Consider the following 129,671-nt stretch of genomic DNA (forward strand, 5'->3'; position numbering starts at 1 on the left):
GTTTCAAAGTGTTACAAAAAAATTGTAATATCATTACTGGAGCTTCAACCTTTTGATAAGGCAAAGTTTTGAATTCAATAGTGGTACATGTTAGGCCATTTTTTTTTTCATGGCAACTGTTGAAATACACAGGCTGCAAGAGTTTGTTAAATTTGTTTTTTTTTTATTCTCAAGAGTAATATACCATCTTCAGAAACTCTCTTAGTATTCAAGCTACAAAAATTTAAAAAAAAGATTAACTCTTCGCAAATGTCATGGTTATGGTCAACTCAATTACTAAGTATGTGTATATTAATGATTGTTTCAACATATTTGTTGAAAAATTTCCTTTTACATTCTTTCGCCGCCAACCTTGGAGTAATTATTTCATTTTATAACTATTTTTATGATTCATGAAATCCACAGTACGTACTATCAACTGAATGAACCAATGTGAAAACAACACCAAAATAATTGTCAAAAAACAGAAATTACAGAAATAACAAAAAATAGATATAATTATCGTTAAAAATACAAAAACGGTCTAATATGATAAGTACATTCAACAAATTTTCATTTACAAAAAAAATAATAAGTTACTAATAATATATCAACAGCCTGGTATGTGTATAACTATTTTTAATTACAATTACAAATAACTACAAAATCAAAATAAATTATTAAGAACTCTTAGCTTAATAGAATTTCTGCAGTTTTTATTTATTAAAATTTTCTTTTTTAAATCTTGAAATTAATTGGGCAATGTGACACTGAAGAGAAATAAGCCACGGATGAGTAATTTTGCAAATAATAATCACTTGTATGAACACATCAATATCAGAAAAGGAACAACATGATTTCTTGCCAGTTTTCTCTGCCTTCCTTGAACTAGTTTAAGCCTGATCTAAAATTATTGTTTTCAAATTGAATTACAAAACCTAATATACAGATTTCATATGTACACAAAAAATATTTTACAAATGTACAAAAGATGAAATCATCATCAAATTTCAAGTGCTACTATTTTTACATCACATGAAAACTTAATACAATTTTCATATACCTGACCTACACCTGAGATGAAAATTATCAAATAACATTATATATTACTCAAAATGAAGAAGTTGATATCTGTTTTGAATAGTCAGCAGTTTCTCATTTCAATTTTTGTTTCACTAAATGTCTTCGAATACATAGTGCACACCTTTAACGAAAATTGCTCAACTCACAAAAAGGCCATTTTTGAGTTAGTAGCATCGTACGATTCATGGGAACGGTTTTATACTTTTTGAGTTGTGCCTTTTCCATTCTGGATGTACCATATGAAAGACCATTTAATATTTTAATAATTATTTCGAATAAAGAATTATTTTTCATTTGTTTATCAAATACAGTATTTTCAGTGGAATCCAAAAGTTTCTAAATGTTGTACATAATTGTATCAGTGAAGTTCAGAGCATTATATATGTAGTGTTGTCATAAATAAACTACACTTTTCAATATTATGTGTATGAGCCACTTAGTACAGTATCATATTCATTTGCAAAAAGTAATGATGCCCTCAATCATTATAATAATTCTCTTTGAATAAACATCACGTATTCAAAAAGATATTTAAGATTTCTACTGGAAACCTTGAATGTCTTGGATTGACTTTTGAAGACAATAAACTGGCTACCTAACTTCAAGATGACACCATGAGTTTCCTTCAGATGACAGAATATGTATTGGTTATACCAAGAAAACCAACTTCCTAGAAGTGAGTATCAAATGTGCTATTTAGATAGGTCTCAACAGGCAAAAAAGTCACTAGCATTCAAGATATAGTTTTAGGGTATACACACCATTTATACAAAATTTCATGGATGTATCACAACTAGAAGAAAATATTTTTTGACCACTTCATTCCTTTCCAATACCCTTTTAAGCTATATCGAAAATGAGTGACACGTTCTTGTTAAGAAATTAACTTCTACGCTATTTTAAAATTTCAAAAGCATATTCAATGTAGGTTAAAAATTAAAAACAACACATATTAAGGAGCCTGCCTTAATAAGTGGACTATACAAAAATTTCATATTTCGCCACCTTAAAGAAAATGGTCCAATTTTATCACTTTGAAGGCCATGTAGCCAGTCTCTCAAACCTACTGGAGGTTAATTTTGTCAAAAGAATTATACAAAATTTCTACAATCCCTAATGCAGACTTCTACTTATTTTGTTTAACCCCCTTTTTTGACTGTCGACCTGCATGTGTGTTCAGGGAAATACTATAATTAGAACATAACAGGGTTTTTAATTGTAATTTGGAACACATGTAAAGTTCATCGTAAATATCTATTATAGACACTGAGAAGTCTCTGTAATTTGTTACATCTTTACAGCAAGTTGGTGTGTAACTTTTACAAATAAATATAAGTACTTGTAATGTATGAATGTTGTTTTTATAGCTAAAAACAAATTTCGATTGTTTTCAAAACATTTGACATTGATTGCCCAAAATTTTAAATTTATAGAAATGAAACATACAATAATTGATATGCAATGTAAATATTAATCAAATTCATGTATTTTTATTCAGTCTATGCATATGATGCTCACAAGTGTGTTTGCCTGTAGTTACCAAGAGTTTTTATTTTATAACAATATACTTGTACACAATATTCCAGATGCTTGTTTCAAATTTTAAAAAATCACTGCATATCAATTAAGTTTAGCTAAATTCAAAAGGATAACTGTTAAAGATGGAGAAACGTAATATTTGTTCAAAAAATTCACCCATTAAAAAAATTAACCCGAGAATGTAAAATTTGATAATTTCTTGTGGCTTCAACAGCCTCATAAGTGCTATTATGTCGGCTAATGATAAACGACATGTCAATATATATGTCAAATACCAAATAAGGACTTATGATCATAAAAGGTGAACAAAACACTAAACACACTCAATCAGTTTAATGAAACCAATGTTTTCTAAAAAAGAGTATTTATGACTTTCATTAAATTTTATTATATGTTAGCCTATAAAAGTTATCACAGATTCAGAAATTGAAAACTTAAAAATAAAAGAAATTGTTTTCTTGTAGTCAAAACACTGTTTTCTTCAACTTTACAATGAAAGTGATCGAATACAAAAAAACGCAATCACACCTTGAATTTCATCATTTTTCAACCAAGAATGAATTTCGTATACACCTCAAATATTCAAGAGTGGATGGCAAAGAAAACTGTGAAAATCTCGTATTTTGAAACCTACCAACATTTTTAGCATATTATACAAGTTACCTAATATATTCGTATGAACTGCAACTTATCTTTCAAGTTATGCAGACATATTCTCAATCTTTTTTATGTGACACAGAAGACGACACATTGACTGTAACCAGAAACCATATCCCGCAGCCTTCCGTAGACAGCAGGCTTGTTGTTAATCATCACGTCACCTCCATTATGATATTGTTTTTACGAGCAATGGTTTTTGTCTTATTATTGGTGGATACAGACCCTCCAGTGGCCTCTGGACCCATTTTGTTGTTATCCGTATTATTTGCCATTGGTATGTCCAATAAGTTCGTACTAAAATGAAGAAAATGAAAAAAATATGAGTTTATAGTTTACATTGTTTTAATCAATTTTATTGTAAATAACAGAACTCTTGTATATCTTTTTTTGTTCTATCAGAATGGTTCATCAAAATACTGATTTATCCTCTCATTGTTGATAAATTTTCAAAGCCTAGTGGTTTTGTCAGGAAATCAGCTAGTGTTGAACTAGTCAGGCTGTATTATGAACTGATTCTGTCCATCTTCTTCGGATCATTGATAAAGTTGTATTTCATATACATATGTATCTTTTTTCTTATCGCTCATTTTTCGCGGACATTAATTTTTTGAGTGATTGTTTCCGAAATTACTTATCTGAAAAATCCCATTTTCAAACTCCTGACTGAGAAATTATTTCCTTCTCAGTGTATACAAATATTACCAAGTTTGCTTTTAACATCCACAGATGAACATAGTTTTTATTATTTCTTTATAGATTCGTTAAGATATCTTTCACTTCTGTTCAGTCGTATTTTCGAAAAATTACTGTCATTCCTTCCAATAATTATGAAGCAATACATATATCTGGCCTTGAATGCTATAATACGAGGGTTGCCTTTTATGTTTCGGGATTTGGTAACCCTAGTGTTGCAATCTGGCAACTGACAGCTCTATCGTAAAGTTGAACATTTTTGAGCTTATACGTACTCAGAACGTTTTGACATACGCACGTTGTGTTGTTTACAGTAACTTAAAGGATTCATCTCAGCCCAAAAATGAAAATTAATCGTGAAGGTTTTTGGTGCAATTATTTTTTACAACTTTCGACGTGGATTAACTCAGCAAAAGTGCACGGCGATGAAGCTCCATCAAGGACCAGTGTTTATCGATGGTATGGTGTATTCAATCGTGATCGTAGTTCACTCCAAGACGAATTTCGTGAAGGTCGTCCAAAATCAGTTGTTGTTCCGAAAACCATTGATGGTGTGCGCGAACTGATATTGCAAGATCATCATGTGACCTATCGTGAGATTGAGACAACCTTAGGCATTAGTGGGACCAGCATACATTCAATATTGCATAAACATTCGACTGTCACAAAAATTTGTTCGCGTTGGATCCCACACAATTTGTCAATCGCTCAAAAAAAGGCTCGTGTCGATTGGTCGATGGAAATGCTTAAAAAATACGATCGCGGTGCCCGAAAGTAAACAGCAGTCGACTGTATGAGTGTTTCAAGATGAGCCAAATCCAACAAAAGTAGTTCGCGCACAAAGCACTTCCAAGCAAATGGTCGCCTGTTTTTTCGAAAAAACTGGACATGTCGCAACCGTACCACTAGAACAACGCAGAACAGTCAATTCTGAGTTGTACACAACCATTTGTTTGCCAGTTGTCTTCCAAGAAATCAGAAAAACCAACCGCCCAAGACGGACCACTCTCCACCACGACAATGTGAGCTCTCACACATTGGCTCAAACAACTGCATTTTTGAGCACCCAAAACATCGATTTAATGAGTCATCCGCCGTATAGTCCTGACTTAGCACCGAATGACTTCTTTTTATTCCCGAACGTAAAAAACAAACTGAGAGGTCAACGTTTTTCGACACCTGAAGAAGAGTTTGCTGCATTCAGAATACATGTTTTGGAGATACATCAATCAGAGTGGCATTATTTCGACAATTGGTTCAAACGAATGCAAAAGATCTTCATGGGAAATATTTTGAAAAACAATAATATAAAAGACAACCCTCGTAATGTTCCCATCAATTATGGGATTTATCATCACTAAAAATCCTATATCCAAAGAAATGCTAGCAGATATGACAGATTCCACTTTATATTTGACAATGATTTGAAAACATATTTGTTTTTAAAAGAAAGCCTTAATATTCTTGAATGTACTGAAGTTTTTGGTTTTAAGAGGCCAGGAAAAAACTACAAAAAATCAAATTCCATCAATATAGCAGGTTTTATACTCTTTATGTTATGAGGTAAACGTTTTCAGATATCTACCGTTCTGTCCTATATAGGCACATGGTATTTTGTGGACTACACCTCTTTAAAGTTGTTTGGGTTTTTATGCTCTCATGGCAAAATATATTTTTCAACAGTTTTCATTGCATTATTCTCAAGGATTCACTTAATATGTCCATGAATAATAAATATATAAAAAATATATACAACAACCTAATTCTACAATTTGTTTTCATTTTATTACTGTCCTTTCAAGTGCGTGTTACAGCAGTGACTCACGATCAGCCGACTCACGATCAGAAGGTCGTGAGTCCGATCCCCACCTCGACCAAATATTTTTCTCGAGAGAATCCATCTAGTTGAAGTTGGAGTGATTCTGCGACGTTACATATCTGACGGACTACGAATATCCATGATGCTTCCTAGATCGCTCAAGGAGTTATAAACATTGCTTATCAAGAACACGAGGCTAACGAACAAAGTTGGTGATGCCTCTGACACAAAAAAAACTGTGTTGCATATTTCCATGAATTCTCTGAGTTAATATTATAAATAAAAAATATTTGTTGTTTGTTTTTAATGAATAACCTGGAAAAATTCTCAATTAATTTTAAAATTATTTCACCTACAGAAAGTTACTATCGCCAACCCAGAGATAACCCCACCAGAAAATGCTTTTGCCCAGCTCAATATACTTAAGACGACATGCAACGAAATTACTCTACCCCAAGAGAGCATCTCCAACTGCTCTGCCCTCAGACACAAGACCAGTTGTCACTGTCAAGTGATATCGAGCCTCTGCTTATCCTGAAATGTCGCCTAGTGAAGTTATATTAGTAGCTCGTATCGAGATCCATCGGACCAACAACTGAACAATTAGTCTGGGCACTGAGACAATCTTAAAACACTGTTTTTTTGTCCCTTGGGAGCTGTCTGACTTGTCCATTCAGTCCAAGTCTCCAGAAAACACTGCAGCCTCTTGGGCTTATTGCGTTTATTCTCCCATCTTCTCATGACACCCATTCCATCAGTCTCGTTCCCTGTACAAGTTTGTACAGGTTCCGTGTTGGATGTTCGTCATATTCTTCTGGGCGTAATTTTGTACGTCCATATATTGCCTGCCTGGTTAGTACTATTCAGGATTGGAGTTAAATGTCCCATTAAAGTGGTCAATGCCATTCAGGAATATAGCTGAATGCCCCACTTCAAATCAATGAATGTTCATATTAAAAAATTAACTTTCATAAATTGCTATAACTTTCACCTAACCTCACCTAACCTAACCTAACCTAACCTAACCTAACCTAACCTCTAACATAAAATGAATCTATTGAAAACACTTTTCTCTCACCAGAACAAAAATGGTGTCTTAGGACGTTTGTTTAGCTGAAAGTGTTTTTAAGAGAACAAGGGCACAATTAAGAAGCAAATTTCGATAAATTTTTTTGCTGGCATTAATGTTTATTCCACTATTCACCAAGTTCCCAATTTTTTAATTCCTTAATATTCATATTTGTTGGGTTAAAATATTTTTTTAAGCTTCCGAATCAGGCAGGGTATCACATATCTTTGGAAGATTCCCACATTTTTTTGAATAAAGATGAAGTAGAAAGCCAAAACCTTTCTCCAATCAGAATGTTTCAAGATATTTTTCACTAGATGAATGAAAGCAAAGCATTTCAATTCATACAATGAATTGATGTCAAGATTTATTTGTTTATAGGAATTAATTTGGAGATCATTATTGTTGAGTTCAAAAAAACACGTAATAATTTATACCTGAAAGTTTTAAGGAATCACACGTTAAAAAGTAAGACCTCGTTAGTCCTTAGCTCACACAAGTTTCTCAACTTCTGAGAGTTGTCGTTCTTAGGGGGGCGACAACTGATTAACGGAAAAACAGATTTTAAACAGATTTAAATTAGTGACTATAACCAAAACTAATATCAATTATGGTTATTCAGAATAAACTATCTAAAGGGTAAAAAATATAGCAAATGTCTTGTTTACAATTTCTTCAAGGGAAGCAATTTGTTTTTTCAAAGTCTCAAGTTTAAATCAGGTTAATTTATCTTCTATATGAAGTCCAAGATATTTCAGAGTTATCAAATATTTAACAGTTTGATTATAGTATTTTAAAACGATTTTTCAGAATTTGAATGCATTCAAATATGACATACCAATAAAGACAATATTCATCATCAATATTCGATGAAGACATATGATCATCGATCATTTAATATTTGATTTTTCTGTAAATAATTGATTTCGTTATATGGTGTGATTGGAAAATATTTCAATATTCAATTTTAAGATCAAGTATGCTAATGATTTGATATAAACAAGGAACAGCAGTGAACCTAGAATGTTACCCTAAGGAACTCCAAATATAATTGTTTCAGGGAATGAATTGTTTCCTATCAAACAGATAGTTGCTAAACCACATATGAAAAGTTCCCCTGATTCTTAATTTGTATGATATACTTAGAATGATCTTGAAGTTTTTTCAAAGATATTTTCATTTTTGTCCATGACTTTTTGAACATTTTGAATGAAAGTGAAAATCCAAATACTTGCTTTAACCGTTGCTGATTTTGTCAATCAGACTTGTTCCGAAATAAATTTTTATTCAGAAATCACATTCATACAGTCCTGAATTTTAAAAGTATTTTGTCACTTTGTTTACTTGAAAATAGTTCCATATCATTAGTATAGCATTTAGAGGGTCTGACTTACCTATGACTATTAAGCGTAAGAGTTTGCGCAGATGTGTGTAGACTCAACGTGCCTGAGGAAGCATTCGGGTATCCCACTGCGCCGGAGTAAGCGTATGATAATTTATTATTTCTTGTTCTATTTGGAGGTACTGAAAATAATTATGAATATAATCCATTTTTCAAATCCAGAGATTCTATTTTTTTATACCAAAAACTACATTGGAAAGTTAAGCATTACGAACTGTTGAAATCATGAAATAATATCGTCAACTATATCTACATCAGATTTATTTGCACTTTCTCTTCAAATAGTTACCAAATAAGGTTTATTTGATAGTTTGATATATGAAACAACTGTGAAGCTCATGAAAGAAAAAAAGTTGTTAAGAAAAAAAAGCTATTTAAGATTTGGCAATAAATGATTTTCGATAGCAATCACAAATACATTCGTTGAGTTGAAAGGATAAATAACTTTAATTTTACTTATTGAAACAGCAGGCTCAAATCAGAATCTTATTTTGTATGAAATGTGACTCTGACAATCAACAACAGTCATTTTTCAAAAAATTGTGAATTTAGATTATAAATTCATAGGCAACACTTCTGAAAAAACTAAATTGCCATATAAGGTTCTTAAACAATAATAATGACAGAACTTTAGTAAAAAAGTTGGTCATGAGTCTAATTTTAAAGTCTTTTCAATGGAGATATAAGCTTCTGTTTCAATACCCAATGTCATCTATGATCTGTAATTATTGATGGATGTAGCCTTTACTACGTCTGAAAATGTCCTTTTAGGACGAAACTGCAGTAACTTAGTTACAAAAGTAAAAAAACATAGGAAGATTTATTTCTAATTTTTCAGTCTGTAATTATCTTTGTAAAATATCTCATAACATGTATCTTTTTTCCAAACTAACCATCCATAGGAAGATAATACAACCCCACTTTGACTATTGTGCTAGCTTACTGTACCTGTTGGACAAAAACTGTTCAATGACTTTACGAAATGAGATAATGAGAATCAATCTGCAATGCAATAAATGTTCCAATTGATCTGATGTTAAGAACTTTGAACTGGCATAAAGTAAACAAACGCCTGTTTTTCATGACAATCGTGTTCATTTATAGAATAACAAAAAAAGTTACGTATAATAATGAGATCCATACATATCCTCACAAGAAACGTGAACAATTTCCATATAGCTCAAACTCGAAATGTAAGCTCAATGAAAACATTATTCTTCAAGGCTTAAATGATTTCAATAACCTCTCAAATGAAGTGAAAAATTCACTGTCTTTGAATTCATTGAAAATTCATTTGAATGATTTCATTTCACCACTGCGCATGTAAAAAGATGAATTATGGAAGGCATGTGTGTGAGTGTATGTGCATGTGTGTTGCTCATGTATACTGAGTGTACATGGGTATAACATGTGTATAATTTAATCTCTGATTGTGATACTATAAGTATATTTTTATATTTTATATTTAGGCATTTTTTTGTTTAGCACTAAATATTTTTATTACTAATTACAAATATTAGAAATGTATGTAAATTAGGATGTTCCTATTTCAAATAAAAATTATTTATTTATTTATTCTCATACAGGTGTAACCTAATTACATGAGAAAATCGTTATAGATGTATCATAAATTCATAGCCAGTATACAATAAAAGAAACTAAAGCTATACGTAATAAAAAAAAATAAAAAAGAAACTAATCCAAAATTATGACAGAGAAGTTGTTGATTGACACTTAATATATAATTTTTCAAACCAGTAAAAAATTCCATAGGGGGTTGGACAAAGCTGACTTCGGACATTAATAGTGTATTATTTGTGACTGTCAGCATCGTTATCATTTCTACCGAGCAAGCTAAGGTGATAGCAAAACGCATCTAGAAATAAAAAATGTTTGTGAAAACTGTTCGATTATTATGATTGTGGCAGACTATTCCAGTTCTATTCCAGACTATATACAAATTCTCAATATTTAAAATAGTACTCTCACTATATAGTACTACAATATACATTAAGAATGAAAGTTTCTTTCAAAAGGCATGATAAGCTAAAAACATATTCTGAAATACTTAATGTTTTTCATCTGTTGATTTCTGTATCCTATATGTCACCAAACTTATGTATGATGTACTTATATCAAGTTTATAACTTGTATTGTATGAATATATGCAGCAATTTTTTGAAAGTGTTTTCTTCAAAGAGCAGTATCACCTGGGAAATATTTAAACTTGATAAGATGAAATATTGGCTCTTCTGATAGTGGTTTACAAGATGTCATTGGCGGTGTATTAATATTTATACATAATATTTATTTCTGAACTGAAATTGTTGAAGTGCGCTGATGATATCCAGAAAATCAAACTAAACTAAAGGGTTGACTGCCCCAAGCCATGGTACTATTTTTATTTAGGTGGAATTCCCAAGGGAGTTTCGGGTCTTTGAAAAAATAATCATTTATCAAACTAGACTTTTCCGCTTATGTCATCAATTTCTCCTGCAGATTTGGATGTATTTTTATTTATAAGTGAAATTACTTCAATTTTCATATGATACTTAAGATTTATTTTGTATTTATGATTTTCATCCATGAACTATTCATTCATGAGATTTGCTCATCATTAATTGTTAGTTTTCCTAATTTGGTGGTTTTTATAGTAGATAACACAGGTGTCATTTTGTTTTCATTTCAATTTTCAATCTCCAAACTCGTTTTCACATCATTGCTCTTTTCTATTCCATTCTATTTTTCGGCTGTAACTATGTGAGACTCATTGGTATTTTTTGTTGGGTTCTATATAAAAAGGGCGATTTAATTTTTTTAACATCTATTCATTTCACAACATATTAGGCATAATTTCTTATATATTTAGAAAATTTGTTGATTGTTTGAGTATTCGTCTTTTTGGGGTGGGGACAGTAATGAAAAACATTTTTAATAACGACTGCAATTTCCTCTCTTTATCTATATCTCTCTCAACAATAAAATTAATGTTGAAATCTCCACAAATGAGAAATGAATTGTGTCAAAGCTATTTTCTTGTTTTGCTGGCCAGTTGATGCCAAAAGGAGCATATGTCTGTGATAGAGCAAATAATAATAATAATAATAAAAATAATCGTCTTTATTCATCGACATAATATAAAAAAATTAAATACAAAAATTTAGAACAATAGTTAAGGGTCAATGAAAAGGTGAAGTATCTGGGATAGTCTTCTTTACCTGGAGAAAGAGGCTAGATGGCCAACATACAGAAGTGTGCATATTGCCAAATGCACAAAACAGGCTTATATCCTTCAGGCTCTGGTGCAGACCCAGGACAGAGATATTAACCTGACTAGGGACCTATGCGATCATATTTTAAGTGGAAATCTAAACAATTGATTTGTATTTGGATAGAGTGGTAGATATCAACCCTTCACATACATCAATAAAAATGTTCTCCTACAGCCAGGAGAGTTTGGAATCACTTGGCACTCACCGAGCAACACCCAAGTTGGTACCAATATGAAGTTAGTAATCATTCTTCAGCGGCTGTTTTTATGTAGTAGCCAAAAAATTTTTGTTAACAATTATAGCGAAACTAATGCTTGTTCAATTTAATAATCAATACCAAAAGGCGGTTCATTTTGAGGTAGAATCAGACAATTGTTTATAACTAAACGAAGTTTCCAAATATTCCATCTATATCTATTAAAATGAATTCATATTCAGTATAGTCACTTTGGAGAGACTGAATAACAATATACCGAGAGATGATTCATTTGGGAGTCGTCTAAGGGATGGCTTATACATGAACTAAATTTTCTGAAATTTCGTTTACATACTTGAAAATGTTCATACTTGGTATAGACTATTTGAATAGACCGATGAACAATAAGGCAGGAGATTATCCATTTGAGAGTCATCTGAGTGGTTTATACAAGAACAAAATTTTCTGAAATTCCTTTTATATCCTTGAAAACAGTTAGTCAGGTTCATATTCGGTTTAGACACTTTGAACCGATTGAAAAATAACATACCAAGAAGTGATTTATACTTGAAAATGTTCAAAACTTTAAAGGTCATCACGATTATCGGAGATGAAAGTTTATTCAGTAGGCTGTTTTTTCTTTCAGTAATAAACGTTGGAATAGAAACAGGTTGTAGCGAAATACTAAAAGAAACTGAATCATCCCCAAAGCAATTTAATCATGCATGTCATATTCTTCTGAATATAATTTAGGTTGTCCATAAATTATTTGCCTCCTGCAAATGCCCCACATTCGCAAAAAATATGACTAGCTGTCTTTGTCCCTTTGTTGCATTACCTGCAGTTAAGGTCTCCTTATACAGCTCTATTTTGTTCAGGTGTCCTCTCAATCACGAGTCTCCACTGAGTGGCCCTGTGAATGTTCTAAGCCAATCTCTGCTTTTTTGAGCTCATGAGCCCCCAGTACACAGAAAAATACAGCAAAGAAGACACAGAAATGATAAAAAGACCAACGCAGGTTTGCATAATGCATAAAGACTTGCCTCCCTAGATGAAGTTTCTGTTCCATGATGGCGAAACAATGGCCATACAAGAAGAGAGAGAAAGACGGTCCCTTTATAAAGGTGTTCCCGTGTGTTTCCTGCTAGGTTTTACTAGTATGTATATGGTTCTTATAGACTTACTTTTCGAACAAGGGGGTCTTTGCACCCTGCTTGGTTTAATGATAACAGTCGTTAGTTTCATCTTTGGCCACCAGATCATAGATGCATATGTTATCATGGGTTTAACCACTCCTTAAGCAACTCCCAAATGAATCTTCTCTCGGAATATTGTTTCTCGATCTACATTTTTAAGGATATAAAGTTTTTTTTTTTAAGTTTTTTAGTATAAATTACCCCTTCAATAGAACTTGTTCAAAGTGTCATATTGAATATGAACCTAACTAATTATTTTTGAGGATCCAAGTGAAATTTATGAAAATTATCTTCAAAAATAAACTAACCTATAAGACAGCTTCCAAACGAATCATCTCTTGGTATAATTATTCTTCAATCTATTCAAAGGGACTATACCGAATATGAACTTAAACAATTCTGAGGATATTAACAGATTTTTTGACAATTTAGTTCAAACCCCTCCTTAGACAGGTCCCAAATAAATATTCAATTGATATATTGTTTTTCAATCTATTTGAAATATCTATACTGAATACGAACCAGGCCAAACATTTTCATGGATATAAACAGAATTTTTGAAAATTTCGTTCAAATATGTGTTATCAATTTTTTTTGATTTAGCGAAAGATTTTGATTCAGTGAATAATTAAATTATGCAAGAGATGTTTTAATATCTTCTTCAAATGTTTTGCTGGTGGGAATTTTTTATGAAATCATTTATTTTAGCGTACTCAACAAAATTGATATGAGGAAATATTTTGTGGAGCAGAAAATGAATCCTCACCCGGTGAATGATAATTTTCAAAGAAGAATACAGAATTCCTTCAAATCATACGTGGATGGGGATTTTTTCTTTATATGAATTCATTTTAGTATTCTATCCAAGACAATTATATCAAAATATTTTGTCTGGTAGAAAAACAACCCCCACCTCATTATCACAGAAAAATCCATAAATCCTTCAACTTTTTTGTGGGTGGGTATTTTTTCCACGAATGTATTTATTTCAGCGTACTAAACAATACCCATGGAGATTTTTTTCTATGAATGTATTTATTTTAGTGTTACTACTCAATAACATGTCAAAATACTTAGTTCGTGTATGGAAGATGGCACCCGCAGGTGATAACGGTGATTATACTACTCAAAATAATTATGTAGAAATGTTATTCATCCATCATGTGCTACTAAGAACAAGATGAAATTGATCAAAATGTGTGATCTAAGAGTAAAATTTGTGATGTAAGAGTAAAATTCTGTCAGACAAGCACAGCAATGGAGAAATTTATGTAATTAACTAGAAGGACAACGGACAACTAAATTAGTTACTATAACTCAAGCAAATCATCAATGAGCAAAATGAAAATAAAAAATTATTGTGCAGAATTTATTAGAAGAAAGAATAAAAAAACACAATAAACAAATGAACAAAAACACGGGGGATAAAAAAGAAATAAAAAGACATATTCAGGCACCATTAATTTATGAAGCAAAAAAAGCAACACCATAAACTACCAGTACTCCGAAAATAAACAAAGATATGAATCATCATCCATTCTCCTACCAAATACTTCCACCTCAAATCAGAAATAAATTATTTCTCACCTTGACAGGGAATAAACTAATCTCATGAATATAAATCTAAAAATTGAGAGGAATTTAATCAAGCAGAGGCTGAAAAGTGAGAAAAGGTGAATAAAAAACCTAGAAAATTATATAGAAATACTAATGGACAAACTGAAGATGGGAGTGGAAGGTTCAGAGGATGGCAGCCAAGAGTATGGATGTTCTTATACAGAGTTGTCGTAGATGTTGAAGAAGAAAGAAGTAGGATACTGTAGATATGATTTCAAGACAGATGGAACAATCACAGAAACAAGGATCTTTTTGAGGAGGGATAAACAACAGAATGATGACAAGCCAAATGAATATACATTTATGGTTGAAGAACATGACGATTGAACAAGTAACCTCCTAAATATATTGCATTTTAATATACAGAGTCGAGCCCCTCAAAAAATAGATGGTCTAATGCTTATGTTAGAGAAATTTCAAAATGACATTTGTTGTACCACTGAACACTGACTAACTTTCGAAAAATGTTACTATTTTACTCCCCCACTAGTGGGGGAGTATGCATATCTGGCCATTCAAAACTTTTCTTCAGTGGTAATATAAATATTGATTTGCTGTCTAATAATAATTCCACTAGACAAGTGAACAGTTTGTTCAATGAATTCAATATGGTAAATGTAATCAAACAATCTACATGCATACAGGGTAAATCAAAAACTTTATTAAATAATATATTACAGAGTTTTTTCATTATAAAATCTACATAGAATTCATAGCAAAACTGAGGAGTTTTCTTTTGACATTTTGCAGAACTTTGACACTAATCTGAAGGAAAATGACTTATTGAATTAGATGAAACCCTGTAGACATATTTTTTAGAAAATGTGGCACAAAAATTATAACCAGATTGGGATAGGAGTTCATGATAAAAAACCACATTTAAGCAAAAATTATAATTCTAGTGAAATTTTAAACAGGGGAACTTTTACTAACTTGATTGTGGATTTTCAAAAAACAAGTGTTTTTTCATTTAATTCCTATGAATTTTTACTAAGCATGTTCTGAAGATACATTTGTTCGCTGAAATAATAATTTTGCCATATTCAAAACAGTGAATTTTCATCAACTTCAGGTTGTGAGAATTTTTGTTCATCATTTGTGCCATCAAATGTGTCATTTCCTAAAACTGAAGATTTCTTTTGTAAAATAAACTGACCAGCAGAGAACCAAGATAACAAATATTATGGGCACAAAATAGGGAATCTTGATGAAACAATAACCTGTTTCTCAATGCAAAATGAGCTGAAATAAATGAACAAAGAATCAAATAAATAAATATATTTTCGTGAACAATAACATACAGTAAATACTAGTAGATAAGATATAAATCAGAGACTCACCTTCAAAACCGAACTGTGTCACTAACCCATTAGCGTTGGTATGTAAACTATTATCAGGATTACTCCTGACACTACGCTCCTGCCCACCGCTGGATACTGACGTACTTACACTATTAAGCTTAGGACTAGTAGAGGTACTTGAAGAAAGAACATTTTGTTGCCTCACTGCAGCAGAACAATCCTTTTTGACTGAACAATTTTCCGAACTGCTCAGATCCGTCACGCTAAAGTCTGTACAACCTATAGTTCTATAATCACTGTCATTACTAGAATCACTTAGCACAAAACCGTCACTATCATTGTATAAAAAGTTACTGTCACTACTAACACTAGGTATAAGCGTATTGAGAGTAGACGATGACGGCCCCGATAAGGATTGCCTGGTGTCGGTGACGGTCGTCTCCAATTCAAGGTTATCAAAAGTGAACGGATCGGTAATATATGTGGAAGTGTCAAGGAGTGTGCTGCTAGGCGCTTCCAGAGTCTGGATCTCCATGGAAAAGGGTGTGTTGGCACTGGGATCGAAGAAGGTTTCCTGCGACAGTAACATGTTACACGGTGGTTCATAGTCAGGAGGTGGTGTTTTTGGTCGAAAGTGCAACCTGAAAACAAGGATATTTTAAATATTCAAGTAATTGAATATCATTTTTATAAACAGTAAATTCAAAACAATTTCCTTCAGATCAAAAAAAACCAAAAGGTAACAGGTTTTTATTCTGCAACTCTCCACTTGGCAATAATTTTTTCGTAACAAAAAACTCTTTGGTGTAAATTTTTGTTCATTCATCAAAGAAACTAACCAGTTCATCAAGAATTAAACAAAAAATCAATGGGTTCTTTGTTACCTGGAAGTGTTTGTAAAAGTTACTTTTTCCAAACAACTAAGACAGACCTTCCAGTATGTCAGTCTCTTGTCATTTGCAACCGCTAATGGTGAATGAATACTTCATCATATGCACCAAGTAAAGTATTTTTACTAACAAAGTACCATAAAAAAGAATCAATTGTTACATTACTAATTGTTAGTATGCTCTTTCGAAACAGATTTTCCCAACCACAAGCCAACCATGTATATACCAATCAGAATAGTCGTCATCATAATTGTAATACTCCAATATGTCTAAAAGTTCTACTTCTAGACAGACAGAAATTATTTATTCACTTTACATATACAATATAACAAATCAAAGAGATATGACTATTTATAATGCTAGTGAAGTAACAGAACATCAATAAAATGAGTATATATTAAACTTCAAAAACCAAGAACTAGTGTAATATTTAAATTGAAAGCTATCAACTTGTTTGACTATATTTCAGTTTTTTAGGACTTTGGGTGGCCTACCTTGTTATCATTTGTATTCAGTTCAAAAACAAAAAGTGGAAATGTTATTAATGAACTGTAGTACATATTTTAAAGTTTTGGTTCACATTGTGATTTTATTCATGATGATAACAAATTTTCACAAAAAAAAACTCATTTTCAATATGAATTTCACTGCAACATTGGCTTCCTCAGTTGGAGTACTTTACAATGCAATATATACAAACAATAATTGACATTAATTAAAAGAGATTAGAAATTGGTACAGGTAGTTATAACATCAGGTATCCACCCAGCAGGTGGTGAGAGATTATTTTCTTGTTGGTCATTCAATAGGAAATTTAATTTTTAACGTTAAATTATTTTCAATGATTCCAGCAGGTTTAATTTTTTGTCCTTTATTTTCCGTATGAAATACGTAGTAGTTTATGTGGAAGTCGTGGTTGTTTTCTAACAGATACTATGCATAGGTTAAATTGATTGTTAAAGGCAAGGAACAATTATGATGATATAAAAATATTGTGTAAAACACATTCTACTTTTCCTCAAGCGATTCTGCACTATACAATATCAACCCATTCTTAGTTTGCTAAAACAGAAACGAACCTTTCAGTGCATCAATGAAAATTTGATTTTGGGAAGTATTGGAAGATTTTTTACTTGTTGATTCTTTCACGAAAGACCCTACTTAATATGTATGATCGGATAAAAATTAATACTTGACATATGTATCAATAATAATAATAATAATAATAAATGTAATTTATTGGTGAATCTCAAAAGGCCATCAATTCTTTCAGCCAGTGTACAATTTTCAGATATTTACAGTGATTTTTTCATATGCTTACTAATAGAATTGAGGTACATTTAGATTTGTTGAAAAAGAGAAAAAGAGTCCATAATAAAATATGAGAGTGATTTAATGTTTTCCCCTCACAAATAATTTCCAATAATTCCGTCAAATAAGGCATTTTGCCAGACTTCTGGAAATATAGCTTTGTAACCCCTATATACAAATCTGGTGCCAAGTCTAGCTAGGGGCCTTGTACAACGCGGGGCCCTCTGCGGTCACACACTTCGCTCACCCCTAGCGCTGCCACTGATCAATTACATCCACGTCTAGTGAGCTGTGCTCTTGATATATCACCAAACGATATCTCACTAGTGACATAGCACCTATGCCACATAATTCACACCTAATCTAATATTAATTTTTTTGGCGTGAATGCACATGACATATCAATTATGAACTATCAAGTATTGATAAGATACCTTTAATTTTTATAGGCACTTGTAGTGTAGTGGACAGACATGTTTCTGTGTGTCCTGATAAACCTAGTTATTTTACATTATAAGAACGAAAATGGTGGTTACTCATGCAAAAGTTGAGGGTAACAATGAGAGTCATTGACCGTTAATCTCGAAACACAAGTTGCACAAAAAGCAGTGGGTAACCGTAGAACAAGTCTCGTGGGAAATAGTTCTTTTGTTAACCAGAATTTCGATGATTCAAAATTCAATAAACTCTACTTTATATGGCATTATGAAGCTAAAAAGTATTTTCAAGTGCCCTATCCCCATTTTAGTAGTGTTAAACCCTGTGGGTTCAATGGATTCCCTTTTTATGATATTTGCCAGATCCCCATTGATAAGGATCATTGGTTTCCCTTGGCCTTGTTAACAGTTATTGATGAAAAAAGCTATATGGTAAGATTCTTCATCTACACCCTAAAAAAGTACCCTTATAAGTTACAATTCAATCATGTGATGACATGTTGGACACTAAATTTATGCTTTTGTTGAATATTCAAATAAGTATATGAACAAACACAACATTTCATTTTTTGCTTTTTGACCTCACTTCAGTAGATTGTAAAAAACCCCCCTGAAATGCAGTTTGTCATTTTTTATTTTAAATCTATGGTCAAGAATTTCTTGTATTAAAGAAGGAAAGAAGTCAAACTCACCAATCCCTTCCAACTGATCGGAGGAAATCAACCATATCATCTTTTTCCTCTCTGGTGTAAACAGGCTCTAGAGGTGCTATGCCTTCTTCTTGAGCTCCCTCTTGCTCTCTCTTAACTTCCACCTTAATACTATCACTACTAACACAATCGTTTGTCCGCAGCAGATTGTTACTACTTGAATTACCAACACTGAGTTCACTTTTAATATCCGATGGGGAAAATGAATCGGAGGTGCTGGTTTCCACTGATGTAGAGCTTTCTCTACCTGGTTCTGTAATGGAGAAATCCAACATACGCCAATAGTCATCATAATTCGTTGATATCCGATCAAGGACAATCCTACCGCCTCTGCCAACCCTTCGTCTAGCAAAACCAATGCATCTTCTTGGGTTTGATAGGGATGTTAGAGTGAAACGGAATCTCTTGTCAGCCAATCCATTTTCTTCTCTGGAACACCAACTCCAGTTCCCTTCTTCTGGTAAAGGCTGAAAAAATAAGTAATTTCATTGTCACCGTCAAATTAATCTATAGTTACACATAATTTTTTCAAGTCATGATAACAAGTATAACTACTGTTGAATGTTATCTATCAATAATGAAAGTGAACAGTGACAATTTTGAAATAAAAACTGTTGATCACTGCTAACAAGCTTAAAAATTATTCTAGCTTTTATCTTGGTGTCAGAATTCACACATTTACTAACTGTTAATTTCTTCCTCAATTCCATTCAGAATGAATTTTCCATTCATTGCAATAATATAAATTTAGTACTTTACACAGCATATAAGCCCAAACAATTACGAATACAAATTAAACATTCAACAATATCCATCACATAATGATACACATGCTTTGGTATCATGTTCCAAATGCTCTCGCTTGATAATGTGTAATTGAAGAAACAAAAACCAGACCAACGAATATATCAAATGAGTATAGTCGGAGGATCATGTTAGATCAGGGTAATTAGCCTATGTGACATAATTTTGGTTATTGTTTTACACATAACTTGGTAGGAATTATAGACCTTTAAATTGAACTTCAATTGTATGAACATAGATTCACAATGAAATATTTTCATATAAGTAAATACAGGAATCTTCGTTATGATTATACTGTGAAATAAGCAGACCGTACGTAGCTGCCTATATGTTGGCATTTTTAACCAACCCTATAGAAATAATTTGTTGGAGATACTTTCTAATCTTCCACCACATGAATGAGGCATACACAGAAATTCTGTATCATTTCAATTTTTTATTGATTTCATTAAGCAGGGGCCTTAAACAGAATCAGGAAAATTCATGATAGATAAAATCAGACTATCACATACGATAATTTTAATTGCTTTTGTAATTAAGTTTATTTTTCCATGGGATGGAAGCTAGAATATACTGTACAGAGAAAAGCCTTCATTTCAGTTACTGTCTTCCAGGCTTTATGTATGCAATCTCACAATGCACAAGAAACATCAACTCAAGGCCTCAAAAAAAATAAACGGATAAATACTTTCCCAGACAGCCACGCTGCACTTGCGAACCCAAAAGTGACATCGAGAGTGGTCTGGGAATGCCTTGAAGAACAGAGGAAACTGTCGGACAGAAATGATTCACAATATACTAGGTGCCAGGAAAGTAAAATAACAAAAAAGCTGATGATTGTGCCAGACACGGATCATCAACTACAAATATAGGCTCCGACCCAGCCCTGGGGTACCCAAGTCGTTTATACAAAACCAGATTGGAAAGTGGGTCTGTAAGAAACACACGAGTACTGAACAAAAAACTGCTTCAATAAAGTAGGAATCAGCTGTCCATTGGGAGGACACCTGAAAAAAAATAGATCTGTACAACACCATATTTTATGCCAATGTTATGCACTGGATCACAGAAGACAAACAATATATGATCAACCCAAATTACTCCCAGAAGAATATGACATATATTCAACTAGGGACCTTTACACACTAGTACAAGGCATAAGATTGTTGGAATGGTTGGCAAAAGATGGCGCAATAATCCCATGAGGCTGCAGTGTCTTCCAGAGGCTTGAGAGAAACGGACAAGTCATTCCTAGGAAATGTCCTCCGGAAGGAAAACACATTAAAAACAGTAATTAATTTTTCAAATTCATAAAGTACCATGAAAACTGAAAACATACCATATGGTAGGAGCACAATTTGTTTCTACGGAAAGCAAACTGACTTTCATCTTCGTCTTCTTCTTGATTTGAAGACACCTGGGGGACAGTTGTTTCCTCATCAGAAGACAGCCCTGTAACAGAATCGATACCATAGCTGCTCGATCGACCTTGACCCAATGACTTGTGTTTCCTTTTTTTGTATTGCCTCTTTTCTCTTCTTGGAATAACCTGAAAAAAATTATTATTCATTTTTTGCAAGAAATAAATTCTTTTCAACTTAGAAATTACTTGCTAAGAAAACAAGCTAGGAAATGTATACATAGACATAATATTGCGCAGTACCCTGATAAATTATAGAAAAAACTAATTGCTCTAAAAACAATATGCTTACGACAAAAAGCTCTCAAATTGGAAAAAGTTAATCACTGTTTCTGATATGTTGACCTAATTGGTCATTTCAAATTCTGTTCACACAAATTCATTTGTGTGAACTTGAAGATTCAAAACATTTTTCTGTGATATTTTTAAAAAAAATATAAAGGTGTTTTGACAAAGTTAGGCAAAGCTGAACCTCAGGAAAACATAATTTGGATACAGTTACATGCATCCTGCATAAGTTTACATCACATTAATCGTTTGAAAAAATGAATTATGCAAATGTTCTTTTCAGGGAAAATGCTCTCTTGCTTTTGGAACACATATTGCTGTACAATTGTCATATTGTACGAGGATTATCCTCTACCCTTATTAGAACATCTAGTTGCACGTTATCTTTTATTGTGGAAATTTGCACTTGCATTAAACAAATTTGATTCTGATTCTACCTTCCTCCAATAAACATTTTGACTGGATACTATTTCAAAGGTTTGACCCAACTTATGATTAATAAGTGTTAATAATAATAGCGAAAGAAATAAAACATCATCTAACTAATGACAAAGTGTCTATTGAAAATTCAGAACTAAAAAATATATATCACTCCATTTCAGGATTTCTTTCAAAGTAAATTGAGACTTTACAGCAATTAATTTGAAGTTAATAGATTTGGCAATGACTTCAAAAAATGTTACAATCACCTACTTATTTACTCAGAAAACTATTTCAATATTCATTTCCTCTTTCATAATTAATTCATTATAAGTGTAGGTAACATATGCAACATATTCAATAGATAAATGGGTATCTGAGCACATCAAGTATTTTACCTGAATATCTAGTAGGTTAATGAAAGTAAAACTTAAATATAATTAAAGGTGGTGATAGGAAATAGTGACAGTTTTGATCAAGCTTTACATTTAGTTACAGTATAAAACCTACCTCGTCCTTTAAAATAGCTTTAGTAGCCCAACTCTGGTTCGGGTAATGATTGTGAAAGATAGGAGTGAAAGCAGGCCTAGATGACTTAATGGCAGACGCCTCAGCCATAACTGTCCCACTGAAATCTTTAGCCTGAAATCGCTTCTCAAAAACCTCCACAGTTAAATGCACATATTCCCTTTTGATTTTCTCGCGCCGTTTGACAAGCTCCAGTAATGTGACAGCTCTGTACAAATCTCTCCGTAGTTTCAGCATTTTCTCATAAGATGCCTCATCGTTCTTTCGATTTTTTCTAGTCTGCATTTTCTCAGTTCTTCGTCTGAATGCTAGGTAAGGATTATTGGCTGCTGTGCCAGATCTATGTTCAGTTTTAACAGTCAAAATTAGAGGATGTTGCTGAAAATTTTCAATTATCATTATTTACAATTGAAAAGCAATACTTACAAATTTTACAAATTCAAAGATCTAAATAAAAGTAAATTTACCGTTTTCAACCGTTTATTCAACCAGTAATCGAATACTGCTATGATGAGATCATCGTCTTCCTTCAATAATGCTTTTGCCTCATTCAGAGTAACTACAGTTTGTCCACTACTCTTTTCCAACCGATCCATCATTTCTTCAAATTTCACTGGGCTCAGGTCCAACTTTTGTGTTTGAGAATGTAACCATCGTTCGTCTTCAGAATCCATGTCATAGTCGGGAATGTCCTGTTCCATTGTGAACGCTAATAAAAAACAATTCAAATTCTTACTCCAAATATTTGAAACAAACAACTTGACCTTATTAAAAATATGTTATTCTTACATATATTGTAAAGGTCTGTGCCATAAAAGCAAAAAGTAACAAAAAGTTGAAGTAAATTCTAAACTTTTCCTGTTTTTAATTAAGTATAGAATATAGACATAAATCATATTTGTTGCTAGTCAAATACATGATGATGCAGAAAATTAGTTCAATATAGTTTTTCATCACAAACGTCTTACACAAATTGAATACATCTGAAAATTTTAGTTCTATCCCAATCCTGATGAAATTTCTCTATTAAAAAATTATCATGTATTGAAGTAGATAGTGGAACTCTTACTATACAGTGTAACCGAAAGTTCCATTATTGTCATACATCTTTGTTGTCTGAAGAGGATTTTTTTTTCAAATTTGTTATGTATATACAGTAATAAGTAAAAAATATATTGATAAGGTCATTTTTTTCACTTCAGATTTCAATTTTTAATGGGACAATAAAATGTACTCAAAAACACTAAAAATAGTGTTTTATAATTAGAAATCTATTAAGATCTTCATCTGCTAAGAAAAATCTACAGCCATATATATCTGTGGATTGAACACGCTACCTGAAGTTTCACATTTTTTGTATAAAACTTTCTTTCCCAGATGGTAGGGAGTAGAAACACAAAACACACAATTATTATATGTTATCAATTTTTGTATTTGTATACATTTGTTCTTCATTTCAAAATATAAATTGTGAAAAGTCCCTAAACGAAACTGATGTCTTCATACTTTGAATGTACAATGGCTGTATTTGTAATTTTTATAATGTAATGTTTTCTTTCTTTCTATTACAAAAATATGCTTTTAGAACAGCTTCTCCAAATGAAAAACATGGACATTTGCCCTCCACCCATTTTTGTTCAACTTAAGGAACAAAAAAATTATTAAAAATAATTTCAGAAGAGGTAGGTCTGGAATTTTCATGACAACTGAAGATGTGGTGCTGATAGTCAGGCAAGCCCATCTCAGTACACCAGGGCTTCAACTGAGCCATGTCACATATACTTCATTTTATTTTTTTTTTTTATTTACCTATTATATTTATATTTGTATCCAAAGATGAAGAATAAACATTATTATTATTTTTATCAACTATATTTAACAAGGTAAAGGTTTTGAGAACAGTGTCATCAGAGTTATTCAATGATTGTTTGTATATTTTCATTTTTGTAAAAAAAAAGATATATATTATCACTAATTGTTGTTGACAAAGGAAACTGCTGAGTGAATTATCAACCATATATTTTGACTTAATAAATTTCATTCTAGAAAATTTCATTTCACAAAGTTGTGTAATGAATCTATTGTAAGGCCTGAATTTATTGAGTTGAGTAAAGTTCTCCTGTGAATCAATCAATAAATTTCAATTTCTTAAATTCCAGTTGAAAAAAATGCTCTGTTTACAGTCATGGCATCCTACCTCTTCTTCAATTTTATCAAAGTAGCTAAAAGGTTTTGGAATTAAACAATTATTTGAGTTATATTGAAACTTTGTTAATTTCTTCTAAACTACTTATTGTTTAGAGATTGAAAAAATTATAAAATGTAGCTCCATTTTATTTTTTTATTTTTGCATGTAACCATATACATAAGATCAAACATATATTCTGAAGTTTGTTAATAATATTTGTTATTAAATTAGTATTTCTGTGAAGGAATATTTTTCTTATGATAAGTTAGTTACAGTAAGTTAATGCCACATCATTTTCTGACAGTATGATTATTTATCTGTCTGTTCCATACTATCGACTCTGCCATTTCATTTGACTAAACTTTCATATATGAGCTAGCATTAATTATTGAGTTGGTTGTCATTACTATCGTATTAAATTTTTAAATATACTGAAATGTAATATACTCCCATTTTGATTTTTTTCTAAGTAAGATATGACAATAAAAAATGTTACTATTGAATTGAATTCAGGATTTGAACTAGCCATTGAAAAATGGAACTTCTAAATATATAAAGTAAACAAGTATATTCCTAAAAGAAAATTAACAAAAAGAACAGTGATTTAATGGAATTTATTTTCATGTATCAAAACTGAAAATTTTCAAAAATCTATTTCAATCTGAAGAAGTTAAGATTTACCAGTTAACTTCAAATGCTTTCCCTGAGATAAACTAGCAACAAAGTTCAACTTCATAATTAATGATTATGGAATGTTTTTTTTAAAGAATAATTTAAAGAAATATTCTGTAAAAACAAATATAATTTTATGCAGCATTGAAAGACAAGCCAGTTCAATTTGTCATTTTAATCTTTAATAAATTGAATAGAAGTCAAATGAGCAAATGAGAATACTTTTTCTGGATCAGAACATTTTATTCAATTGTGTGTTCTTTTTTCAATAAGAACAGTCAAGAATGAAACTGTCAAAGAAGTCAAGTTTCTTCCATGTCCAAAGTTTGCTATGATTAAAAAACAATCACAACAAAATTGTTTTTTTTTCTGAACAACATAAGTTTGTGATGAAGAAACTCTGCATTTAGGAACCTTATATAATGTCTTACGTTGCATGTGGATGAGCTGTCGGGGTTGCTTGTAATTTGCAGGATAGACTTTGTCGTAGAACTCTTTGCATGGTATGTCTGAGACTTCTGGGGTTGGAATGATGAGACCAGCAACAATTGCTCGTTGAAGATGGTGCTCCTGTGGATGCATAATACTACAGAATGTAAAAAGGTAAGAATTCATCATTTGATTCATAACCAATAATAAACAATTACCCATTTTCATGCTCATATGTAAAAACGTAATGACAACTCAAGAACAAAGCTCGAGTGGATTTTAAATTGACAAATAGGCGTAAATAGTGTTTTTCTTTGCTGGAAATCATTGTAGGAACCGACAATCCTTTAGGAAAAATAATATTATGCCGGTTGCGCATGGGAGCGCGAATATTATCAATATGGCCGCCGACAACTATCTAACAAATGCCTGGTGTCAACTCTGAAAGCAACTTACACATTCTTCCTCTTTTTGCATCCCTGATGGCATTTGAGGAACTGCCCGGTTAATCGCTGAATAATCAGGAAGATCCGGGAGTTCCTCAGCCATGTAAATAGGCATGGGTTTGCTTGCATCCAGGGCCCTCGCCCTAAATGAAAGCTTGGACATATTTGTTGACAGCACAAAACACACGACAAGGCCAACATAAAATCTCCTTAAAACCAGCTTCCCGATGCTCGGGCCGTCCGAGACGGGCACTAATCGAATTTTCGTTTCCTCTAGTTTGTTCCCATTGTTTTTATTTACACGCACTCAGTCACAAATACGATAAAACAACTTTGAAACTTTCCATGTTGAGCGTGTTGAGCTGAAAGCCATCATGGCGGCTCTGCCATGGAACCATGAAAATACTAGGAGCACGCAGTGCGCGAGAACCGAATACGCACGTTAAGGAGTAGATACTTCATTCATGGTGAAACCAGGAAATCTTGGCTGTAATATTTTCGTATTTCTCACATAACATCAACGAAAATTATAATTTTGACTTCCGGATTCGCAAAACAACAGAAACTGACAGTTTTTCAGCATACATGTGCAAAATCCACGTAAGTACTTCACTTTGAGCAACACGTAAGAAAAATTTGACTTGACAACAATGATGGAAAATTTTCTGCTAGGAAAATATAATATATTGCCCATAATTAATGTAACATGTAGTACGTGTTTTATTTATTTTAATGAAATTTAGTCAGCAATTTTCCAATATTATTTAAAATGCAGGTTATTGGGAATGGAAATAAAATACAATAAATTCTTGATTATTCCTGTTTCACAAATGGAAGAGAGGGGATACAAATCATATCATGACGCCCTGACGTGACCGTAACATATAGTGGTGGGGATAAAGGGGAATGTTAAGGAAGTGACGTAACGGAACTGAAATACACGTGAACATTAGACGAGTTCTTTAATACAACAGAAAACTTCTGATGGATTCAGATTCAATAGAAACGTGTTACTATTTCGAAGGAACCATTAGATGAATCCATCATATCAAAAAATGGAATCATGTGTAAATTTAGGAATCTATTTTTACAAAGGTAGATTTTTATAAAATTAAGCCCATAGAACTGAAACTTATAAACTTCTATGGTAGAACCACTGTTCTGTGAATAAACTGGATCAGCTGTACCTTATACTATACAAAATCTATGTCAACTTGAATTTGGGTGCACGTGCACATTGATTTACGTCATAATATTGATAAAACTTAATAATTTAACTTCTTAATTGCGTTGGCAATGGAGTAAATTCATTTTCTATAGATTTTTGTTATAGTTAGTAGGTGTATAATTATTTCACGCTTGAGAAAGCTATTGTATAACAAAACACGTGTCGCCGTTTTTTGTAAAATCCTTATAGTGAAAATCATACAATAAACTGTATTAATGAGTGCTAGGTATAAGTATTTAATAAGGTATAATTCTAAGCAAATAAAATTGAGTCATAAGTTGAAAAACTAGTAAATGAGTTTTTTTATCAATAACTAAAAGGAAAGTTTTTGAATATAATACAACCATTTGTATTTCTCAGGTCAATATATTTGAATTTTCTAGAAGACAATTGACACAGGGTAGTTAAATACTGTATAAGGTGGATTAAATTAATTCACAAAAAAATATATACACAAAATGAAAGGCCAAAACATCTTTTTGGACAAATGGAACATATTTGGGGTTGATTTAAAGCTTTGTATGCTTATTTCTCTCAATATCAATTCTATGGCTATTACTAAAATGTCCAGAGCATATCCTTTGACCGGTCTTATGCAAAACATAGGTAATGTTATCCAAAAGTTCTCATCCAGTCTTTCTTCGAGCGTGCAGGTATTCTGAAACAAGGAAATTCACTTTGAAATTTGAAATTATTCAAATATATATGTAGAGATCCATCAACTATGATTGCATATTAGGTATTTTCGAGAAAAAAAATCATTCAAGACTTTTGCCCGGGAAATGAAATGTTCTGGCTTCCTGTACAATTGGGACAACTGTGTATATGACACTTAATAATAATAATAATAGGTTTTTATTTTTCATAATTAGTTAAGTTTTTCTAAAAATTACATTAATACTCAACTTATTATATGGTAATTACGAGAAAACGCCGAAGATCAGGTGACCAATGTATTTTGTAAAAAGAACATTGACCTCTGTTATCATTCTCAAGCGAGGGAGATAACTAATACATTTTATTTTGAATCGCACTAATTAACATTAATTCTATTTAAAACTAAACAATCACATAGTTACACCAATACAGCTTATAAATACAAGCTATAAATTGAGAAAAAACTAATTTATTCACAGTAAATCATATAAGTCATAGCCTTATGACTTATGAAAAAAAAAAATTTATTCACAGTAAATCTTATAAGTCATAGCCTATCAGTTTCCAATGTCTATTCAGACATTTGTTTACTCAGAAGATATGGTTTCATTTGTTTTTGTAAAGCAAATATATTCAGTAACTTGAATTTTTACGAAAGTGAATTATAAATTCGTGATACTTAATAAGAAAACGATCTGAAAATTGTTGTTCTGTGGATGGGAGGTGTCACAGTTTCCTTGAATCTGATATTTGTTGGGATTTTCAGTACTTTAGTACTAAAAGCAGTACTTTTCAAGAATTCATAATACGTCAGTACTTTATAACAAAATACAGTACTTTTTAACTAGATCTTTTTGAATTATTTATCAGTCAAATCAAACATATGATCAAAAGTAATGAGAAATATCAAAACATATGTAATTTTAAGAACTCAGAAGTCACAAAACATTATGACCTAAAAAAATAAGAAGAAGAACTAGTCATTTGCATTGACTTGACAATTGACAACTGGAGTCTGAGTGTTTTGTTTTGAGATTTTTGTCATTGGTTTTTATAGAATATTTTAGTGATAATTTAAAAAAATATTATTTACTGCTAGAACAACCAGAAAACAATGGATAGGTAACCGGCATGGTAGACAAAAAATTAGATTTCACACTTTTTTTTTCAGATTTTTGCAGATGGCTCAAGAGGATATTAACATTGCCTACCCAGGTCACTAGGTTGATGACCTAAGCCGTAGACACGTAAAAAAGGGCTATTTTTTATCAAATCAGTTTTCCCATATGACAAACCAAAAAATACCTCAATCTGCTAGTGGCCTCAACAACTAGGGATATTCGACTAGTTGGTAACGGATGTCGTTTATAAAGCCAAACGTGGCCTCACTTAAATGGATTTTAATGCAACCTATTCATATAGTTGACATATGACAAAATGCTACAATGCTCTTCAGAATTAAATAAACACTACGCAATAACATTTCAAAAGTATTTTATTCAAAATGGAGTCATATATAGGCAAAATTATTGTGACAGCGTGAAATGACAGTGGCAGTTATGACATAATTCATGGTTGTCATAACTGTCACAATAATTTTAGCTATATTTGACTCCATTTTGAATAAAATACTTCTGAATTGTTATTACTAAGTGTTTATTTTTGTTCTTTGACAGTTGCCAATGAATAATGTGGGTTAAATATTGTGATAATATGAAAAGATATTGACAGTTGATTCAGAAATCATGGTTGCCAATAAGGAATTATGGAAACGGGCCACCACTTCATCCTTACCGAATATTGTCAATTGTTGATAAAAAAAAAACTTATAAATAGAGTATTCTATGATTTTCACTATAAGGGTTTTACAAAAACCCCGACACTGGTTTCGCTATACAATAGCTTCTTCAAGCTTGCGTAATATGTTTAGTATGGCCCGGCCATATAGCTACATATGTTTGGTATTGCCGCATGTATTTATATGTGTTTCAGCGAAGTTGCCGGACGATCGCTTGGCGAACGAAAATACTCTGCAATGTTACTTTGTTTTGGCTTGTTTAGGTAGTTTTGGTGGTATTTCGGAGGTTATATTAATTAATAAAATGACTAATACGTGGTCTAATGAAAATATTATTGATTTTATCAATGAGGTACATTTACACCCTGAGTTGTGGAATGTGGAAACCAGAATATATGTATAAAGATATAAATACTATAAAAAAAAGCTGGATGGGCTGTTATTTCCGAACAATTTGGTATAACCAGTGATGAGACTTACAAAAAATTCAGAAGCTTGAGAACTTACGCAAAGAATGAGGAGAAAAAAAAGATTGAAAGAGGTAGTGCCGGCGGTAAAGTAGTGAAATGGTTTGCTTTCGATGCGATATCGTTTATTCTTACTCAAGATAGCCCGAACACCGGATTGGACAGTGAAAATGCAACACAGGTGAGTATCTTTATTATTGTATTAATGACAGATAAGGTAGGTACCCACGAAGCAAAAAATATTTCCCTCCTTTTCAAATAAAAAGATAACTGGATTCATGTTTTGTTCTAAAATGGACTTTTCGTAAACGTAATTATTGAAAACGTAAACAGACATATTAACGTACTACAAAAATAGGATGTAAAAGAGCTGATGTATTTTTTGTCAGGTGGATATTTTTATATAGTAAAGTGATATCAAGTTCTTTGTGCTAAATATTTATCTTGCCATGCCACTCGACCCTGCTCTGTCATAAAAGAATTCATAAACTCGTCTCTCATTGCTTTTGCTCTTGTGGTTGCATTTCTCCCCAGTTTTCTTAAATCTGCTAAATATTGTTCATCCAATCTCCACGAACCTGGTGTTACTGTTCCAACGTCTATGTCTTCACGATCAAAGCACCCAGGTGGTGAATACAGAGCTTGTGCTGTTGTGTTTCGTCGCAGAAAATTATGCAAATATGCACAAGCTAGAACTATACTTTGTACATGTTTTAAGTCAACATTATTAGTTGTGTGTAATATATGGAAAACTGAAGCCAAGATACCAAAAAAGTTTTCCACAATTCGGCGTGCCCTGGATATCCTGTAGTTACATACACGTTTAGGAGACCCTATGTTCAAATCTATAGTATAGGGCTTATAAATATTATCGGTTAAAGGAAATGCATCATCTGTCAGGAAAACGTATGGTGTTAACATTACTCGACCAGGGAGGGATTCAGGAGGCGGTATGTTAAGATTTTGGCTTAGCAGTACTTTCCCAAAAGTTGTATGCCTAAAAACTCCCCCATCGGATATTCTTCCTTGAACTCCAGCATGTACATACCAAAAATTGTAATGTGCATCTGTTACAGCAAATAGCACTATGCTAAAATACTGTTTATAATTAAAATATTAACAACCACGTTCAGTGGACAAGTAATTGCAATATGCTTGCCATCCATTGCACCCAAACAGTGAGGAAAATTCCAAAGATCCTCGAAATCTTTTGCGACTTGTTTTCACTCTGTCACTTTTGAGGGCATCTAAAAAAAAATTAATCAAACTTTGCGCCAATTCAGGAACCTAATTTTTTGAGTAAAAATCAACCTGCTGCAACTTTTTAATTATTTTTTTCTAACTTAGTTTTCAGCACTGAGTAGGTCATTTCATCTAAATTCTGTATCAAATGAAGAAATTTAATTAGATATTTTTTTCTTTATATTATTTAGCATTTCTTGCATTTTCAGGTGACTGAAATCCCAGACACTGACAACAGTGCTGACCAAGAAGAATATGTTGATTTAGAAACATCGGACTCTCTGCTATCCTCACATCCCACTACAAAAGCACGTGTCTCTAAGAGCACTAAGACTGCAGATCCAATGTTAGGAAGGGCTCAACAGATTATACGTGATGCTGGTGAAAAAAGGAGAAATGAATATAGTGGTTTTGGAGAGCATATAGCAAATAAGTTAAGCAAATATGATGCTCACACCTGTGCTCAGGCAGAACTAAAAATAATGGAAATTCTGTTTGACTGTGACATGGGAATGTATAGAAAACAATGTTCGTCTACCAGTACACCGTTACAGAGTCCTAACAACGATAGCAGGAGCGGAGCTAGCACTTCACGAAGCCAATATTTAGACATATCCCATTCAAACTCCCAGGCAACGCAAAATACTTTCCAACCCATTATCAGTCCTCAGTATGAACACTATGCATCTTCAGGTCTGACGGCATTTACTACAAATTCTGCTTATGAGACACTTGTGTCAGCTACTATCCACCAATGTGATATGTTTTTATGATGCACTGTTTGGAACCTTTGGTGTAGTAATGAATATTACTGGAGTTTTTTCCCAACACCAAATCGCTATTTTTAACACCTCGACACGTGTTTCGATCACCAAGTGATCATCTTCCTCTTAAAGATGATCACTTGGTGATGGAAACACATGTCGAGGTGTTAAAAATAGCGATTTGGTGTTGGGAAAAAACTCCAGTAATATTAATGTGATGAGTGATTCTTTGTACTTCTTACTATCACTTACTATATTATTATTACTGCTTAATTACTATTATTATTACTTAATAAATCAATGTTAACTTACCTTCATGTATTCTTTTAATCCTTCTATTAAGGCTGCACAAACTTCTGGAACAATAACAGAAATCGACGAATGTGACACTCTGAACAAATACATTAAGCTTTTATATGAATCACCAGTCGCCAATCTTGTGGTAACAGGTATTGCTTTTCTCATAATTTATTTTTATTTTTGGTCCAATTTTGTTCAAAAGAAACTTATAGTCACTCTTTGACATTCTTGAAAAGTTTTTAAATAACTTATTATCAAGACTTATTTCTACACTCAAGTTATCTAAAGTTTCACGCCTATTGAAGTAAGGTCGAATCCACAATCTTCTCTTTTTTTTTCTTTAACTTTTCGTCTTCTTTTAAAACAATATAAGCCGCCGCGAAAAGAAACATTTCGTAGTCAGCCATTGTTGCCCGGTTATGTAGCTCGTCTACGAAACAAACTAGTTTTGATTACATGCGCCACACTGTTGCAGGTAAATATTGCCCAAATATATATTGCCGGACCATATCCTGTTGTCATGATGGCTGGGCTATAGTTGCGAATATTGCTGCAACGTATTACAGTAAAAATGTTGCCCGTTTAGAAACGCCTTTTCATAAATGCATTTTCTTTTTTATATTCTAGATCACCAGATCTTACTTCGCCAATTTTTTTTGGGGGAACAATTAAAAATCAGGTTTACAATACAACATCAGCTACTCGTGAAGAACTAGAGCATGAAGTAAGGGTGGCATTCCAGAACATCACTGAGGAACAGCTAATCATAATCAATCAATAAATCAATGTGATGCGCGCAACAATTGAAAAAGTTGAACTTTGCCATGATCAAGGAGGGGGCCATTTTGAAAATGTATAACCTTAATGGACTAATTTGCGACTTTCTTGCAATTTTTCAGAAAAATAGAGAAAATAAAGTGAAAGTGTGTGGCATCAAATTATTCGTAAGAAAATGATCTTTTAAAAAGCCGACGAGAAACCCCCTTTCCATTTGAAAAAATCAAGTTAACTGGAGAAATTCATATTTGCGACTGAAATAATTCTTAAAACGACTGTGAAGTCGTAAGTCTCAAAGTCATAGTTTACCCATGTTACTTCATCAAGAATGAAGCGATTTACACGATCCATGGCATTCTAGATCAAAAAATAAAAATCGGAATAAAAATGATTTTGTCAAATATTGACAAGTGAAGTATTGTTGGATTTAGAAGTGTCATTCTCGATCGAAATGAGTAAAAATATATAGGATGTCTCATTTAAAAATCGAAAGTTGGGGTCATTTCCGGTCAAACCGGAAGTACAGCAAAGCAAGTAAATATGTCAAAAAATGTAAATTGAACTATAATACACAACCCCCAAATTTAATTTTTCTATCTCCAATAATAAAACAGTTATAGGGGTGAGTCACCGTAGAGAATCACCCGGTATATGTAAGTGCATAACTTTGTTTTTATAGATTTTAGTTGTAATTCTGTAATAATGTTGATTGATTGAATATTTTGTGTCTCGTTGCATGGAGGTTAAACAAGTTTAGTGTTTTAATCATTGTAGAACTGGATGAAGGCTACTTAGTCTTGGACTGTTTATAGTGTGTATGCATTAAGAGATGACCCTCGAATTAAAAAAACCCCCATTGGATAATAATAGGTTGAAAGAGATAAAATATACAATAAATTGTTTATTTTTTATATTTTAGTACACCATCAGAGAAATAGGTACACCATGTACAACACATCACTACTACTAATATGATAAACAATAACATGGTTGATAGGTGTTACGAAATGAGTGCAAACAGCTAGAAATGGATATTGTTTGGCACAAAACTGTAAGCTTGTTTCAAGAATTTAATTTTTTTGAATTATTAATAACTTAATGGAAGAGGTATAGTAGAAGCAAAATAAATAATCTTCATTATATATATTTTAGGTGAATGCTCAAGTTTTCGACTCCGTAGCTGTTAACTTAAAATCAAAATGGCTTCATTTTTCCAAATATACCCTTTCAATTACAGATGAGAATTAATAAAATTTGATCTTAAACTCTTCACAGTCAACTGAAAAAGTTTTTCCACTTCTAACCAAATATTGTAATGGAATATATTGAAAACTTCTACTAAACCTACATAAGTACATAAGCAAATCACCAACCATACTGAAAATTATCTTAAATTGAATGCTGAGGTGATGGTAAAGACCATATCTCTGACAATTTCTCAAATTTTTAACAGCTTAGTGCTAACACAAACCTGTGATACAGAGATCTAAACATTTACTAATGATAGCATTTATTTCTTTTCACTTAATATTCCCTACTCTAAGCTCACATTAATGAATATCTAAAACATTACATAATTATTTTCAACAATATATACATTTCTTCGAAATGTATCTTACTGTTTTCTATGTGGTTCCAATCAAGCAGTTTTACACAAAAGTTCAATATAAATAAAAATGTGTAGTAAAATTCACAAAAAAAATCTTAAAAATATTTTCACTGTCAGTACAACCACATAATCAAAATTTGTGAAATATGCTCTAAGACCTACATTATTGTAAATTTTATTTAAGTCCTATTCATATATTTTTTTTGGAAGTTGGTATAAATAAATCATTTAAAATATCACACATTCTGTTCGAATATACTATTTCAAAAATGAATACATGCAACTAACCTTTTAGGTTTGCTCCAAATTATAACAATTTTTATATCTTTGAACACATCTCACAAATTATTCACAATTACATAAACTATATGACATATATATATATATATATATATATATATATATATATATATATATATATATATATATATATATATATATGAATTAAAAATAACAAATAAAATCTTTGGTAAAATTTAACAACTTATAAAGGCTTTGTAAATTTTTATGCACAATTCCTAAAAACATGTCACCTAATTGCATATTTCCATAGTATCACAACAATGTAACTAGAAAAACATGAGTTCAACGTGCTTTAGGGAATGGATTTTGCACAAAAATTCAAGGCAAATTCAACAATTCCCTCTATACTACACTGAGCCCGATGGGCGAAGAAAAGATTAATTTTTTCACTTTCTACATATTTATGACAATACTTGATATTTTAACTGAAAATTATTCTGAACTTTGTAATCAGTTGAATTCGCAATGTTTTGTACCTGAAATCCACCCATACTCAAGGGCAAGTACAGTCTAGATGTATTGTTTACAAGTGTACAGCAAGCTGAATCCTGGAAAAAATATTTCAGTTAGAAAAAAAAAGTCAAAATCTGTTTTCAATTAAAGATCAATTGGAAAATTTAAACTACTTTTTTTCTAGGATTCTTTTAATGTGTTTTGAAATGAATGACTAATGCAACCCACTCGTTACAATCTTTATATATAGGCCCAGGCCATAGGCCCTTCATGACTAGAGTAATCATTATTTCAATAATCTACATTTTTCTGTTCTTAACATTGTAGGACATCCAGAAATCACAGCAAGAAAATAAAACATAAAAACCGTCAGAGTTCACAAATATATCTCATAAAAGTTATTTATGAGATCTTCATAATAAGATCTAAAATATTATCAACGTATAAGGCATAAATCTAAGACTGGTCAAAAATATTTAAAATTCCTTCAAAGGCACTACCTTAAGCATGAAGATGACACTTTTTGGTCGACTCCCTGAACATGTTTATTATATTATACTTATTTATTATAACTCTTCAAATCTAGCAATCTAGTTACGAATTATTATTTGAATGCTAATATAATTGAAGTTAATGAGTAGTAAAGAGAGAATATCGACCAAAAAATGTTAAAGAATGTAGGAACACCATATGAATTATTTAGGAGGAATTACTGTATTTGATACCTTTTCAGGATAAACTAGAAAATCAAGACAGTATTGAACTATTGTCAACTAATAAATATTGAAAAAAGCATAAGTCATGTAAGAAAGTTCCTTTCTTTGGTGAAAGGTTTTGGAAATTTGTAGGGAGTCCAAAGGTTAAGTATTTCTTTTTAGGAAGTATCCAAATTCTGTTTATCCAATTATTACAATTTATCCCTGTTTATCCAATTTATGTTTCATCATTTTTATGAGACTGCCCTTTTAGACAGTATGTATTAGTAGTATCCATTCTTAGAATGTTCCTTCACTGTTCACTCGGTCATCTAAAAATTTAATAAACGAGACTCATTAAAATAATAGATCTGTGGAAATTTGTAAACCCAGAAAAGATGCCCGTTATTCAAATTCCTCCAGACAATTCATTGGTTTCTGCAAATACAAGAAAATTATGCTCGAGAAACAACTGACCTCTTTAGTCTCAGAGTGGTTGAGACACAGAAAGTATCTAATGGATAAAATGAAAATATTAACAAAAAAGTGATGCAATGTACTTCAAGCAAAATTAAAGCATGTACAGCAAAACCTCAATTAACCAAAACGGTTCTATAATATGATTCAACACACAAGTGCAAGAGTACTTCTTGAATACAAAACAGCAAAACCTTTTTTATATTTCTCAGAAATCACAGAGTTTTGTAATTCATACATGAGTTTTATAATACAATAAATTGTTTTGATTAACATACACCATTCAAAAAAAAAAAACGAGTATACCATCATAAATCGTTTGTGATTCATTTCTCCTTCTCTTTTAGTAGGTTATTTGTGGATGTTAACGAGTTAGGTATAACATTCGGCATACGAAATGGCAGTCACCCCTTTACTTCGGATAACTGAGAATTTACTGTACTAATAAAAAAAACAGTTTAATTAAAAACAATGAAAAAAGTCAAGTTCCATTGGAAATAATAAAAATACAATTCTTAGTAAAGAGCAGATTCTCTGAAACTCCTTATAACCTCATCAGAATAGAAGCAAAAAATGCAAGTTGTTTTTGCACAGGGATAATCCAATCCATAATTACCACAAATGGGTTGCAAGATTATTTCAGTAGTGCTTTTCATTCATTGTTTGATTTATTTGTTTTTGTCAACAACATTCAAAACCTTACTGAATGAAGCAACTCAGCTAAAGTTCTATATACAAAACCAAATAACATATTCACAACTAAAGCTGCGATTTTAATCATGCAATTCAATTATGTAATTACGGGAAAATTCATCAACATAAACCTGTATGATAGAATCAAAGAACCTAACTCTTCTATTGTAACAAATTAATACACCTTAGGTGAGGTGAACAAAACCAATTTAAATATTAATAATTTTTTTTTACAAAATTTTTACCCACGAATAGATTGAAAATGAAAGAAACGTGAAGGTGTTTCATGTTGTATATTGCTGGTTGGAAAATCCTTACTCTGCTGAAAAACGTGCTGGATTGAAATCTGGATTCATTATTGAGAAACCTCGGAATTCGTCCTGGTTGATTGACTGGAGAACCTGGTTGCTAACAGGTGTCAAAACAGGTTCTTCTCTGGTAAATTCTGCATCGAAATTTGTCACATCTTTTCTGCTTTTCTGAAAATTAAGATTTTTTTCAAGTGTCAGGGTTACTATATAGTTACGAGTACAAAATAGAGGGGGTAGATGACAAGGGGAAGAAGGGGGAAGTTTTGGTTGCAAAACAAGTTTGACATCAGTGACATAGTGTTAAATATTGACGTTACCGATACTGAGCTTGAATTTCAGAATTGAAAATTACTTTGTAAGCTTACTTTATGATTGGTTTATGAATTTTTTTTGAAGTTTCTTTGATGGAAATTTTCAGTTCATTCATTCTCTTTATAGTTCTCTTCATAAAAACACCTGAAGCAGTTGCCATTGGTTATAAGAATTGGAAAGCGACTCTTCCTTTTTCCACTTGAATTATTGCTCATTGAACTTCCTTCCAAGTCAAACAGTATTCTTACTGGAGACTTCTGTTGCTGAAGAAGAATATTATAATTTTTGTGTTTAGTTGATTCTTCATTTCATTTAATCCCTTTGTTTGTTGGATTTTGATAAAAAGTCAGTTGATTGTCAAATAAAAAATATAACTTGACCAGTTGTCAGTGACTATTGTCAACCCGATCTCACTGTAAATGATAAACCAGTTTCCAAATCTGTCAAAAATAAAGTGCATAGGAATGTGCATTGATGAACATCTCGATTGGAAAGTACATTGTTCGAGTTTGATATCAGCGCTTCATTCGCAGTGTTATCTTCTGAAAAATTGAGAACGTTACTTACACATTCTCAATTGCTGATGGTATATTACGGGCAAGTGGAGACTCGTATGGTGTTTGTTTCTGGGGATGGTCAACCATGTCTCAGGAAGTTTTCATTGCACAAAAAAAAATCATCAGGTGCATCATGAATGTGCCTAATACCGAGAGAGCTAAAAGTTTTTTCAGCAACTATGAAATCTTAACACTTCCATCGTTATATATTTTTGAATTGTGTCTCTATATTTTCAAGAATAGATATAGTTTTGTGAAGAATTCTGATATACACCAACTAAATACTCGTTCTCAAAATTACTTCCATATACCAATTTGTAAAAATAGAGTACATTTTTATTCTCCTGCTAATAATGGCTAACGTGCATTTAATAAATTACCAAATGAATTGAAAAACTGTTCTTCATTATTGACTTTCAAAAAGCAACTCCAAAAATTACTTGCTACAAGATGTTTTTCAAATGTATAACATTTTTATATGTTTTTATATATTTTTAACGGCGAGTCTTTGTATTCAAAAGCTCTGAATGTGATATTGTTAAATCTATCTTGTATGTTTTTTTTTCTAGACTTGACTATTCCAATTCAATATTTTGTCTCTTGGGAAATAAATTATTTGTATTATTAATTCCATATGGAATATTGGATCTATATAATAAAAATATAACTTCTGTGAGTACTTGGACCCCAAATACAATGTCTGTAAACATTTGGGTTTACAATTTCAATATAAATTTTGACGGATTTGAATCGAACTTAATATAGTCGCTGATGAATTTATTTCTTTTGACCTGTAAACAAACTTTGACGATAATTTCTGGTCACACACTGTTGTTTCTTCAGTTCAAGTATGGAAGACATCACAGTAGAGCAAACTATAAAAGGCTCGATCAGAACTGTCTTCAAATTAATTGAGAACATAGTCAGGAAGGAATTGACCCTCTTCAAACTATAATCAGCTTTGGACCATTTTCAACAACTCCTTTTCTCATCAAAAGATAAAACAAAAATTAAAAATGCATTGGATTACCAAAGTCATTAAAATCTCATCTTTCAGAAAATTTGCTTATTCCAAAATACACTTACAATTCTTGGTCTGAAAGGTGGCTTTACTTTGCGTTGTTCCAGAGCAACCCAGTCCATATCTTTGAAAAACGGATGAGCCTGTATGGCAGTCTCAGTTCCATGTGCAACCACACACCCCAATCTCTTGCTAGGATTCTTCGTCATAAAACCCTTCAATATACTGACAGCCTCCCTACTCAGCCATACTGGATAGAGCACATCGTCATGAAGTATAGATTCGAAGAGGTCGTCTTCATTGTCGGCTTCAAAAGGCGGCTGACCCGCCATCATTTCATACATCAGGACACCGAGAGCCCACCAGTCAACGCTAGCCCCATATTCCAACTCCTGTTATAAAGGAAAAAACAACATACCATTAACAGAGCGTGACAGAAAATTATTTGTTCAACTGTTACAAAAAAGAAAAAAAAAAACATAAATAAGAATTTTAGAAATTAAGAGATAATATCGCAACAGTTCTTTTTTCAAAAATGACTGTTTGACAAAAAGCAGGCGGAAGTCTGTTATTATATAAGGCCAAAATGCTTATAATAATAATAATAATAGCCTTTATTACTCAACAGTTGAAAACCATTTACAGGGTTAACTAAATATGTTATATAGGTAATATAGGTGGTCATAACTACAAAATTACAATTTTAGAATATGAAGAACAAAAAATATAATAAAAAAATAAAAAAGGAGCACATAAAAGAATATATACCCACATAATACGCTATACCAGAAATAAAAAAAAATTCATGAAAAACTGAGATAATAATAATATTAATATCATTTATTGCCCAACAGGTAACACCCAATTACAGGACATAATTAAATACATCAGTACTGATAATAGATAAAATAAATTAACAAATCATGTTCATTCTTGACATGCTATATGAATATAACATAACAACTTGGTAAGAGTCATTATAATAACTGACTCTCTCACAACACAAAAAAGAAAAATCAGTTTTGATATCACTTTAAGATTTCCATTGCAACTTTTTTTATATGATTCGCCCAGCAAGTATCAATATCGCAAAAGCTGCATATCGAGTTGTAGTTTTCACGCATGTATTTAATTGGAGAATGCGATATTGTTTGTTCGTGCTGCAGAGCAGTAAAATGTGAGATTCATCCATGACTGAGGTCTTGGCACCCTAAAGTTCAGTTCTAACAGGAGCAAATGGCAGTCTACTTGGCTGTGCAGTAGTTTATGCAAAAAGGTTATTGAAGCACATCTACTTTTTTTAAAACAAATTAATTGAAAGTGATTGAGGAGACTATAGTGGTCAGAACCCCTAGCTGGATAAATTCCAGTGTTTTTGAAGTATAAGAATTTCAAAAATTTTCTTAGAACTTTTTCAATTGAGTACTCATGACAGAAATAGTAGGGGCTCCAAATAATTGAGCAGTATTCAAGCTTGGATCTGACATATGAGTAATATAATATATTCAAGGCGTTTATGTTTGTGAAGTTTTGACAATTTCGTGTGATAAATCCTAACATTTTATTGGCTTGGGAAACTTTTTTGTTTGTGTGATTGGCAAATGCCATTTTAAAGTAAAAAAATACACCTAAATCCTTAGTCTCCACACAACAGGGTAGCAAACTACCTTGAATATTGTATGGATGTTCAATATGTCTATGTTTTCTAGTATATGACATGACTTTACATTTACCTATATTCAGATGTAGGCTATTAATTTCACACCAAACCTGCACATTATCTATATCTTCCTGAAGTGTTATGCAATCATTCACATTTTGGATAGAATTCAATATTTTCAGATCATCAGCAAAAAAAAAGTTTCATAGAATTTATTTGTGTGCTTGAATCATTAATAAATATCAAAAACAACAGCGGTCCCAAATTCGATCCTTGGGGTACGCCAGACTTAACAATTATTGTGTTTTATTTGTATCCGATGTAACAAACTATTTGGTTACGGTTAAAAAGGTACGATTCAAAAAAAACTAGTAGCTTATTACTAAGGCCAATAAGGTCCAGTTTCGAATGTAAGATGCTATGATTAATTTTGTCAAAGGCCTTTGAGAAATCTGTGTATATCACGTCCACCTGTCCTTGATTATCCAATGTTGAGCACACGTAGTGGGAAAACAGTGCTAGATTTGATTCAGTGCTGTGGTGGTTCATGAAACCATGTTGAAATTCACTTATTTGGTTGTGTGTTGACAAGTAAATGTGCTTATACAAGATAATTTCAAACGCCTTCGCGAAGTTTGAGATAATTGAAATTGCTCTGTAGTTTGATATGTTGTTTGAAACATCCCCGTTCTTTAAAATTGGTCAAATTTTGGCAAGTTTCCAAACATCAGGAAACGTTGCTGTATTTAACGATAAGTTAAAGAGGAAACAGAGAGGAGAAGCTAAGACTGGGCTACAGTCTTTCACTATGAAAGATGGTATGGAATCAAAACCGGAAGTCATTTTGTTCTTGAGGTTTTTATCGCTTCTCTCACTTCATTAACCGAAATGTTTGTGATGTTGATATTTTGACTATTATTTACCGATTCCGAACGACCTCTTGGATTTGAATTGTAAGGAAGATACACGCTGCTAAAGAACTCTGAAAACGCATTTACTATATCTTGAGGGCTTTCTAGTTCTTGATTGTTATAGTTCATTTTACCAGGAATTCTTGACTTTGTTTTTTTTGAATTAATGAAATTCCAGAAAGATTTTGGATCATTGCGAATTGATGATTGTACATTTATTAAATAGATTTCATAGGACTGTTTGATTTGTGTTTTTATGGTGGACTGCAAGATTCTAAAGCGATTTAAATAGAACATTGATTTGGTCTTTTTATACTTTTCCAAGGCGTTAGCTTTATCACGAATATTTGCAATAATATCGGCAGAGTACCATTTCGGGTATTTTTGGTTCCCTGTTTTGTATAATGGTATATGCAGTTTGATGCAGTTTTAACAATATATTCTAGTAAATCAAAATTGATATCACACAAATTTGAAATTGAATTAAAATTATTGAAAATGCTAAAGATAGATAACTTGATCGACAGTAAAAAGTTTCTGTGCTTCTAGTTCTACAATAAGGCACATAAAAATTCATAAGAGATAAAACCTCCAAACCATCCACGTTGCTGTGCAGTAATTTATATAGAAAAATTATTCCACCAAGTTTTCTGCATAACTAAAGACTTTCAATATTGAATGTGATGGTAAAAAAAACATATGAAACAATGAATCTTTACTGAATAGGAAACTTATCCTAATATACAAACAATTGAAAAAAGAAAAAAAATAATAACAAAAGAAGATATTACTAACATGAAGATATGTAACATGTCCGTAAACAATAATTATCGCAGTACTATGAACTCTTTATTTTTCAAAGGTTTCCAAGAATTTAATAAACTACCAGCCTTCATTAAAACATCATCATCGTTGAATTTGTTTAAAAAACAATTGAAAGAACTTATTAAGATGAAATAGATATCGTACTGAAAGCAATTCTTGTAATTCTATTAATTCTATTTTTAAAATTGTGATTTTCGTATATTATTGTTGCATTGTATTTTTTTTGTGTTTGTCTAATGTTGTATATATACACCGTTGATTTAATTGGGATATATGTGTATATTAGGGTTACCTATTTTTAAATAAAGATCTATCTATCTAAATCAATATATAATGATAATATAATATTTGATCAAATATTAGTGATTAGATCTAACAAGACTAGTTTTAAATTCATTAATTGTTTTAGCATCTTTTTTGTGATTGGGTAGTTCACTGTGTTCTTTCAAACCCTTATTAAATAATGATTTCATTGACTTAGTACGATTGTAATTTGGTAAGTGAAGTTGTTGTCGGGAATTCCCTCTTGTTTGATGATTATGAATTTGATATTTAAAGACAATAAAATCAATAAAGTATTCTGGCATCAACTTATTCAAGACTTTAAAAATGAAAATCATAGAAATCAAATATAATTTATGTGATACTGATAACCATTTTAATGAGTCCAACATGAAAATAATATGTGTACAACAGTTACACCTTAAAATTATAAGCATTCCTCGATTCTGCAATTTCTGTAGACTTGAAATTTTGTTAGCATCAGAGGAATATAATTTACTTCCACAGAAATCAAAGTGAGGTTGAATAATTGTATTATAAATTGTTAATCTAGAATATAAAGATAGCTGAGATGAGACTCTAGTAAAGAAATATATCTTTTTCGAAATTTTTCTGTAAATTTAATTAAAATGGGCATTGAAAGAAAGAGTGTTATCTAGCATGAAACCCAAATACTTAATCTCGTTTACAAATGTGATTTTTTCACCATTTATTGAAAGTATATATTGATACATATCAACATATTTTATCTTATATGGTGTAGATAATAGCATTGCTTTAATTTCATTTATGTTACGTTCAAATTTATTGTTATTTAGATAGGAATGAATTGTTGCTAGTGAGTTGTTCATTTTGTTGATAGCGCTATCCAAATTACTACTTATAATAGATAATATTGTATCATCAGAAAACAGGTTACTAAAGTCACAGGAATGGAAAATATGCATGTCATTGACATGCAATAAGAACAATACCTCTATCAGGATAGGTACCATAAGATTTGAAGTAAATAAACTTTAGGAAATGACGTTGAACTTAAAAGATCTACAACTGCGTACTATAAATGTTTTACTTACTTTCGATCTAATGTGGTTGGAAAAAGACAAATTTTGATGAAAATATACACAAAATATTGTGTATATTGTACTCAATGACAGACATTTTCCTACTATGATATACTACTTTACGTTTGGATCCATTAAGATATAGTTTGTTGACTTCACACCAAGTCTGTATATTTTCTAAGTGTCCTTGCAATGTCGATAGTTTCGACAGATAAATATAGTTTTAAATCATATGCAAAAAATTACTGAGATCATTAATAAATAATAAGAATAGAAGTGGTCCGAGATTCGATCCCTGAGATACTCCTGATGAAAGATTGTAATAAAAAGAATCGTAGCTGTAATATGATACGAATTGTTTGCGTTGGAGTAAGTAGGATTTAATGAAAAGTAATGCTGAGTTATGGAAACTAAATTGGTGGAGTTTTTGTAGAAGGATCATGTGATCAAGTCGATAAAATGCTTTAGCAAAATCAGTGTACATCACATCAACTTGACCAAGATTATCTAAGACATCACTATCATTTTGAGTCAATACAATAAAATTTGTTATGGTGGATCTGTCGAGACATAAATCCATGTTGTTGTGGAGATATGATATTACGAACTGAGGAATGTACGCGATTATAGATGAAAATTTCAAGAAGTTTAGCAAAGTTCAATAGAATTGAAATAGGACAATAATTCCGAATAACAGATGGATCTCCAGACTTAAAAATGGGACAAACTCGTGATATCTTCCATAATTCAGAAAAATTATAATATAAAAAAAAATAAGTACATTATTTATCCTTATCTGCATTAACATTCAAATTTGACTATTCATAAACACATATTTGCTAAAGATGATAATAATAAAAAACAGCAACACTTACCTGCAATATTTCAGGAGCTATGTAATCTGGCGTACCACAAAATGTGGACGTTGTGATCCCTTCCAATATACCTTCCTTGCACATACCAAAATCAGCAAGCTTACAATGTCCTTCGGCATCCAATAGAATGTTATCCAATTTGAGATCACGATAAATAACTCCGTGTTTGTGTAAAAACTGTAGTGCCAAAGTCACCTCAGCAGCGTAAAATCTTGCCCTAGGTTCGTCAAATTTCTTGGCACGTTGTATCTGGAACATAAGATCGCCTCCATTGACATATTCCATGACGAAGAATAACCTATCTCTTGTTTGAAAACATGAGTGGAGAGCTGTTAGGAATGGATGATTGGCAGCCAGGGCTAGGATGCGTTTTTCTGTCATGGTACAATCAACGTCATCATCCTGTATTATTACATCTTTCTTCAATACCTTCACGGCATAAACTTCTTCTGTATTTTTCTTCTCAGCTAACATCACTTTTCCAAAGCTGCCTTTACCTAAAACTTTCACAAAGTGAAAGTCTGTGACTCCTAGTGATTTTCTGGAGTTGGCTACTTCATCTGGAATTTCAAATCATATGCATTTAGTTCGAAGACTTTCTACCTTAAATGACTTCTAAACACTGAACCAGAAGATACATCACATAACATTTTTAGTACCATTAAAATCTAGTGTACCACCAATGAAATTCAGTGAGTCACCCTTGCACATAACAATAATAACAGCCAGCACTTGTAGACATATTTATATTGGTTGAATATATTTTGAATACAACACATTTTAACAGATCAAGAAACCGTAAGAGATACTGGCTTGCAATATTTTCCCACGATTTTGTGGAAAGTGTGAAAATGCCATTTTGTGCTAGGTAAATAATTACATCTATCATGCTGTTATCTCTTGACTTCCACAGCCTAACCACACAATTTATTTACGATACCTATATTCAAAAAATAAAATGATTTTTATCTGATGATTTTTATCTTATAATTTCCTGCACTCTATAGAACTTTGATAAGGAATTCCTGTTTCCTATCGAGAACCAGGACTATCATAAAAAATACTAGCCATTATACTCCTAAAACTTTTTTCAAACTGAATAACTTACCACTGTTTGCCATTTTCTCTTCAGTGATTTTCGATAAATCCTCAGGAGTTGGATCACTACTTGCATTAGAGTTTTCAGGGGAGCCTTCTTGTTGACCTCCATTTCCACCAGATCCAGATAGTAATTTACGCCTTGGTGGCTGTATATCGGGTGAAATTCCTACAAAAACATTGGATACTTATCAATGCATGCAAATCTCTTTGAAAGTTATAAGGGGGTAAGTGTTTCGAAAATACAAAACTTATTTCTAAATATTTCTTCTTGTTTTTGGCTCCATTACTCCGCTGTTGGAATTGACCTAACAAATAATCAGTGATAACTTGTCATTTTCTTTTTGAATGAAATATAATATTTTTACCGATTGTTTTGAGGAAAACTATATTTTATGTGAGAATAGATCTGATATTTGAAATTATAAGAAGCTGACAATATCTGAAAATGATATAAAATCTCTTTAAAGTATAAATAGTTGTGTATTCTGAGCAATTACCTCAAGGCCACTAAAACATCACACAATTTCATTATTCAAAAAGCATTTATTAGAATAATTTTCGACAGTAACTTAGAAACCTCTATGAATACTTGCAAAAAAACTTGGGTTTTGCCTTGCATCTAAAAACATTCATTGTTTTCTAGAACTGAAAACATATTTCAATTAATCTTTTTTTGATTATTCGTTTAGATTGAAGGACTGGAACTCATTACAAAAATTACCATTCTACTCTGGATCATATCTCTATAATTGATACTGGCACTCATCAGAAAACATGACGTCTTCTAATTGGATGATATTGTTATCCAACATGTCCATCATTTGCTCACAAAAATAAGTTCTTCTATCAAAATCGTCTTCCATGAGCTCCTGAGTAGGTATCATTTTATAGGGATGCATTTTATTTTCTTTTAATATGTTTACTATCGATGTATGGCTAACATTGAATGTGTGGATGCCTCTCTACTCGATGTATGTGGGTTTTCCTCAAACTCAAGCATCACATCTAATTTGAGGTAATCACTCATTGCATTGGCAGCTGCTTTTTTATCTGTCCCACATGACCAAGCTCGCGAAACTGCTTCTCTATTTTGCTTATTGTTCCTTGAGATATGGGCAGTAAATTAGGAAATTTCTCATGAAATAGGCGAGCTACTTCCTGTTGTGTTCTGATTTCATCTCCGTAACCAATCATTTGTAAAACTGTTATTTTATGCAATTCCGTTAATCTAACCATTTGTCAGACTTGAAGTTAACGAACTTTAAATTCAAATTGAAATACCGACAACTAATGTTGTAACATACAAAAAAAGTTGGCAAGGCGTTTTAAACTAACGTTTCCACGGAAATTATTTACAATTTTTTAAAGGATAGCATCTAAAAAACATCGCTATGGTTTTTGCTTACTTTCTTATTATCGATACCTCAACATGAAATAAGTTTTCAGTGTATTTTATCGAATTTCGATAACCACATGATTTTAATTGTTGCAATAAACTTGAAAGCATTAACATTTTTGAATAGAAAATAAAGAGACCTTTCAAACAATATATCACAAGCCTAAACTCCCCATTTGAAAAATTGGGGGTTGTACCTGTCCTTCGACTGGGGTTAAAGATAGGGGTAGCATTTTTCTGTTGAAGTATGTCAAATTATAATTTAAATTTGACGTGTTTCGGGATTTTGTTAAAATGTGTACTGTAACTGAAATAATGAATTTATTCCATTTGGCTTTTACACACTGCATAAGAACGAAATAGGAAGAATGGGAGTTGTGTATGGTTTCAAGAATGTACTGGAGGCAACTATAAATCATTTTGAAGGGAATGACAAACAGCATGTATACTATTCGAGAGAGGATGGAAGTGGCGATGGAAGTACTTGGAATTGACCCAGTTATGAGTATTGATAATAATTGAACAGAAGACAGTCTAATGAAATGGTTGTAGTGATTGAATAATGTTACTAAAATATAACTGCTATAAATTTATGCACTCTACACAAAACTGCAAACAACAGCAACACATGTTATGCTATACATTAGCTTTCTCAAGTTTTTTCATACTACAGTATGAAAACGCTCGAGTATGTTGTCATACAGTACCATAAAAACGCTGGAAAAAGCTACTGTATAGGGACACACGTTGTGGTTGTTTGCGGTTTTGTAAACTGTCTAGTGAAAATCTCACAATTGAGTGTTATTTGAATACATTATGGATTTGTATCAAGTACCGGCCAATTCCATCACATGGCTAGAAATTTAAGTTTTGTTTGAGTCACTGAATGCAGTTGATGAATTAAAACTGTATCACTTCCCATAGAACTTATGGATATATGTTCAAAAATATTCTCATCAAAAATGACTTACCCATTTGCGAGAGAATTTCTGCCATCTGTTTCGTATTGATTCCGCAATTGTTGGCGACATTTTTCTGACAACGTTTGTGAACATTTAATGAACAAGCTTCACACTGAAGACCTTGTTTAATCAGTCCGTATAAGAGAGATCCACAATGATCGCAAAATGTGAAACGTTTGTAATTATGGACTACAAATCGATGTGGTACGTTCACGTTGAAGCCAGTACTTTGATGTTGACTCGATTGTACCTGTAAAATTGATGAAAAAGTTGACCTTAGATTATCAGATTATGTTCTGATGGTTCAGCATAGTAAAAATTCTTTATTGTTTTCACAATTTCAATGCCCATGTTCCAAATAAACAACCAAATTGGGTAAAGCAAAACTCGAAAAAATCACCAATATGATATGTCTCGATAGAATAGCACATAAGATGTAAAAGCATATAACAGAATGGTTCTAATTCTATTATTTTTATTTGGAAGGACCATCACTGCCACTAAATTGTTTCCTAACTTTCTGTACACACTGTAGTTTTATATTAATTAGTTTTACTTTGTAGCATAACACAAGTGTTAAGTCACTTAGATGCTATTTTTATACACAATCTTTACTTTATGTACTGCAATTACTGTCTTTATATCTGTCTCTTCATTAGTGTTTTATTCTCACTCTTTTTTTCAAAACATAAAACACGTCCATACCTAGATTAGGTTACGCTTCACTAATAAAAACCATATAGTCAGAAAAATGTTTTGCAAGTTGTTTATTGGGTCTTATGAGTGATAACTGAAACCACAAAGAGGGGCCTGCTCTTGCTGATGAGTCTATGTGTTTGTCCCTTTTAACTGAATGTTTCATTGTATTTAGTGAACACATTTGATCACTGTCGGAATCGTCGGAGAAGAGCTGCCAGATTGATTCTGTGTACACTGACTTCTCTAAGGCGCTTGACAGGGTCAACTATAATCTCTTATTTCAAAAGCTCAACAGATATGGTGGGGTACTACTACAATGGATCAGTAGCTATCTTACGAATAGGGCTCAAATGGTTATAACAAATTATCACTACTCCACATTATTCAAAGCAACCTCTGGTGTTCCTCAGGGGTCACACCTCGGTCCCTTATTATTCAATTTATTTATTAACGACATCATTCACCGCTTCTAGCACGCCAAAGCACTACTTTTCTACTGCTACTGCAATCTCTGAGCATGTCCTCCCTTGAAACTAGAAGGTAACAGAGAGACCTGACACTACTACTTTTCGGTATTATTAACGGCAAATGCAGCTGTGCTGATATCCTAGAAAAAAATTCATCTACATGTTCAAAACCGCTCAACTCGACAGCAACAAACATTTTATGTACCAATTTATCGTTTAAACCACACATTCAATAGCTGCATTCCAAAAATCTTGCGATTAGCCAATAGTAACATTGATCTTGACATTTTCAACACCTTCGTGCATCATTTCAACACTCAGTTAAAGAATACTGCGCTATAATGTTTTAATGTATAGTTTAAGGTAGTATATGTGGTATATGTTTTATTGATGCTCATTGTCTTTTGTCGTTTTATACTCTAAATTAACCCTCTTTTACCACCATTTTCTATGTATTGAATTCTAAACTTTGATGGGATGCAGGAAAACAAGTACATTCACTGTCGCTCGTGTCAAAACTAACTTCATGGTCAACATTTCTCTGAACTTTAAATCAAAGATTTCATAAGGATATCGAAAAACTATAAAAAAATTATCAGAGCCTTGGAGTTTGGATTCGACTTGAAAATTGATTTGGACACTTGTATCTTCGAAAACACAGTCTCCAAGCGAAGCAGTACAAGCTATACGCCGTCCTGTACCGTTACTGCAAAGATGTCAATAAAGGACCCGACGCCTTCCAAGTCTGCGACAACTACTGGCTGTTGTATGAAAATTTTTTAGCCAAGAATGTGCCGAAGCCGCAGGAAACGCGAGTTCCGTCTGTGATCATTCAGAATTTTTTTGTTAAAGTTTCACCGAATTTTATTTATTGTTTGTTTTAGTGGATTTTTCATTCCTTTATTTTGTTGTAATATAACTTATATCTCTTGTTCATTCACAAGAGAAAAGTATTGAAAAATATGAAGCAATCGAATGACAAAAGTTTTCTATGGACCTTAACTTTGTTAACCATTTTTTTATTCTGTTGCTGAGGGATTGAAGATACTGTACCCTCACAAGATCCCATAAATTACTTGGTAAGCATAAACATCACACAAACTTTTACCTTGAAAGGTATGAACATTGAAAAACTGAAAAAAGTAGAGACATGAAAAACAAAATACTTCTGGAGTGAATGACATTTCACTGAGAATAAATGAAAGTCTACCTAACTCTGCTTTATAATAATAATCCTCTTTACTTCACAAAAAGATTTCAATCATTATATAAAAAAAAACTTAGAAGGAAACAGTGGCAAAGAATACAAATTGATTATAGCTGTAATCTTAATATCATACGATTCAGTCATGTAGGTATTCCCATAAATTGCACGGTTCTATCTATATAGTTCAATCAAAACATCTTTTGGATTCTTTGAAAAATATTTAAGCTACTACATGTTTTAATCTCTATTGACAAACTATCAAAAATTTTCACACATATTGTGGTAATTTTTCTGTCATTGACAAAAATATATATTTTTCGGATTCATAAAATTTCTGGGCACATATTTAGATTCAAATTTGAAGTGGAATACGCATGTTGATCAGGTGTCTAAGAGACTCAATAGTAGTCATTCTGCAATTCTGCAGCTAAAAAATATATTCACACTAGAGCAATTAATAAATGTGCTCTCATATTAACACATATTTCTTATAATATTGTCCTTTGGGGAAGTACGGCCAATGCTAGCAGAGTTTTTATCAATTGAAAAAGACTAATCCGTCCAATCTTTAGCTTAGATTACCGAATGATGTGTAGGAATCATTTTAAAAAGTTTAAATTACAGACGGTACCATCGATTTACATTTATAAAACTGTAACATATCTAAAACTCAACATCAAGAGCTTCTCAAAAAATTCTGATTCTCATGACTATGCTACAAGGCATGGTGGCTTATTTAGAAGTACGAAGCACCATACTTCACTTTACAAAAGCAGTCCTAAGTATAATGGAATACGATTTTTCAATCATCTCCCCAGTGATATCAAAAACGAAAAATATATTAATAAATTCAAAACAAGATTGAAAAAAATATTTAGTGGGATCCTGCTTTTATGACATAAGTGAATATTTTGCTAATTCATAATCTTTTAATTTGTTGACTGCTTCTTTGTATGGACGATATGTTTGAAATAATATTAGTTATTTGTTTATCTTATCTATATATATATATATATATATATATATATATATATATATATATATATATATATACACGTGTACCTATATATTTCTGTGTATATACATTTTATGACTTGTCCTATATTATGTTTATGATTTTAAAGGATGAATAAAGTTTATTATTATTATGTATGGGGTAAGACAAATCTACTGTATGTATGGGATATACAAGAGCCGGTTCTTCAGGAAACAAATGTCTTTTCTTAAAGAAAAACAAGAGAAAACAAGATGGTTGAAATCCTATTCAGTTTAAATACTCCTCTACATGATTCAATAAATTTCATATCCACTACTATCCTAATTAGTTTTTTTTGCATAAAAAAAATGTTTGTTTTATTGAATAGCAAATTTTTTATAATTATGGGCTTAAACGGTTTAGTTAAAATCTCACAATAAAGTTTTATTTGAATACATTATAGATTTTCATCAAATATCGGCCAATCCAATCACTAGTGTTTCATTAACTATTAAAATTATTGTGCTGTAATTTCTATTTTCTTTTTTTTTCTGATTGATTCGGCTGTTACTTGATGAAGATCCATAGTAATTTCTTAAACTATATATGATATGATATGATCTCCACAAACTTAATTTTAGAAATATATCAGGACATGTTTTGCTAACACATTGATCAGCTCACAGTGATTTGAATCACTGTTAAATCACAGTGATGTGAATCACTGTTGAAGAAGCAGTGATTTGAATAACTGTTGAAGATGCTACAGTGTTAGCGAAACATGTCGTGTTATATTTCTCAAATAAAGTTTGTGGAGATCAAATCATAAGGTGTAGTATATGAAATTTCTATTTTCTATTGTTTTTACTCATTGTTTATTTATTTATTTCATACACTATTCTAGAGGAAGAACCCAATTACAGAATAAAGAGAAACAGTGGCATTTACAAATATGTACTTACATAATTTGTGAATCTATATAAAAAATAAAATAAAAACAGAACTGTCAGTTAGCTAAGAAATGTCTTCTGCTTTGTATAATCTGGCAGTTGAATATATATAGGACATGACTAACAGAATTAGAGGTATCGCACATTGTATAAAATGGAGATTTTTTCAGTATATTTGTACAGGGAGTGTTGAGATAAAATGTGACACTATTCCTAGATGACCGTCTAGGAACCCAAAAATTCAACATATGTAACAATTGAGAGCAGGTGATGATATTGTTTATGACCTTGAATAAAAAAAGAAATGAATAATATTTACGCCTTACTTCGAGACTAGAAAAATTGCGTCTTTTAAACTTGAAGGCACGTATTCTACTACAGTAGAATACGTGCCTTCAAGTTTAAAAGACATATATTTTAGGAAGGGCCTCTGTAGGGCTTCTAGTTGATTTATATGAATCTGATAGTAGGGACTCCACACGACAGATGCACATTCCAGCCTAGATCGAACAAAAGTGAAATAAAGTAATTTCAATGTTGAAACTTTTTCGAAGTCTTTTGTATTTCTAACTAAGAATCCATACATGCGAATAACTGCTGTTAGAGTAGTGTCAATATGTTTATTGAAAGAGAGCTTGGTGAGCAGGATACTATGATCAAGTCTGTCGAACGCTTTAGAAAAATCAGTGTAGATGACATCAGTCTCAGACTGACAATCAATACCCTCTGCAATACATTGAGTGATTGTTACAAGATTTGCGGTGGTTGAACGTCCTTTCATGAAACCATGTTGATTGGGGCTAATAATGTTGCTGACTTGACAATAGATTGCCTTCTCAAGAAGCATCTCAAATACTTTACAAAAGTTGCATATGATAGAGATTGGTCTGTAATTTTGTATCTCATTTTTATCTCCTTCATTGAAAATTGGGCAGACTTTCGACATTTTCCATATTGATGGTACAGTTGATGTTTTCAGGGATATATTAATTAGAGTTGTTAGTGGGTCAACCAGAGCTGAGGCACAATCTTTAATGATGAATGCTGGAATATGATCAAGGCTTTCATTTTTTTAGGGTATGATATACATCTTCAATACTAAAGTTTTTGATTGCTAAGCTGGGAATATCACTACTGTTGTTTGCATGGTCACTTAATGTTGACACTATATAACCACTGAAGTGTGATCTGTTAATCACCTTATACATCATATGTTCAATTTTTTATGAAATAGTATTGTGCTAATAAATAATTGTTAAACACTGCGACCATTGGTGAATACTTATCAATGATTTTTTTGGTATATAATTTCAACATGTTCATCATCGAATGACTGAAATTGAGTTACCTCAAATTAAACTTGTATTCTATATTCTCACCTCATCTTGCATTCCTGGACATTTTGTAACAACTGTATGGTGGCACTTCTTGTGAACAACACAGGTGCAAACTGAAAATAAAAATCATTTATACACTCATATTGGACGAAAAAGAAAACTATCACCAATAGAAATATTTAAGATGTAAATTATGTACAGTATTTACAAAGCAAATGTTTTCTATGTTGTATATGAATGTTGAGAGTTTTTGGTGAAAACTGAATACCTAGTTATATTGAAAAAAAGAATGACGGATCAGATAGTTTCATTTTTTTTGTGATATTGATGACTTATTTATTTTGTGGAAATTCATCTTCAATTAGATATAGGAATAAAATACTTTGTTTTATTTCCACTTACTCAATGTATTGATTTTAATACGACCAAGGTTTCGGTTTTTACACCATTCTCAAGTAGTGAGTGAGTAGTGCTAAAACAATTGAGAATGGTGTAAAAACCAAAACCTTGGTCGTATTAATATCAATACATTAAGTAAGTGGAAATTAGACAAAGTATTTTATTCCTATATCTAATTGAAGATAGTTTCATATCGATTTATATTGAGAAATCAAAATTAGTACTATATATATAATCGATTGGAGCTTATAAAATAAGACTATAAGCAATATTTTATGAGCAATTCACATGCCTAGCTCAAAAAAATTATAGTGAAAAAAGAGGACGGAATCGAAATATAGAAACGGATTGACCTCACAAAAAAGTAAATGAAAGGAATAATAAACTCCGAACACCAAAAACAACACAACAGAATTTTCAAATCATTTTGAATAAAAGTATATAACTTACAAAAAAATTAAAAAGCTATAAGAACAGCCATGCCAGTGGTGCTGCAAATTAAAAAAATGAAATCAATTAGGTAAATAAATAGAACCGCATGCAAATGTAGTGAGAGAACCTTCACCGTAGGTAACTGCGTCAAACCTGAAAATACATCAAAATAAATTTTACAAATAGCTATCGATTGATAGCTTAACATCATTAAAAAGCTATCCTGAAATCAAAATACGAAGACTTAATATTAACCAATGGAGGTGATCTGCTGAATCATAAATCATATTTCAGTAGTTTCAGAATCTTCTGCTTAATTTTTCAAAAATCTATAACTACGTTGAAGTTTATAGGCTTCCTTTTTTATATTTGAATCCAACATTTCGATTTCTGGTTCATCTTCTTACTACTTCAAAATAAAGAGCTTGCCAATTTTTTTTCAAATTCAAATCTCAGGGTGGATTAAAACTTTATACAACTAACAGTAATCCAAAGTTCACTATGTATAAAAATACAACAAAGTCTGTGTCACAGCTATTTTTCAGGTTTGTAGGCTGTGGGCTGAAGTTTTTTGTGTCTGAAGTTTTATCTGCTACTGCAGGTCTGTCGGTAGCCAGGCGGTTCGACATGGGTGCTTTGTTCACTCAGTCAATCGACCGATGTGTGAGTCGATGGTTCAAGCCGCAGGTTGAACGCTCAATTTTCACTTGCTATCGTCCAACCCGTGTTAGGAATCACACGTTAAAAGATAAGACCTCGTTAGTCCTTAGCTCGCACAAGTTTCGACTTTTGAGGGTCGTAATTGGTAGGGGTGCAATAGCTGGTTAATGGAAAAAACATATTTTTTTTTCAACATCAATGGAGATGAGGCAACCGAAGAAGTGCTCAGGTTATTCTCAGAGCAGATACTATATTACTGGAATTCGTCTCCAGTTTTATTCCATTGGTGGTAGGTGTGGCTTCGTTTCTATTTGTTGGATTAAATGCCCTTATTCGTGTAAAAACAAAGACAGGTTAGTCAGATTTCATTTATGTTAATTCCCTCTTCCTTACAGTTGAAATGTTTATGAATTTCTATTGCCTCCATATATACTTTTGGATAGTAATTCTGTGTTTTGTCCAGTGTTTGTGTTTCTTCAAATTGATAACGAGTGCCTACTAAGAATGTATGTTCAGCTATAGCTAATTTGTCGGTTTGCCTGAGACAAAAAATTTTTTGTGTTCAGAGAGCCAGATACTTATACTTCTTTTCGTGCTTCCAATGCTGATTGACCAGCAGTTACAAGGGATCCAGTATGCCCACGATGTTGCTGAAGGCTACCTAGGGTCCTTAGTTGACCTCAGACTCCCTCTGATATTCTATCAGACTAGCTTTGACACAATTATCTCCAGTCGTGAAAGTTTACACTCTTTGAACAACAAAGCCTGTTACTTGTACTTACTATTGAAAATAATTGAATAAACTATTTGTTCCCTATCGGTGGGTGACATTCCAAAACAACTGGGTCACCAGTTTTACAACTGAAGGTGAGAAAATTTGTTTTGATGTATACAATGAGTCACAGGTAAGCAAAGCATCAGATTAAAAATTCCACCGACACAACAATCATGCTTGAGAATAAATCATACCTTGACATTGATAGCCCTGCTTGCCCAATACACCCCTGAAAATAAAACCACCATTATCTAAGTTAGTGCCACCCTTAAACCCAAAAACACACAAACGCCCGGTGTTTTTCAACGAACTTTTTTTAGTTTTGAGAAGTAGTACAAATTTACGTTTACAAGTCATTAAATTAAATCTGTATTTCATTTTCATTTTTGCCCAGTCTTTTATTATTTTGAAATTGGTCAACACTCTTGCAGGAAACTTATTACATGAGTAGTCCTTTCTCAAACAGGGAAAGTGTATTTTCATCTATTTTTTTAATGAATTGATAAGGGTTTCATAAATTTCAACTAGTGAAAGAACTTTCTCTAGTAGACTAGCACTACTAGTCTTACGGGACATTCAGTTAAATCCAAGTTGAGCATATGAATTATCAAAAATAATACAAAAATTTCGTCAGCTGACTGATCGAGACTGGAGATGTTTCGATATACTAGTGTAAAAAAGTTGAACTGAGAGAAGGAAAACCCATTTAGCCAGGAGTACGTTTTCTGGTGAGTCCCAAAATTCGACATTTTCAATGTTGTATTATGATGATATTGTTTGATTTGCAATGATTTGCAGTAACATACAAACAATGCAGTAAATATACCCAATAGAATAGCTGGTAGGTTGTCGTTGGATGGGACTAAATGTTTCTTTTACTACAGCAACAGTTTTTTCTAATAGTGACCCTGGTCATAAAAGCCTATGTTCTCATATTACCTATTAGTTTCAGAACAAAATTCTCTAAATAAGATTATAATCAATGAAGTGATGAGAGAAATAAATAAATTCGGGGAACGTAATACTTGCTGAAGAAAAATTGGTTGGGTAACAGGATCAATTAAAAAAAAACAATTGTTTTCTTGCCAATGTTTCGAATTGAATTAAATTATTCTTCAGGGCTCCATAACAATGAAGCTGAAGAAGATTTTAACTAAATTCGAAACGTTGGCAAGAAAACAATCGTTTTTAAAAGAAAAAATTGATCCTGCTAACCAACCAATTTTTCTTCAGAAAAATTATTGGATCACTGAACTAGTTAACTGTAATACTTGCTATTCCTTGAAGCGGTTTACAAGAATAAAAATAATGAGTTCCCTCATGCTTCTTATAATACGTTTCTGTCTCAGAAAAACCCTCTCAGAAAGGTTCAAACCTTTCTGAGAGGGTACAGAAGGCACAGGTAGGCAAGGTCCAAGAGGAGGTACATATAACCTCAGGAAGAAGACAAAGCTCTCCAGTGACAATAGCAAGAAATATACATAATGTGATCAGCGATGTTGAAAGTGGACCCAGACAGCAATAGAAATAGTGTAGATGCTGTAATAGTCATTGGAAAAGTAGACTGATCTGAAAAGCCAAAAGTTCCAAGGAGTCGCTGTTGTATGGCTGTATAAATCCAAGAGGAACAAGGAGATGAAATGCTCAACAGAGAAAGAAAACTTGGTCTACCGCAATAAAAATTCTTACAGATGGATATATAAGCAGACTAGTTACTCAAAAATAAGTAACTTGAAGAGGGTGTTATGTCACATTGTTGCCACTGCACAGCCACTTACGAAGAAATGACAAAGTATGTTGACATGAACTGAAATAGTTCATGTCAACCTAACCATAGAAAAAAACATGTTGTTGAATCAGGTTATGTCATAATTTTAGGCTCCTATTGCCCCCTATCGTTGATTTTCTACGCGTTGTTTTCTTCAAGTCCGTGGGTTCTGCTAGTTTTACCGTTAAGTTGGCAGAACCAAATCGAAATCCTTAATTTTTTGTAAAATTGAATAATTTTAGACTTCTTTCGTTATGACGTTGATTTTTGTTTGCTTCTTGTTTGAATTGAATATTTGGGTGATTACCTCAGACACACACGGTGAAAGCAGGAATAATTTTTCAAAAACATTCTTCAACTATGGATGAATATTACTGGGGTTTTCAATCACGTGAAATCTTATTCTTGAATATGATCACTTGGTGATTGGAACCGTTGTTGAGGTGTTAAAAATAACGGTTTGGTGTTCGGATGAAACTCCAGTAGGTAATATTCATTACTTCACCAAAGGTTCCAAACAGTGTAACACAACTATGGATAAGATGAGAATTATAGACTCATTTCAGGCTTCTATGACCCCTATCACCGACTTTCTAAGTATTTGTTTTTAATAGTAGGTTCTGCTAGCTTTACCGTTAGCTGGTAGAAACAAATCAAAAACTTTCACTTTTGGGAAAATTTGATTTTGCAATAACTTTAAGTTCATTTTAGGCTTATTCATTGTGATACGAATCACACGTTAAAAGGTAAGACCTCGTTAGTCCTTACCTCGCACAAGTTTCTCAACTTCTGAGAGTTGTCGTTCGTATGGGGGCGAGCTGATTAACGGAAAAGCATTTTTTTAAACAGATATTAACCTTTTTTATTCCTCGTTTTAGTTGAATATTATGGAGATTACCTCAGACATACGTGATAGAAACGGAAATAATTATCTAGAAGGTGAAATCTGAAATAATTTCTCCTGGATATTTTTGTGCATGTGACACATCTGTGAAATCTGTACTCTTGTTTGATGGAACATTTTCGATTTTCGTTTCTATCTTGTATAGCCGTGATATGACTGATACAACAAAATATTTTTCTCTGCTCTTCTTGTTCTTTTTTCAATTCAATTCAATTTATCAACTTATTTGATAACAATACATATATTTTGGTTACTGCTATATAGAGGCATCTGGTTTAGGAGCAGAAATTGTCTAGGCAAAGATGTCTGTATTCCATTTCGGCACCCTTCCCTTTGCTTTTAAATTTCTTTTATATGTTAATTAGTTGAGAGAAAGTATATTGTTGTAAATCATGCTCTAAAGAAAATAACGCCAGCCGCCACTAGTAGCCATTAACCAATCGTGACGTAGCTAAGAGCGCGCGAATATACGATGTTCCGTGCCACTCTAGAAGCAGCGAGAATAATGCTACCGATTTCGATGGAACTTCGGCGAAATTTATACTGCATTCGATTACGATATATAAACGCTAGCCTCGAGCATATGGGGACAGTCAAGTGGACGTTACAGTGCGGTACGCAAAGTGATCTAGTAAGGCGATTGACATTCCAATAATAGTTGAAGTTTAGTTGAAGTGTTTGTTGTATTTAAAGTGAAATAAAGTTAAGTTTGATTATTCAGTGTAGTCAATTATTGGTCAACCCACGGGGAAACGCAACAATGTAATCAATCAAAAAGAAGTTTGTTGTAATAATGAGAAGGAACCAACGGAGACAACAGGGATAGGTTTTCCTTTTATGCCTTTTAGGTGCATCACGAAATCAATAGAATAAATATATTTATCGGAATTTATCGAGGTTTAGTAATATAATTTTTTTTTACTTGTATTCTATAAGTTTTGGAATTTTTTTATTTCTCTAAGGTCGACTGGGATTGGGTTGAAGATTTGTTGAAAGAGTGAACTTGAAGGTTATTGTTGAGAGTCGATCTGGTCATCCTTGTTTTTTTTACCGTGAATTTTTTAAGCGTTATACTTATGGTTATCGTTAAACCAGTAGAACCACGATATCTCTGTTAAATGAAGAGTTCAAAATTCTGGAATTGAGTACAAAATTAGCCTAAAATTATGGCCTAAAAATAAATATAAAACTTCATGTATAGGATCAGTAATTTTCTGATTTTTCATATATACTAGAAAATATGTAACAATAACAGATTGAATCAAAGATCTAAGGGTTATGTACTTAAAGGACAAATTTATAATGGAAACTTCATCTCGAGCCTGTTCCGGAAATAGTCGAGCTTTGTATTCTCTGAAAATCTAAAAAGATACAGAAATGATATTTTCAAAAATCTTTTTTGCAGAACTAATTATAGTGAAAATTGTTTGATGTTTATTATCTTTCAATCAGTTGAAAATACTATTATTTTTTGATTCTGTGAGCATATGTATATAATCTGTGAAATAATAAAGAAGAAAGTAATACAAATCATGAAATTATGAAACAACAACAAAAATCAATTGATGCTCCGGGGCGACTTCATTGATTCCAGTGGCGCATTTGATTTTTCAGCTGCAGGAAAACCCGGAAAAACCTGCAGCACCACATCATCTGAAGATCTTGATCTTCCTGCAGTTGAAAAAGCAAATGCGCCACTGGAATCAATGAAGTTGCCCCAAAGCGCCAATTAATTTTTGTTTTCGTTTCATAATTTCACGATTAACATTACTTTCTTCTTTAATATATAAAATTTACTGACATCTGTGCAATTGGTTTTTGCATTGAAATAAATAAATACAATCTTATTTATTGAAGCTGAAATTCGTAATAATTTTTACTAGTTAAAAGATCTCTATGATAACACAAGTGATGATAGTGCACATATTAATAATGTTGATAGTAATGGTTAATTTTGTGTATGTGCTCAGTTGAAGGAGTTACAATAATTGGATTTCAACTTCAGCAAAGCATCTTGATGTAAATTTAGTAAAGATGAATGTGAGTACACAAGTCTGACATGACCAAATCAAGGTATTTTGACTAATCTAAAGTATTTTGTTCTAGTAAAACAATAATCCCTTGAAACTCAAATGAGTTGGTAGAAACCCCACACTACTGAGTCAAAAGTGAATAAATCATTGCATAACACAAGCTCCCACATATCTTTCAGTTTAAAGGGCCCTTAAAGCTTAGTGCAAACAGAGACAGAAACTAATATCATAACTGATCACAGCACTTATATAAAGACCAAGTTTTTCTAGTCCAAATTGAATAACAGTAATATTTCTGAAGGATTTGAATCCATAAAAGAGATAATTATCAAAGGTATTCATTCAGGTTGTGACAATGAGCTCTGGAATTAATTAATAATGAAAAAAAAATATTGTCAATCAATTTCAAAACTCATTGGTATAGATGGAAAAAGAACAAACATACACAAACATTTTTTTTTAATCACTGGCGATCATTTATTCTGCTTCCAAAAAGCAGTCATGGGTATAAAATGTCAAAGCTGTTCAGTAAAAACTAGAATAGTGAGTGTACTGGTCTTTAGGTACGTACTGCAATTGTGAATTTAAAGAACAAGTTAGTCACTGGAAATGTTCGGCATTTAAGCTGAAACATATTATATATCTTGCTTACCAAATAAAAAGTTTACAGTGGGAACAAAAGGTAGGTTGACGCAAAAAAGTTGCCATGAATTTGTGACCATTAACCTGATGAACCCTTCTTCGCATAGCACCTCGTCTCCTATTGAAGCCTTGGCGTTCTTTGAATTCCCTCGGCTTGGCCCCATATTCTGAAAATAAATACACTCAGTATATAGTTTATATAAAAAAAAAAAATATAAAACAGTATCTATAATGATAAAAGCTATGAAAAATTTTGTTTTGAAAAGAAAATTAAATCAAGTTAATGACCTTATATTTAACTTCATGAATACATGATATGTGTGAATATTTATTTGAATAATATGTTAAAAAAATTAGTTTTTTCTCCTAGGACTTGTTTGGAACAAGTCATCAGTACCCTTTATACAGGGATTTTCGAATTTGGGTGGCTCATAAATGACAAAAAATATAGAATAGGTTGTAGCAGAGTTGCCTACTTTTGTCAACTACTGAACAATAATATGTTCCGAAGATATACGAGAAAAATTGAAAAAGTTTTGGCTGTAAGTCCTTCGTTCACAGTTATCCAGTAATAAGTGTTTGACTTTAACTTTGAATGAGCCAATACCCCCCAAATGGACCTAAGATGACCTGGTAAAGCATTACATACTTTGATTTCTTCATATTCAGTAACCCTTTCAAATAAACTAGATCCATGTGGAGATATTCTCAGATTGTTTGAAGAGGGCATTGTTCTATCACTGTCAGACAGTTTAGGATTGAAGCTTCAATAACTTCTAACATATATATATATATATATATATATATATATATATATATATATATATATATATATATATACAATAGAATAGAATAGAAATTTATTCATCATTAAAAGATTTTATACATGTGGTACATACAGTATAAAACTTTATCAGACTAGGCAGAACCGAACATAAAGCAATTGTGCTTATCTATAGTTAGTGTATATATACATGTTATTAGAAGTTAAGTAGACATAATAAAAAGATGCAAGAACAGTGACAGATAATATATGCAAGTAGCTTAAATTAGTTAAAATTGTGAAATCAAGTTTTTTTTTTTTATTATTATTTGTACAAGTAAAATAAAGTAACTATACAATAATAGCTAGAGTTGAAGAAATTCTTCAGTACTATAAAATGCATTTTTGGTAAGGTAATCAAGTAAAGCACTTTGGAATTCAGTGAAATTACATGTGTTTCAAATAGCTGAAGTGCTTTATTATAGCAGATGATACCTTGATAACTTGAGGATCCCTGACCAAGAGCCAGTCGAGAGTAGGGTAGTCGCAGTTCATTACCATTCCGAGTGTGATGTTTATGTATCATGTTATTTTTAATGTAGCTTGATTCATTTTTCTTGATATTCATTGTTATGATTAATATATACAGTGAAGGCAATGTTAAGAGTGCCAGTTCAGTGAAGGTATTTCTACAGGATTCTCTGTGACGTAGACCTGCCATACATCTTATTATCCTTTTTTGCATAGTGAATACTTTTGTCATATGGGCGGAATTTCCCCAAAAGGCCAGCCCATAAGACATTGCAGACTGTATGAGTGCAAAATATGTCAGTTTGAGTACCTGCAATGAAACAGTTCCCCGTAACTGTCTCATTACAAAACACAAGCTACTCATTTTTGAGGTAAGATTTTCTGCATGTAGTTCCCAAGTCAGTTTTTGGTCAATTGTAAGTCCTAAGTATTTAATATGACTGACCTGCTCTATAGATTTATGATCGATTCTTATGAGGGGACTGTAATCATATGTAGTATTTTTTTGTTGGAAGAGCATGAAGACTGTTTTGTTTATATTAACTTGTAAACCATTATTTTTACACCAGTGTGAGAATTCTTCTGCAGTTTTATTTGCAACTTCTATCAAGAGTGGAAGGTTGTTTTTACTTTACTTTACTTTATATACATAAATTCAATATTTGAAATGAATTGACATGGTAACCTTAAATTATTTGCAGACGACACTACATTGGTTCATTTCTCTAGAAACACAAAATAATTAAATAATAAAATGAAGCAAGACCTTACTATCATGATGTCATGGTTGAATATTCATAAATTAACACTGGATCCTCAAGAATCTGGTTATATGTATATATCCAAAAGGATCTCACCTAATAATATGAGTCTTCTTATTTCAAATAATTGTAGAATCCAGAGTACAAAAAAATTGAAATTTGGAGGATTATACATTGATTGAACCTTAACAAGGACAGCATTTTATCAAGAATAAAGTCTCTTTTGCCCTAAAATATCTAAATATTATTTATTTCAGTGTGATTAATTCAAAATTGCAATTAAATATTTAATATCTATTTGAGGTACTCCAACAAAATCTGGGTTGAAGCCCTCAAAATCATTACAATATAAAACCTTGAAATGAATTAATCAGTTACCCTTTCAAGAGCCAACAAATAAATTATATAAACCTAGAAACCTGATCTTTGAATTGAAGATCAGTAATTTTATCCATATTTCACATATCGTTAATTCTGATAGCCATGATCATCTCATCAGACAATTGAATCATTTAAAAACTGTACAAACAAAAAGAAATTTTGGAAGAAAATCATTGTATTCCATTGGAATTGAAATTTTATATTAGACTGCCGAATTACATAAAAAAATATCAATGTTATCACTAAATGAAATGAAAAAATATTGCACATCTATTGATGATGAATAATAAATAATTAAATTATTATGAAATATCATTAGAAATACCAGATTGAACTGATTCATTTCTTTCATTTTCCATTTGACTGATTTCACTGATTAGTATTCACTATTTTATTTCATATATTCTATTCTTTTTATTACTTGGTAGGGGCTCATTAGTTATTTTTTTTAATTTCCTTGTATAAAACATGTAAGTTTCTTGGGATTATTGAAGTTATTATTATTGTATAAAGTAAATGTTCAATGAACTTCAAACTTCACTTCATAAATATGAAATCAATGGAAAGAGAATGAACCAGTCAGTTCTGTTTACTGAAAATATTGTACATACCATTCGATGTTATCTTCAGATCTATCCTGATGTGTAATCGTCCTTTGGGTTCCAAGTTCACCTGCAAATAAAATCATAAATATTTCAATATAATGATTGATAATCCATCAATATAAAGTTTATGCACAGTTGGAGAGTAAAAATTTCATGCTTTACTTTAAATTAATAATTTTTTCTACTATGTCATTAGCCTCGTATTCTAGAATACAAACTAAATAGGAAAAAGTGATTTTCGTATAATTAAATGTTCATATGGAAGTAGTTGTTCCAAGAGGGTGTTTTATTCCAGTTTGTATCCGAAATTAACTTCTATGCATGACCTAAGCATCTTTGTAAAAAGTTTATTTTGAATTTGATTGCTTTCTTTCTTTTTTAGAAGTTCTTCACAATTTTTTGTGCAAAAATGAAGAAGTGAAAGCCAAAACCTTTCTTTCCCAAAAATTAATATCTCCTAAAAATATACCCGTTTCAATTCATCTGTCCGTTTAAAATCTGTTTTTCCATTAACCAGATGTCGCCCCCATACAATCGACAACTCTCAAAAGTCAAAACTTGTGCGAGCTAAGGACTAACGAGGTCTTACCTATTAAACGTGTGATTCCTAACACGGGTTGGACGATAGCAAGTGAAAATCGATAGTTTAGCCTGCGGCTTGAACCACCGACTAACACGGCGGTCGATTTGAGTGAGTGAACAAAGCATCCACGTCGAACCGACCGGCTGTGCCTGTTGGAAATTCGATTCACATTGGATTTGAATCTCTGTAGATTAAACCCATTTGAAAAAACTTTCTCAGGAAGTTTAGACCACATAAACGCAGTTCCCCAGATGAAAGAGTTCTTAAACAGTGAAGTTCGAGGTGTACTGAGTTGAACCTCAAAACGATGAGCAGCCACAGTACGTCGCGTATTTCTGATATTTACCGCTCTTGATGGAATTAAATGTACCAAGTCACTTGAACACCTCCCGTGAGAGTATCTATAGAAAAGAGACAAATCTCCAACCTTTCTTCGATGTTCCAGGATATCAAGGTTGCACGTGATGTTCGCGTCTCCAATCAGGCGGATGGCTCTTTTCTGGATGGAATCCAGCAACTTCAGGGTAAGTTTGGAGGCAGAGCTCCACACATGAGAAAAAAATATTCCGAAGGAGATCTGAAGCAGCCTTTGCAATTCCAGCGACATGATTGTGCCAACACATATTGGTTTTCATTTTAACCCCCAACAAACTTATCAAAGCAGAAAGCGGAATTGTCTGACCTGACATTATTATATCCGGTTCGGAGACATTTATCTTCTTGGAGAAAATCGATGCCTGGGTTTTTGTGACATTGAATTGAACCTGGTTACTTTCACCCCAATTTAAAATCACTTCTAGATCCTCATTGAGACATGCAACCTCCTTCTGCTGGTGAAGATGTGCCTCTGTAGCCGATGTCCTGGAATCCAAGTGGAATGACGAGACAACTGTGCTGTTGTCAGCAAAGCAATATATTGGATTCTTGGTTTTTTCCTTTAAGTCCAATTGTAAACAAATAATAAGACAAAAAGTTACATTGGAAATAAATTTTAGGGGTTGCGTTTTCCACCCCTTACAACCATGGGGTAAACCAAATAAATTTCTGGCTAAGTGTCTTTTTGGTAGTACAAAACGTCAGGTTAATTTCAATATTGTAACTTTTTTAGTTCTTGTGAAAAAAATTGTTATAAACATTTTATGTACCCCCTTTAAGGGGGTATCTTAATAAGGGATGCTACAATGAAATTTCTTTATATGAAAGATCCTATCTTTTTTTCGATCTCGACCTCCTTGAATGTTTTACACTTATTTAGTTACACCCTGTATTGAATGGTAAACTTTTTTTGGGCGTTTCATATTTTTTTAGCATTGTGTATTACCAATTTTTATTTAGAATACATAAATGTATATTCTTTATAGCGAATAAGACAAAATTTAAACAAGCAATCAAAATTTTGGAAGAATGTCCATCCATATTGTCCATTAACACGAGCAACTAGTATTAATGAAGTGTTGAAGTTGAAAAAATTAAGGTAAAATCAATAATTTCCAGCCAAGAAGTCCGTTTTTACAAGCTTTTTGAATCAAATCTTGATTCTGAATTTTGAAGCACTTCTCCTCAACCGATGACAATGCATGGCTAAATGATGCCATTATACATCCAACATGGCGGATCACCCAAGATGAGGGACTATTTCTTATACACCGAACGGATATTAAATGAAAGGGTTTGTTGAAAGGAATACGAAAATGAACATGACGTTACTCTAAATCTAACATGGCGGACCGCTCAAGATAGCTTTTTTATGCACCCCATTATGTGCGAGTAACTATATATCGAAGATTTTGAAACTCCCGTCATTTGCGAACACATTTCTACCAGAGTATCAACAGAATAAAAAGGATGTTGGTATATGAGAGCGTCATAAACATACTTTCATAGACGGTATTGAATTTTTTTTTATCGAAATTCAAAAGTAAAAACAATTTTGGGTGTTCAATTAAAAATAATCTATTAATTATTAATGCGAGTGCTCCATATTTTTGTTACTCACCGTATACATTCAACTATAAAACTATGTCATGTACAACATTGAATGTTTAAAATAAATACTACATTTATCACATTTTAACCGACTTAATTATGATTATATACGCCTATGGAACAGCCACTTGAAAATGATTCATTACTTCGCTGCTTGAGTTTCCGAGACATAAAGTGAAATTCGCCAATTTCCTTTTAATATTTTTCTGATGTTATTCAAGTTATCGAAAAAAAAAAAAAAACGTTTTCCGATTTCCACTTTTATACAAAATGCTGTTTACAGATTTCTAATTCGACTATTTGTCTCTGAGGAACCGTCGTCACAATTTTACATTTTTTGGTGCCAAAAATCACCTGGTATATCAGGTGATTACTGAGACCTTAACATTTCTACTCAGATGACGATCGTTTTGATTCCGGAGTGAAATGATGGATGCATGTTTCATCCATTGTCATATATCGACTCAAAAATTCCGGTTTGTCATGTTTAAACATGGTCAAACACTGCTCAGAATCATCAAGACGTTCTTGTTTTTGATCAACAGTGAGCTCGCGCGGCACCCACTTTGAACAGGGCTTCCTTATAGTCAAATGCTCATGCAATATAAAGTCAACACGTTCTTTTGATATATTTTCAATGTCAGCTAACTCACACAACTTCACTTTTCGATCATTCAAAACGATTTTGTGGACTTTTTTATGTTTTCTGGTGTTACTGCATCATTTGGACGTCCACTTCGTTCTGCATCATCGGTTTCTCTACGACCACGTTTGAACTCAGCAAACCAACGTTTGTTTAATTGTTGTTTCTGATGGAGCGGAGTCCTTATAACACTTTTCAAGCCATTGCTTCGCATGAACAGTATTTTATCCCATCAAGAAGCAGTGTAAAATTAAAACACGAAATTGTTTTTGATCCATTGTTTTGAAAATAACAAAAGTAGTGTCACTCTTAGCACAATAACTCACAAACTTATGAGTCGAATATCATGAAATTTCAACAGCTATCATTTGAAGGTAAGTACTAACTAGTGTCCGATCGAAATTGGTTTTTACGACCGAAACCGAATTTCGGCAACGGTCTAAGTTTCGGCCGAAACCGAAACTTCCTTACAAGGATTATGTTTTGAGGGAAAAATAAAGAAAACGTTATTATAATTAGTCAGTCTTTATTTTTTATCTTTAAATCACAACGTTATGCAGTCTTCGACATTTTTACTTATTGATTATCAACATAACAAACCTTTGTTTGAAAAAATATTAATTGCATCTTAAAAATTCTTAAAATAGGTGAGGTGTTCATTTGAGTAGGTGTAGATCCTTCATTTGAATATTATTGATGGTTTTTCAAAAATATTAAACATAAAATTTCTTATATAAGTTGTTACCTAAAATCACAATAGGTACTTAATATTTATGTAATAAACAAAGTAAATCACAAAGTTAGTCTCGAGTCACGACATGATTAGGCACGTAGACGCGGAAAAATGTTCGTAGCTTGTATGAAATTCAACGCGCCGGACATGACCGATCACAGCGCGAGAACTACCGAATGCAGTTTCGGTTGTAGTTTCGGCAGGTTTGCCACCGAGACTAAACCGACACCCTTTTATTGCCGAAACTCGACCGAAACCGACACCCTTTTATTGCCGAAACTCGACCGAAACCGAACTTTCGGTCGGGCACTAGACCTCATTAGGCGAAAACATCGAATGTGTAAGGACTGGCAGAGAACGCATGACCCCCGTAGCAAGGATCAAATGCTGAGACTTGCTGCAGAGGCTGACGAGCGCATAAGGAACAGGAAGTGGAGGGAAAAACTCGAAAGCCTTAACGTCCACGATCACTCTTTGTGGAGGATGGCCAAAAAACTGAATAACCGGTTGAGGCCATGCCGACTATAGAGAACGGTGACGTGCAGGCGGTGACGGACCATCAAAAGGCTCAGTTGTTTGGAGAATACTTTGCCAGTGTCCACCAAATTGGGCCCGACGTCTGTGATGAACACAGAGCCACAACTTGCACTGCAAATAACATCTTGAGCAGACCGATGCCGACGATACCGGAGCCGACATTGTTGAAGTGGATCACGGACGTCGAGGAGGTGATTGCAATCATTAGGTGCCTGGGGAAAAATAAAGTCCCAGGCGTCGATGGGATTGAGGTAGTTCTACTGCGCAGTCTGCCGCGAAAAAGTGTTGTACAACTAGTACATATAGTCAATGCTATAATCAAACACCAACACTACCCAGATTGTCTCAAGCATGCGGAGATAGTGCCCATCCATAAGTCTGGAAAACGGAAAAATCTTATTGATAGCTATCGCCCGATCTCAATACTCAGTGCGGTGGCGAAAGTCATTGATAAAATTCTCTTGAGTAGACTTTTTCGCCTGGAAGATAGAATGAAACTCATTCCCGCGGAGCAGTTCAGGTTCCGGTGAGGTCGGAATACGACTTCTCAAGTGATCCGGGTTGTTCACGGGGTGAAGGAAGCCTTCAATCAGGGGAAGAATACAGTTATGGTTCTGTTGGACATCCAAAAAGCTTTCGATAGAGTTTGGGCTCAATATTGAAGTCTCATCCTGCTGATCCTCCCTTTTCCCTCACCAATCCTTTTCCCCTCCTTCTACCACTCCCGTTTGTGGAAGAGATGTAAAAATTGTAAATATTCTGTACAGTAGACCCTATATTTGTCGAAGAGAAATGTATAATAAAGTATTTTTTATTTTGGTCGGAGACTAGTAATAACTGAAAAAGCGGTGAATGCAATAAGACTAACCCTATCTATGTGTTAGGCCCGAGACTTAGGTCGGTCGGTAGCCGGGTGGTTCGACGTGGGTGCTTTGTTCAGTCAGTCAATCGGCCGATGTGTGAGTCGACGGTTCAAGCCCCAAGGTGAACGCTCGATTTTCACTTGCTATCGTCCAACCCGTGTTAGGAATCACAAGAGGTAAGACCTCGTTAGTCCTTAGCTTCCACAAGTTTCGACTTCTGAGGGTTGTCGTTCGTAGGGGTCCTTCTAGTAAGTTAGCCTCTTTGCGACAATTTTCACTGATGTATCACACATGATTGGAACTTGAGCAACTTTTTCCCAATTAAACCGATTTTGCATCTCTGGCGGATTACGATTTTCCCATGTTGGCCGTCCCTACCTTGAACACTGTGTATGTCGAAAATTCCGTTGCTTCCAAAACCGATCTTCTCAATATTATTTTTCATCCGCGCTTCGTCAAAAATAAATAGTTCAGTTATTTTTTCACTTATAGAATAAAACCGAATCCGTCATCACAACTTCCTGTTTTCGCAGCTTGATTCAAAGTTCCCTTTCGGGTTGCTACGATTCCAGTGAAAATGCTGGTTTCAAGTTGGCGGCAAAAATACGCGTTGGAACAGGACTTTTAGTATATTGCGTCACACATTTGGATTGTGTGCAAAACATTGGAAATATGTTATTTCTGTAAATAATAAACAAAAACGCTGTTTCAAGATACAACCGGCGATTCAAAGATTTTCGTTTACTATCTGATTGCGGGAGTGGAATTTTTCGGAACGAAATATAATCCACGTTCAGTGTCACTATTTTTCGGGTTTGAAGGCCGCAGATTTATGGAGTGGCTAGCTTTTTCAGAGGTTTATACATTCTGAAATAATATCTCCGATGACTTGATATTACGGCTGCGTAAGAAGGGCTCTTCCACACGGGGAGATTCACGTCTCTCGCACCTACACATGAGCGTTTATCACTCCTAACTACCGCCCACTCACAACGGGAGCCTTTTTAATTGATTATTATTATTAACACGCTTTTATTAGCTTCACCTGTATGTATGTTTATTTGTAACTCTCAAGTTCGGGATCTGTATTTGACTGAATTATCGACATTATTGCTTGATCTATTCGCGAGCAGACGGCGCTGTATGTAACCTTCTTGATATAATTCGAATTCACTTTACATGTTTTTCTTCATTAAAAGTATTTTTTTATTAACACGCGCGCCTGCTGCCTCTCCGGAATCGAAAAATATCAACGGTCATTTTTCTAAACAATATAGGGTGTAACTGAATAAGTGTAAAACATTTAAGGAGGTGATTCCTCATCGAAAAAAAAAAGGATATTTCATATAAAGAAACTTTATTGGAGCAAAATAACAATAAGTCCAGTTCGCATTTATGACAATGTATCTCTGCAGTTGTTCCTAAAATAATTTTTTGCTTCGAACTGGTTTATTTTGGGCAAAAAACCCAAGAGACATTTTTTGTTTAGAATGAAACAGGCTATCGGAAATAAATTTTTAAATGGTAAACAAATAATGAGACAAAAAGTTACATTGGAAATAAATTTTAGGGGTTGCGTTTTCCACCCCTTACAACCATGGGGTAAACCAAATATATTTCTGGCTAAGTATCTTTTTGGTAGTACAAAACGTCAGGTCAATTTCAATATTGTAACTTTTTTAGTGCTTGTGAAAAAAATTGTTAAACAAATTTTATGTACCCTCTTTAAGGGGCTGTATCTTAACAAGGGATGCTCCAATGAAATTTCTTTATATGAAAGATCCTATCTTTTTTTCGATGAGGAATCACCTCCATGAATGTTTTACACTTATTTAGTTACACCCTGTATACGGCTGATTGATCCCAAAGTTTAGATAAAATAAATAATAGTTTAAAAAGACTAAAAAATAAGCTTTTATAGCATACGAAACCAAAAAATGAAAAATAAATATAGTTTTAAAAAACTAAAAAACACTCTTTCAAAGAACATCTAACTAAAAAGTTGAAAAAAAATTTTTTAATAAGCTTAAAACAATAACGAACGAAAAATACTAGTATTATTGTAAAAAAAGCGTGGGCGCTTTGTGTCATATTTTTTGTATATCAACCGCCCGTCTCTTTTTTCACAATAATACTGGTATTTTTTGTTTGTTTTAAGGTTATTTAAAAAAAATATTTCAACTTTTTAGTTCGATGTTCTTCGAAAAAGTGTTTTTTAGTGTTTTAAACTATATTTATTTATGATCATTATTTACGAACAGTTCTTTTAAAAAATCAATACCTAGAAGAAGAAAGAAAGCAAAATAACATAAATACTTTGAAGGAGGTACTAATTTTTTTTAGTTACTGTAAATAATGGTCATAAAAAATTCCAAACAGTTCAATGGTGGCGAGCAAGAATATTGCAATAATTTTTATTTCTCACAGAACCTTCTGCAGTATATTTTAATTCATAATTGCATGCAGTCAAGGCTGGCCACGAATTTGAGTGGCGCTCATGCCCTCTGTGAGGAGCTGAATTTATTTTTCCATTCTGGAGACTTTTTTCTATGTTCTTTTATACCTGCTTTAAATGTTCCTCCAGTTTGACCCTTGCAAAACATCTTACACCAAACTCTTGTCTTTTTTATTTTTAATATGCATGCTCAATTAATTTAGTGGTTTATATTTACGCTATATTTACACTTTCATTTTTGGGAAATTGCAAATCTTCAAACTAGGTTGGCCCACATATGAATATAATAGAACAGAAATTTATTCATCACTCAAAATTTCATACATGGAGTAGATACAGATATAAAACTTCATCAGACTAGTCAGAAAAGAACATAAAGCAACTGTGCTTATCTATAGTTACAATGTCTATATACATGTTAGCAGTTAAGTAGACATATGAAAAAGATGCAAGAACGGTGATTAGCTTAAGTTAGTTAAAAGTGTATATATATATATATATATATATATATATATATATATATACAAGTTAAATAAAGTAATTATACAATAATACCTAGAGTTGTAGAAATTCTTCGGTAGAATAAAATGCATTTTTGGTAAGGTAGTCAAATAAAGCACTTTGGAATTCAGTGTTTCCAAATAGCTGAAGTGCTCTATTATAGCAGATGATACCCTGATAACTTGAGGATCCCTGACCAAGAGCCAGTCGAGAGTAGGGTAATCGCAGTTCATTACCATTCCGAGTGTGATGTTTATGTATCATGTTATTTTTTAAGTAGCTTGATTCATGTTTCTTGATATTCATTGTTATAATGAAGATATACAGTGAAGGCAATTTTAAGAGTGCCAGTTCAGTAAAGGTATTTCTACAGGATGCTCTGTGACGTGTTCTACAATGTTTCCCACCGAACGTTGTAGCTATTAGACACGGAAGTCGCGCAGGTCCATCAGCCACGCATTATGGGAACTTTTACCACTAACTTAAAGAAGTGCGCCAAGCCACCATTGGTCCTTAAAATTAATTGGTAATGAAACTTTCGTCTTTTAGAACATCAATTTCATGACAAGCCGTGAAAATTTGTAGGACATTCGTTGTCAGCTACGAAACCAGTAAAGAAAAATCAAATTTCACCTATAGCCGTGAATAAAATAATAGATATTATCGTTCCTTCTTTCCACAGATACAATTTGAATTCTTTATGAATTTTCAATACGTGAAATTAATACCAATTTGAACCATTACAATTGGGAAAATAAGCATGAAATAAAAGTATTCGGCATGTCCTATATTTTGACGCAAAAAACTCCATACCCCACAACCCTTCATATTATTTTGATTGGAAAACTACAACGCCATCCATCACTTGATTAAAAAAATCATATCTTTTGAAAAATTTGCGCTGCTAGGGATATTTTCATATATAAAACGAAAATATTATTTCATTCATGGCTCTAGGTGATGTTCGATTTTTCTTTACTTATTTCGTAGCTGACAACGAATGTCCACAAATACAAAATTTTCATGGCTAACTATGAAATGAATGTTTTTCAAGACAAATTTTCATGACTCGCCATGAATTTTAATGACCAATGGTGGCTTGGCGCACTCCATTCAACAGACATTCCTATGAAATATGTGACAACCTATAATCGAAGAAAGAGGATGACATTTCACCATTTACAAGTAGCTTTTGACCTACAAAATATGGGATACTAGGCATTCAAAAGACGGAGATTATTTGTTAATCACATCCATTAGAAACATTTTTGAAAAGGCGATATTGGCAGAAGAAAAAAAAAGTAATGATCTTTAGATTTATAGTTATTATCATCATTAAATCGGTAAACAATTTGTGATCTATAAAATATGGAACAAACTATAACACAACACAACAAAAAAATATTTTTTGAATGTTTCCTACACTAAATTAGTCAATTTCTACTAATTTTGGGGTGATAAAAACGAAAATAACAATGAAAAATTTTTATTAGCTCTGGTTTTTGAGATACACAGTACTTAATCTTGAAGAGTAGTTAACTATACGTGAAAAGTGAAAGTACATAAAACAATATTGTTATGTTTCTTTTAGAATATTTTAAGTACAAAATTAATAAAAAAAAACATTATTCTTAGTGTTTTGACAAATAAAAGAAGTTTGTACCACCAAATTTCAATTAAGTCCATCCGATTCATTGTAAGATCGCTGTCGTTTAGCTTGTCTTTTATAAAACACTTCTGGAGCATCCCTACACACAGACCAGCAGTAGTCTGCAAGCATTGCTTCATTCCAACGGCCCTGATATCTCTGTTCCATTAAGGCAATGTCTTGATGGAATCTTTCTCCATGTTCGTCACTCACAGCTCCACAGTGTTGTGGGAAGAAATTAAGATGAGAGTGAAGAAAATGAATTTTTAAGGACATGTTGCATCCAAGTTGGTGGTAAGCTTGAAGAAGCTCTTTAACCAATGCTGTGAAGTTATCATCTCTTTTGTTACCTAAAAACCCATGTACAACCCCCTTAAAGGCTTCCCAGGCTCTTTTTTCATTTCCTGTTAAAATCATGTCAAAAGCAGGATCATTTACGATTTCACGGATTTGAGGCCCAATAAAGATGCCTTCCTTGACTTTAGCATCACTCAACCTGGGAAACTTTGCTCTCAAGTACTTAAAAGCTTGTCCTTCCTGGTCCATGGCCTTCACAAAGTTTTTCATTAGTCCCAACTTAATATGTAATGGGGGAAGGAGAACATCCTTAGGATCTACAAGAGGCTCGTAAACTACATTTTTCTCATTAGGGTTTAGGTCTCGTGTAGGCCAGTTCATTTTTTTATAGTGAAATTTTCTATCCCGACTGTCCCACAGACACAAAAAACAACAGTACTTGGTGAACCCTAATTGCATTCCTAGGAGTATAGCAATGACTTTCAGATCACCACAGATGTGCCACTTGTGTTGTTCATATTTGATTGATTGGAGAAGTGTTTTCATATTTATATACGTTTCCTTCATGTGAACTGCATGACCTATAGGAATAGAGGGTAGCTGATTTCCATTATGCAGAAGTACAGCTTTTAAGCTTAGTTTTGAAGAGTCTATAAACAGTCTCCATTCAGATGGAGTGTGATCCAAATTCAAGCAGTCCATCAAACCATTAACATCAGAACAAACTACAAGGTTTTCTTTTTTCTCAAAAAAAGGAAGCAAATCTTTTTGACGCTGTCTGTACTGAGATATTTTCACATCATGTTTTAGAAGATTCCACTGTTGTAGTCATGACCCTAACAGCTCAGCCTTTTCCTTAGACAAGCGAAGATCTCTTATAAGGTCACTCAACTCTGCTTGACTAATTCTGTGCGGATCACTAGACCTATCGCTTACCTCAAAATCAGGGTCATAGGATGTAGAAGGATGGGTTGCTCCTTCGAAACAGTCTTCATCACCTTCCTCTAAAATTTCATAGTTTTGGGGTGGAGAAGGGACTGGCAAATTGTCTGAGTGTGGTACAGGCCGAAGAGCAGATGGGAGATTAGGGTATTTAACCGTTCCTCTTTTCTTCATAGATAAACCTTGCTTAATGGGAGGAGTTAAGCAGAAATAACAGTCGTCTGTATGATTGGTAGGCTCACGCCAAACCATAGGTACTGCAAAAGCCATTGCCCGGTTTTTATTTTTCAGCCACTCTCGCAATATGACGGAACAAGAATTACAACATATATGAGGAGCCCATGATTTATCTTGGTCCCCAACTTTCACACCAAAATAATGTTCATAGGCTGTCTTAACGATAGGTGTCATTTTACGTTTCTGAGCCTTAAATGTTATTTCACCACATATATAGCAAAAGCTATCGACAGAATTCACACACTTTCGAGGCATTTCAGATCAGCACTTAAATTAATTTAAAAATCAACTTCACACGATAATTTCAATAGCAACCACGTGCGTACAATTGACAAACTCACATAGGTTATGTTTACTACTTAAGAACAGCTGATGAGAGGGGTGTTATGTAAACAAACATGTGTACCAACTGTTGGTGATGAAATATTTCATTTGTTGAAAACTCAATATACATATATATAATATAATGATACTATATTTTGAAAACAAGAGCTAATATATAATTTTTATGGTCACTTTCGGTTTTAACACGTGGAAATACATTAAAATCATCTAATTTCAACCCCGAAACAAAAACTTTGTTGTGTTGTGTAATCGAAAAACAAGATCAGTTTCCACAATTTCTATCATTGAAGTTTTCAGAAACGTAGTAAAAAAATAGCAGAAAAGCAAATAAAATGATTAGGTATTGAATTTTCGGTTTTTATTATTAACATTTTTACAAGTGGTTTACGACCTAGAAAATATGGGATAATCGGTATTTGAGAACAGAGATTTTTATTCATATTACCATTACAAACTTTTTGAAAATCACAATAATAGTAGAAGAAACACAAAAATGATCATCCTTAGATTAATGATTATTATTATCATTATTTCAGCAAAAAAATTTAGATCTACAAAATATGTGACAATCTGTAATGGGAAAAAAAGGATCAGTTCTCACCATAAAAGATTTCAGAAAAGGAGTCAATAAAACAGAAACGCAAATACAATGATCCTTAGATTTTTGGTTTTTATTATTATTTCAAGAAGTAGTTAATGACATACTAGATATACTGCACCAATTATTCAAAAGAAAGAAATATTCATCATACTCCTAAGAAATGTTCTCAATAACAAAATAATGGTACCAGAAAGAAAATAATAATAAAAATGTGATTTATGGCCATTAATATCATTTCAACAGGCAATTTATGACCAACAAAATATGAGACAATAGAATAAAATCATTATTTATAAGTAATTGGCAGAATATCAGAAATGCATGAAACATGTCAATACATTTTTTATTATCATTTTGGAACCTTATGTATGACCTACAAAATATTAATTTTCTTCATTCTCAATAGAAAACTTTTCGAAAATGCTTGAAGAAATGCCAAAAACGTAAAAATGTGAACTCAATTAAGATATGTAAAAATAAATTTAAATCTATAACCTGTGTTGTAGGTACATAAGAATGAAACATCCTATATTATTCAATTACTAAAAAGTGTGATAAACCTCCCAGAGGATAATTTTACTGGCCTTAGATACAACCTTGTATTTAAAGTAAACTTAATGCTGCAACTTCATCGCCAAGACCATTTGTATTAATAAGAATGTTTTGTTTTCAAATCGGTCACAGGTGTTGTGTATTTTCATGTGACATCCATCATATAAACAAAATGCATTGTCAGTCATAACCAAGTTGCATTTCAGACACTCCACAATAAAGTTGAAATTGTGGCTACGCCCCTGTTCAGGTTGTTGAAAAAATTCCTTATTTAGTTACTTATTCTTATCTACTGCTTAGAATTTATGGAATAAAAAAAGAGTTTTCTTTGTCTCAAATCAACTGGAATTGCATCTGTCTGTGAATTTTTCACTTATTAACAATGTTTTTTTGGCAAACCTGATTAATGCCATTATAATTGCGGAAACTAATTTCATGCAATAAAAGTCTTGAATTTCTGATATCGGGTGAGTTGCAATAGTCACTCAACAATTATTGATAACAAAAATTTTAACATTTGTGTTCTATTGAGACTTTTACTGGGGTGGTTGTGCTAATTTCATAACAAATTAGCAGAACCTCCAAATTGAAAAAATATATGACGGCATTTACTAACTGGGAGAAAGCCATATTTCTTTTTTTATAATATCGATTTTTTAAAGGAGATACAAATCTGTTTTGGTTTTTTCCTTCATGATTTTTCAAAAAGTTAATATATTAAATATATGTATGACAGTGTTGCCACATGGTGCAAAATATTCTTACAACACAATGTAGATCTGATAGAAAAAATGCATTTGAGTTTCATTAGGAATTTTCCTAGGGTGGCTGTGCTAACTTGACATCAAGTTCACAACAAATTCTAGACAATTATTTTATAATTAAAAACGAATAAACAGTTATTTCTGATTTAACTTTGACTTCTACCGTTTGTGATGGTAATAACCCAAATATTGAATTCCAACAAGAAGCAGAAAATTATTCAATGGTGTAATGCAGAAACCTAAAATGAGCCTAAAATTGATTTACAATTTTGAAGGAAGATAATTTCTATTTGGTTCTACCAATTTAATTATAGAATTTGCAGAACCCACTGATTTATAAAAAAAAAAAGAAATATTGCTGGCAAGGGTAAATATGATCCTAAAATATGCTCAAAATCATGGAGTAGTCTGATTGTATAAAATGTTTTACTTTGATTTTGCTCTGCTACCAACTCTAAGCTCTGCATTAAATGAAAAGTAAATTAGTATAAAATTATGACCTGAAAAAAAAATGACATCCACAACCAAAGACTTTGTGATAGCCTGAAAGGGATCATTCACATTTGTAATGATAAATATTTGAAAACATTTCTTTTTATTTCAATTGAAAATTGCAGAGGGAGATTTCTCATGAGTTCCAATTTTGTTTTTTTTGAAAGGTCTAAATGATTACTCATTGTCTATTCTAACATATCCATAGCATAAACTCTAGGAGTCTAGGATAAACATCTGCTAATTACCTCTCACAATGATCAAATCTAACCCTCTGACCTAAATAGTGACTTTCATCAATATAGGAATCAAAGATAAAATCCCTAAAACTGACATTCGTGCTAATTTAGTTCCAATTTATAAATTTAAATTTCTAGAAACAAAGCTAATAGCTGAAATGCTAATATTCACTTCTCTTTTTTTTTCAGTGGATCATAAACATATAAGAAGCAACAAAATAATCTCTAAATCTGACAACCCTGTACGGGACAATCTGATCACTGAAATCTGAATTCAGATGTCTTGAAGGACTCACCCAAAAATCAGATGCATCCTTTTCCCTGCTGAGGAGATCCTCGAAGGGAATGCAAACATTGGCAACAAAAACATCGGGCGGAATAGCAGCATCGTGGAAAACTGTCAGGGTCAGCGTCTTGGCATTCTCCACCTGGTGTTCGAAAAATTCGTTCCACAGAGGATCAAAAGTCTTCTGCTTACTGGTAGAGCGGGCCACATGGGTGTCGTCCACGTCGATGGTCACGTACGGATCTAGGAGTTGCTCGTCGGCCTTCCCGAAAGTGTGGCGCTTAGAGAAATCCGTCGGCCTAAGGCCCTGGGCCTCACATATTTTCACGCGCAGAGTTCCCGTGAACATGGCACCAATGCACTCTTTCTCTCACCTCACCTTCGAGGAAGCGGTTTTAAGCACGCCACCACGGCACTAATCACTTTACAAACTACATAGGAATGTCGGACCGATAAAAACAGGTTCAAAACACTTAGCTCAATTGACAGCTAGCAAATTCGACTGGAGGCTGGCCTCGATTTTCCTTTACGATTTCATCGTCCTCGGCTCCTCCCATCGAACGCCAAGTAGTTGAGAAAACTGACGATATTGAGGGTTGAGGAGCAAGAATGAGTATCTTACGAAAGAACTCTACACTGAATGTTATACCTGACATCTATCAAGAAAATCCTTAGACAATGTCCACAGCATAGGTGAATATGAATAGTTTCTGTATAAATGGTAATTTTCATTTACTTGTTTCTCTATTGAACTATAGATGACGCACTGAAGAGAGCGATTATATAAAATTTTCCGCTGACAGATATACTAGTGAGTCTGTGGAAAATGTTGTGGTGTAAGCTGCCAGTACATCTGTTTAAAATCTGTTTTTTCCGTTAATCAGCTTAAGCCCCCATACGAACGACAACTCTCAGAAGTTGAGAAACTTGTGCGAGCTAAGGACTAACGAGGTCTTACCTTTTAACGTGTGATTCCTAACACGGTTGCAGAATCACCCCAGCTTCAACCAGATAAATTGTCTCGAGAAAAATATCTGGTCGAGGCGGGAATCGAACCCACGGCCTTGCGATCGTGAGCCGGGCGCACTACCACCGCGGCCAATTCCACAACATCGAATTATTTGTTTCAAGATCTAGTGTAAATTTTATGTTTTGGTGAATGGAATTGATGTATTGGAGAAGTGACTGCAATTGCAGATGTTTATCTTTACAACAGCCTAAAACGTCGTCTACATATCTGTACCAATAAATGCTTTTTTTTTAATTTGGGTGTTGTTGAATAATTTACTCAAAAATGTCTATGAAAATTTTGGCTAGTATGGCAATTACCAATTATGCGGTCTTCTTTGTTGTTTATGATGCTATTGAATTCAAAATAATTTTGGTTTCTACATTATCATTAGTAACAATAATTTTTACCTGGTTTGTACATTTTCTTATGACTACCTGTTTACCAGTTAGTAATATCAATTAATTAAAGTGGATAATTTGTATATATTGTTTGAAAGTGGTTGACAATGTTTCATGGTAAATTTTATTAGTTGGAACTTCCATTGTCTAATATGGCTTTAATAAAATTTGAAATCTCTGAAAAAACAAATAAAATTAAAATGATTTAGCTACAAATATTAATTATATTAAGAAATAAAAACATAAAATGAAATTACAAAAAAAAATTAGCAAAATAATAAAACGTTAACAATAACAAATGAAATTAAAAAAATTTAAAAAAGTTTCAAATTGGGAAAGAAAGTTTTTGGCTTTCTACTACTCCATCTCGATACAAAATTTGTGGGAATCTTCCAAAGAAAAGAAGGAAGTTTCCCACATTTTTTGTATCAAGATGGAGTAGTAGAAAGCCAAAAACTTTCTTTCCCAAATATTAACACTCCTAAAAAAAAACAAAATATGTAACCTCTTCAATTCAAGTTTCAAATTAAATTTTTTCACATTTCGATTGTTATCCACAATCGCCATCACCCGAAGACATAGTTCTCCACTGACAAGGAGATTATGGAAAAAAAGAACATTAATTGAAACAAGTTAAACATCAAATGAAATGAAATTTCCACTTAAAATATTTTATTGAAAACTCCAAATAAATGTTTTAGAAAAAATACATAATTGTAATCTATCACCACTTTACAATCGACTCAAGTCAAGTAATATAAATGTATTATGACAGTAAAAAATATTTTATCAATTCTAAACAGATTGAATCAAACCATATGAAACTGAAAACAGCAGTAGATCAAAACTGAAAAATAAAATATTAAAAAAAAACAATTTCACCTATGAAACAAATCTAATTTGACAATAAAATTTGTTTTCATCATATAAATTTGGCCCATATTTTTAAAATAAAATGAAAATGCAAAACTCCAGTATGTATATAAAATACAAACTACTTCCTAGGCTGTTGAATATTAACCAATGGTTTACTTGGATGTACAGCTGGGGGCTTTTCTTTGTGAAAACTCTGAACAGCCTCTGCTGGAAAATCTGCATGGCCCTTAGGAATTGCTCCTGATATAGAAGTTGTTTTTGGTGGACTGCCCGTCATAGTTATACCAGTAACGTCCTCCGATATTCCTCCAGAATCCTTTCTAGTTTTGTGCTGGGTTATCCTCATGCCTCCAGCTTTTACTGAAAAAAAAGGATAAAAAACATGTATACATAGTGTGCTGTTTCAATTTCACTGTTGTCTAAAAATACTGGAATCCGTCAAAACAACTTGATATCTATAGAGACGAAAACACTGAATTATTGTTACCTGCTGGTGGGTGGCCCGCTTTCAACTCAGATTCCTGTTTTGGGCTCGACATTTCCTCAATCTCAGTGTAACAGCTTGGACAATATATATCTTAATTTTTAGATGAATTAGCTTTTTAAATACAAACACGTACACAGTTTTCAATTGACCTTGGTTGTGGTACAGTGTTGCCAGATTATACATTTTTAAATTCTCTTGGCTATTTTTTATAGACAATTTGATGAAAAATATTTAGATTTTTTGAGCTCAGTTTGAATTTTCTTGTCAGAACTAGGCCAGATGGCCCCAACGTGTTTGAGTTTTTATGGAATTAAGTTACGAAATGGCATTTGAAACAATTTCCACAGTGCTTTGGCATTTCATTCACAGAGGCGCTAAGCTCATACCAATGGTAACATTTTGAAACGTATTCGTTATCTTGTTTAAGTCAGATTTATGGGCCTAGGGCTCCTTATCCTTTCGGCTGTATGAGTTTTTCTTAGGTTCCTATGGCGGGGCGGCAGGGGATTGCATGGTCCTCTGTCGACTTCTTTTGGCTCTTTGCCCTGTGTGTAGAAGTCGCAGCGTACTTCTTTGGCTTTGTGGCCGTTTAGGTACTGTTTCTTGTTTTATTTTCCGGCAAGCATGGATTGCAGAACCGGAAACTTCACTAGAAGCGACTGCAGCTGCCCTAAGGCCGTTGGGAGACCTTCGGGAGAGCTGCAGGCGTTCTCTGACGATGAGACGGCCCTTGCATACGAGACGTCGCTCCTGATTGAGTTTCTTTCGACAGGCCTTGGGTTTATGGTCTGTCTGTTTTCGTTCGGCCTATCTGAGGCCCTTTTATTTTCAGGGCGTTCTGGGCACCCATGGAAGCTCGCTGGGTGTTCTCCCTTGCAGTTAAAGCATCGCAAGGGCGAGTTTTTAGGTCTTTTGCATTCATTGGTCATGTGCCGCCCGGCACATCTAACGCAGGCTGGAACTGCTTTACAGTTGCTTTGCGCGTGACCGAATTTTTGGCATCTGTAACATTGCCCTGCTCGGTTTCTCGGCTTCTGTGTTTCGGCGCTTACACGCACGTTTTGAATTTCGGTGATCTCATATATTTTGTTTTGGCTCCTTGGAACTAAAACAAGCACGAACGGTATCGGTACCTTGTTAGTTTTACTCAGGCGAGCTATCGAAAGGATCTCAAATCCTTTGCCCTGGAGTTCAGTCTTGATGTCACACTCTATGAATTTCGGGACCCCGCGGAAAACTACTCTGAGTGGTTTTTCGCTTTTCATTGTATAGGTGTGGTAGGGTATTTTCTCTTGATCAAGGATCCGAGTAATTCTCCTATAATCATCTGTATTTTTAAGGTGGACTTTAATTCCATATGATGTGTTCACCGTCCGCAATATGGAGATGTTTTGCGCAGCAGCAATCGTGTTAAAAGCTTTCCACTTTTCTTTTGCGCAGATGGTTATGGGTGGAGGCTTATCCGCTTTTTTGCGTGTTTCTGCCCGGTCATTTTTCGAGGCGTCTGTTACTAGTTCTTCGTCGCCTACTTCCATTGAGTCAGGTGGTGGGACTTCTGTTTCCTCTATATTTGCCGACTCAGTTTTCTGAGTGGGCTTTTGAATTTGATCTTCCAGTGCCACGCCCGGCTTTTGTGATAAGGAGGGTGTAGTTTTATTTGATTTTGGCTTATTGGTCCATTTAGTCTGGGAAAAACCGGGTTTTAACTGTTTGATTTGTTGAGCCGTTTCTGGCTCTTTTTTCCTCTTTTTTGGGGCCTTTGCCGCTTGGCTCTCTTCGCCCGACATAATATCGTCGCTGTCCAGATCGCTGATGTCAGAGTCGGAGTCGAAAAGACAATGAATTAGAGGTTTTTTGTTTCTCAAATTCAAGTCCATTCTCTTTGCAAAGAATTTATATGCTTCCACTAGTTCGGTACTACTTATTTCATAGTATTCTATAATAGTTGATATTAAAGCCAGACTTGCTTCTTTTAGTTCTTTACGAACTTTCGTAAAATTGAAAATCGTTTCTATAACTTGTTCCATCTCGAAAGATAGATGCTACACTTCGAAATTAGCACAACGAAAATTAGTCAACTTGTCATTTTGAAACGTGTACGTGTACGAAGTTATGTGAATCCCATTTCTCGCGTCGAGAGATTTTGACAAAACAATGGCGAATGAATTTAAACACCAGGACACGACTATAATGCATTATACGTGGAAACTGAAACAATGTTTCAATTACAAAGCGATCACTTCTTATGTTAATGCTCTAGATCAGCGGTATTCAATCTTTTTCCTTATTGGGCCACATAGTCGCTACTGATAGACCTTGCGGGCCGCAATTATAAAACTGAACTGCACAAACTACTTTCAGGTTTTGCGTTATTAGAGTTAGACGTTGTATGTAAAATACAATAAAACGCAACTATAAAAATAAACCATTTATTTAAAAATTAATGTGATGATTGACATTGACGCAAACTATTTACAATTTCTGATAAATCTGGAACATAATTACTACATGCTACTTTCAAAACGTCGTCCAGGTGCGAATCACTCAGTCGGGATCTATAAACATTTTTCGCATATTTCATTATTGAATATGATGATTCGCACAGGTAAGTTGACGCAAACACAGTGAGGAGCAAGTGTACGCAATTTTTGAGCGTTTTGTAGTTATCCGGTACTAATTTCCAGAAACGAGATATATTGATAACTCCAGAATTTATCAAGGTTCAAAAAGTGTACAGTGAAAAAAGCAAAAATGAAATTTTATATCAATTCTCTCAATTTAGTTTTCAGTAATGTTCAGCAGGAGCATTTGATACAGCCCTCTTTTAAATGATGAAATATTATGTGTAAATACATCGTGAACAGATAAACTACTTAAAAATAGATTCGAGCGCAGAGGACTATAGTCAACAAGTTTGTTTACTTTCCTCATAAAAACTCTGCATCGTTTAGTCACCGTATAGTTCTATACCACCTTATAGAAGTGGTTTAGTCTATTAAAAACCATATTGATTATTGTTACAGATTGCTTTCAAAAATAGAAAAAATCGTAATGTTCCTGTATTGGATTGAATATATTTTTCTTTCATGTAGTTGAGTAAGGTAATTTTATTACGAAACAAGTGTTTGCTCACTTATCAAGTAGGTATCATTTATGCATAAAATTGTATTTGCTATATATTAATAAATGATATTACTATTATTAAAGTTGCGATACAGGTTTTGGCCTGCATATTTTCTTAGAAGAGCAACTGAGTATTCTTATATTTTTTTTAATGATATATAAGCCAAAATGTTTTGTTTTACCACCACTATTTATTTTAGACAAGAAACAACATCAGATATTTGTTTATAAAAAAGTAACGAACTATAGAAGACATTATAATTAAGATGATGTCAGTCCTGCTTGCGGTGGATATGACCATATGAAGAATGGTTCGAATTTCTCTTTCATATTTTGTGTTCTCTTGATGATGGTATTTTTTATAAATTCATCACTTATTTTGTTTTTCTCAATTTGAAATTAATTAGTTCAATATTTATATTAGGATTTTGAAATGTATAGTGGGTTTATGCAGCAACAAGAACTGAACTCAATAAAACTAGTAACTAATATACTATATTCAAAAAAAATGTCCAGTTTACGCACATGTTAACAAAACCATAAATATTCTTCATTTGTTATTTTACTATACTACCGAAAATGATTCCATATGAACAGAAAAAATGTTCAACATTCTTTCATTCACTTTTTTTATTGTTGAAATAATAAATTTGAAATATGCGTTTTGAAATTGTTCTGGTCAAATGACAGCTGTAAATATTTCGATTTGGCTCATGCTCGTTTTCATTTTGACCTGAGCACTTAGTCATATGTAAGCCAATTTTCTAGGCATATAGTTCTTACTTTTTAGTCTCGTCAAATTTACATAAACACTCTCGTTGATTTGTATTGGTTGAAGTGTAAGTTCTTAGTTTTAATCTTAGGCAGTGTGTTGCATAAACCCACCATTGGACTATGAAAAGTAAAAACTTTGCATTTGTTTCTTTGAAAAAAAAAAGAAAGAAATTGTAGAGAACTTTTTTTTAAGTCATAGTGTAGTCAGATTTCATCATTCTGTCACCAGTCACATAACATTCTTCTTCGTTTTTTTTTGTTGAACTTGTATTGGATTTTATCCCAGAACTGATAGTCAATGATAGTCAGTTAGTTTAGGAATGGCCAAATGACCCCCTACATGAAGCAAAAGTACCGATAGTTTTGTAGATTTCATACTTTTAAGATTTTGGTTCTTCATCTTCAGAGATTATTTTGCCAGGAATTTCATACATAAAGTGAATGGAAAGGGTCAGATGTAAGTTCTATCCAGAATTGTCAATGATTCTGGTGACCATTTCTCTTAAATAAACAGCAAGTCGAAAGTTATAATGAAATTTTTCAAATCTGAAGAAATTTCTTTCCATCTGGCAACGCAGCATCTTGCCACCTGGAAATCAATTCAGTTCTCTGAACAGACACTGTGTTTATCAAATGACCGTCAATAAAATCAGATATGTCTCTATTTAAATTATTGTTAATATATAGGACACCCTCTGAAAGAATTAAAAAAATAATAATTCATCATAATTGTTTCGAATAATTCATTACATGTGCGGCAGACGACTTTAGACAGAGCGGTATCTGAAAAAAAAGGGAAGGGTGTGATTGCAAACAAGGTTGGTATCAATGACAGTAACAGCAATTTTGACGTTACCTAAACTGAGTAAAAAAATTACTTTGCGAGTTTAGTTTATGGGTGGGTTATGAATTTTTCTAATAATAGTTTGTAATGTTTTACAAGAATATCACCTTTTTCTGGTTGGTTCCTACCATAGATATGTACAATATATACCTACATTATAATTTCTATGGTTCCTACAACAGATATTCGTTATTGAATTGAAATAGATTCCATTTACGGAACGCTAAGCAAAGTAGTATATGAAACAGTATCAAAAATATACACTTCCTTTGATTTCATGAAAATGATCCCCGGCATATACTTTTTTAGTACTATCTAGATGAGACATGGCAGTGCCCGCCATATACAGCCACAAATGTTAATCGAATAATCGAAAATTATGACATTTCGCAGACCCCCACTATATAGTAACCCTGTGGTAGTCTATGATTCATGCCTCTATGGTAGACTTCAGACAATTTTCTCGTTTTATGTTCATCACAACTCACAACCCAAGGAAGAATACACAAACTACTTACTCTCTATAGTAGGTGGTTTGTGGAAGAATATCATAACCATCTCCGCACAAAACAATTTTCAATTTCGGATGTTACATATTATGCTCGCTTCACTTTCTAATAAATTCTCACAAGAGATTTGTGGCCGATTCTCAAAAGATATTACAATTTGTTTAACTTGATAGTTCGTAATTTTTGTTCTGGTGTTGGGAAAGTGTTTTCAATAGATGACAATTTGTGTCCTGATTCAGTGAAATGAGATCGGAAGTTAGAGTTGAGTTATTTTTTTACGAACCTACATAACTAGGTATATCAAATAATAACATTGATTTATTTATCGAAACTTTATATTGAGCACCTCGTCCGAAATGACTACTTGAGTTTTTCCTTGGATAAATTATATTTTCAAATGAAAAATTTTACTGGTTTGATTTTATTTCATTTCTGATTATTTCCTCTTTCTGGGATTCGATATTATTGAAAGTCAATCGTTTGAATTTTTGAAACAATACTTTCATGCTGTTCAACTGAATTCTATTGGAGTGCGAAATTGATTAAGAAATGTTATTGTGAGGGTCATATCAAATATGCTAAACAAATGTTTAAAAATATTCGTTTCTTTAAATCATCAAAACCGCATTGGAGCTGACGCCCAATTCTTCCGCGATACCACACACAGTTCGTGATGGGTCAGTCTTCAACAGGATCCTCGTCCTGTAGGTAGACCACTTCGAGGCTCAAATCTGGAACAAAATTTCGCAAACCGACGTCGAATAGTTGTTTTCTGATGGGAGCCAGGCCATGAACCTACCGTGTAGGTAAGGGAATTATCTAAATGAACAACTCGTTCAGGCCAGTCTTCCTTTGCCTACACAGTAGGTTCATGGACTGACAACTATCAGAAAACAACTACTCCCCTGGCTAATACTATGAAGGGATTTAGATTATATCCAACAGGTGTCAGTGCAGTGGTAATAGCTAGAGGGGTAGTTGTTTTTTGATAGGTTATCAGTCCATGAACCTGCTGTTTAGGAAAGGGAAGACTGGCCTGAACGAATTGTACATTTTGATAATTTGATTTATAACCAGTCTTCAAGTATGCCCAATAACTATACGTCAAATGAAGTTAGCTGTAGCTACTTATTATATAAAAAAATGGGAACACAATGATATAAGTTACCAGCCGATTAGTTTGATGACAGCTTTTTCCAAATTATTTGAGATAATGATTTCAAGAATTATTCCATATTTTTTCCAAATACATCAATTCATTTCATGATTTTCACAAGAACAAAAATTACTTCACTTGTTAATTGCATTCACCTTTCACTTGTTCATTTTGTGTTCTTGGATTTCGACTGTGTTAATCATATTCTATCTTATTTTAAAAACTCTTCCAATATGGTACCAAAGGAATAGCTTTCGAGCTTATGAAATCATATCAATATAAAAAAAAGTAATAAACTAAGTCGAATTAGACAAAAGTTATTTTTTTTATTTTATATGAATTTCTATAAAATAAATAGGTCATCAATCGAACAAGATGATTTATTAATACTATCCATGATAATAATTATAAAATTTTCAACACTAAATTTTATTCAAGACGCATTTTGCTACACGCCAACATCAATATTGCCCCAATTAGATAAATGATAAAGAGTTTTCTTTTGATCATGCAGTATATAATTGATCAATTGTTTGAGAAACGAAATTATTAATTTTTACCAACTGAACTGTATCCTTCAGAAAGTGTTCAATTTTAAATAGTATGGTACCACTAAAACCAAAATATTCAAGGTAATTGACTAATATTTCTGATTGATTCGGCCGTTACTTGATGAAGATCCATAGTAATGTCATAAACGACACCTCACGATTTGATCTACACAAAGTTTTTGGAGATCAAATCGAGTGGTGTAGTTTATGAAATGAGTAATATTTTATGGTTAACTCTGTCGAATGCTTTCGAGAAATCGGTGTAAACTGAAAAAACTTGACACCGCCCCTTAAATGTATTCAAAATGTCTTTCTGATATATTAATAAACTCTTGATTTTAGAAAAGTCAAGCTGTTATTATTTAAAACATTCAAACAATGCTAACAGAGTTGATTTGTGAAAAGACAAACGAAAATTTTAGAATTATGCTACGACTATTTGGAATTTCATCAACTCAAAAAAATATAAGTAACAAAAAGAATCACACATATATACTGCTTCAGAATTTTCTGGACAATTAACAATTACACATAAACTTTGTTTCAACCATGATACCTCGGGTAAATGGTAATCCCCGAAAATAACAACCTTATGCTGAGGATAATCGTGTAAGAGACATTTGACTTCTTGGCAATGATTCATGTACACTTATCGTTCAAACTGGGTGGACTGTAGATGCAACAAACATATAAACTCGTTTTTTCGTGTCTGATTTCAATGAATAGTTGCCCCACAAATATTAAGTTTTTGACTTTGTTTTTTGATCACTACTTTTTGAATTAGCATTTGCTGTACTTCAACATTTCACTAATTATATACATCATGTGTAGAATTAAAAAAATCGTGAAAGTTTTTTTGGTCAAGTGCTATGGCGTGGTGTATGAAAGAAACATTTTTCCTTTGGTGTTACACAATCAATAAATCTTGCATAAATTTCACCATTAATGATAGGTCTAACTTAAAAAACATCTTCACTTTAGGTAATTGTAGTATTAGATACACACCTCAATTAAAAAAGACCACAAGTATTTCTTATACCGTAAAATATAGTTTGTTTTGGAATGTATAGAAAAATCTGTAAGATAATTTCAAATACAAAGTAAAGAAAATGTAAGGACAGTAAATAACCCTTAAATCAACATTTTCCCAAGTAAAAAAGATTTATTTTTCAATATTCTACTCTGCTTTTGTTTTATTTTTGGGCTTCTTAAGTTTTTTCAATCCATCTAAGCTTCCTTTAAGTAGACTGCTATAAGCTACTTGAAACTTATTCACGTCTTTCTGATGTATAACTGTGGCTATTTTTTCAGACCGAAACTTAGCTCTTACTAAGCACATATGCTCACGAAGATCTGGAAGTGGAGGTCTATCTGGTCTTGGAATTGGTCGATTTCTCCCATCATCTGAAATTCAGAACAAAAAAAGGATGAAATATATATTGAAAAACCAAAACAGCTACAAATCAATCTTTCAGATATTACTGAATGTTATGAGCTGATAGGTTGCTTAAATATCAGGGATTGAACATAGGAACTTGGGTACTTACAACGTTTAAATGTCATGGTAACTGATCCATCTAATCGAGCTTTTTGAAACAGTTTTCTTAGTTCTATTAGAAACTGAAAAAAGTATTGAATAAAAATCACACTTTAAAATTTCTAGAGCTATAACATACCGAGTCATTTTCTAATAAAACCATTTCTCAACCAGATATTTTATTATTTTAGTTACAATTATTCTCATAACCTATAAACTCTATACCTTATGTTATGAAAAGTTTTTGGTTTTTGGCACCTACGCCCGACGCTATGCTGGAGTTTCATGATTTCGACGTTTCTACTTTCTATGTTCGAAAGACCCATAGAAATATGAACTGCGCGTGACGTCACTTTTACATACATTCCATCTGCGAATCACACAATGTCTGGGCCACAGGCAAGTGACGTAATTGCCATCACGTGAATCTCTTGTGTGAAAATAATCATTGTATGTTCATCGACAAATATATTACTAAGATTTTTTTGCAACCTGCGATGTTTCTAGGTAACTTATGATCGAATAAATAAATAAAAAAGTTTTAAGGTTTTTTAAATTACTTTTAGCTTTCACTTTCAAAAATCAACAGGATTATAAATGAACCAAATTGGAAATAAATGGATCAAACAACAACCATGTTCTGTTATGAGAACTATGTCAACGAACATACCTAGGTTGACGAACAACGGACAGAACGAGGTTAACGGGGTCAAGTAATGTATGTGGCATCGAGATTATGTATCTTATTTTATTATATTAAAGTAGTTTATTTAAATCCAGACTTGTACGATTAATACAAAGAATATAACACGTTCATTCAAATTTAACGTTGTCTGCCTTTAATTACATCACAAACATGGAGATCAAAATCTTTAACAATTTGTAACCCCCCTATATGAGAAAAATACAAAAAATTCCGAACCAACCAGTACAACCTTTTTACTGAAGTACGAAAAATCACTCACTAGTAGCGCTAGTAGTTCGGTAGGGACAAACACTGCCTAATCCTTTTATAAACATATGGTAAAGTACAATTAAAAAAGAATGTTTTTAACAGAAGAAGATGTACCTGGAGCAAAACTAAAATTTGCAACTGTAAAGGATAACAATGTTGTAACATTAAAACGTTGGCTTGCATGCCGCAATTTAAAAGTAACTGTGAATTAATAGACAGATTAGTATACCAACAGACTTCATTTCATTTTCCATTTAGTATGAAAACTGACACAGAGTAGCCAACTTTGAACAAATGCAAGTGCTTTAAATGAAATCCTTATCCCATATGATCTGTTGGAACCTTTGGCGTAAAATATATATATATTGAAAAGAATGTTTCCTCACCAGAACGAAAATAGTATCTCTATTCCGTTTGTATCCCAAATATTCGTTTGTTATACAAACGGGATAGAGAAAAGTGTTTTTCGAATAATTCAGTGTTCTTATAAAAGTATTTGTTTCGAAAGTAAGCTGATTAAAGATGGCTTTTTTCTTCCAGTTTGTGTCTGAAAATTACTTCTTTGAATGATATACACTTCTGTGTATTGAGTAAATTTTTGAATTTGATTGCTTCTCTCCTCTGGAAGATTCCTACATTTTCTTTTATAAGATGAAGAAGTAGAAAGCCAAAACCTTTCCTAAAAATGTTTTATTTTATTTCAAGTCATCTTCTGTGATGCTAACTTAGTTAGCCTCGGGAGATGGTATTTTTGTTCAGGTGTGTAAAACGTGTTTTCAATGGATGTATAATATGCCCCTCCTTTTCCAAGCGAAAACGTTATACCATTCTGGTGAATAGTATTATTCATGACGTCACGACCTGAATAGGATTCAACCAACTATAGAAAAACGAAAACACCCCAAATAACAAATAACCCGTGACAAATGTCATCAACTGAACTGTCACATGACATTCTATCCTAGGGTGTTGTACTAGTTATAAGACAATTTTTGGAAAATGCCAATTTGCGGTCCAAAATGTTCCCTATGCGGGTTGATAATTAGTGCATGGGGAATTGTTCAACTGGTAAGATAATTTCTTAAATATTCTTCTGGTTTTGACATCTTTGTATTCGAAGGCCTTCATGGGGATCTTTTACTATGTAAAAGCAGTTGCTCTAGCTGAAGATATACCACATGTTGAATACGAGGGAGATCTAAATGAATTCTATCTTCAAGTTGATAAAGGGTTTCAGCAGGTAACTATTCAAATTTACATTTTTTCATTATGATAGTTTCTGTCAATTAATATATAGTAAAATAGGATTCCATGGTCAGTGTTTCCTTTAGAAAGAACAAAATCCGACTGTCTTTGCTGAGACTTCGAGAATCCCTCACATTTCATGGCTATACAACTGAAGATGTCTACTGCCATAGCAGACGAAATATTTGGTACTATATTCCTTTTCACCATGACCTATCAGCCGGAGTTTTGTTGTTTCTAAGCCTGTTTACACTCTGTAACTTTTGACTTTCTTTTCATGCACCTGTCATATCAGTTTTTGGGAATTGAGGGTATGACGAGGTACAAGTAGGATATTAGCATCACTACTTCAAGGATTTACTTTATTGGGGTAAAATTTCCAATGATTAATTGTTTATAGAGGAACTAATTGTCATAGAAGGCCACAAACGTTTATGAGGCAGTAAGCAAGAAATATGTTGGAATATATGAGAAACATTTTTTATTTTTACTTGAATAATGGGAAACATGGATACTTTGGTGTGAGCAGCAGCCATTTTTATCTACCAGCCAAATTTTTTTTTAATTGTCACAATCGGAACATAATAGATTTCTAACTCAGAAATGAAATACCAAGTGATGATTCATTCAGAGGTCAAATCATGCCAAGGTTTGAATTATAAAACCTTTGTAAGGAATATTTTAACAAGTAAAATCTATGCAAAAATCAAATGAAGAACAAATACGTCAGGAAATGATTCTTTTGGAAGCCATATAGGGAAAAGTTTATACTTGAATTAAACCGATAAAAATTAATAATAGCAACAGTTATTTATTTATGAATATCAAATAGACATTAGCCGAAAGTTGGACATTTTTGAGCTCATACGTACTTAGAATGTTTTGACATACGCGCGCTATTTGTTTTGTTTACAGTAACTTCAAAGATTCATCTTGACCCAAAAATGGAATTAAATCGTGAACATTTTCGTGCGATTATTTTTTTACAACTTTCGACGTAGATTAATTCAGCAACAGTGCATGTATGAACTGTTGCTGATAAACCAGTGTTTATCGATGGTATGGTGAATTCAATAGTGGTCGTAGTTCACTCCAAGACGAATTTTGTGAAGGTCGTCCAAAATCAATTGTTGTTCCAAAAACCATTGATGCTGTGCGCGAACCGATATTGCAAGATCGTCATGTGACCTATCATGAGATTGAGACAACCTTAGGCATTAGTGAGACCAGCATACATTCAATATTGTATAAACATTTGACTGTCAAATAAATTTGTTCGCGTTGGATCCCACACAATTTGTCAATCGATCAAAAAAAGGCTTGTGTCGATTGGTCAAAGGAAATTCAGTGCTTCGAAACACGTCTATGACATAGTGACAGGTGATGAATCGTGAATTTACGCATATGAGCCCGAAAGTAAACAGCAGTCGACTGTATGGGTGTTTCAAGATGATCCAAATCCAACAAAAGTTGTTGGCGCACGAAGCACTTCCAAGCAAATGGTCGCCTGTTTTTTCGGAAAAACTGGACATGTCGCAACCGTACCACTATAACAACGTAGAACAGTCAATTCTGAGTGGTACACAACCATTTGATTGCCAGTTGTCTTCCAACGAATCAGGAAAACTAACCGCCGAAGACGGATCACTCTTCACCACGACAATGCGAGCTCTCACACATCGGCTCAAACAACTGCATTTTTGAGCACCCAGAACATCGATTTGATGAGTCATCCGCAGTATAGTCCTGACTTGGCACCGAATGACTTCTTTTTATTCCCGCACGTAAAGAACAGAGAGGTCAGCGTTTTTTGACACCTGAAGAAGCGGTTGCTGCATTCAGAATACATGTTTTGGAGATACCTCAATCAGAGTGGCAAAAGTGCTTCGACAATTGGTTCAAACGCATACAAAAGTGTATAGATCTTCATGGGGAATATTTTGAAAAACGATAATGTTATTTTCGATGATTAATATTTGCAAGGCAGCCCTCGTATAAATAGAGATGGTTCATTTGAAAGTCATTTAGGAGATAGTTACATGAACAAATTTTTCAAAAATTCTTATGTCCTGGAACATATTAAATGTTTAGCCAAGGTTATTTTCGATACAAAAGCTTTGGAAAGTTCTTATTTAATTATAAAAGTCTAGCCAAATTTATATTTGGTTCAAAGCCTTTGAATAGAACAAAGAAACAGTATATGGTAAGGAATGATTCTTTTGAATCGAAGAAGGGGTTAGGTTAGGTTATCAAATTTGAAAATAAGTAACTCTATGCATGGATGTGTAGATCATGCAAAGATTCCCTCATCCTTTTTTTTTTGTATCAAGATGGAGTAGTAGAAAGCCAAAAACTTTCTTTCCCAAGAATGATTCCTATTTCCTAAGGGGTACTTTTCATCTGAACGAAATTTTCAAATATTCTTTTACCCTCGAAAATGTTCAATAAAGTTTATTTTTAGTAAGGAGACTTTGAATAGGCTGAGAAACAATATACTAAGAAGCCGCCTAAGGAGTACTTTTGATTGTACAAAATTCGTAGGATAAAGGCTTTGAATAGACTGAGTAATATTATTGACTTTGTTCCACTCTTTGGTATTTAATTGTAGAATTGACCAATCTATCAATTCTGGTACTTTTTAACTTAGAATTATATATCCCATTTATGAAGAAATGTTGCTCTGATGGTTGTGTGCAAAGAAAGGTTTTCTTTGGTCTAAAATAATGAACTAAAGGAGAAAAAGTCGTGAAGACAGAATCCTCAAAGTGTAATAAATCAATAAACTAAATTGTTTTTCCTTAATAATTCAGTAGGTAGGATGATAAATGAATTTTTTTTTTTCAGAATGCTTATAATTGTTGGATAGCAGCTTTACTGTACTTGATAACAATGGCCATTTCAGCACATCAATTCTGGGCTAACAATCGTTCATCTTTAAATGTCTAATATTATTAAGATTATATAAAATTTTGTTGAATTTATATTTAGAAAACTTATGGCGAATTCTGTACATACTTCCATGTTTTTTTTTTTCGTTACATTCCTATGTGTTTTTGTTAATCCCAAGTATATTCTATTAGAGTAATAAACTAGAATTAGAGAGTGGAATGTATATTGAATATTTTTTTACTGATTGTTACTTTGTAACTGAGTTACCTAACACAAAACAGAAGTAATTACACATCTTGATGTTAACTAAGGTGATGGTGAAACATTAACCTTTGAAAAGTTTTGACTAAACCTTAACTGTACTAATAACTAAAATATGGAAGACTGAAAAGTATCTGCTGAACGGTTCAATGTGTTCATAAATATGAGTGCTACATCACACCTAATAATGACCAATTTGTCAATATTGATAAATATCATATAAAATTTTAACAAAAACCATGTGATACTCAAAAACACCAACATTTTAAGTCCCTATATATAAAATTTTATTTTTGTACTTCAATTTATTCAAAAATATAGTTGAAAATAATATCTTGAAGTCACAAAATTGAACTTCATCGAAATATAAAAATGATAAACAGTATGAAATAAAAGAGTAATCTCTTTTTACTTTTTTCTTGGTAACATCATGATGCTTTGCATCACTTTAAATAGTTCCAATATATTGATGGAAAAATCAAAGGTGTTATTTGAATATAGAAATACTTAGAATTTTTAATTTATAAATTGTTTCATTGGTTAAAATAGCTAAGAAATATTCACAAACTTCAAACGAGTGTAAAATCAAAATAAATGCGTGATGATCAACCATACCTGCAAGACTCCCCAAAAAAGCATTGTTCAAGGTGGATCCAGTTACTCTTTCCCTATTTTTGTGTTAAATTCTTCACTAACTTTCTCTTGAATAAGTAAGTTAAGAATAAAGTAATTATAAACTAGTAGCTTTGAATAATACAGAATTATATTTATGGAATATGCCGATATGCATGAATTCTGAGTGTGGTGTGTATGGTTGTGCCAATTGGAATTTATGCGGTGAGATATCCTAAATGTTTGGTATCCGACAGCCAAATACTCACAAATATCCTTCGCCACCTTTTGTATCAAAAGATACAGATGTAGCTGAAAAACCTGGTACTCTTAGAATATTCTGAGTCGAAAAACCAGTTTTAAATGAAAAAGAAGAGCATTCAGCTTGTAGTACCAGAAATATTGTTCTAAATCTAAAGGGTAGTCATCAATAATCTACTTTATCCTTATCATGTTCATAACTTTACGGCGCAGATCAACTGGCAGAAACTAGCAGCAACCGTTAGGAAATGAAGTTATATTCATACAAGTAAAATTCAGTATTAAAATTCAAAACACTTCTTTTTACCTGTTTGCCTAGACAGTCACTAGTATCTCCTTTTCCTTCAAGAAGAATCACAATTTTTATTTGCACTAATTTTAGAAAATGAAATGTATGATTCTGCACCAACCCACTGCAGTCTCAAAGTCCAAGAATATCTACATCAGATTTATCCTAATAAGTGGATAGGTCAGGGAGCTCCACAGTCATGGCCACCTAGGTCACCAGACCTCAACAGTTTAGATTTTTATTTATGGGACATTTCAATGATGTCCCATAAATCGTCGACCTAAAGGAGGTGGCCACTTTCTTACTGGGATTGTATTAGAAACTTTTGAACCACAAGAGTAAGGTCAGTCAAACGGAGATGAAGTTGCATTCATAGAAGCACTATCAAGAGGTTCAAACAAATCAGACCCGGTTATTGAGATATCATAAGAAGAATAAATTATGTCATTTTGATTTTCTTTTTTTCCTTCGTTATTTCAAATATTTTCAAAAAATTTTACGAACATTTTTTAATCGAAAGTTAATTCTTTTCAATTTGTCGTAATCAGATTTCCAATTCAACGTTTCATACTCTATGGGCCACCCTTAACATTGTTTTTTCAATATGGATCTTTGTTATGTTTGTCAACGATATATCTAATTATATTAGGTATACAAAATTTGTGTTATACGCTGATGACTTGAAAATTTACAGATCCATCAAATCATTTGAAGATACTGATTTCATATAAAATGACATTATCTCCATATCTGCTTTCTGTAAGGATAATGACCTGGCTTTGAATGTATCCAAATGTAGAATAATAACTTTTACCAGGAAAAGAAACCCTTTCAAGAGACTCTATAACATTGATAATATTCCTATCGAGAGAGTCAATGAAATCAAGGATCTAGGTGTAGTGTTTACTTCAAACTTCAACTTCAATGAACATATTGAAAGACTGCAAGCGGAATGTTTCAGACGGCTTGGATTCATCCTCAGGACTTGTCATGAATTTACCTTTAAGACTTATAAAATACTTTTTAATTCTTACATTCGTTCAAAACTCGAATATGCGTGTGTAATATGGTCACCCCAAATGCTGACGCATTCTGATATGCTGGAAAAGGTACAAAAACGATATCTCAGGTCAATGTATCTAAAAAAATATGGAATATACCCTTTTATGATATCCTATGTAAAACAAATGGAAGATTTTAATTTGAGCACCCTTAAAAAACGTCGAGAAAATTTTCAAATATAATTCATATTCAATTTATTACGAAACAACATTTTTCTTCCCGATGTACTCGCTTCCATCAATTTCAGTATACCAGATATCCGCCTGAGGCGAAGAGATTGCATATTTCATAACTTCAACGTAAATTCTCCAGTTGATTGCTCCTTGATAACTACAAACAAATTAGTTGAAAACACTGATATCGATATTTTAAACATTACCCCAACCAATCTCAGATCTCTGTTATTCTCTATTCAATAAGAATGAATTAATGTTACATGTTTCTTTTATTTTTACAGATATGACATATATATTATGAATTTACACACTAGCCCGTTTCTATTTCCTATATTTTTTAACACCTATTTGCAATGATTTTATATATTTCATTATAGGGATTTTATATTTATAATAATTTTATTGTCAATTGTATCTTTTTATCTATATATGTGTTAGGTTTAGTGTAGTTTAGGTACTGTGTATATGTAATTGGACTCTGTCTGTATATATTCAGGATAAATGAATAAATGAAATGAGTATTTCATGACACTTTTCGAAATAATTGTTCACGCCGAATTAAACGATATGTCATTCAATGTTGATTTTCAGGTGATTTTGACCCTTATCCAAATTTCTTGGGTTCGGATCTGTAATAAATTTATCTTTAGTTCAATTAACAACATGCAATACATTTCGATAAGAAAATCAACTCACTCATCTTAAACGAATGGAACTTATTAGAATCAAAGCATGAAACAGGTAATAATTATTTACATATTTCAAGAGGAGAAAAACCTATTTCATATTAAATGAAACTATCATTTGTTTGAAAAAAAAAATTAAATGATTATTTGAAAGTAAATAAAAATTGATGAAGTAAGTGTTCGAAAAAATTATATCGTAATGATCTTGAAAAAAAAGTTGAATTCTGTAATTTGTTTCAACAGAACAAATGACAAATCCAACAATAGTGATTCCTTGCGAGAAGATTGAGAATGCATTGGAAGGTATTCAAAGAGACGAAATAAGCAAGCAAAGTGCATTTTACAAAATGGTGGACATTTCGAACACTTACTTCATTAATTTTTATTTTCTTTCGAACAATCATTTAATTTTCCTTTCAAATAAATGATATTTTTGTTTAATTATTGTGAATTAGGTTTTTCTCCTCTTGAAATATGTAAATAATCATTACTTCTTTCTTACCATGATTATGATACGTTCCATTAAGTTTAAGATGAATGATTTAATTTTCTTATCGAAATGTATTGCATGTATTAATTTCACCAAAGGTAAATTTAATACAGATCCAAACCAAAGAAATTTGGATAAGGGTCAAATCACCTGAAAATCAAGTTGAATGACATTGTATGACATATCGTTGAATTCAGCGTGAAAAGTTATTTCGAAAAGCGTCATTAAATATGCAGGTTCGTATTGAAAAAAATGAGGTAGAGGATGGCCCAGAGAGTACGAAACGTTGGATTCGAAATCTGATTACGTTAAATTGAGGAGAATTGACTATCACATAAAAATGTATGTAACCTTTTTTAATAATTTTTTAAATGATGTGGGAATAAAATTAAAAGGACAGAAATTATTCTTCTTATGATATCTCCAATACAATCCCATTAAAAAAGTGGCCACTCTGTATAATCAGTATAACAAATTAGTCAAAGAATTTTTTGAATTCCCGAGAACTAATATGAAGAAAAATTTAATGAACCCTGCTTCAAAGTTCGTTTGGAAATCAAACGAAATTCTATTTAATAATGCGAATCATGGAAATGATTAAATTAAATACATATCTGTAAGTGGAAATGAAGATATCTTTGAAAGATTCAACAATTATTTTGTTACTGTTGGTAAAAATTTATCATTTGGTATTCAATGAAAATTATCGTCTATGTAAATTGTAACTCAATCTTAATGAACCTGAAGAAATAATTAGTATGTTAGATTCGAGAAAACCTCCAGGATTGACGAAATTGGCATTGAAAAGGTTGAAAAAGGCAAATCAGAATTAGCGTCACTTCAAATCAAAACAAAATATGCTTTATTACCCAAGATATGAACATCTTATTGGCAAAGTCTAGTAAAGTAAAATATGTATATGGGACAATTAACAAATATAAACTATAAAATAATTTATGATGCACTGTTTGGAACCTTTGGTGTTTTAATCTTCCTCTTTGAAGATGATCACTTGGTGATCGAAACACGTGTCGAGGTGTTAAAAATAACGATTTGGTGTTGGGGAAAAAACTCCAGTAATATTTATAAAATAATGCTTAGAGACAAAAGCAGAGTATATGGACAGAACAATATTAAGTCCAGCTGTATTAGGTAAATGTAAATATATAATGCTACACAATGAACATTGATAGCCATTTCGTGTTGGTTTCAATAACTTGTTTACACAAAGCTACATGCCAATTATTCGATAGAGCCTTGGTAGAATTCGTCCACACTATAATAGGGCCTCCCAACAAGGAATTCTTTCACTTTCTTTCTGAATTTCTTTTCATTATATATTCGCCTTAATATAATGGGAAGGTGGTTAAATAACTTCTTGCTATTGAAAATGATAGAATTTTGTGTAAGGGCTAGAGAAGGTGTGGGAAGGGAAATGGAGTAAGACTGACGTGTACTATAAGTTGAGGTGTTACTAAATTGATTTTTTTATTTTTTGTGGATAAGACACACTGTTTCCAAAATAAAAAGACATACTGAGGTCAGAATTTTTTGCTTTACAAATAATGGGCGACATGAATCCCTGTAGCTAGCGTCACTTAAAAGTAAACTGATATATCTTTCTTTTTCAACATTATTTAAAGCAGGTAGAATATACCAGATGATAAATTACAGACCAATTTCAACTTCATCTCAAATCATTGAGAAATCAGTACATTCTAGATCGTTTGAATATTTTGAAAAGTCTAAATTATTAACCCTATTTCAGCTAGATTTAGATTGAAACAAAAAATGGAGAGTTCTTTCATTAGACCTAAAAAGAATTTGGTACTGTGAACCATAATTTTCTTTTTGTTGCATAATATAGGTGTCCGAGGTTCTCTTTATAATTGGTTTTAAAATTATTTATTCAACAGGAAACAATATGTATGGACTACATAATTAGTTGAAAACATATGTTGTTACTGCAATGATAAATTCTGAAACCTGTTTAATTTCTGATGTCAATTCTTTGGCTATACTAAATGTATTAACATTTCAATTTACAATAGAAATAGTGTACAAGAAAACAAAGTGAATTCTTCAAATATCATCATGGCTTCAATGTTACGAAATGTTTTCAGAAATAGTTGAATCAAATTCCATAATGAAAATATTGAGTACCCTCCTAGAGCCAAATTTCTTGGTATCATTCCTGACAAAAAATTTATTATAGAAACAATAAAAAATCGTGTATCATTAAAATACCTTTGTTTTTTTTTAATTGGTTTATTCAATATCTAATATCAGAATTGGGAATTGCAACAAGATGAGTTGAATAGCTCAAATGATTGTCCATGTATAGTATATAAGAAGTCACTTTGAATGGCATAAAAACATCGATACGGCTGGTTTACTCTGAGTAAGAGGTAAGAAATTCATATGAGGTCCAATCATTATTTTAATGTGGGAGGTTTTAGATGGTATTAATTAGTAAATTTATCAGACCCGGTACTTAGTGTTTTATTTAGCCGTTCAGTTTGACTACATATAGACTATACACTGTAATAACTCATTTTATGTAAGACTGTTTTATGATCAACAGTCAAATACAGCCGTTACATCTGTAAATATTCCCATATATTGTTCATTATTTTGGAAACTTTTTAAATAAATTTGGTAAAACATTGAGAAGTGTGTGATGTTGATACAACTTTCCTAAATCCAAACTGTTGTGGGCTCAAAACAAATCTTCCTTCTGAAGATGATCCCTTGGTGTTTGAAACATGTGTCGAGGTGTTAAAAATAACGGTTTGGAGTTGGGATTAAACTCCAGTAATATTCATCATAGACCAAAATAGGTTAAAAACAACATTTTCGATACAATGCCGAATATAGGCTAGGAGTGACTACAAAATTTCACAGTGAAAATAAAAAATGTTATGAAGCCAAATAAAAGTATATATGAAACACATAAAAAAATATGCAACTTTTTGTAATCAAACCAACCTTTCTAGTGTTCTTGAGATCCTAATAGTGACACCTTCGAAAAAGTCAGTAAGTATATGTCTTCTGAGTTGGGGTCTTATTTGAGTTGTTCATATACTAATTCTTATAGTCACTGTTTGCAAGTTGAAAAATTGGATGATTGAAACAATTGCATGTGTAGCCTTCTTTATTAACAGGAAATATTTTCCATGTACAAAGAGAAAAAAAATCAGAAGTCCTCTGAATAGAATACCAGTCATAATTGAATTTATTCACAATTGAACTATAAAATATTGTTCAACAATATATAAAATTGTTTCGATAAATAACTGTACAACTTAAAATCATAAAATATTGTATATACCACTCCTGTAAATCTCAATCTTCTGAAGAACTGGAACTGTTGTTATATGGGTAGGAATACCACATGTTACTGGAATCCTCTTTTTTTATAACTAAATTCCTGAGACGTTTGTTAGTGTTATTTTTATAAGCCTTTCCACTATTAACTCCGAAGGATTTGTTTTCTGGTCGTTTTTTAACCAGATTTTGAGGATAATTGTCTTCACCTGATTCCTCACCATGCCTTGTCAGACCATGATCTTCATTGTGAAAATTACAAGAGTTGGTAATTGACCGAATGTATTTAGAACATGTCGGTGCATTCGAGGAACCCAAAGTTGAATCCTTTATTTCCTTTCTTACATTAACCGTATCCGGAGGTCTATCATACCTAGTACTGGCATTTGAAGTGGAAGGTTGCTCTTTGACTTCTTTCTTTATATCAAACATTCCATTTTGAAAAGTGGAATAATTAGAAGAATACTTGGAGCAACCCGGCATATTGGAGCTGTTTCCCACAGATTCAATTTCTGGTTCAACTCTAACTTTGGTTAGATTCATGGGGACTTCCTGATATTTTTCTCTTGAAGACTTGTAGAGTTTTGCCATATTTTTCAAGTGTTTCTTTTTTTGGGCTAAAGTTGACAGAGGTAGATTATCTTCAGAATCAGAACTGGATTTTTCAATATCAACATTTGTCAAAGTCTCACTACAAGAAGAAGAGTGTGGTGTTCTTTTCCTTGAAAATTTCTTCACCTTCTTTCGTCTCTTGTACCTGAAAGATGAAATACTTTAATGATTCAGTAAATTGATGGATGTAGCAGTAAACTGTAGCACGAAACTGCAGTAACTAATGTTACTGAAGTTTCGTGTTATAAGGACATGTTTCAAACTTATACACTTAATGTACATTTAATGTATAAGTTTGAAAATGTTCTTATAGGATAAAACTGCAGTAACGTTAGGTTACAAATAAAAGTGGTAAAAAACATAGAAAGTTTCAATTTTAATTTCTTCATAAATGATTCGGCTATTCTTCCACTATATAAACATAATACAATATGTATATCATTAGTCATAAAATAAACATCCAACCTTTGTTTTTTTATTGAAATTGAAATTTTCAAAAATTAATAGGAATTCTTTTTATTTATAATGGAATAGAATTTGTATTGAATAAATATTTTTACTTATTGATGGATGTAGCCGTTACTACGTGGTAGGAAATCATAATGAAGAAAAGAGAAATGAAACTTTCTATGTTTTTTACCACTTTGAAAATGTCCGTATAGGACATTTTCAGTTGCAGTTGCAGTTTCAGTAACGTTACTGCAGTTTCGTCCTAAACTGCAGTAACGTTACTTACAAATAAAAGTGGTAAAAAACATAGAAAGTTTCATTTCTCTTTTCTTCATTTTTACTTATTTGTTTTACATACAAATAATATCTTTTAAGAAATCTGTTTTTTCAAATGATCATTATGTACAATGGAAATTCCTCAAAATAAAACATTTTATACTTTTGGAGTTTCAAGTAATTGGTTTAAGCCGATTACGAAACCTCCCCCACCACTTTTTACCTTGAAATGACCTCTACATACGTCGCACGATGTAGCCATGGTGACTTTGAGTGTTTTGAGTTTGACCTTAAACGACCTTGAAATACAGACAAGGTTACTTTGAGGTGGTGTTTTGGATTTGACCTTGAATGACCTTCACTGGTTCACACGGCTATTTCGAAGATTTAAGGATTCAACCCTGAACGACCTTCAGTTGTATGGACAAAGAGGGTTTTGGAGTGCGTTTTTAGTTTGACTTTGAGTGACCTTTATGAAATATCAAATAGCTTTGCTGAAGTGGGTTTGAGGGAGCTTATGTAATCTCTTTTCCTCCTCCACTTTTTGAACGAACATGAAAAAGAGGAGCCACTCACTCAAGGAGTCTCCCCATATCTACCTCTACTTCAGGTAAACATTCTCTAAGGTATAGTCTTAAGGATCATCTTCCTAAATACCTGAAATGCATAGTAAACTGTACTGAGTTTCGAAAATCAACTAAAGATTTTCCTATTGAGAGACCCTATTATAGTTTGCAAGAATTTTTTGGCGATACCTTTCAATCATTTTTATTAAATTCATTAAAGGATCTGATCTAGAATGGTATAGAAAACTTTGAATTGGAAGTAACCAATTACAGCATAGGAAGAAAAGATACAAAAAGTTCATTTGAGAGACATTTAACCAATTCAAGAAATTGTGAAATATCTGAATATTTGGAATGAACAACATAACTTGAAAATGAACAAACAATATGATATAAAAAAAGAGAAATTAATCCTGACTTGTTTCAAAATTGGTGATTACATTCTGGAAAGAACTAAAACATCTTAATACCTAGGGGTGATCGTAGATTCAGATTTGAAATTTTTTGGACATCATGTTAGATTATGTTCGTGAAAAAATTTCAAGAAAAATTGGTTGAGTAAAGATATTAGTTATGTTAGAATTTTATAGAGAATTAGCATATTAAATGTACCCTTTTGTAAGTTTTTTATCGAAATGATAAAAAAACCTTCCAGAACAGGTCACTGAGAGTGATTTTGAGATGTGATAGATATAACAAAATGAGTGATAATGTGACTATTCAATGTTCTAGATGTCTGATCAGTCTAAGAATTTTCACAATTTTCCGAAAGCTTGAATAACAAAAAATAGTGTCGAATAAACTTACTATCGTGAATTGATTCTATAATTATATTATTACCTTGCATGAGAATTGTCAGAACTGCTGCTAGAACTACTTGAAATGCTGGAGCTGGATGACCTTGATCTATGATGACGGCTCCTCTTTTTCAGCTGTTTTTCCTTTTTTTTCTCTCTCGACTGTCTTTTGCGCTTGAGTCTCAGTTTCAATGGCAGTACTGGCGTACGTGTTCCTCCCTCTCCTTCTGAGCTGTGCTCTGAGATGGGAATGGGTTCCGGGGGATCTTCTGGAGAAACTAAAATGGGCTCATCAGAATCAGTGTTAACAAGGTCAATAACAACTGGTTCTTCAGGATTTATGCTACCCACTATAATCACATCACTGTCATTACCATCATCAGAAGCTTCGTCTGCAAAGTAGAAATTTTTTTATTAGTCGCAGTTTTACTATGTTGTTTTGTTTTTGTATTGAATATTATTGTTTGTATTGTATTTATAAATTCATTAAATAATAAAAATGAAATGACAAAAATTAAAAAAAACATAGAAAGTTTCATTTCTCATCATTAAATATACTACATATCCTTACCTTGCAACATCACCACATACGGAGGAGGGGATTGAGGCCTTTCAGTATATATCACATTTCGATCATAGCCTATCATGTCAAATGGAGATCTCATGAAATTATAAAATTCATGAATGAAGTGGTCTGTTTTGTTGTACAGATATTCATAGAGTAGATTGCGGAAAGTACGACTGCATATGTGGTGGAGAAGTAGGTGATCCATGATGATATCCACTAGCCACACGACAAGCTGGGTGTTTTCGTAGAGTATTGCATTCAACTCCCTGTTTAGCCACGGTGCCAATCTTGTGCGGGCACCAGGGCAATCCCTTTGGAAAAAATTATTCAAGATGACGTTTCATATTACATTATTTTGTAACAAGTTTTAAGTAAATAGAACAATATTTACTGAAATTAACAAAAAACTCAACTATGATAATGAAGTAGGTTTGGACTAAATCTGGCATTTTCAAAAATAATGTTTTTGTTTTCTGGGTTTTTCAACAGAAAGTTTGTTTTAAACTTACTTTTAATTATTCAACAATTTTGATTTCTATATGTGATGGAAAGAGGAATGTTCTTCCTGACGAAAATCAAGTAGTTTTCATAAAAGAGCTCTAAAACAACGCATTATAAACTTATCATTTCAACCTTCTTCTTTAAAAAATTATTTAAATACTTAAAAAAGAGGAATGAAATAATGCATTCAACATTTAAAAGGATTCGTTTCTATTTCACCATTTAGCAACATCGGTTATAGCTAATAAAGGACAATGAATCTACCTGTATGAGACAAACAAAGATGACATATTTCAGAGGCGTGCTGTTCTGTTTACTTATGTTCCGAGTTCCGAGACATTCTGTGACATGACATTTTGTGCACCTAACCTATCTTCCTCTATATAAATAAATAACAAAACAACTGTTGTTTATGTGGCTTGTGGAGATGGTATTGAACTATAATTTATTTTTTGCCTTAATTGTTGATTTATAAAGATAATTTTCCTTTTTAAAAGTAGAATATCTAGGTACAGATAAATTATTTCAACTTGATTATAGGCGCTGTTGCCAATATGTGAATTAGAATAGAAACAAATCCCTTTAAAAATTAAAACCCAACATTTGAAACATCAATTTGGATACTTTTCGAAGTGAATTTGAAAAACTCATGAATTAAACTCAACTTTATTTTGTTTAAACTTGCATTTGCTGTAATAACCCAAATTGAGGAACATTCCCCATTGGCAGATACTTGATGAAAATCCATGATAAACATGTTTAATGGAATTTTACTATGAGATTTCTACAAAATAATTATCATGTTAAATACACTAGAAGAAGCTATTGTATAAGAGGTTTAGCGTTAAAACTATTGCAGTCTTTCCTAAGCGGAAGAAGACAATAAATTATTCATAACATAACATCTCACATTGAAAAAATTCATCGTGGAATTCCCCAAGGATCCGTGTTAGGTCCTCTTCTTTTATTTTATATATATGTAAATGATTTGCCATTATATGTTGACATTGCGGTCACATTTCTTAATGCAGATGATTCCTCATTTATATTTACATCAAGAAATCCCAGTATATTAAAAGAAATAACAAAAGAAACAAAGAAAAATGTGAACAATATTTCAATTCGAATGTGCTGAGTTTGAACAAAGATAAAACCAAAAAAAATTTATTCTAATAAAAGAAATGACAATAGTGTGCGCCTACTAGGTTTTCATATAGACAACCATCTAAACTGGAAAACACACATCATTGAAATTAATAAAAAACTCTTCAAAGGCTATTACGCCCTAAGGAGAATGAGGAGTGTGGTGAGCAGAGATGTTCTCAAAATTGGGTATTTTGGTATAATACAGGCTCACTTGCAGCATGGAATATTACTTTGGCGTTCAGTATCAGCAGCAAATGAAGCTTTTATATCTCAGAAAAAAATAATTAGAGAGATGGTTAGAGCAAACTACCGTAATCATGAAAAACCTTTTTTTCATTGAACTAGAAATTCTCACTGTCCCATGTTTATATATAATTGAAGCTATATTATACGTTCAAAAAAATCAAGATAAATACACTACTGGGGCAACGATACACAAATACAACACCTAAAGCAAAGAGATCATTAGAACAGCTAAAATAAATTTGGTGAATACTGAAAAACAATCCAAAGCATTTTACAGTTGAATATATTATACTTTTCCGCAAGAGTGGAAAAACTTTTCATTTAAAAAACTTAAATTTGAGGTGAAGCGGGCACATGTAAGCCAAGCATTTTACAAAATGAATGTTGTCTTTGGGACAGTTTGGAAAATTTAACAATTTAATGAAATGGAACCTTCGTAGCTAGTTTTCTCTGTAAGTGTGTGAATTTTTTGTTTGATGTGTCAAAACATACTATGTTTGTGTATTACTTATGTACTATTGTATTATGATGAGCAACAAATTCTTATCTTATCTTACTTAGTGAAACACTTTTTGCGATTTTGTAAACAATTTTTTTGAATTGAAAGGGTTATATTTTTGGGAGTGATTAATTTTTGAGAAAGTTTTTTTAAATCTCACATTATTTTTTTTTTACTGAATTTCATTTTGATTTCAATAGTTTGGACAGGTGATCAACCAGATATATGCACTCACCTGTAAAATGCTGGAGAAACATCTCTATAACGCCCTGTTACATCTGGTGGAGCGCTAACCCACAAATTTCTTATATAAATTGATCTACGAAAACTAGTAGTGGCAGTTTCTCTACGTCTCCTATGGTATACACCTCTGAAAAATTAAAAGAAAGTTCTAATAAATTATGAATGGACTGACCTGTTACTTGATGATAATAACTAAACAATTTTCACAAATTTTTTTATTTCTAGACTCGTTTTGCTAACACCGTAGCTTCCTCGGTAGAATACTGAGGAAGCTACAGCTTATTATTCATAACTTCTGTTATCTAAACTCCAACTATCTGGATTGCCTGGAGAGACAATTCCTTTTGTCTCAATAGAAAATACTCATGTTCAACATATTCGGTTTCAAATTCCAGTGTTGCTCAACATACTATGGAAAACGACCACAGAATAAGTGAGGAATGCTTGAAACCTTTGAGACCAACACATGTCAACAAATTCTTAGATGCCGTTCTATGAATGTCGACAAAGAACCCATAACTAACAGCACCCTTTTCACCCTTTTACGTAATCACAGATAGAATACAGATAAAGATTAAATATCAGTCAGGTAGCAAATAACATTAGGTAATAGGAATTAATTTAATAACCCTCATGATATCAGATAATGATTTGTCCTAATATGTTCAAGTGAGCGTTTTGCCATCTCATCAAAGCATATGACTGTGTATCATAAAATACTCCTGCATAAATAGGAAATATATAGGTTCAGAGATGTTGCTTGGAAAAGATTTCATATTCGTCAGATCTTGCTCAAATAGTTTTGGTCAACGAGATTTCCAAATCCCATTTGGTAACTTGTGGGATTCCTCGGGGTTCCGTTCTCGATCCATTGTTGTTCGTGATGTACAATAATGATCTATCCCTCATTAATATCAAAGATAAATTTACTTTATTTACGAAGACAATAGTATGACACTCAAGAAAGGGTAATTGAATTAGTACAAATATTGAAGCGCTTCAGCTTCAATTAAGTATTTTTATAAATTACAAATATTTTGGCTTTCTACTTCTCTATCAATAAAAAATGTGGGAAACTTTCACAGAAAGGAATAAAAAAATAATAACAATAAAAACTATTTATAAAAATATGTTGTTACAGATAAAAAATGAAAAAAAAAACCCTTATGAAACAACTAATTTCACGTGAACATAAAATTCTATGAAAGGAAAAATCCTGTCGAAACAACTGTCTAAGTCAAAATATGCTTTATTGTCTGAAGATACTGAACATATGTATATACAATAAAAAAAGGACAGAAAAAGATAAAAAAAACAGTTTGTATTTACATACAACATTTTACGAAAATAGCCAATAAGAGTGTATTTTAAAAATTTCCAATATTGATTACTTAAAATATATTGAGAGTTAGTCGAATTAAAAAGTATCTTGATGGTACTGATATATTATAATGGGCTCTCTCATAAAAAAAATCCTTCAAAACTTCCCCGAAGTTCCTGTTATGGGACACGCCTATCAGATGGGAATATTTTCAACCCATTATAAATGAAAGTCTTTAATAAGGGAATATTTTGGAATGGGCAAACTAAAGTTGTTTTTTTTTGGAGAGTGGCACTTGCGCTAATTAAAAACCGATTTTGATATTTCACTATGAGACATATAGTTTCAATAATAAAAATGGATATTACAGTTACAGCCAGGATTTTCTTTTCCTTAACCAATGGTCTGCAAGAATATCGTGTCTTTGCTTTACACAGAAAACGTAAAGCTATTTTCTGTATAACTGACATTGATTCCAATTTTGTCACAGTACTCCTTTCATATGAACACTGAATCGCACATAAACAACTTTTTCCCATTCAGTTTATACTAAAAACATTCATTATGAAACTGAAACAGATATCATTCATAGGAACACTACACAATGTGATATGAAGCAATTATTTCTTTCATAACATTATGACTTTATGTCACTGGAAGAGACTAATCTGCTCTTGTCCCAATGACATTACATGTACACTTTCATATGGTTAGGTGATCCCAGCCATAGGAATTTCATTTGAATTGAAAAGGTTAAATGTTTAGGAATTGAAAAAGGAAAAGTTTTAGGAATTGAAAAGGAAATTTTTAATTGAAAGAAAGCTTTTTGGCTTTCTAATTCTCCATCAATAAACAAAAAATGTATATTTTGGTTTCAAATATATACCACATTTCGTTAAACTTATGTCACCAATACTTACTTTATATATTTACATTATAGGCAACCTTGCTATGTGAACAACAGTTTGACATTAGGTTTGTTCCAACCACGGTTTTTGTATCATTCCGAAGTCCTACACTGAATCATTAAATAAACTTGTTAAGCGCATGTGCATACTATGTACTGCAATTTTAGTAAGAATTTTCTAAAGCGGGGTTGGGACGGTTTTGGGTACTACATTGTAACTGGCACTTTATATTCTTGAAAATATTTCACTTTTTCAGGTTATTATTAGGATTATTGCATATTAATGCCGCCACATGTAATTTATTTATTTTATTGTTGATTCTTAAAAATGGAGATGAATGAAATAACTGTAACTGATGGTAATTTTGCATAAATAGTTTTCATTTTCAACTATAAGTTAATTCAATTATTCATCTTCATTCGAAAAAGATAAGTCTGAATAGTCACTATCGTCGCCCATATTTGACAAGATCACAGAACAAAATCAACAATGACACAAAATATCAAAATAACTTTATAAACAAACACTAACCATAAACATACCACTAACAACAAAATCAAAATATCATGAACCTGTAAAGAATGAAGATGAAAGAAGAGAATGAATGAACTGCGCAAGCTAATCCAAGTGATTTCTACTCAAAGACAAGTATCGAAATGACGATACAGAAATCTGTTTCTGAATCGTACACTTTTTGATTGGATCGCTGAACAAATGTTACCAAGTATCGTCAACTTTTGGTTGGAACAACTTTTATTCAATGTGCATGTGATGTAACATGAAAATGTAACGGGTTGGAAAGAAACTATTATTTGATAAATAAACTTCACTACGCTTTAAACCTACAACCTACCTAGTACCAAGCCAGCACCAGTTTTGCTACACACCTTTATATCTGACAAATGCGAAAAATTCTTACCTTTTGAATAATTTTTAATGTGTAACCACATCATTGAATATTATTAGAGATCAAATAAGAAACGCGACAGAATATAAAATATATAACTTGGTAAGATGGTAACAAATATTAATTTTTAAAAATTTGTTAAATGAATACTTTTTCTGTATAAACTTGAATGATAGTTATATTTATAAATCTGCTCTTCCGTTAACCATCTGTCGCCCCCTTACGAAGGACACATCTCCAAAGTCGAAACTTGTGCGACTAAGGACGAACGAGGTCTTACTTTTTTTTAACGTGTGACTCCTAACACGGGTTGGACGTTAGGAAGTGAAAATCGATCGTCCGGCCTAGCGGTTTGAACCACCTGTTCACACAGCGGTCGATTGAGTAAATGGAGCAAACCACCCACGTCAACCCGACCGGCTACCGTCACTATCATTTACTCAAGACCACTCCCCATACTGTTGAGTAAGTGATCATTGGGATCAGCTGCAGTGAGCCAAAAATGACAGGCTTGTCTTCTGCATTTGTCCGGCCTCGGTGCAGCAAACCGGCTTGAGATTCAAGAGATCATTCCACCAAGAACTACAATAATCAGAAGAACCATATTAAAATATTGGTCTGAATAGCCTGCAGAGTTCGAAGAGAAAATCTTGATATTTCATCTGCTTCTCTTCCTCTTTTCGGAAGATATTCGTCTCATCCAGATGGGTGAGAATGGAATGAATCTCAAAACATTTAACAAGTGTATGTGAGAAGCATACACGAGGACACGAAGTATAATGAGGACCAGATCAGCTTATGAGCATATTGGTATTTTACAAAACACTTTTGTACCCTTATTTCTATTATTTATTTTCTGTTTTCTATTATTTATCTCTATTATTCCTCTAAGATAATTTGGTGACAGTGTAACTCAGAAATTCTTGATAACTACTTGGAACTATATATAGAACTTATGCAGGAACAGGTGATTCAAGATATGACGAACAATATAATGTTTTGGTAAGGTAAGTAATCAAAATAAATCTAATGATATCACACAATTTATATTGAAATATTCAACATAAAATCATTGCTTTGTCATTTTAATACCAGTAGCATAAAAATTCAGAGATAAGAACTCAAGATAGTGAAATAATTAGATTATAATTCATACTTGTTTTCAAAGATTTCAAAAATTAAAGGCAGTGTACGTCAGACAACTTCTTATATAGAAGGCCTTTAAATATCCGATTATATTTTCAAACAAAGGAGTTAGTATAAAGAGAAGAGTTTGTTATTTGAAATTGATTTCAGGATCAAAAAGTGTAAAAATATTCCAAGACAAACACTGCACCTAAAAACCAGAACTGTAACTCTCTTCTTGAGGCATGTTTCACCAACCAAGACTTGATGTCTAGTTCATCTTCTGATGATGTCAACTTGGTTGGTGAAACGCGCTCGAGAAGAGTGTTGCGGTTTTGGTGTTTGCGAGCAGTGTTTGTTTTGAATCCATTCTACAGTTTATGTAAACATATTTACCTTGATGGAGGATATCCTCCCAAAGAAACTTGTCCTCCTCCATTTGTGAGTGGGTGAGTCATCAACATTTGCTGGATGGCATGTTCTCCGCGAGTATCAACAGTAAAAGTAGTTCTGAAAAAAAATTATTACAAATTTGTCTAACACAAACTAGGCAACATACTAAATACTGAACGCGAAAAAATTTAAAGGTCCTAAAAAATTTCTGAATCTTCATATTTATATTATATGCTCTAGAACAAAAATGTATTGAAATAAACTATTCAAATTGTTTACTCTCATTCTAACATTGCCCAATTTGAAAAGACTCCATACTGTTGGCTTCATTTTTCAAAACATTAATCATTCATCAACCCATACAGAAGATCTTATCAAGCAAATGATTTTGAAATACAAAGCTTATACTCATACATCTTGTTGTAAAATTACTGATAAGATACAAAAAATTATTTTTCTTTCATGATTACACACACCAACGATTTTCATGTTTTCTCTTTTTTTTCTGATCTGACACAAGCCACGAATTTCTTATAAATTAGGATTGAATACCACTAATCATATACTAATCGAAGGTTGAACCGCTGTCCAAATATATTGTTATTATGATTATCAATAGCTTATTTATATATGTATGTATGTATGTGTATCGTGTATGTATTGTGTATGTGTGTGTATATATGTATGTATATGTGTGTGCGTATGTATGCGTGTATATGTATGTATATATGTGTATATCCATTATTCATTAGATATAAGATTTCTGCAGAGATTGAAATGCATGTATGTATACTCAAGTTTATCTATACTATTATAATATGAATTAATCAGGTATAATTTTAATTGATGTATATTTATTTTACACTTAGTTTTATATTTTATCTTTCGTGACTGTCTCTTTTGTAATTCCACAAACAAGTATGTTTGATACTTCTGTGGATATTATTATGTTTATTCATTTTTATACACAACTCTTATATTATTGTATGGATTTTATTTTATCACGAATAAACGTCATTAATAAATGTGGGCTTGGCTGATAATTCAATCTTCTCTCATAGGTAGTTAGTATGGATTATCTTGAAACTATTCAACTAAAAGATGAATATTCTGACAGGATAGAAATTATAATATGTTATAAAATAAATGTATGAGGATGATATGTTCTGGAAATAACAGGAAGAGAAAAAAATGGAAAATGTGAACTAAAAAGGGATACAGAGGAACATGTGAACGACTATCACAAATACTTTATTACAATTGTGCTCGATTTTATATCAAACCTCGTAAATATGCCATTTGAATCTTCAATTGAATATTATTTTTAGTCAATGTTAGAAAAGTCAATATATCCTCAAGAAGTTATTGAACTATCACATAAAGTGAAAAAATAAGTTCTCTAATGGTTAATTTCTACATCTGTGAGAAAAAGAAGTATTCCAAGCGTAAGTGAAATTGTCTCATATATTATGAATAACTCTTCTCTTCAAGACATAAACTATCTGTAGTGAAAGCTACTCATAAAAAAGAGGATTCTAACTTGTGTAATAACATTGTCAATTTCTAACATGAATGTAACTTATTCAAAAAACACACTTCAATGTGAGATTTCCACTTGAAATTTTACACACCTGCGCCACGTGTTTCGCTATACAATATAATCTTCAGACCTCCGAAGATGTTATTGTATAGTAAAACACATGTCGTAGTTGTGTAAACTTTCATGATACGAATTTAATAATAGGCAGTGAAACATATGTTGGCCGAATTTAATTACATCGGACTTCTATTGTCTAATATGATATGATTTTAAATCTCTAAAACAATAAATGAAAATTAAAAAATAGCTGGAGATAACAATTATATTAAGCAAAAACACCCTGAAAAGAAATTACAAATAAAAATTAAACAACAAATTGAAAATTGAACAAATAAAATGAAATAAAAATTGTAAGATTTCAAGCCAAGTTACATCACGACATTCCGACTGTTAGTATCCACAATCGTCTTCGGATCATTCGAGTGCTTTCACCTATCCCTTCTTCCCTCTCTTCGCTTCACCGGTTTAGCGGGAGATGGCCATTTGGCGAGAGTTTTCATGGGTACGCAACATATGGGTTTCCTACCTTGGCTGAATGCGTCATTGGACAACATGTATGCAGCTTCTTTGAACATTCTCTTAAACCAGTGTTCCTCCCTGTGGATGATCTCTGCTTGGAACCACTTGATGTTATGTTGATGGGTCTAGGCATCATAAAAAAGATCTTCAACGAAATGGTTACTCCAAAGTGAAGGCAGAACAGACTTTGGCTAAAAGACAGCAAGTGACTCGCAAGGAAAAGAAGCCATCACAACCAGTGCTTGCACTTTCCTACACCAGAAGATTGTCGTAAAGGATAAGAAGAATTGGGTCCAAATACAGCATCAGAACATGTTTTAGATTCAGAAACATCATCCGTAACACCCTCACAAAAACCAGACCACCAAACTCGGACTGTTCATTCTAAGAATTGAATTTACCTGTGAGTGCGACAAATCTTATATCAGTGAAAATAAGAGGCCATTGAAAGTCCGCATTGCCCAGCACAAGAAACACACACAGAGAGGAGAAACCAACAAGTCGGGAATAGCAGAGCATGTTTGGACCCATCAACATAGCATCAAGTGGTCGCAAGCTGAGATCATCCACAGGAAGAAACGCTGATTTAGGAGAAAATTGAAAGAAGCTGTTGTCCAACGACGCATTCAGCCAAGCTAGCGTAGAGATAAGCAACATATGGAAACCCATAATAAAGCGGAAAACAGTCAACTGCCGCCAAATGGCCATCTCCCGCTAAACCGGTGAAACGGAGAGGGGGAAGAGGGGATAGTTGAAAGCACTCGAATGACCTATAAATAGTCATCTCTCGGATAGATTAGAGGAATGGGCCAACCTATGGAAGATCAGTATAAACCCTGAGAAGAGTCAGGCAATACTGTTCACCCGGAGGATGGTATATCCAGACGGAAAGGTCATCTTCAATGGACAAATATTCCGTGGACCAACAAAGCTAGATACTTGGGGGGTCAACCTAAACAAAAGATTAATGTTCAGGTCTAACCTCATAAATACGACTGGACAGAAGTAAAACGGATCATGAAATATCTTAAAGGAACTCTGAATATAGAAATCAAGTTGGGAAATCTTTCAGAAGGAAATAATATTTTATACGGTTTTTGCGACGCTGACTGGGCTGGAGATAAAACTGACAGAAAGTCAAATAGTGGATATTTATTCAAATACATGGGAGCGATGTTCGATTGGCAATGTAAAAAGCAAACTTGTATGGCACTTTCATCTACCGAGGCCGAATTCATCTCCCTGTCAGAAGCTTGTCAACAGACCATATATTTGACAGGACTTTTTCAAGATTTTCAAATCGAGATCGCAGAGACGATTATTTTCGAAGACAATCAATCATGTCTTAAAATGATTGGACAGTGGCAAAATGAGTGACAGGACAAAACATATAGAAACGAAATACAATTTTATCAAAGATCTGAAGCAGAAAAACAAAATTAATTTTCAGTATTGTCCGACCAGTTCGATGTTGGCTGATTTTCTGACAAAACCACTTGGGCCTGAAAAGTTGTCAACATTAAGAAGTTTGATTGGATTGAAGACAGAAAATTCATTATTGTTGAGAAGGGGTGTTGGAGATTAACAACAAAAATGAATTTGAGCCATATTATATTTATATGTTTTTGATTCGATGTTTCTATGGTTGTATGTTGATATATATTGTCAAGTTCAGTTGTTATATTTTTACTAGAAATAAAAATTATAAAAAGTCTCCATAAAGTTCTCATCATAAATATAAAGTATCTACAAACATCGAGCTGATTATTTTAATCCATATATAGTTTTATTCAATTTGCAGACCAAATGTTTTTGTTCTTCTTCAATATAGCCTTGGGGTTGTTTCAGGTATATTACTTCATTCAAATCCGCATTTAGGAAAGCCGTTTTGAAGTCATAATGATGAACGTGCATTTTCTTCCTCCCAGCAATGGTTAAGAGAAGACGCAATGTTGTTTGTTTGACAACTGGAGCAAAAACTTCGTCATAATCAAGACCATATTTTTGAGAAAAATCCTGAGCAACAATCCTTGCTTTATATCTGGATATATTGCCTTGATTATAGGTTTTTAATTTAAAAATCCATTTGCTTCCAATTGCCGTTTTATCTGGTGGTAATTCAGTCAATGTCCAAGTATTATTATCTTTCATGGAACGTATTTCTTCGTCCATAGCCTCGATCCATTTGTTCGCATCTCTCCTCTGTAGAGCTTCATTTCTACACTTTGGCTCGGTTTGAATGTTTTCCACTGAAAATTCTTCAGAATATTTCTTGGCTGGAACACCTTTATTTATTCTTTGTGATCTTCTCAAACCGTGAACTTCATCTTGGATTTCCGCATTACTTTCTTTCGAGGTTACACTTTCTTCAACTTTCTGGATACCAGTCTCTTCATCAGTCATTTCTGCAGAGTATTCTTCAATATTTTCTGTTGGAAATTCGGCGTTTACATGAATATTTCCATCAGAAGTTGTAGATTTTTGACAAAATGATATTTCAACTTCACTGCTGTCATTTTGACATTCACAATCACTTCTATTTTTAGTGTTTTGAAACTCGTTCATTTGATGAAATCCGCTATGAGCTTCTTCTAAAATATGTACATCTCTGCTAATGGTGATTTTTCCAGTGGTTCTGTCAAGAAGTCTATATGCTTTGGAACCAGCTTCGTAACCGACTAATAAGAACTTCTTTGCCTTTTCACTTAATTTATGGCGTTTTTCTTTAGGAATATGTGCATAAACAATACTGCCAAAGGTTTTGATGTGATTTACTTTTGGTTTCTTCCCGTGCCATACTTCAAAGGGGGTCCTATTGGTTGACCTTGTTAGAACCAAATTTTCAAGTAAATTTGCTGTCATGGTTGCTTCGCCCCAATAAGTATTTGGTAGATCAGCATCAATTAACATGCACCTGACCATCTCTGTTAAATATCTATTCTTTCGTTCAGCTACACCATTCTGCTGACTTGAATATGGCGCCGTGAGTTGCATTTCTATACCTTCATTTTTCAGGAAATTCCTAACTTCTGTGTTCATATACTCGCCTCCTCTGTCAGATCTGATGATTTTTGGTTTTCTGCCGAATTTATTTTCAACCATTCTGACGTAATCTTGAAGTTTCTCTGATACTTCGGATTTCTGACTGAGAAGATAAATAATGGAATATCTACTATGATCGTCTATGAAGGTGAGTATATACTTCTTTCCTCCAGGAGTTATAGTACGCATGGGACCACAAACATCAGTATGCACGAAATCCAATACTTTGGTAGATTTTGTCAAAGATTTCTTTGAGAATGATTTTCTTGACAGTTTACCTTTAATGCAAGTTTCACATGTCAATAAACGTCCACAATTTTTGATTTTCATTCCATTCACCATGTTTTTATTTGTAATTTCTCGTATAATGGTAGAATCACGGTGGCCAAACCTTTTGTGCCATAAATGAATGCAGCCGTCATTACAGCCTTCCCATACAGTCATTGCTGAATTGTACTGATTTAGTTTATATAAATTACCAACCAGCGTTCCTTGAGCAACAACTGTATTATTTGATTTGATGAAACAATGCTCCTTATCAAATTCGACTTTGAATCCAAGAAGTGTTAATTTCTTGACCGAAAGTAAACTTGTACCGAGCTCGGGTACATAAAGGGTGTCCTTCACTGTGATTTCTGTTTTCTTATTGTCATCCAGAATACAAGTTAACTGTCCAGTTCCTACACCATAAGAACGAACTTTTCTACAGTCAGCTAATTCAACTTCACTCAGCGAATCCTTGAAATGCTTGAAAAAATCCTTATTGTTTGTCATATGACTACTTGCTCCAGAGTCTATATACCATTCATGAGCTTGAGCTTTATCACTAACGTTAAAGCAAACATGAGTGTTTTCTTCAGTTTCTTCATTATCTGTAGAAACTACATTGGCTGTATTTGATTGTCTTTTTGATTTCTTATAATAAAAACAATCTTTCTTCATATGTCCAATTTTCTTACAGAAATGACATATCACATTTTTCGAGTTGCAGTGCTCGAATGCCTTTTTAACAGACCCTTTCTTGTAAACTTTTAGAGCCATTTCACTAGTTGATGTGGAATTCTCCTTCCGCCTATGATACTCCTGTACTAATTTGCCTTTTACCATTTCTAGAGTCAGATCACACTCTGCCCTACCTTCTAATGCTGTTACCAGATTTTCATAGCTTTCTGAGAGACTGCATAAAAGTAGTGCTACTTGTAGATTTTCTGCTAGATTTTCTCCCAATGTGACTAACTGATCGATAATGCTCATCATATTAGCTATGTGCTTTTCCATGACCATTTTCAGGTAATGTTGTTTTACATAACCGCTTCAGCAGAAAAACTTTATTGGTGAGAGTTGGTTTTTCATATTGATTCCTTAAATTTTCCCAAGCTTCTTTGGCTGTTTTACAATTCTTAACATGTATCACTTGTGAATCTTCGATTAATAAACCAATTGTAGCTCTCGCTTTACCATCGTTTGCATCCCAATCACTGTTCTTTTGTTCAGGTGGGTTTTGAGTGACTGTGCTCCATAGTTCTTCTTTCAGTAGAAGCATTTCAACGTTGTATTTCCATATTTGGTAATTATTGCTATTCAGCCTGACTATGTTGAATTTTGTCACATCCATATCAACAACAGTTTTACTTATATATGCCAGTTTTACTGAAACGTGCCTGGGCCCATAACTTGTTTGAAGATACTTTATATTTATTATGAGAACTTTATGGAGACTTTTTATAATTTTTATTTCTAGTAAAAATATAACAACTGAACTTGACAATATATATCAACATACAACCATAGAAACATCGAATCAAAAACATATAAATATAATGTGGCTCTCCAACAACATATGACAGAGAATAGTAATTGCGAGATCTGCCCGACAAAACCTATTACCAATAATAGGTTGAAGAAGCAACATGGAATTGAAAGTGAAACTGCTGATGACAAAGACTGTAATATTACCGATAATCCTGTATGCCTGACGATTGTGGATAATAACAATCGAAACGTCGCGAGGTAACTTGGCTTGAAAACTTTCAATTTTTAATTTTCATTTTATTTTAATTGTTAGTTTCAGCTATTTTTCAACTTTCATTTTCATTTTTTATTCTAGAGATTTCAAATCATATCACATTAGCCAACAGAAGTTCAAACATATTTTAGCAAACATATTTTTTATAAAAAGTCATTGATTTTTTTCATTCAAATAAAGACTTTATTTTTGGTTATATAATAAAGGAAACGTGATAGAAAAACCAATGTGTTGATGTTTTCTGGGATAAATATATTGAAATAAAGGGACCTAGAGCAAAATCTTTAATTCCAAATGTCACCATAACTGTTGTGGAAATTCACTACGGATTTTAGCACTACAAGTAATGTTGGACAAATACCTCTGAAACCAAATTAAAAGATTTCCAGTAATTGCTTTAGCATAATCTGTGTAAGTGAAATCAACTCTTACACTTTGTTATCAAAGGCATTACTGACATAATTTTGATAAATTGATGTAATTGTTAATGTTGATTCATTCTGGAGGAAGCATGCTACTGATTAATGACTATGTTTCTAAACTGTTAATCAAGTTCCAGAATTTTCAATAGGATGTCAATTTCTCTATAGTCTTGTTCGATTGATGACTTATTTAGTTTGTAGAAATTCATATTGAATATAGGATACTAAGTTTATTATTTGTTTCAGTTTGTAAGATAATTCTCAAGAAACTGATACATTTTGTCAAGACAAGTCCTTAAATATACAATAATACAATCCTGAAATAACAAACGTTACCTGAATTATCAATAGCAATACAACAAGAATATTGAACAAAAGTCATTTTTTGTGGAAGAAAATCCGTTTTTTATCGACCTTTTTTGGGTATTTTCACCTTCCACAATCTGAAAAATATGAAAATAATCTGTTTTTAAAAAAAATCTGTTTTTCCGTTAACCAGCTGTCGCACCCCTATGAAAGACAACCCTCAGAAGTCGAAACTTGTGCGAGCTAAGGAATAACGATTTCTTACCTTTTAACGTGTGATTCCTAACACGGGTTGGACGATAACAAGTGAAGATTAATCGTTCAGACTAGGGCTTGAACCACCGACCAACACGGCAGTCAATTCGAGTGAGTGAACAAATCACCCACGCCGAACCGCTTGGCTACCGTATAATGATGGAGAACATTATACAAGTGTAGAAAGGGCAAAGTTTTTAGTTTACCCGATAAGCTACTACATAAAATCAAAGAATTTTCCATAAAGAAAAATGTTCCATTTATCAGTAACTTGTCGTAGTTAACAATTTTGCCTATCAAAAAAATTGCTAAGAAATAATACAATACTTTTCTTTACGTTTCGGAGGCCAAAATCTGCTTCCATCTTCAGAAATGGTCAAAAAATTCAAATAGATATGCAGTCATTCCTTTGCTGATTATTTACTTCTCAACTCCTTTGACATCTGTCAAAGAAGTTGACACTTGTATAAAGTTCTCCATTATATTTTTCATTTGTTTCAGAAGGTGAAAAAACCTAAAATGTCGATAAAAAATACAAGAATATCTTCTATAATATATCATGATTACCAACTATTGATACCCAAGAACTTACTTGTGGATTTTTTCTACCTACCAAAAATTCAAAATGGGAGAGCTGCAGCTCTCTTGGGGTTATTGGGGATCAACAGTTGGTAATCATGAAGATAATTAGTTATTGTTGTAGTATTGGTATTGATAATTCAGGTAACATTTGTTATTTTAGGTACCTATTACAGGTACCTGACTTGTTTTGACAAAAAGTATCAGTTACTTAATAATGGTCCAACAAACTGAAACCAGCCGTAAACTTATGAATGAATTGGACAAAAGTTTTTTCTTTATTCTATATCCTCCATAGTCATCAATATCTTGTTTTAAGCCAGCTTTTACATAGATTTTATAAAACTACACACCCAAAAGACAGGAAAAGGAGATGTAGAGAAAAAAGTAAACATTGCTCTTAATTGAAAAATTTACAAATTTTAGAAGTTTCAAATTTTGAATTTGAGTTTAACAATGAATTTTATAAAGTTTACTCTTAGTGCATTTCCTTGCATGATCTTCATTACTATGTAAATAGTTCATTTTGAAATTAATTCATCTTGGCTTAGAAAGCCAAAATCTTTCATAAAATTAATATCTCCTAAAAATATGCCCCTTTCAATTTAAACGAAATACCTATGGCTGGGACTAAAGCAAATAAGCGAATGAATGGTAATGTTATCCAGATTGTTACTGAAGACGCATTAAGGAAAATGTCATATTCCGAAACATCTGATGTCCACCAATGAGAGACAGTGTTCCATAAAATGAAATTTTACCTCTTTCATATACTATATTGTGTAGCGATACTATTAATGATATCAGAATCAATTTCATAACGAATGTTTGTAGTACAAACCGAATAGGAAAAAGAGTTTTTTTGTAATTTAATGTTCATACAAAAGTAGTTCTTTTAAAACTACTTTTGTATTTCTTGCAATTCAATGTTTGTAAGAAAGTGGTCATTCCAATAGGGTTTTTCTTCTAGTTTGCCTGAAAGCTACTTCTTTGCATGATCTACAACATGGAGAAGTAGAAAGCCAAAACTGTTTCTTTCTAAACAACTTTAATTTTTTATATATTTGCCAACTCACCTGAAATGGAAGTGATGTCTTGTAGAAGGTTGAGGATTTCCAATAGGGACAAACAAATACTCTTCATTATCTATAATATGGATCCCGTCCGGAGGAGTAATTTCCACTACATGTTCATCATACTCATCATTGCTTTTAACATTATGTATTATTCTTCTGAAAGACTGTTTGCAAAGTGGACATTCTGGTTTAATCTGTGAAATCCAACTGTTTAGAAAGTATTCTTGTTTTAAAGATCAACTCATGAATTGAAACCTACCTTAGACCACTCCAAAAGACATTTAAAACAAAACTGGTGCATACATGAGTCAGAGAAACATTTATTTGTAAAAGTTCCCAAGCAAATAGCACAGTTTGGGGGAGGACTTGAAGAATTTGGCCTACTAATAATAATCTTACTATCTGCCATATTTTTCACTTCTAATGGAAGAAACTACTTTTGAATGGACACGATCATGAGAAAATCAAATCAATCTCCCGACTAGCTCTGTCATAATGACTGACCTTGTTGACAGTTGAACATTATTCAACAAAAATAGCTATTCAGTATTAAATTTATAAATGTTTTGAACTTCGATCAATACAGAATTTGATGGAAACCTCTCTACGAATATTCTACACAAAAGTATCTACAACAAGAAGTTTTCACCAAAAAAGCACAAAGCAATCTAGAAAATACGGATGAACTAAAATGAAGTTGACATTTGGCGTTGACAAAAACAACTAGTTGTATTTGTGATATGTGACAGAAGACCAGTTTTTAGAGATGTGTCCCAAAACTGTTCTTCTTTTTTCTTAAAATATCCCACGCTGCCAGGGCTACTCGGCCAGGGGAGATGAACTAGCGTTACTATATATAGGAGGGTTTGCAAAATGTCATAATTTTCGATTGACATTTGTGGCTCCTTATGTCGGGAACTGCAATATTTTTGGTCAAATTCATTGTCCAATGATCTTGAATATAAGTAATAGGTGATAAATAGGAGTCCTGGTTGGAGTTTTTAATATTATTCATTCAGAACGAGATTTATCAATTGTCGAAGTATTACACCGAAGATGATCGTACTTGTCGAGATTTCGATTCATGGTGACGAAGATGAATGTGCCAGAATCATAACATCGCCAGGGTACAGGACACTGCCCGCATCATCGAATAATAATGTCGAATTGGATAGAAATATGTCGTAGCGCAATTACATTATATTGCAAAAGTAGCTTCTCAAGAACTTGCAACAAGATTTCAAACACAAATTTCATTGTGTAGCTCAAATTACACAAAAAATGAGAAATAAAACTTTATATGTTCTTTTACCCCTAGTATTTGTAACTAACGTTACTGCATCAGTTTAGTCCTATACGGACATTTTCAAATGAATACAATAAACTCCTCGTAGGACGAAACTACAGTAACGATAGTTACAAATACAAGTGGTAAAAAACAGAAAGTTTCATTTCTCATTTTTCATGATGATCTCCTACCACGTAATAACAGCTGCATCCATCAATTTACTCAAATTACACCTTTGCTCACATATAATATATCTGTTTGATTGTAAGTAAGTAATTTTTTATTCAATTTCATGTCAATCAATCATTCAGTTACATGATTTGTTTTCCGTGCGATTTACATTTCAATTCAATTACGATTTACAATTCAAATGTCTTATCATATAACCATATATTACACAATCTGTAGCCACCTAAGCTAGGTTTGTGTCGTGGCTACAGACTGATGTAAGGTGTGTTATATAATGTATAATAAAATAATTACAAAAAAAGAAAAAACTAAAATAGGTCGTTTGGTTACATAATACTATCCACCTCACTAGGTTAAAAACCGCAGTTGGAGAATGATGGGTATAGTGAGGAAATAAGAAGAGAGAAAGAGAGAGCAGGTAATTTAGCTCAAACATTTTCAAAGATATCCTGCAATTGATCATAATGATTTCTGATGAAAACTTTCAGTTCCTTCTTCAATTTATGATAATTATTAATATTCTTCAAATGGAGTGGTAGCTTATTGTATAATTTCGGGCCAAAATATGTCACAAATTTCTGGTTATGACTCAATCTACAGCGTGGTATGGTAATTGCTTGGTTGGAGGTCATTCGCGTATTATATTTATGTGAAATGCTGTTAATGGGGTTCCTACAAATCCATAATAAACATTGATGAGCGTATAATTTTCTGACTTTGAACAAACCACTTTGTTCATAAAGTAACTCTGTAGAATATCTTCTATCCTTTTTCAATGCGATTTTGATCAATGTATTTTGTATAACATCAAGATTATGTAGTGATGTTTTGAATAAGCCACCCCATACTAAGATGCAGTATCTAATCATCGACTCCACCAAGGCACCGTACACCGTCAGTATGACATCTCTACTTAGGATACTTCTTAGTTGGTAAAATTTCCAAATCAGTTTGCGAAGTTTTTTCACTATGTGATCTATGTGATCATTCCAGCGTAGAAATTGGTCGATCATGACACCTAAATATCTGATAGAATTTGTTTTATATATTCGGGAACATCCACAGTTTTGGTTTTCTGTACACGTAAATTTGTGAATCTTAATGAAGTTTTCGTCAGGTTGATCTTTTCTTGTTGAAGTGAAAGTTATAAATTTAGTTTTATCTATGTTAAGACTCAATAGATTATTATTTAGCCAATTATATATCGATTTCATTCCTTTGTTTGCGTTTTCATATGTTTCATTCCAAGTTCGTCCCACAAATACTACCGCAGTATCATCGGCGTAGGATAATAGTTTTCCTTCAAAATTGCTGATATTAAAAATATTGTTTACATAAAGCAAAAATAAAATAGGGCCTAATACTGTTCCCTGAGGTACGCCCATGCTGACGGGTAGCTGATTACTATATGAATCAATAATTTTAACTATCTGAATTCTGTTAGATAAGTAATCTTTGAAAATTTCGAGAGGCATTCCTCTAACTCCAATGTCCTGTAACCGCTGAAAGAGGATATCATGATTGACGGTGTCGAATGCCTTGGCTAAGTCTAAAAATACAGTGATGCATTTTGCCTGATCCTGAAAACTATTGAAAACATTATTTGCCAATTCAAAAACTGCTCCTTCAGTCGATAAATTTTCTCTGAATCCATATTGAGATTTGGAGAGGATCCCATTTATGTTACAGTAATCAACCAGTCTATTTTTTAAGATCTTTTCAAATATTTTAGCAAAGTTATTAATAACTGTTATTGGTCTGTAGTTATTTGTTTTATGTTTATCCCCAGATTTATAAATCGGAGTTGTGATAGAGTCTTTGAAAGCGGAAGGAATTTTACCAGTCAAAAAAATTGAGTTGAAGATATGACATAATGGCTTTAATAGATAGATTTGAAATGTTTTTACGAAGAATACTGAAATTTTATCTGGACCAGGTGAAGTATTGTTTTTCAAACCGGAGATTATATTCATAATTTCAGTTTCAGTTACAGCGTGCAAGAATAACGAGTTTTTAATGCTTCTTTTAATTTCCGATGTTGGCTGGGCCGGTTTTTCTATTTTTTTCGACATGTTTTCACCTACATTTATGAAGAAGGAGTTGAATTCATCTGCTACTTCTTTATCTGAGCTACATATTTGGTTACTGTCGTTAATTATGTCAAATTTCCGGGATTTACAGAGAGTATTTTCATTTGTAATATCTTTAATAGTTTCCCAAATTTTCTTAGTATTTTTTCCGGCGTTATTAATTTTATTTTTGTAATATTCGTTTTTTGTTGTCCTGATTAAGTTACATAAAAAGTTTCTGTAGCGTTTGTATTTATTTTTATGTTCTTCTGAAGGACTCTTTACTGATTTTTGTTTGAGGTAGTCCCTATGCTTTATTGAGTTGAGTAAGCCGAGCGTTATCCAAGATTTCAATTTGGTATGTTTTCGTGTATTATTTGATTTAATTTGTGTACTACTATCGATATGTAGTAATACTTGGTTAATAAAGCATGTGAAAGCTAGTTCCGGTGCATCTGTTTGGAATACTCTTTCCCAAGTTTCATTGCACAAGGAGTGTTTCAATTTATTGTTGTTGACGTAGGAATTGGGTATCGCGGGAGTTTCGTCTTTGGATTTTTTTTTATTCATATTCAATTCAGTTTTAATGGAAAGTAGTAAAGTATCATGGTCACTTATGTCAGTTTTGAAAATATAAGTCTTTATATCCATTTTTCTATATATATTTTTGTTCATAATTTTAATATATATGTGATCGATCAAACTTAGACCTCTCGTTGGCTTGTTTAAAAAAGAAAAAAATCCTGCCTCTGCCAGCATGCATATGTATCTGTTAACCGTAGTTTCTGTTAAGTTCAAAATATTTACATTTATGTCGCCCATGAATATGTTCACATCGCTCATATTTTGGGTTGAAAAGTAACTTTCTAGATCTGAGAGATACATATCCAGATTTGTTGAGGGGGGCCTATAGGAGCATGTTAGTGAGTATGTGATGTTATTGATTTTATATGAGATTTCTATTAGGTTCACTTCAGATAAGTGCTTTATGGTTGTTGAGTACATAATATTACTATTTATATATACTATTACACCATCGTTTTGGTTAAACTGTGATTTATTATATAGAATATCAAAATTTGGGATTTTAAAGTTTTCGAAGTCTTGCAGTATCCACGTTTCAGATAAGATTATTATATCCATATTTTTTGTTTGTATATTTTCCAAGTATATCAGAAGTTCATCAAAATTTTTGTTTAGACTCCTGATGTTGAAATGAAATATGTTAAACATTTGCTTACCACTCCATTGATTTTTACTCTCTTCGAAATTGTGACAAACTGTTGTTTCCATCTCCTCATCATTCGTAGACCCAAACTACGCAAGCAATAAGTATAATTTCAAAGGGAGGTTAAGGACTTGTCTCTTTTCAATTAACACTTTTACAGTAAGTATTTTGCTGATGAAGAGATAGCGAAGAGAAAGGAAATTTTACCACTTATTATTTCAACACTACCTTCCATATTAAAAAAAAATATTTATTAATGTCTCTATAAGATTTTTTTGATTAGATTTATGAAACTTTTTTTACATACGTAGAGGGATTCATTACAGCACATGGAAATTTACATTTATATTCATTGAAATGATGGTAGTACTTTTTTGACAGAATTGCTCAACAGGAGCTTGTACATTTCGAAGAAAACAAGTATATTTCATTTTTATTCTTCCAAAATCTAATATGGGGAAAAATTTTGATTAAAAAGGGTACTTATCAAGTATCGAAATGTAATATTTAAAGTGAAATTTGAAACATTCTTACAATGTCTCATCAAGTATTGAAAACAATGTGCGAGCTATGGGTCGTTTTCATAAAATAAAAGGAATTGTTCTGACATGAACAAGAAAATATTATATTCAGTAAAAAAGTATTAATACACGGATGGAAAAAGTAAATACAAAATCAATTCATAGAGGTTCACCTTCAGCAAATACATGTATAATTCAATATTATAATTGCTGATACTTGTTCAGACATTTATTTACACAGCACTCATGTCTTGGGTCTATCACTAACTGATATAATACACTCTTTGATATGAAAAGAATAAACAAATTGTGAAACACGTATTAACGATGAAAATGTACACCAAAGAAACTTAAGAAATTGCATGAACTC

At 32.5% G+C, this 129,671-nt stretch overlaps 7 protein-coding genes across 9 annotated transcripts; 2 read left to right on the forward strand and 5 right to left on the reverse strand.

The window, feature by feature from the left end:
* Window positions 1-479: 479 nt before the first annotated feature.
* E(Pc) (Enhancer of Polycomb) lies at window positions 480-26,979 on the reverse strand. Of its 2 annotated transcripts, none has more exons than XM_023163372.2 (9): window positions 26,380-26,979; window positions 25,926-26,064; window positions 23,102-23,343; window positions 22,617-23,012; window positions 21,318-21,527; window positions 19,157-19,641; window positions 15,866-16,467; window positions 8,237-8,366; window positions 480-3,555 (listed from the first exon to the last, which is right to left on the reverse strand). In XM_023163372.2, the coding sequence occupies exons 1-9, from the start codon at window positions 26,530-26,532 to the stop codon at window positions 3,414-3,416; spliced, it is 2,499 nt and encodes an 832-aa protein (XP_023019140.2). In that variant the 5' UTR covers window positions 26,533-26,979; the 3' UTR covers window positions 480-3,413. The 2 variants fall into 2 exon arrangements, with proteins under 2 accessions (XP_023019140.2, XP_074027291.1); XM_074171190.1 differs by lacking the exon at window positions 26,380-26,979 and adding an exon at window positions 26,142-26,274 and having other exon boundaries at window positions 25,926-26,080.
* Window positions 26,980-30,474: 3,495 nt separating this feature from the next.
* Window positions 30,475-32,798, forward strand: LOC141480780 (uncharacterized). The gene is made up of 2 exons (XM_074171191.1): window positions 30,475-30,700; window positions 31,971-32,798. The coding sequence occupies exon 2, from the start codon at window positions 32,106-32,108 to the stop codon at window positions 32,532-32,534; it is 429 nt and encodes a 142-aa protein (XP_074027292.1). The 5' UTR covers window positions 30,475-30,700; window positions 31,971-32,105; the 3' UTR covers window positions 32,535-32,798.
* A 1,692-nt stretch (window positions 32,799-34,490) lies between these two features.
* Window positions 34,491-80,692, reverse strand: Pkc98E (Protein kinase C). Its single transcript, XM_074171198.1, has 10 exons — window positions 80,114-80,692; window positions 65,406-65,466; window positions 62,369-62,525; window positions 57,206-57,240; window positions 54,788-54,858; window positions 49,119-49,359; window positions 46,759-46,917; window positions 45,651-46,210; window positions 40,099-40,425; window positions 34,491-38,311 (listed from the first exon to the last, which is right to left on the reverse strand). Exons 1-10 carry the CDS (start codon window positions 80,450-80,452, stop codon window positions 38,147-38,149), a joined length of 2,115 nt encoding a protein of 704 aa, XP_074027299.1. The 5' UTR covers window positions 80,453-80,692; the 3' UTR covers window positions 34,491-38,146.
* A 1,476-nt stretch (window positions 80,693-82,168) lies between these two features.
* On the reverse strand, window positions 82,169-83,046 carry LOC111507968 (death-associated protein 1). Its single transcript, XM_023163365.2, has 2 exons — window positions 82,877-83,046; window positions 82,169-82,749 (listed from the first exon to the last, which is right to left on the reverse strand). The coding sequence occupies exons 1-2, from the start codon at window positions 82,926-82,928 to the stop codon at window positions 82,508-82,510; spliced, it is 294 nt and encodes a 97-aa protein (XP_023019133.1). The 5' UTR covers window positions 82,929-83,046; the 3' UTR covers window positions 82,169-82,507.
* A 7,929-nt stretch (window positions 83,047-90,975) lies between these two features.
* Window positions 90,976-91,643, reverse strand: Srp14 (Signal recognition particle 14). The gene is made up of 3 exons (XM_023163371.2): window positions 91,510-91,643; window positions 91,381-91,453; window positions 90,976-91,237 (listed from the first exon to the last, which is right to left on the reverse strand). The coding sequence occupies exons 1-3, from the start codon at window positions 91,531-91,533 to the stop codon at window positions 91,011-91,013; spliced, it is 324 nt and encodes a 107-aa protein (XP_023019139.2). The 5' UTR covers window positions 91,534-91,643; the 3' UTR covers window positions 90,976-91,010.
* Window positions 91,644-93,233: 1,590 nt separating this feature from the next.
* Window positions 93,234-96,682, forward strand: RNASEK (Ribonuclease kappa). Its single transcript, XM_023163369.2, has 3 exons — window positions 93,234-93,393; window positions 93,446-93,565; window positions 96,415-96,682. Exons 1-3 carry the CDS (start codon window positions 93,325-93,327, stop codon window positions 96,514-96,516), a joined length of 291 nt encoding a protein of 96 aa, XP_023019137.1. The 5' UTR covers window positions 93,234-93,324; the 3' UTR covers window positions 96,517-96,682.
* Window positions 96,683-103,437: 6,755 nt separating this feature from the next.
* On the reverse strand, window positions 103,438-124,727 carry LOC111507971 (uncharacterized). 2 transcript variants are annotated; one of them, XM_074171210.1, is made up of 7 exons: window positions 124,266-124,725; window positions 124,007-124,200; window positions 114,185-114,298; window positions 109,520-109,654; window positions 106,896-107,203; window positions 106,368-106,716; window positions 103,438-104,380 (listed from the first exon to the last, which is right to left on the reverse strand). In XM_074171210.1, the coding sequence occupies exons 1-7, from the start codon at window positions 124,413-124,415 to the stop codon at window positions 103,642-103,644; spliced, it is 1,989 nt and encodes a 662-aa protein (XP_074027311.1). In that variant the 5' UTR covers window positions 124,416-124,725; the 3' UTR covers window positions 103,438-103,641. The 2 variants fall into 2 exon arrangements, with proteins under 2 accessions (XP_074027311.1, XP_074027312.1); XM_074171211.1 differs by lacking the exon at window positions 114,185-114,298 and having other exon boundaries at window positions 124,266-124,727.
* Window positions 124,728-129,671: the final 4,944 nt, after the last annotated feature.

Source organism: Leptinotarsa decemlineata, unplaced genomic scaffold (assembly GCF_025532065.1).
Source record: "Leptinotarsa decemlineata unplaced genomic scaffold, Ldec_3_MD MMD2_tig00000010_RagTag_RagTag, whole genome shotgun sequence".
Lineage (NCBI taxonomy): Eukaryota > Metazoa > Arthropoda > Insecta > Coleoptera > Chrysomelidae > Leptinotarsa > Leptinotarsa decemlineata.

Coding starts and splice junctions, on each gene's coding strand:
- LOC141480780 (XM_074171191.1), top strand. CDS start 32,106: ATGTTAGGAAGGGCTCAACAGATTATACGTGATGCTGGTGAAAAAAGG.
- Pkc98E (XM_074171198.1), bottom strand. CDS start 80,452: ATGTTCACGGGAACTCTGCGCGTGAAAATATGTGAGGCCCAGGGCCTT. Junction 62,526..65,405: donor TCTGAAGATAACATCGAATG/GTATGTACAATA, acceptor ATTTATTTTCAG/AATATGGGGCCAAGCCGAGG. Junction 38,312..40,098: donor CACCTTTCAGACCAAGAATT/GTAAGTGTATTT, acceptor CTTAATTTTCAG/AAAAGCAGAAAAGATGTGAC.
- LOC111507968 (XM_023163365.2), bottom strand. CDS start 82,928: ATGTCGAGCCCAAAACAGGAATCTGAGTTGAAAGCGGGCCACCCACCA. Junction 82,750..82,876: donor AGCGGGCCACCCACCAGCAG/GTAACAATAATT, acceptor CTTTTTTTTCAG/TAAAAGCTGGAGGCATGAGG.
- Srp14 (XM_023163371.2), bottom strand. CDS start 91,533: ATGGTTTTATTAGAAAATGACTCG. Junction 91,454..91,509: donor TTTTATTAGAAAATGACTCG/GTATGTTATAGC, acceptor TACTTTTTTCAG/TTTCTAATAGAACTAAGAAA. Junction 91,238..91,380: donor TACCATGACATTTAAACGTT/GTAAGTACCCAA, acceptor TCTGAATTTCAG/ATGATGGGAGAAATCGACCA.
- RNASEK (XM_023163369.2), top strand. CDS start 93,325: ATGCCAATTTGCGGTCCAAAATGTTCCCTATGCGGGTTGATAATTAGT. Junction 93,394..93,445: donor CATGGGGAATTGTTCAACTG/GTAAGATAATTT, acceptor TTGTATTCGAAG/GCCTTCATGGGGATCTTTTA. Junction 93,566..96,414: donor TTGATAAAGGGTTTCAGCAG/GTAACTATTCAA, acceptor TTTTTTTTTCAG/AATGCTTATAATTGTTGGAT.
- LOC111507971 (XM_074171210.1), bottom strand. CDS start 124,415: ATGGCAGATAGTAAGATTATTATTAGTAGGCCAAATTCTTCAAGTCCT. Junction 114,299..124,006: donor AGACATCACTTCCATTTCAG/GTGAGTTGGCAA, acceptor ATTTTTTTTCAG/AACTACTTTTACTGTTGATA. Junction 109,655..114,184: donor GGAGGATATCCTCCATCAAG/GTAAATATGTTT, acceptor TTAATTTTTCAG/AGGTGTATACCATAGGAGAC.